The 144,179-nt window shown below is 45.9% G+C and overlaps 3 protein-coding genes and 1 non-coding gene across 9 annotated transcripts; 1 reads left to right on the forward strand and 3 right to left on the reverse strand.

Moving 5' to 3' along the window:
• Positions 1-36,816: 36,816 nt before the first annotated feature.
• Positions 36,817-45,046, reverse strand: LOC148508864 (THAP domain-containing protein 1-like). Of its 3 annotated transcripts, none has more exons than XM_088443904.1 (3): positions 44,949-45,046; positions 43,030-43,123; positions 36,817-39,071 (listed from the first exon to the last, which is right to left on the reverse strand). In XM_088443904.1, exons 2-3 carry the CDS (start codon positions 43,095-43,097, stop codon positions 38,306-38,308), a joined length of 834 nt encoding a protein of 277 aa, XP_088300030.1. In that variant the 5' UTR covers positions 43,098-43,123; positions 44,949-45,046; the 3' UTR covers positions 36,817-38,305. The 3 variants fall into 3 exon arrangements, with proteins under 3 accessions (XP_088300030.1, XP_088300032.1, XP_088300033.1); XM_088443906.1 differs by lacking the exon at positions 44,949-45,046 and adding an exon at positions 44,819-44,894; XM_088443907.1 differs by lacking the exon at positions 44,949-45,046 and adding an exon at positions 44,184-44,256.
• Positions 45,047-45,070: 24 nt separating this feature from the next.
• Positions 45,071-82,183, forward strand: AGGF1 (angiogenic factor with G-patch and FHA domains 1). Of its 2 annotated transcripts, none has more exons than XM_088443903.1 (14): positions 45,071-45,508; positions 51,222-51,312; positions 54,739-54,911; positions 57,299-57,430; positions 58,047-58,229; positions 58,793-58,862; positions 65,005-65,116; positions 65,210-65,261; positions 66,477-66,578; positions 67,922-68,087; positions 69,632-69,714; positions 78,552-78,679; positions 79,795-79,894; positions 80,980-82,183. In XM_088443903.1, exons 1-14 carry the CDS (start codon positions 45,218-45,220, stop codon positions 81,175-81,177), a joined length of 1,881 nt encoding a protein of 626 aa, XP_088300029.1. In that variant the 5' UTR covers positions 45,071-45,217; the 3' UTR covers positions 81,178-82,183. The 2 variants fall into 2 exon arrangements, with proteins under 2 accessions (XP_088300029.1, XP_088300028.1); XM_088443902.1 differs by lacking the exon at positions 58,793-58,862 and adding an exon at positions 64,121-64,382.
• A 19,061-nt stretch (positions 82,184-101,244) lies between these two features.
• Positions 101,245-107,194, reverse strand: SDHAF1 (succinate dehydrogenase complex assembly factor 1). 3 transcript variants are annotated; one of them, XR_015869529.1, is made up of 3 exons: positions 107,109-107,194; positions 104,714-105,063; positions 101,245-101,570 (listed from the first exon to the last, which is right to left on the reverse strand). XR_015869529.1 is itself a non-coding variant. In XM_088443875.1 (3 exons), the coding sequence occupies exon 2, from the start codon at positions 105,034-105,036 to the stop codon at positions 104,767-104,769; it is 270 nt and encodes an 89-aa protein (XP_088300001.1). In that variant the 5' UTR covers positions 105,037-105,063; positions 107,009-107,156; the 3' UTR covers positions 101,245-101,570; positions 104,725-104,766. The 3 variants fall into 3 exon arrangements, 1 of the variants encoding a protein (XP_088300001.1); XR_015869528.1 differs by having other exon boundaries at positions 107,009-107,156; XM_088443875.1 differs by having other exon boundaries at positions 104,725-105,063; positions 107,009-107,156.
• On the reverse strand, positions 106,790-106,866 carry LOC148508867 (small nucleolar RNA SNORA47). Its single transcript, XR_015869534.1, has one exon. It is a non-coding gene; the product is annotated as a small nucleolar RNA SNORA47 (small nucleolar RNA).
• Positions 107,195-144,179: the final 36,985 nt, after the last annotated feature.

Here is a 144,179-nt window from a genome sequence, read left to right on the forward strand (position 1 = left end):
CGAGGAAGAATGGAGACTGGAGAACACAGGTACGCAAATTGGAAGAACCCCTTCACCGACAAAGAGTCACTGAAGGTTGCTTCAGAATCCCCAGAGTTGGACTGTAACACCATAGTGTGATAGAGTCAGAAGGCCATGAGTGTCACCTCAGGAGGGCCCCCCCCCCCTGCTCACCAGGAGATGAAACCTCTCTTGGGGAAGAGACTAGTCCCCGGGATGCACGTCGTAACGGCTGAGGACTCCCGCTTCCCAATGGAGAGCACCCGAAATGAACACTGTCGAGATGGTCGGGAGGAGACCCTCAGACAATTCCCGAATGTATGACATACCTGACATTGCCACCCAACGAACAGTATTGCTAAAAAGGAAGCCACTGTTCTGACCCTGTCGGACTGAACTTTTTCAGGTTCACCTGGAAACAAGGGCTATGCCAGAGTGAAGCCCAAGACAGGCTAAAGTTCCAACAAGTTAATTGACAGGGTGGAATCGACAGACATCCAATTGCACTGAAATGGATGCGAACCAGACACTGTCCTTAGCAAAGAATACCCTGGACGAGATGGCCATAGTCACCCGAAAAGGGACCGACTTGCCTCCGGGGAGAGCATCATCGTTTGAACAGTGATCCGACAGAAAAAACTCGTTCCATCTGTAGATAAGCCAATTATGGAAAGGCCTGGAATGGAACTGAGCCCATTCCACCCTTCCAAAGGCAGACACTGAATAGTGGACCATGCATCCCAGAGTGTAAAGACATATGGCGACTGCGCAGACATCCATGTACTCCTAATGGAAGAGTGGAGATGCCGTCTTAAGCCAGAAGAATTCTCAGATTTTGAGAATCCAGCAGGGCTCCTAGGTGAAGAATACCCAGAGAGGGATACAGGGAGGACTTTTTTCCCCTTGATTAAACGTCTGCACCCTGAAGAACCCACAGTCAACCAGACCCGGCTGTAAAGTACCCCGGTGATCCTGCTAAGAGCAGGAGGCCATCCAGGTACAGGAGCATTGGGATATACTGAACAGAAGAACTGTCAGAAAATCCCAAATGCTGGTAAACCCCTGTGGGACTGAGATCAGTCCCAACAGGCAGAGCCCGAAAAATCGTAAGTGCTGTGATACAGCAAACCTCAGTCCATGCTGAGGTAAGGTCTCTGTAAGTACCCGTAGGCACGCGTCCTGTATATCCAGTGATACCATAAAGTCCCCGGGTTCCAAACATAGTATGATGGAGCATAGGGATTGCTTCCTGAACCCAGGTAGCTTTAGGAACTGGTTCGGGGAATTGAGACAGAGAATAGGCCAAAGAGGACCATTCAGCCACCGCACCAGAAAGAAAGCAGAACAACCAGTCCCTCGCTGAGAAAGTGGGGATGGCCCAATTAGCTCCGCTTACCGCAACAACTGTATAGCTTTCTGGATTTGTAAGGCCCTGTTCCGAATAAGGGCCTGCGTACCATCACATGGAAATAGGCCGCCTGAGCAAAGAGAGGGCGTACCCTCCTACCCACGTAGCCGCGGCAACTAGACACTAGTACCGGGCAAACTGAGAAATCGCCATCTCCCAGTGGTAGGCCTGTCTCGTCAGGCTGACGATATATCCGTTGGTTCAGAAGCAGGATCGGCTGGCAGTCCAGGCCTGCTCGGAACTGGATATGTCAGCCCTTGTAAAGGCCGACAGTCTATGAAAAAACAGACCTTTAGGCTGACCCAGAGGACAAAAAGACTTAATAGTCTGAGGCCCCGTAGTGAGCATAGCTGACGGCGGGAAAGTTGTACTGCCACTGTCAAGGTCAGATATACCCTATAGATGGTATCTGCACCTCTGCATTCCCAGAGCGCAGCCATAGGGTATTACGGAGGATACCGTCGCAGCCGGAACTCTGAAAGTTTGGAGCTGTTATCCAATATAGGCATGTCCACCTATGACAACTGCATATATTACGTGAGCGACCAAATACACTTGAACCCCAGACGTGTTGGAGGGGAAAAACATTACAAATACATCAGCTCAGTATGCAATAGTATTACCCATCCTACCATGGCTATAGCATGGTTGGTTAACAACCCCTGAAAGCGAGTATACTGATTTCAGGCAGAGTTACCACCTACGGATCAGAAGAATCCGACCACGCAGGAATGGGATGCGTAGTAACGTCTGTAATCCGACGAGTAACACGCCCATCCACCCCAGGAGGGGCTCATGATGACCCTCAGGGAATTTGGGACAGGAGACCAAACACTGTTGTAATACCTCATATCTGGCAACAGCCAGAGTCCCGCCCTGCGATCCACCCGCTAGTCAGCAACAGGGACCCAGAATGCACGTAATACTGAGGGTGTATGATACAGGTGCAGGTCAACATTCACTCTAACCAGAATGGACCTGCTACCAGCCCGAAAGCAGGGATAATAATACTTGAGATAGGCTTCCCCCCCGTGTAAGAGGGAAAGAGCCCAAAACAGTATCCAGTTCACGGTAGAGCCAAGTGGGAAGTAACCACAGGGCGTCAACCACGCCAATTTGCGTTTCATAGAAAAACGACTTCCACCCAGGGTGGCTGTTGTGGTAATCCCTGCAAGGGGCATGACAGACTATTGTGGCACCAGGGGGAATTCATATACTCGAAAAAACCCCTGTAGGGAGCGGTAGTCTGTGTCACAGGGGAAGAGTGCAAGAAACTGCGAGATACCCTGAGATGAAAAGGGCAGTATGGTGAAGTAACCCCAAGTGAGGTACAACAATGGGGCCCGCCCGGCGATCCGCAATTAAGAAGATCCCGAGAAAACAAACAGCCCAAGGGGGTCGTGAAAGGGACCGGCACCCGATGACGCCACATACAGAACCCTTTAAGAGTTAAATCCTCCGCACTAACACCTGCAGCACATGGCTTGCAGGATAGTAAAAATGGGTGCAGTATAACGCTCTATCTCCTGGTCAGACATATCTGACCAAGGCTTGTGATCAAGCAGCGCTATACTGGTCCTGACTGAAACTAAAAATTAGCTGCAGGGACCCATTTTCAGCGTATGCAACACACAGTTCCACTCAAAATATGGCAACGTGCAGCACGCAACAGTATGTGACAAACCTCACAAATATTAACAAGTATATAAATGTGAGGTCTCAGAACCACCCCAAGTACAGCTGTATTAGGGCAGATAAGGAAAGGGATAGATATACACTGACAGGTGAGAGAATAAAGTACAGTCAGCACTAGCATAAGTCACATACAATGCAGATATACACATATATACATAAACATGTCATATAATATACTGCACTATTACACTGCATGCAACTTACCCAGATTCAGTGTCTGGGAAGGCTACAGCGCTGTGTACACTGACCTAATGGTGAGGTACGCAGGGGGACTGGACTCACTGCCATCTCCAGAGATTTCTGCTGCACCACAGAGAAAATGGCCGCTGGAGACCTCAGAAGAAGCGTGGCCCGCGGAGGAAGCAGCTCAGCGACGCCAGACTATGGATACTGAAAGGCGCGCTGAGCTGAGGGGAGGAGCCGCTGTAACAGGGAAGGCTGTCTCCCCTGGCCGGCTATTAACCCCCGGGACGCCGGCTCCCTGCACCGAACACTAAGTCCCTGGTGGTCTAGTGGACACACGGGGTATGGGGGGCCCGCCGCCACTGCCGGCGCCTCCGGTCTGTCCCCAGAGACCGGAGGCACAGGACTGCATTTCAAATGCGCGGATCACCGCAAGCGGTGACCCGCGCCTTACCTGCTCCCCGTGAATCCGGCAGCAGTCCTGGGCGCCCGCAGAGTCCGGCTAGTACAGACTCTGGGGTCCCGCTGAGATCCCCAGATCTGTACTGGCGTCTCAGCGCCAGCGGGGTGACGGAGCGGCAGCTTAGACGTCCTATGGACAGTCTGACGCTGCCGCTCTGAAGAATCCAAAGGAAAAATAAAAAACTCTGTCCTTTAGAAAAAATAAAGCTTAGGGGCTGCTAATCAGCTCCCCACTGCACTAAACGGTGACCCGACTCCGGCCGGGCACAACTTAAACTGAGGTGCCTCTGGCTGGGGGTGGGGTTATAGGGAGAGTGGACCCAAGTGCATCCTGGGAGCTAAAAGCTTTAACTGCGTGGTGCCCGGATTTGGTTCCCAACCTATACCCCCAAGGTCAACCCTGTGGACCCCCTATGGACCCTGAAGTAGAAATTAGCAATATTGGGCTACTGTAATTCTCAGAGATGTGTGCAGAAGAAGATCGCAGTGGCCCATCATAGAGAATTGAATTCCCTAATATATTCTTGAGCTTCCTATAAAGACAGCTGTATTTGGCTAAAAATATAAACATTAGGTTACAAAACTGAATATGCACCACAAATGTTTCCTGTTTTGTAAATGGCACTTACTGAAGTCCACTTTAATGTAAATGGCCTAGTAAAGATATAATCTGAGGATCAATAGGAAATCAAATCAATAGAGCTACTTGGCAAATAGTAGTTACATTTTTATATTTTAATTCATCTTGTTTTCTGAAAAACTGCGGCATTTGTAATTTCGGCTGAATTTACATCTGTAAACTCCTGGTCATTTGTATACATACTATTGCAGTATGCTATGCGATGTGGCATAGAACATTTGCAGATCTATTTACATTATAAAGGCTCCATTCAAAACTATTTCCATCTAACTAAATATGCAGAATCAGATTCAGTGCTTGGGGATCAGGCCTGTTCCCATAGTTGATAAACATAACAAAAAATAATTAGAATGAGTTCATTACTGTATGCGGTAAATATTTGTTTCCATCATCAGTGATGGAAAAACTATCTCTGTACAGTAAAGGAAAACTATAGGTAAACTATAGTGCAAACTATTTTGATCATATTGTTATAATCACAAATATGTATGTTAAACTTTCTATAACTTACTATATAACATTGCTCCCATATTAGGGCTCATGCTGAGTTTAATGGAATTTGTGTCTAAATCGCAAGTGCAAAATGTATTCCAGAAGAAGGCGCATTTAGTAGTAGTTTGATGGGGCGGGCTCTCCACATCATTAGGCAGCAAGGGTCCGTGGGCAGGGCCATCTCTTCCATTGGGCTTGTTGGGCAGTTGCCCAAGGATCCGAAGCTTGAAGGGGCCCAGAAACCCTCCCCCCTGCATCCGCAGCCAGTTGGTAAATTTGTTATATTTTTGTAAGCAGGCCACCAGTGCACTGTATTCTGATCTAACCTCGCCCACCCCATTCCCCCCGGTAACGAGTACTCACCTCTGTCCCAGTTTCCCTTCATCCGCCGGCTTCAGACCAGTCAAAGTCTCTCTGCATGTGTGGGAGGTCTGATGGGCATGCAGGAGGGTTTAATTTTATTGACAATTTACATTTTTTTCCCGTGAATGGGTGGGTAGGGGCCTCAGTGCATTGTTTTACCCAGGGCCCACAATACTGTTAAGACAATGAGCATATTAAAGGATAGCAGTGCTATAATGAGTAAACCCACAATAGTATGCAAATAAAATAAAATATAATAAACATTTAATATACATAAATATAAATATAAAACATTTAAAAAATTCTCAAATGTACAAATGACACTAAAAACGAGCAATGAAAATTATGAGCAGTAGGAAATTAAATGTTTTGCCCTCTTCCAACAATTTTAAAGTATATTGCCTGTTCCTGTGTATGCCTCCAGATAATAAATAACAAATATTGACAGTCTCAGTCGGAGAAAAGTGTGTTAAATCCAACAATAGTTACCAAGTCCTAGCACCAATAGAGGGATGGTCCTATTGGCATACAGTTCCATATGCTGCACTCGCAGCCCTCAGAAGTCCATGGTGTGGATAGGATATTTTTTAGATGTTTTTTGGATCCACAGGATGTGTGCAAGATATTCCTGAATAAAGGTCCAATGGTTACTGGAAGGCTGGTCCAGGCTAGTATAGGTGTCCTGGGGTGACACTTGTTGGATAGAGGCAGGAAACTGATGCGTTTCGCTGTGTATATAACAGCTTTTTCGAAAAGTGATTTACTCATTATAGCGCTGTTATCCTTTTATATGCTCATGATGTTTGGGGTCTGACGAACCCCCTTTTTTAAGCAGCTGCTTAGTCAAAAAGACCATTCCAGCACCTTTATTTCCATTTCTAACCTTTCTTCCTGTTAAAAAAACCCTGTCCGTGGGGAGGGGGCGGGACCATATTACGCGATTCACTCTCATACCATTAGGCCCCACCCCATCACGGTAAAATGCTGTGATCTGCAGGACCAAATTATGCAATTTGCATAAGTTGAGCCTCGCTCCCTCCCTACTAACCCATGATTTTAAACCACACAAATGCACCCTGCCAATTTGGAGGCACCCCGCTGACCTTAGCCGGGCAACGACGGCCACATTCATCCTGTTGCTGCCAGTATTTTGGTTTTGCCTCATGCCGGGTATTAGAGGATTGGTCCTGGAAGGACCATGAAGCTGTGGTGCTGTTGTTGCAGAGAGGGGAAGGTGACGATGGGACATTAGTGTAATAGTAAATGTGAGATTAATTGTGTATATTATTATTTTCTATCCAAGTGTTTGTTTCCTATGTTCTCCACACTTGGCCCATTGACTTTCCCCTTTTCTGTTGTATAATGAGTTTGGAAAGTCCCTCCGCAGTGACTGTGTGCTAAGTGTGTGAGAGTCCAAAATTCAAATAAGGGAGCCACACCAACTGCCAGTGAGTCCTGGCCGGTGATGTTTGGCAGTGTTTGTCGTGGCAGTTGGTGTGGCTTTCCTATTTGAATTCTGGACTGTACTGCAGCCCCACCTTTGGCGCTGCCACTGTCTATCACACACTTAGCACACAGTCACTGCAGAGAGACTTTCCAAACTCCCTGTATGAGTGATGGAAAGGGAAGAGGGGGAAGTGTGACATGAGGCCACGCCCCCTCCCACTAGGGAACACCCCTTTTTTGGCGCACGTGTGCCCTCCTCTGTGATCAGCACCCTGCCCTAAAAGAAATCCTACAGTGAACACTAATACGAGTTCGTCTGCTTTACCATTAGAGACAGCAGTATATATGCCTGGATTACGCCAGGAGATGTGGCAGCACAGAGGTAGTATTAAATTGTAAAAGTCAAGTACACATTAGAAATAAGATATGGTACTTACATTCAACATTGTATGCACTTGAAGCCTTCTGTTTTAGGTTCTCAAAATTGTCTACATAGAAGAAAAAAACAAACCAAAAAGTCATATAGGGCCTGATTCATGGCTGTGCCCTGTTAACATTGCCAATGCATCCTTAGATGCAGCAGCAATGCTATCATTTGCAAATGCCACAGAGCAGGGATGGACTGGGGCTTTAGATCAGCCCTGGCAGCCCGCCCTGTCCGCCTTAGGTGCGCTCGCTCGCGAAGGGGGCTTGGTTATTTCAAGAGGGCGTGCCGAGAGTCATGGGGGCCTGGCCTCATGGCCCACCCCAGTCTCTTCCCAGCCGAGCACAGTGCACCAGCCCATCACTGTGTCCACCCCTTCTGCATACTTTCCAACTCTCCCTTATTGTCAGGGAGACTCCTTGAAATAGTAGAAATCTCCCTGACTCCCAGAAGAGTCTAGCAATCTCCCTGATTGCACCTTATCCCCATTATGAAGCTGTTATATTAATAAAAACAAAGATATATACATTTGAATGGGATTATTAGTATCATTTCCCTGCAGTGGTTATAAGGCACAATGATCCCTATGGCTTCATGCATTTTCTTCCGGCTCCCGCAGTGGGCAATGGGAGAGGCGTCATGACATCATATGATGTCTCTCCCATAATGCCCGGGAAGGACAGTCGGAGGAGCGGATGGCAACGGCGGGAGCGGGGATTCAGGTAAGTGTTTTTTTTTTTTTACTACGTGTGTCTACTGGGGGGGAGGCTGGCACTACAAGGGGGAGACCACTACTGGGGGCACCACAAGGGGGGAACCACTACTGGAGGCACTGCAAGGGGGGGACTACTACTAATGGGGGCAATACAAGGGGGGGACTACTACTACTGGGGGCACTACAAGGGGGGGACTACTGGTGGCACTACAAAGGGGGAACCACTACTGGACTGGGGGCACTACAAGAGGGAGGGACCACTACTGGGGGTACTACAAGAGGGAGACCACTACTGGGGGTACTACAAGAGGGAGATCACTACTGGGAGCACTACAGGGGGGGCACTACAAGGGGGGACCACTACTGGGGATTATAACTGGGCGCACTTCAAGGGGGGGACTACAACTGGGGGGACTACTACTGGGGGCACTACAAGTGGGGGGGGACTACTATTACAAGGAGGGACTACTGCTACTAGAGGCACTACAAGGGGAGGGGACAACTACTAGGGGCACTGCATAGGGGGGAGGGGACTACTACTAGGGACACTACATAGGGGGGAGGGGACTACCACTAGGGGCACTGCATCAAGGGACCACTGCTGGGGGCTATATAAAAAGGGCAATACTGGGGGTACTGCATAGGGGGGAGACTACAACTGGGACCATTATTTAAGGGGCACTGCATAAGGGTTACCACTATTGGGGGCACTGCATGGGGTGTGGACTGCTACTGGGGGCACAATATAAGGAGCACTGCATAGGGGGTACCACTACTGGGGGCACTATATAAGGGGCTTACTACTGGGGGCACAAGGGGCACTGCACAGGGGGGACCACTACTGGGGGCACTGTATAAGGGGCACTGCATAGGGGGATCACTACTGGGGGCACTACTGGAGGCCTGCATAAGGGGATCCTCTCCTGGGACACAGGGGGGCACTGCATATGGGCATCACGACGGGGCTGTTCCTAATCTTTATTTTTACTTTACATTAATCCCATATGGACCCGCCTCCTCCCTGGAACACTTGAGGGGGGGCGCCGTAGCACGCATGTTCTTCGGGCACCCTGGCTACACGCTACCCCTCTGCCAGGGCCCCCTGCATGCATTTGCCCCCCAGGCTAAAAGTTGCCAGCCAGCCCCTGGAGAAGGCAGACAGCGGTTGTCACAATTGTTGTCTGCGAGTTACCTGTCTCAGGTGGTGATCGGGTTTTCAACGGAGGCCGGCATGACTGGAACCACAGATGATGTAGATGAATAGCTCTTTTATTATAAGAAGTGGGTAGCAGTGAGAACTGCCTTTGGTGATGAGTGACTGGAACTGGAAACTTGAGACGTTGGAATGTAACCAGAAGGAACTTGGAGGGACCGGACTGGGACCGGCAGGTAGGCTGACTGAGCTGGTCGGGTTACTAGTAGATGGGCTTGCAGACGGATGGTAGCGTGGAAGCTACGTGGAGCGGCTGGATAGCCGTGGGTAAATCCTGGTATCTGAGTAGCTACGTGGAGCGGCCGGTTAGCCGTGAGTAGACGCTGGTAGGTGGGTGGCTACGTGGAGCGGCTGGATAGCGTGGGTAGACGCTGGTAGCTGGGTAGCTACGTGGAGCGGCTGGATAGCCGTGGGTAGACGCTGGTAGCTGGGTGGCTACGTGGAGCGGCTGGATAGCCGTGGGTAGACACTGGTAGCTGGGTGGCTACGTGGATAGAACTGAGGAGCTTGGAACTTGACTCTGGACTGGAATAACGTGACAATGGCTGAAGGGAAATCAGGTAATGCTGAGACGAGTTAAACAGGGTGATCCGGAAATGCTGCGATAAGGTTGGAACTCAGGTGCAGGCTGGATTGGATAATTGGGAATAACAGGTTTCAGGAAGGAATGGGTAGGTTTGGGAATTTTAGGTTCAGGGAGGGAGTAGGTAGGTAAAAGGAGCAGGAGTTGATCCACAGCAGGAAGCAAGGCAGGGTGACACGATGCAGGTTTACAGAGTGCCAGGGACCAACCGGGAGTAGGACTAGCAGCAGAGTACAGGCCAGGTATTGCCGTAACAGGACAACTGGATGCCAGGTATTACTGTAGCAGGTTTATGGGCTGCACCAGGGGTTGCTGCCAGCAGGTTAACTGGATTGCCAGGTATAGCTGTAACAGGTTTCAGGGATACACTTGAAATGCAGAAACAGCATGAACCATACACCACGGGAAGACGAGATGTTCAGGCCCAGAATGCTATCAGGGGAGGAAACATATACCCTGGGTCTGGCAGCAATTGGTGGATATGGACAGGTGGTCTGGCAGTAGCATTCTGAGTGGTGGAAGGCACAACATGCAGAGGGAGTATTCATCTCTGCAGCTCTGAGAATCAGAACCACACCTGTGACTCCAAGCAGGGCTAGCAGTGCTCACAGACAGGAGAGACCAGGTGCAGTAATTACTGTGACAGGAATGCATAGAGAAGTCAGAGCAGATCCCCCAGGAGAACTACAAACACAGATCCATGGGACAGCCGACAGGGGTAAGTCTCAAGGCAAAAAGGTGACAACTAGACAGGGTCGTGACAGCGGTGACACAGATAGGGTAGACAGTGAGGAAGAAGTTTGTAAGCAGCAGGTTAGGATGAGAGCTGGAAGGCTTTGAAGCAGTGAGTCTTGAGAGCCCGATTGAAGATTTGTAGAGAGGTGGAGAGTCTGATAGGGAGAGAGAGAGGGTTCCAGAGGTAGGGAGCAGGACGGGTGAGATCTTGGAGGCAGGAGTGGGAGGAAGTAATCAGTAGGCAAGAGAGGTGGGATGCATTTGTAGTAGGGGTGAGCGGGTTCGGATTTCTGAAATCCGAACCCCCCCGAGCCCCCCCGATCCGAGTCAGATCAGAGTCAGGCTCGACTTTTCCCGCCTGACTCGGATCTGAAATCGAGGCAAAACATCACCATCCCGCCTTCCGGGTCTCGCGGGTTTTGGATCCTATATAAGGTACCCGCGTCGGCGCCATTTTCTCACTCGGCTGTGGACAGTGAAGAGGGAGGGTGGGAGTTAGGGCTGGCTGGGCTGTGTAGTGTAGTGCAGAGTAGTGTTGTGCTGTGCTGTGCTGTGCTGTGCTGCTGTTGTCCATAGGGGCTGTGTCCACTACTTCAAAGTCCATAGGGGCTGGCTGTGTTGTGATGTGCTGCTGTTGTTAATAGGGGCTGTGTCCACTACTTCAAAGTCCATAGGGGCTGGCTGGACTGTGTTGTGCAGTCAGTTCTCCATAGGGGCTGTGTCCACTCCAAAGTCCTGTGCAGTGTCCCAGTCCTAAAGGGGTGCTGTAGTGTTGTCCAGGGGGTGCTCTGTCCATCAGGGGTGCTCCCCCCAAGTGCTAAAAAAATAATATTTTTTGTGTGTTTGTGAATTGTGTGCGCAGTAGCCGCACGTGCATCAACAAAGTAGTGCCAAGCGTGCGCCTGTGTCATAAGTAAAGGGCCGGCTGGCTTGACAGTTAAAGGGTGCTGTAACCCCCAAAGTACACTCCAGTCCAAAAAAAAAATTATTTTCTGTGTTTGTGAATTGTGTGCGCAGTAGCCGCACGTGCATCAACAAAGTAGTGCCAAGCGTGCGCCTGTGTCATAAGTAAAGGGCCGGCTGGCTTGACCGTTAAAGGGTGCTGTAACCCCCAAAGTACACTCCAGTCCAAACCAAAAAAAAAAATATTTTCTGTGTTTGTGAATTGTGTGCGCAGTAGCCGCACGTGCATCAACAAAGTAGTGCCAAGCGTGCGCCTGTGTCATAAGTAAAGGGCCGGCTGGCTTGACCGTTAAAGGGTGCTGTAACCCCCAAAGTACACTCCAAACCAAAAAAATATATATTTTCTGTGTTTGTGAATTGTGTGCGCAGTAGCCGCACGTGCATCAGCAAAGTAGTGCCAAGCGTGCGCCTGTGTCATAAGTAAAGGGCCGGCTGGCTTGACCATTAAAGGGTGCTGTAACCCCCAAAGTACACTCCAGTCCAAAAAAATATATATTTTCTGTGTTTGTGAATTGTGTGCGCAGTAGCCGCACGTGCATCAACAAAGTAGTGCCAAGCGTGCGCCTGTGTCATAAGTAAAGGGCCGGCTGGCTTGACCGTTAAAGGGTGCTGTAACCCCCAAAGTACACTCCAAACCAAAAAAATATATATTTTCTGTGTTTGTGAATTGTGTGCGCAGTAGCCGCACGTGCATCAACAAAGTAGTGCCAAGCGTGCGCCTGTGTCATAAGTAAAGGGCCGGCTGGCTTGACCGTTAAAGGGTGCTGTAACCCCCAAAGTACACACCAAACCAAAAAAATATATATTTTCTGTGTTTGTGAATTGTGTGCGCAGTAGCCGCACGTGCATCAACAAAGTAGTGCCAAGCATGCGCCTGTGTCATAAGTAAAGGGCCGGCTGGCTTGACAGTTAAAGGGTGCTGTAACCCCCAAAGTACACTCCAGTCCAAAAAAAAAATTATTTTCTGTGTTTGTGAATTGTGTGCGCAGTAGCCGCACGTGCATCAACAAAGTAGTGCCAAGCGTGCGCCTGTGTCATAAGTAAAGGGCCGGCTGGCTTGACCGTTAAAGGGTGCTGTAACCCCCAAAGTACACTCCAGTCCAAACCAAAAAAAAAAATATTTTCTGTGTTTGTGAATTGTGTGCGCAGTAGCCGCACGTGCATCAACAAAGTAGTGCCAAGCGTGCGCCTGTGTCATAAGTAAAGGGCCGGCTGGCTTGACCGTTAAAGGGTGCTGTAACCCCCAAAGTACACTCCAAACCAAAAAAATATATATTTTCTGTGTTTGTGAATTGTGTGCGCAGTAGCCGCACGTGCATCAGCAAAGTAGTGCCAAGCGTGCGCCTGTGTCATAAGTAAAGGGCCGGCTGGCTTGACCATTAAAGGGTGCTGTAACCCCCAAAGTACACTCCAGTCCAAAAAAATATATATTTTCTGTGTTTGTGAATTGTGTGCGCAGTAGCCGCACGTGCATCAACAAAGTAGTGCCAAGCGTGCGCCTGTGTCATAAGTAAAGGGCCGGCTGGCTTGACCGTTAAAGGGTGCTGTAACCCCCAAAGTACACTCCAAACCAAAAAAATATATATTTTCTGTGTTTGTGAATTGTGTGCGCAGTAGCCGCACGTGCATCAACAAAGTAGTGCCAAGCGTGCGCCTGTGTCATAAGTAAAGGGCCGGCTGGCTTGACCGTTAAAGGGTGCTGTAACCCCCAAAGTACACACCAAACCAAAAAAATATATATTTTCTGTGTTTGTGAATTGTGTGCGCAGTAGCCGCACGTGCATCAACAAAGGAGCAGCGCCAAGCGTGCGCCTGTGTCCCATAAGTAAAGAGCCGGCTGGCTCATTTCTTAAAGGCTGGTGTAACCCACAAAGTGCACTACTCTCCAGCAAAAATAAAAAAATATTTTCTGTGTTTAGCCGCACGTATATATCAAATCGATATAACATAAATGGAGGACCAAACTTTCTCCGATAAAAATAAAATAGAGAAAGATCAAGAACCACTTCCTCCTAGTGCTGAAGCTGCTGCCACTAGTCATGACATAGACGATAACATGCCATCTACGTCGTCTGCCAAGGCCGATGCCCAATGTCATAATAGAGGGCACATACAATCCCAAATGACAAAGTTCAGGAAAATGACCTTGAAAAAAACATTTAAATCAGCTGAAGAGAAACGTAAACTTGCCAATATGCCATTTACGACACGGAGTGGCAAGGAACGGCTAAGGTCGATCCCTAGTATGTTCATGACTAGTGGTTCAGCTTCACATGACGATGGAAGCCCTCCTCCCACTAAAAAAAATCAAAAGAGTTAAGCTGGCAAAAGCACAGCGAAGAACTGTGCTTTCTAAGAAGATATCACAAATCCCCAAGGAGAGTCCAAGTGTGGTGGTGGTTGCGATGCCTGACCTTCCCAGCACTGGACAGGAAGAGGTGGCTCTTTCCACCATTTGCATGCCCCCTGCAAGTGCTGAAAGGAGCACCCACAGTCCACTTGCTGATATGCAAATTGAAGATGTCACTGTTGAAGTACAACAGGATGAGGATACTGGTGTAGCTGGCGCTGAGGAGGAAGTTGGCGAGGAGGATTCTGATGGTGATGTGGTTTGTTTAAATCAGGCTCCGGGGGAGACAGTTGTTGTCCGTGGGATGAAAAAGCCCATCACGGTCATGCCTGGGCAGAAGACCAAACATTCCACCTCTTTGGTCTGGCAATATTTCTATCCAAATCCGGACAACAACTGTCTTGCCATATGTACCATATGTAAAGGTGAAATAAGTAGGGGTAGGGACGTCAACCACCTAGGAACATCCTCCCTTATACGGCACCTGCAGCGCGTTCATAAAAAGTTACTGTCAAGTTCAGAAACTTTGGCTAAGACCGTAAGCAGTCCAGGGACACCTAAATCCCGTTGTCGTGTTGTATCCAAGCGCCTGCAAACCACACCGTCAACTCCCTCCTCGTCAATTTCCTCCTTAGTCAGGATCGGAAGTAGTCCTGCAGGCCATGTCACTGGCATGACTGACTCTCCTATCCGGGATTCCTCCGGAGGATCCTGCATTGCTACGCCTACTGCTGCCGCTGCTGCTGTTGCTGCTGCTGGGAGTCGTTCATCATCCCAGAGAGGAAGTAGGAACACCACTACTTTTACTAAACAATTGACCCTCCAACAGTCCTTAGCGAGGAGGATGAAGTACGACAGCAGTCATCCTGAAGCAAAACGTATAACTGAGGCCTTGACTGCTATGTTGGTGTTAGACGTGCGTCCGGTATCCGCCATTAGTGCAGTGGGATTTAGACAATTGATGGAGGTAGTGTGTCCCCGGTTCCAAATCCCGTCTAGATTCCACTTCACTAGGCAGGCGATACCGAGACTGTACAGAAACGTCAGAAAAAGTGTCCTTAGTGTCCTGAAAAATGCGGTTGTACACAATGTCCACTTAACCATGGACATGTGGACAAGTGGAACAGGGCAGACTAAGGACTATATGACTGTGACAGCCCACTGGGTAGATGTATCACCTTACGCAGCAACAGCAGCAGCGTCACCAGTCGCAGCATCTCAGAAACGCCAGCTCGTTCCAAGGCAGGCTACGCTGTGTATCACCGGTTTCAGTATGAGGCACACCGCCGACAACCTCTTAGAGAAACTGAGTGAAATCATCGCCCAGTGGCTTACCCCACTTAGACTCTCCTGGGGATTTGTGATATCTGACAACGCCACCAATATTGTGCGGGCATTACATCTGGGCAAATTCCAGCACGTCCCATGTTTTGCTCACACAATAAACTTGGTGGTGCAGAATTTCTGAAAAGCGACAGGGGCGTGCAGGAGACGCTTTGGGTGGCCCGAAAAATTTCTGTCCACTTTCGCCATTCAGCGACTGCGTGCCGAAGACTGGAGCGCCAGCACTCTTGAACCTGCCCCGCCATCACCTGAAGCAAGAGGTTGTGACGCGGTGGAACTCAACCCTCTATATGCTTCAGAGGATGGAGGAGCAGCAAAAGGCCATACAAGCCTATACATCCACCTATGACATAGGCAAAGGAGGGGGTATGCACCTGACTCAAGTGCAGTGGAGAATGATTTCAGTGTTGTGCAAGGTTCTCCAGCCCTTCAAACTTGCCACACGTGAAGTCAGTTCAGACACTGCCAGCTTGAGTCAGGTCATTCCCCTCATCAGGCTTTTGCAGAAGCAGCTGGAGAAAGTGAAGGAGGAGCTAAGACGGAGCGATTCCGATCGGCATGTGGGACTTGTGGATGAAGCCCTTCATTCGCTTTGCCAGGATTCCAGGGTGGTCAATCTGTTGAAATCAGACCACTACATTTTGGCCACCGTGCTCGATCCTAGGTTTAAAGCCTATGTGGTGTCTCTCTTTCCGGCCGACACAAGCCTGCAGAGGTGCAAAGACCTGCTGGTGAACACACTGTCAGCTGAAGCGGAACATGACACGTCACAGCTCCTTCTTCATTTTCTCCCGCAACTGGGGCTGCCAGGAAAAAACGTAGGTATCCTAAGCAACCCGCTGGCGGTGATGCAGGGCAGGCAGGACCAAGTTTGGACATCTGGTCCAGACTGAAGGACCTGGCAACAATTTCTGACATGTCTACTGTCACAGCATATGATACTGTCACCATTGACAGAATGGTGGAGGATTACATCGGTGACAGCATCCAAGTAGGCATGTCAGACAGTCCATACCTGTACTGGCAGGAAAAAGAGGCAATTTGGAGGCCCCTGTACAAACTGGCTCTATTTTACCTGAGTTGCCCCCCCCTCCAGTGTGTACTCCGAAAGAGTGTTTAGTGCAGCCGGGAACCTTGTCAGCGAAAGGCGTAGGAGGTTGCTTCCACAGAATGTGGAGAAGATGATGTTCATCAAAATGAATTATCAGCTCTTCCAGGGAGACCAGCCTCCAGAACGTACAGAGGGACCTGTGGTGGTGAATTCAAGTGGGGACGAGTTAATACTTTGTGAGGATGAGGATGTACACACTGAAGAGGGTGAGGAATCGGTGGATGAGGAGGATGAGGATGACATCTTGCCTCCGTAGAGCCAGTTTGTGCAGGGACAGATTAATTGCCAGCTTGTTTTGTGGGGGCCCAAACGAACCAATCATTTCAGCCACAGTTGTGTGGCAGACCCTGGCGCTGAAATGATTGGTTTGTTAAAGTGTGCATGTCCTGTTTATACAACATAAGGGTGGGTGGGAGGGCCCAAGGACAATTCCATCTTGCACCTCTTTTTTTTCTTTGCATTATGTACAGTTTGGGGCCTAGTTTTTCAAACTGCCATCCTGTCTGCCACTGCAGTATCACGCCTAGATGGGTCACGTGTTTGTGCCGCCCACTCGGGTCGCTTAGCATAGTCAACCAGCTACCTCGGTGCAACCTTTTGGACATAAAAACACTATTGTGAGGTGTGAGGTGTTCAGAATAGACTGGAAATGAGTGGAAATTAAGGTTATTGAGGTTAATAATAGCATAGGAGCAGAAAAACCAACACATTCTGTGATTTTAGCTGTTTTTATGCTTCTTTTCCAAAAAAATACAGATCCAAAACACAAAACCCAGAACCCAAAACACGGAAGGGTGGTTTTGGCAAAACCAATCCAGATCCAAAACACGAAGAAAGATCCAGATCCAAAACACAAAACACGAAAAGTGGCCGGTGCACACCCCTAATTTGTAGGAAAGGGATGGAGATTAGTGTGATCTACATAAAGGTGTGGTGTAGTGATAGGGAGAGGGAGAGGAAGGACGGGTGCTGAGCTTAGTAGGTAGGCACTGAGTAAACTGAGAATTTGAAGAAAACATGGTCACGGTGTGGATGAGGTAAGAATAGTGTATGTGTGAGAACGACAGTGTTGAAGGTTTTTCAAAAATGCTGGTGAAAGAACACTGTTGATGAATGAGTATGCTTGATGAACAAAGTAGTGTTTTTTTTTATTGAGGGGAATATATGTGATTTAAAGGTTTTTGAAAATGAGTAATAAAAGAAAAAGTTTAAAGTTGTGAGGCTAGGCAAAAGCAATGGCAAATCAGACAGTCATATGCAAGGTTTATAGTTTACTTTGCATTGATACAAATAAGTATTTAGGCCCTCATTCAGAGCCGCTCGTTAGCGGCAGTACGCTCGTTCCGAGCGATGTTTGCACATCTGCGCATGCGTACGGTTTTTAGTACGCATGCGCGAACCAGTCAGTGCGGCCGAAAATCGTTGGTACGCAATATAGCGAGGGCCTGCTATTTTGAGTGACAGAATGAGGCGTATGTGGGTGGTAACAGGGGAAGGTGCTTGAAAATGGGGAGTGGAGATCCGAACGCAGGCGTGCTTAAAGGTCAAAACGGGCGTTTTATGGGTGTGTATATTTAAAACAGCAGCGTCATTGACCACGTCACTGGGTTATTTTATAACCAGAACTGCTCGCAAATTTGTGGTAGCAAACACCAACCACAAGAATAGCGAGCAGTTCATACGCTGGTCGATGTACTCGATTAATCTAATAAATAGCGGACATGACGTATGGTGCGAGCGGCCAGGGGGCGTTTTTAACAAATAAACGAGCGTATGTTTTGCTCGTTCGTTCAGACTTAGAGGTGTGAACAGACTGCAATGTGTGTACGGATCATTTGAATAGCCACCCCTTATTTTTAAACGAACGACCGCAAATAGCGAACGGCTCTGAATGAGGGCCTTAGTTTTTAGTGAGCAAAGAGGCAGCACCAATAGTAGCAAGTGAGATAATGTCTTTGCAATGATCAAACAAGGAGTTTAGTGTTGCATGTCCTGGTTACGCAGGCAGCAGGTGAAGAGGTAGTGAACTCACACTTGATGCTCCATAGGTGTCCATAAGCAGTATTGATAGCAGTCTAGTTGTGTTTGATGAAATGTTCTCCTCAGGGGCTGGCTGGCAACTTTTAGCCTGGGGGGCAAATGCATGCAGGCGGCCCTGGCAGAGGAGTAGCGTGTAGCCAGGGTGCCCGAAGAACGTGCGTGCTACGGCGCCGCCCCCCTCAAGTGTTTCAGGGAGGAGGCGGGTCCATATGGGATTAATGTAATGTAAAAATAAAGATTAGGGGCAGCCCCCTGTCGTAGTGCCCATATGCAGTGCCCCCGTGTGCCACAGGAGATAACACCCTTATGCAGGCCTCCAGTAGTGCTCCCAGTAGTGATCCCCCGCTATGCAGTGCCCCTTGTGCCCCCAGTAGTGGTCCCTCCCTGTTCAGTGCCCCTAGTAGTAAGCCCCTTATATAGTGCCCCCAATAGTGGTACCCCCTATGCAGTGCCCCCAGTAGCAGTCCACCCCCCATGCAGTGCCCCCAATAGTGGTAACCCTTATGCAATGTCCCTTAAATAGTGGCCCCAGTTGTAGTCTCCCCCCTATGCAGTACCCCCAGTATTGCCCTTTATATAGAGCCCCCAGCAGTGGTCCCTCGCAGTGCCCCCAGTGGTAGTCCCCTCCCCCTATGTAGTGCCCCTAGTAGTAGTCCCCTCCCCCCTATGCAGTGCCCCCAGTAGTAGCCCCCCCTTGTAGTGCCCCCAGTAGTATTAGTAGTCTCCCCTTGTAGTTCCCCCAGTAGTAGTAGTCCCCCCCTTGTAGTGCCCCCCAGTAGTAGTAGTCCCCCCCCTTGTAGTGCCCCCAGTAGTAATCCACCCCCCTGGTAGTGCCCCCAGTAGTAATCCCCCCCTGGTAGTGCCACCATAGAAATCCCCCCCCCCTGGTAGTGCCCCCATAATAATCCCCCCCCCGTGACACAGACTGCACCGGCCCGCGGCTCGCATGACGCTGCGGCCCAGGGGGCACATGGCACCCTGCCCCCCGGCCCAGCCCGCCACTGGTTCTCCGTCTGTTTTCCTTCGGTTTAACGCCGGTGTAACGCTGAAATTTTCCATAAAATCTATTTTGCACTTAGGAGTCTGCTAACTTCAGCCAAGGCTAGTGAATGATATTTAAGTAGCCAAGTGTGCATCCTAATTAATGACAACTCCCCACTGGCCAGCCAATACAGACCCAGCAATAAAATGGCTTAAACAAACATTTAGGACTTAAGATCAATCATGCCTACACACAATCTAAAGACTGGAGATAGTGCTTATGGCAATTTATATATACTATAAAATATTATAAGACTGTAGCAGACTTGAGATAATAATTGCTGATTACCTAAATATATAGTAAATTTACCCCCAGATATCAGCCTTTCTAATGCTGACCACTACACAAGGTACACAAGTACTGTTCCACATTTAAATATGCAAATATTATTAATTTAATTAAAGTGTCCAAAGTCGGGTCGTGCATGGGCAGAGGGGACCAGGTCTAGGAGCAATAATGATCCTCCCAGTATCACCCTGTTGCCACCCAGTTACTCCACCTCAAGTCAGGCTTGCTGACTTTTAGCTCCCTCCTTCCGGGAGGGAGCTGTTGGGCTTACAGGGCTGGGGGCGTGACGTGGCAAAAGGGGGCGGGGCCCGGCACCTGACATGTTGTTGGGGGCGGAGCATGGGGCGTGACAGCGCGATCGTGTCATCGTGGCTCCGCCCCCTCTGCACAATGCCGTGATTAATGGCATTGTGCAGCCGGGGGCGGAGCCACGATGACGCGATTCAGCGCGAATCGCGTCACCGGCCCCCCTGCTGCCGGTGTTTTTACCTAAAAGTGCGGGGGGTTGCGGGCACATCGCCGGGGTCGGGAGGAATGCCTGCCTTCCCGGGAGGTCGGGAGCGGCACCCGATTTTCGGGAGGCTCCCGACCAAATCGGGAGGGTAGGCAAGTATGCCTCAAGTGGAGAATCGACTGAGTTGCGTACCACTGACAATCTCCAGCACACATACTTGTCCACTTCAGGTAGCGATCCTGGACACCCGGAAGAATGGGCAAGTCTCCCGCAGCCAGCCTTCACCCACCCACAGCTGCCCACTTCCCAAGTGAAGTGGGAGGTCTGGACGGCCGATGACGCGATTCATGCTGAATTGCCATAATGTGGCCCCGCTTCACAGCGCTGGTAATTACCCACTTTGCCTTGACACCCCCTTCCGCCGCAGAGCCGACATGACTGCAACCTTCGGGAGGGATCAGTCAGTAAGTCAGCAAGTATGTGCATTGTGCATACACCTGGCTCCAGAGCAAGTTCCTCCCTCAAAATGGACTTGCATGCAACCTGTGCCAGTCCCCCAGTGTACGTAATATGTAATGAAGTCATTTTTTTTTAATTGTAAATACCCTTGTGCAAATATATTTAATACATACAGTACTGTATTTTTCCAGTTGTACTAATTTTCTGTACTAGTCTTCCATTCAGCCATTACAGGCTGAATGGAACACTACAACCTGCCACGCAGAATGAATAATCACAGGACTGCTGCTGAGATGAGCGTTATCTCCTAATCTTGTTGACATGATTTTCTTCAATTGTTTCCCAGAAGTCTCAGTAATTGTTTGCAGGAGAACATTAGATTCTCTGCACCACGGTGTCCCCGAGGTTTAATACATTTATCATGTTTGTTTACACATTTTTTCTGCATATTACTAATCGTACTGAGAAATCTTCTGTGCTGTATAATAGCAGCTTTTTCTTTCTAATTCAGGACTAACGTTCCAAGAAACACATACCTGCCTACTTTTGAAAAAGCATTTCAGGGAGATTGTGAAAGCAGCACCTATGAGCGCGTGTTACAGTGGGCGTGTACTGATAAATCTGAGAGGCGTGTCCTAAACCTGACTTACATCCAAATGTAAACCAGCCCAAAAGCAGTCAGTAAGATCTGTTTGTTGATGAAAACACACTAATACTTTGCAGAAATTCATAGGGATCATTGGCCCTCATTCAGACCCACTCGCAAGCGGGCGCACGTACGTTAGGCGTACGTACAAAAATATTTAAATTGAATGGCTCGCTCGTATTTTCGTTCGCATCTAAAATTCCTCCCTAAACTCAGGCGACCCCTCCTCTAACTAACGAGCGTACGAAATAGCGAGCGTACATCCCCGAAATGGCTTGAAAGGAACGCACGCACAAGTATAAACAGGAAGTGGCCTTGTCAGATGTCGATTACCTGCTCCTTTATTCTGCCTACCTCCATCAATCGTATCATGCCAATCAATGTATCAATTAGCTTAATTGTTTGTTTTTTTCAACACAATGCAAGAAACTTTACTCTTGTCCGTGTTTGTGTTTACCCGCAGAATACGTACGGATGAAACATTCGCTTTTATTGTTCAAAAAACATGTGAACCACAATTAAACAATTGTACTATTGCTGTGGATCCCCGCATATTTCCCTGGGTTCATTTCTTTATTTAAATTTGCTTACGCATGTCACTGCATCAAGCCTATCATAACTCTCCAGAGATTTCTGGCCCTTTCGAACACATGACTCATACACTAACCAATAAAATTGCTCCTGTTAATTTCCAAAATACATTAGCCAATCAGAAAATTTTTACACACTTTATCAAAAATGATTTTTAAGAAAAACACCATTGCCATCATGAGAGCCTCCACATTCACCAGGCGTGAGCTGCTGGTGCTTACGGAGGTCATGGATCGCCGGATCACCAGCCAACCTCAACCCATGACCAACCGCCAGAAGCGCTCCGCGTATGCGGAGGCACGGTCCCGCCTGCGGTCCTTCGGCTCACGCCGCAACATCGGGCAGCTGGAGCGCAGGTGGTCCGACCTGCAACGGCGAACGCCCCGCTTGCTGGCATGCTTTCGCATGCAGATCCTGGCAAGTAAGTGTTATGTATTGTGGTTTTAATGTTTGTGTTTGTGGGGCAAACTGCGTGTGCATGTTTTCCAGTCTGTCCTATTTATTATTTGTACTCATATCTGCGTGTGCATGTTTTCCAGTCTGTCCTATTTATTATTTGTACTCATATCTGCGTGTGCATGTTTTCCAGTCTGTCCTATTTATTATTTGTACTCATATCTGCGTGTGCATGTTTTCCAGTCTGTCCTATTTATTATTTGTACTCATATCTGCGTGTGCATGTTTTCCTGTCTGTCCTATTTATTATTTGTACTCATATCTGCGTGTGCATGTTTTCCTGTCTGTCCTATTTATTATTTGTACTCATATCTGCGTGTGCATGTTTTCCTGTCTGTCCTATTTATTATTTGTACTCATATCTGCGTGTGCATGTTTTCCTGTCTGTCCTATTTATTATTTGTACTCATATCTGCGTGTGCATGTTTTCCCTCTATTTCTGATTTATTCATTCTACTGCTATTTGGCTTATTTGTTTTTTTATTTATTTTTTTTAGTTTTGTTGCCCGGATTTGTCCATAAACTAACCGCAATTTCTTTGTCATATTTTAGGGGGACAGCCAAGACTCCGCCGTCACCGTCCGTCCAGACGGCGTTCCCGGCCACTATCCCCAACCCCCAGCCAACACTCCACCCCAAATCTTTCCCCTATTCCCCACTCCTCCCCATCCTTCCCAGACCCTCTCCCGGAAATGTCGGGCCTCCTTCCCCTCCGTCCCACTTCCCCCTCTCCTCCACCCACCCCTCTTCCAATTACCCCCTCCCCGGAGTCCATCATAACTCCTCCCCATTCTTTGGGGAATGACGGATCCTCCGAGGAGGATCATGGAGGTATTTCCAGAGCTCCCGTTTTGGCTCCCGGTATGTTTTTTTTTTGTTTTTTTTTAAAGCACAAACTGTTTGTATGTAATCATGTGTCGTGCCTTTCTTCGTGTTTTTGTGGCTTGACTTTTGGTGATTTTGAAGGTTTGCCTTTACCTCTTCCTGGTGATTTCAACATACACATATCATACCTGTGGGAATTTTTACCTAGGCCTTGTATTTTTGCCAGCACCCCCTTTTTTTTTTTTTTTTTTCGGTTTAGGAGTGATTTGGTTGTGTTTTTTTTTTTTTAATGTGGATTCCCTATTGTTGTATTAACCCACACACTTTTCTCACCCACAGAGGAACAGAGGCGTCGGCAAGAGGTGGCGGATTGTGTGGGGCAGATGCGGCAACATGTAATCGGCATTCTGGTGGCCCTCGACCGGCTGTCTGGCCTCCTTCGGCAGTAGTTTTTTTATTTTTGTTATCTTTTCAAAATAAATTTATTCAGACAAATATATGTTGTGGCTCATTTTTTAAATCCAAAACCAAGATAGTTTAGCATGACATAAGTAGACTGTTCCTGCAAGGATTTCCCTTTTTTAAAAGTTAGATTGTGTTTTGTCTTTGTATGTCAAACAGACACAAGAAACACATAACAGTAACAATGTCATTTCCCTTTTTGGGTGTAGTGTCAATTACATATTTCTACATTTTACAGGTTCCTAGTTGGTGCGCAAGCTGCTTAGGCCAATCTTACAAATCCCAAGGTTGGGCCAGGCTTCCTTTTGGTGTGGGTTGGGAAGCTGAAAACATATTTCAGTTTAGCTCAGCTGGCGTCAGTACTGGTTTACCCCTTAGTCAAATGTAACTTGTGTTAACCTGGTTACACTTGCTGTTAACGTCCCAAAAAAGGAAGACCATTTCACTCTCCAAACATTTATTCACAACATAACAGAGAAAACAAAGTGGTCACTCCCAAAAAAAGAACACAGTGATAAATTCAAATACAACACATACCAAGAAATAATTAAATAAAAACAAAAAATCAAGAACTGGTTGACGAAGGACCATGCCAACATGATTCCACAAACATGGCGTTGCGATATGGGTTCCAGAATATATGCCCAAAAGGACCAGATCCAGGTTTGGTAAGGGTAGCAGGAAGTAGTGAGCGTTGGAGTGCCAAAGATTATGTGAACAAACAGAAGATGGTGAGAAAAAAAACACAAAATTAGATGTTCGCAAACAAACACAAACACATTAGGTATAAACACTGTAGTTTTGTTCAAACTTACCTAAAAAATCTGGCCACCACATCATCGCGTATGGCCCCCCCACATACTGACCTTCGACCAACCTCGGGGGGGCCATCCTCAGGTAAGGCATCCTCTGGCTGCATTGGGACACCACTCCTTATGGCAATGTTGTGAAATATCCCACACAGGACCACAATTTTAGACACCATATCCGGCACATACATGAGCTCGCCACCAGAGCGGTGGAGGCATCTGAATCGGCCTTTTAAAAGGCCGATACAGCGCTCCACCACTTGCCTGGTGGCTGTAAGTGCGGAATTATATGCACTTTGTGGCCCTGGTGTGGGAGCCAAATAAGGAGTGAGCAGCCAGGACATGCAAGGGTATCCACTGTCTCCTGTGAAAAAAATAGACCACATCAGGAACACTGTGTATCAAGCTTAACATTGTTATGTACTAAAGTTCTCCACTTACCCAGAAGCCACGCATCACCAGCTTGTAGGTTGGTTAATTTCTGCCATATCCCTGATTGCCGGATGACGAAGGAGTCATGAGCACTTCCTGGTAATTTAGCATTCAGGGACAGGATCTGGAGGGAGGCATCACATACCACCATTACATTCAGGGAGTGATAGTGTTTACGGTTTCTAAATATTGCCTCCAGCCGTGCTGGAGGCTGAAGTGGTATGTGAGTACCATCCACAACCCCTATGATGTGTGGGAAGCCAGCTATTTGGTAAAAATTGGCCTTGGCCACACTAAGGGCACCCATATCCAAAGGCATTTTAATAAAATGATGGAGGTGCTTGAAAAGTGCCTCCATCACTGCCCTCAGGATCCGGGAAAAGGAGGATTGGGAGATGCCCGCCACTATTCCCACCGTTGTTTGAAACGATCCTGAGGCACAGAAATGTAACACCGCCATAAATTGCGTCAGTGGTGGTATTGCTGTTGGACTGTCAATTTGCCGCTCAAGATCACTTTCTATTAATGAGAGAGTGTCTATGATGATTTTGGGAGGTAGACGGTAGTGTCTTAAAACCTCATCATCGGGCATTCCAAAAAGGGTGACACGTGTTCGAAATATCTTGGGCCTTGCATGCCTACGATGCCTACGCCTGGGACGAGTTTGAGGTTGGTCGTCTTCCGGGAGCAGGGCCAGAACAATTCGCCCCAGATCTACCTGAAATTCAAAGTTTACAATGTAAGGCTTTTGACCCACCCCAAAAGTAACATAAAACAACTTAGCTTTCTGATACCATCCATAGCTGCTTACATGCCGGGGTATTGTCATGATACGTATAAACTGTAAAAAAGGCAAAAATTAGACTTCAAAAATTTAGAGGGTGATTTTTTGTTTGTCAAATTGTTGCAAGCCAACACATAAAATAGGCGAAACACACATTTGGCCATCGATGAAAACGACATTGCACACCGTACGTCAAATAGGGTTCAAATGGACCCCAAAAATGGAAAAGGTAAAAGCAAAACTGGTTTACATGATGAATAAGCCTCGAAAAATGCGTTAATTAGTTCGCAAATGCAAGTCACTACACCAACAGTCAAAAATACGTTAATTAGTTCGCAAATGCAAGTCACTACACCAACAGTCAAAAATGCGTTAATTAGTTCGCAAATGCAAGTCACTACACCAACAGTCAAAAATGCGTTAATTAGTTCGCAAATGCAAGTCACTACACCAACAGTCAAAAATGCGTTAATTAGTTTGCAAATGCAAGTCACTACACCAACAGTCAAAAATGCGTTAATTAGTTCGCAAATGCAAGTCACTACACCAACAGTCAAAAATGCGTTAATTAGTTCGCAAATGCAAGTCACTACACCAACAGTCAAAAATGCGTTAATTAGTTCGCAAATGCAAGAAAAAAAATGGACTTACCCAACTCGAATATATAAGATTTCCAACAAAAAGGTCTTTGGGTCCGAAAGCCAAAACAAACTAAAAAAGAAGAAATTAGTGTAAAAAAAAAAATAGCTAACCAAAAACCAGAAGTAGACACCAATTGGCCACAAATTAGACTGCACAAAACTTACCAAATCAGGAAAGGATGGGGAAAAAAAGCAAAACAATGCGAACGGAAAACCAAAACAACTGTAGCAAAACCAAAAAAAAACCAACTCTGCCAAATCCTCCAACCGCAAACAACCAAATCCAACCAACTTAACCGCCAACAATCCAACAACCCAACCTCGACTCCACACACACCAAGCCATAAATAGTGTTTATTTTCCCGCACAAATTAAGGATGAATCATAGGGACGCACAATCAATGATGCGGCCGCAAACTAAGGACGCATGTATAAATACGTCACGAAATCACATTGAATTTCTGGTTGATTTCATTCTGGAAGCAGAGACATGGCTTCAGACCAGGGAAACAATGGCCAAAAATCCGGCGGTAAGGCCTTCATGCATTTTGTCTCAATGATTCTTTTTAAACATAATATTGTGCAAGTTGTGAAGTGGCTAAATCTGCATATTTACCCAAATAGGTGAGGAGGATGACATGGAAGAGACTGCTGGCCCCAGTCAACCCGCCAAAGCTGCCAAAAAAAAAAGGCAGCCACATTTCACAAGCAAGGAGATGGAGGTTTTGATCCAGAAGTGCGTTGACATCCTGCCCCAGGCAGCCAGGAATATGAGCCAAAGCCAGAAGTGGAGAATGTGGGAGGAGGTCGCCGTTGCTGTCAATAGGGTGGGTGATTATGTCCGTCTAGCCCGGGATGTCAAATGGCGGTAAGTAAACACTTTCCCATCCTATAAACAAACCCCATTGTAAAAAAAAGGATAATGGTTCCAATTTCATTCCACAGATGGGCAGACTTCAAATATCGTCTCAAGCAAAAACTTGCCGACAGGGCTAGGCATGCAAGGGGGACAGGTGGGGGTCCCACCCCTGTGTCATTGGAGTTGACAGACTTAGAAGAGCTGGCACAGGGGTGTGTGCAGGCTGTGGAGGTGTTTGGCGTGTCCAACATGGATACGGACATGCCAGACTTTGCGGCTCCTCATGTTGGCCAAGGTAAGTCTTGTGATGTCACCAACTCTGAAATGCTATTGTGCCAATATGTAGATTCTAATGTGAGTCTTTTCGCATTTTTCCTAACAGAGACAGAGGCGGATGAGTCTGCTCCAGAGGGGAGCCTTGGCCGCAGAATTTCTGCTGGCTCTGCAGGGGAGGAACCAGTACATCCGGCTGAGGACCCTGCAGAAGCCAGTCCAGGGCGTGCCCCCTCGCAGGCAGTGGGCCTCCTCACAGAACTCAATTTTAAATCGGATTTCCATACGGAGATTCTGCAGAGGATGGACGCCAGTCTGATACGGGTGGCTGAGGCCCTGGAGCAAAATGCTGCGGCCAACGTGACCATTGCTCAGGCCCTGGCGGAAAATACCAGGGCCAACATCCGCATCGCCGATGCCCTGGAGCAGCTCGTTCGCCAGCACATGGTGGAGCCGACCTCCCTTCCTGCCGTAACATCCGGATCCTCCACCTCTGGCACAACATCAGCCAATCCTCCAAATGTGCCTAGCCCTGTGCCTAGTCCAGAGGCCACAACATCTGCCTCTGGACAGGCCAGCCCGATGGCATCCCGGACCCGGTCTGGCGCCCACCCTCACCCAGCCAAACGGGCGAGAAAACGGTGACAGCAATGGCGACTTTTCCCACACTCCTTCTGTGCTTGGCTCATATTCCTTTCTGGTCAAAACTTCCCTCTCCTTTCTTGTGAAATTTTTTTACATTTGGTATTTACGTTTATGTTACCAGTTATGGCTTTTTTTTTTTTTTAACAAATATCTTTGCCACAAAAAAAAGGCAACAAAATATTAGGCCAATTTGTTTGTGTTGAAACAATAAATTTAAAACAAAAAACTGACATTGTATTGTGACATTATTGTACAAATGGGTTACATTTAATCCTGGCCCTAAAAGCAAAAACTGACCCTCTTAAAAAAAAAAAAAGGCCTCTTTAAGGAACGTTTAAAAAATCACATAGCGATGCAAATTCCACAGTAAACCAAAAAAAAGGGGAGCTAATTAAAACATGATGACATTATTGTTACAATAGGCCATAACCAACAAATTGTGGCCAAAATAAAACACCAAAAATGTACGCTAATTGATTGTGTAATCATGACATTAGCAGCTCTGATTTCCACCTGCGTACGCTTTTGTGCTATCCCAATAAACTGCTTTCCAAACACATACCAAGCCGGTTTTCAATCCAACACTAATTACTTTACTGACCAGCCGCGATTAATCGCAGCACCATCGTTGAGTCCCGGGACGGAGGAGAAGGCCATCGCCAATGTTGTCGAGTAATCCTGACCCTAAGCTGTGCGAGCATTTTGAAGGGAAAGCGGATGTTCCAGTGACGTATGAGACGGTCCGAACACATTTGACGTTCGCATCTGCTAATGTATGTACGCCCCAAAAACGCCTCGCCACGCCTGCGTTTTTTCATCTCCACCCCCGTCAACACCCAAAAACGCCCTGTTCTGTCAATCACATTTGACATGTCACTTCCTGTACGCTATTTTAGGAACGAGAGAAAAAAAACTCGCAATCTGCCGTACGCACATGTGCAGTGTAACACCGACGCATGCGCGGTTAGTCAACATCGGAACGCAACGAGCGTACTGTTGTTAACGTGCGGCTCTGAATGAGGGCCATTGTGCCTTATAATAACCATTGCAGGGAAATTACACTAATGATCCAATTTGAATGTATATATCTCTGTTTTTAATATAACAGCTTCATAATGGGGGTAAGGATGAAATGAGGGAGATTGCTAGACTCTTCAGGGAGACAGGGAGATTGCTACTATTTCAGGGAGTCTCCCTGACAATTAGGGAGAGTTGGCAAGTATGATGAAACAGGGATGGGACAGATAAATAATCCCATGTTACAAGCCAAATCTATTTAAAAAGTGTTCAGTTTGTGAAACTACAAGTACCAGTGACTATGGACAGCTAAAGTAGAATCTGCAACACAGCAGGTAAGCAATACTTTTGCGGAAAACAGCATTATTATTATTATTATTATTATTATTATTAATATAATCAACAGTAGAAGGCAAGGTAAGCACTTGATATACCTATAATATGATAGATTAGTCTCTCTTTTTTAACAGTAGTGTAATTTTTTGGACTACTAAAACCAGTAAAAAATAAAAGTAACACCACATTTGGAAGTGCTCACCAGACCTGCACTCTCATTACAGAACGGTAGAACTCTGGCCAATTATTTTGTATGTCACTCACTTCCCTCTAACTGGCTGCTTCTGAGGATTCCAAGGCCCTGATTTAGAGCCGGACGCTCTTTCAGAGCTCTCGCTCTCAATCAGGGCGGTTTTTTTTTTTTCTGGAGCTGGCCTCCTGGTTGCTCGCTAAGCTGTGGGTGACCACCCACAGCTTTTGCGAGCGGCCAGGTGATGGTCGCGACCATCGGGCTTGCAACGAGACCCTTGTGGTAGGGTCTCGTTCCCACAAGCCCCAGTGATGTCACTAGTGATGTCAGTAGGGCCGCCCCCAAAAGGCAGGCGTTCCTTCGGGAACGCCTCCGTTTGGCCAGCCACCCCCCCTCCACGCCCAAAAAACTGGGCGAGCTGTCGATCAACATCGACAGCCGCTCCATCTTGTAGTGAGTCCTGCAGTGAGTGATTTGTCGCTCGCTGCGGGGCTCGCGCATTTGCGCACTGCCTGGCCACTGCGAGCGGGTCTGAATCAGGCCCCATGTTCATTAACCCCAAAATTCTTAACAAACTCATTTCTTCCACTGCTGGTCATACAGAATCCTTGGTTTGGATCTGAATTCTGCTGCCTAGTAATGTAAATGTATTATTGACTACAATACTCCAGTGAGTTTTATCAATACATTTGTAATGAGAGAGGTGAACTTCCTCCACCAGTTCAGCAGCTTGACACTTTGAGGAAATAACCAATATTATTGAAACAGATGTGAGTTTGGGCCTGTGGTCACTACGGATCGCAATCTTGCGTACGCACGCAGTTCAACTGCGATAGCAAGTCAAACCACTTCGATCGCAATGCAAACTCAGCAGCACATAAGGACGCCCACTTTACCGTACACACATTCATAATGTTTAGCAGAATAGCGAAACCATTGGTACAATCGAGTACCATCGGACCCATACGCGCATTTGCACAAGCCCTGAACTTACTCAGAAATTGCTACCAGTCACGCACGCTATGAGACCTCACACTGTTTATGGCTTTGCAGTGGCCAATTTTTGCATGCCCCTGAAACTGCGTGCGAACGCAGTGGCACAACTGCGTTCGGCCGACCACCCCCTCGTCACCACCTACAAATGGCACTTCCTGTTAATCACTTTGCGATGGGTCTGCGTAGCCTCTGCGATTGCAGTCCCGTTCGCAGTGGCCAGCTCACGCATGTGCACTGCAATGCAATGTGTACGCATACGCAGAAAGCATCAATCGGCCGATTGCGTGCGTATAAGCAACTGCGATCCAAGCTGAATCAGGCCCTTTCTCAGGAACTGCACGGGACTTTACGGTTCTACCAATTGGGATCTAATAGAAAAAGAAAGTGGCTGGAGTTTTAATGTTCCCAATTGTCTCTTCCATTGTATCATAGTTCTCTTTCCCAAATGCAGTCCTCGTGCACCCCCGGCAAATAGTGTTTTCAGGATTTCTTTACAGGTTACATAGGAGTATTTATTAATAATTACAATTCTCTGGAATTTAGTTTTGCCACCTCACACTGACAATTAGGGATGGACATCGGAAGCCAATGGTTAGCAACCATCGATATTTCCGATTTGATGCAAGTACTTTTTCCATCAAATACCAGGAATTTGATGGTTGCCAACCATCAGATGCAGCTTTCCGATGCCCATCCGATGGCTGGCTGTGGAAGGGGGAGCATAGCAGAGCAGCTGGTGAGCAGCAGGAATATAGATGCCGTGCACAGTGTAGGGGGGCCCTGAGTATAATACTACCAATATCAAGGAAGCATTGTCAGACCTGGGGAAGCAGATACACAAGGTATTTTATTAACACGTATTTTCCTAGATAAAAGCATATAATCGCCCAGATAAATATTATGATACAGTATATTAAACAGCTCCATTATTAAATATTAATTGACATACTACATAAAAATATGTATGGTTTCCCAATGGCTGCTGAGACTGCTGTCAGAAGAGGGGAGGAGCAATGAGCTGGCTTGGGAGGGATGATTATATATAATGGGAGGTGCTACCTGTTGAGGCTTATTGTAGGCACAGAAACAGACAGATCACATGTGCACAACTCCAAATTACTGATTATATATAAATACATTATGCAATACAATTTTGCAATCAGTAGAGGTTTTTAGCATAATCATGGCCAAGGTTATGGGCCTACCCACCATATCCAGGTAACCTCTGTAGGGTAGGTCTCTAACATACTAGGGTTCAAATCCAGAGTGCAGGACACCCCTAAATCGGCACAGCCGAGCCACCCCAGGGCATCGCTATAATGAGAAAAGTGAAATGTCAAACAAGAAAGATAAGAGCAGCTATGGCTGCATAGAAAAGTGAAAACACAAATATAATAAAAACAAACAGTAAAGTGTTAAAATTGTGCAGAAAAGAAAGAATGTGCTATAATGCGATGCCATGAGGCAGACCAACCAAAGCAATCTAGGGGATCCACGCTCCAAAAATCAACAAAAAGTTGCACTACAGTATATAACTTGTAGGACTTACCTAAAATTGTGCCTATTACTAGTGTGCATATACATTACCAGACTCCATGCTTTTAAACCAATAAGGGAGGGGTGCTGGTCCAGACTGAAGGTAACTCCTTTCCTTCAGGTGTGCAATAAAGCACATTAAATGGAGTGAATAGGAAAGATTCCTGGACTGCATCCAGAGATCAGGCCCTTTCCAGAGGAAGAAACGTTTGGCACTTCATTGTTTGATGTATTGCACTAAGCCGCTGCCATAGTCACCTTAGTGCTAACGGGACAGTGCTATAGCCCAGAGGTTCCCAAACTTGGTCCCCCTAATGTCCACATGTTAAGGATATACATGCTTGACCACAGGTGAATTAAATATTACCTCAGTCAATTTGATTTAACAACCTGTGTTCAACCGGGAAACAGTCGGGAAGCCGATGGATGGAATCCCGAACGCCGGCTTCCCGACTACAATCCCAGCAAGAGTTAAATGACAGGCATCGATATCCCGATGCCTGTCGTTTTCCCTACGTCGGGAGACCGACACCCTGTTTACCGATCTAAGGTAAGCCGGGTCGACGGGCGCAGACAGCCGCGTGGGGAAGAGATAGGTTTAGGGTTCCTGGGGGGACTTAGGGTTAGGCACGCCCCCGGGATATTAGGTTTAGGCTAGGGGAAGGGGGGATTAGGCACCCCCCAGGGGACTTAGGTTTAGGCGGCGGGGAAGGGGGGGGTTATGTTTAGGCACTTAGAGGGGGAATTAGGGTTAGGCGCCCCTAAGGGAGGGTTAGGGTTACGGAGTAGAATAGGTTAGTGAATACTTACCTTGGGCCGACGGTAAATCATACTGAATCCGCTCAACCATGGACATGTTGGGGTGCCTTGAGGACTGCATTTGGGAACCTCTGCCATAGCCTATTTGTGAAACACTGCTCCATATAGTCCAGAGCTTCTGGACTATATGGAGTCCTCAAGGCTCCCCAACAGTTCAGGTTTTAGAGATATCCATGGCTGAGCACAGGTGGTTATATCAAATTGACTGAGGTACTAATTAAGTGCCTGATTCATTACGGATCGCAAATGCGATTATGCCCGCAATCGGACAATTGTTTTGCAATCTGCGCATGTGTATGCATTGCAGTGCGCGAACTAGCCACTGCAATCGGGACTGCGATCGCAGAGTAATTGACAGGAAGTGCAGTTTGTGGGTGGTGACGGGGGGTGGTTGGCAAAACGCAGACGTGCCAGTGTTCGAACGCCGTTACAGGGGTGTACATAAATTATCCACTGCGATGCCATACGCAGCTTGAGTACTCACAGCATGCGATGAGGTTAGCAATTTCTGAGTAAGGTCAGAGCTTGTACAGGTGTGCGTGAGGCTGCGATTGTACCGATGGTTTTGCAGTCTTGCTAAAATTACGGATATGTGTAAGGTATAGTGGGCATCCCTGTGTAGTGCTGCGACAGCATAGCGATCGCAATGGAATAGCATAGCATCTCAGCCAGACTGCGTGCGTAATCGCAGCTGCGATCCGTAGTGAAGCAGGCCCTAAGTCACCTGTGCACAACCATGGATATCTCTAAAACCTGAACTGTTGGGGAGCCTTGAGGACTGCGTTTGGGAACCTCTGATGTAGTCTATCAGCTTCTGAACAAATCAGCATTCATCTGCAAAATGCAAGCGGCACAGACTAAGAGCCTGATTCAGCCATTTACGCAATGCCAAAATGTACTGATTTTGAGCAATTCTTGCCCTTGCACATGTGTGAAAGCAGTACTGCGCACGTGCAGCGACTGGTTTGCGATTACGCTTGCACAGAGGATTCACTTGCAAAGTGAGTGTCAGGTAGAAAGCGTTTGGGGGGAGGTAATGGGAGGGAGAAAACGCAGGAGTGTCTGACCATTCAAATGCCGTTTCATGGGTGTGTATAAATTAGCTATTGCGATCTCCATGTCAGGGGTGTATCTAGGGGTCTGAGCGTCCCTGGCAAAGTAATGGACTGCCGCCCCCCTTAATTTCAGAATAATTACACTCTGTATTTATAACATTTCCCCAGCCAGTCCCCTTGTCTCCCCAGCCAGCCCCCCTTCTGTCTCTCCAGCCCCCGGCCACCCTCATCCAGCCCCCGCAGCCCACAAATACTTAGCATATCTTCTGACTGCGGCTGGCTCCTCAGTGCAGCAATGCAGTGTACGTGACGTCACGGGCGCCTTGTGTAGAAAACCCCCCCATCAAACTTTATTCATTAATTGTACATACCAGGCAACCTCCGGCAAGCGCCAGCGGCTACCCAGCCCTGGACATCTGCCCCAGGTAGGAGCCAGGGGCGTACCCGGGACTCCAGCTCTGGCAGTCCCATCCTGATTCTACCCCCTGGCCACTGGTGGCACCCTGCCTCAGCCGACGCCCCTGGAGAGTGGCATCCTTGCCAACAGGTAGATACGCCCATGCTCCTTCGTAGCATGAGAGCTCTCAGTGTGTCAGGAGAGACGCAGTGTGAGACAGGTCAGACTTCACTCTGAAACTACGCAGCTGCCCTATATGCATCGATGCTCCCGATGTTTACGCTGATGCATGTCGTCAGATAGATTTGAGAAGGCAGCAGTGGGTGTCCCTATACTTGGGTATGATTTGGATACATTAGCATATTTTCACTAATGCAATCCTTCAGAGATCGCGATTGTGATTGCATTAACGTAAATCTCTGAATCAGGCCCTGACTAAACGCAACATTGGCGGTCTCATCAGTTGCATGGGGGAAAAGGGTCCAGCAAGCTATGGGTGTGGCCATTCCTCTTGTTGGCGTAGCTTTAACTAGTTGGGTGGATTTTTATTTTTTTAAAAGGCAAACGGTATAATTCACTATACTACAACAGGCGAGGTCAACCTGTGGATCTCCAGCTGTTGTGAAACTACACATCCCAGCATGCCCTGCCAGTTTTAGCATTCCATAATAGCAAAACTGTGGCAGGGCATGATGGGACTTGCAGTTTCAAGACAGCTGGAAAACCACAGGTTGGCCAGGACTGTCCTACACGCTGTGGAGACACCTGTCTCTATATACGAAGGTGTACAACAATAGGCTATGCGTCTGGTTTACGCCAGGAATCCGTCATTATTTAACCATTTGTTTTGCTTGCAAAATACCCATAAAACATACATGAAACACAGAACTCTCTTTAGTCCTTTTAAATAAAATGCAAAATACCTCAGTATGGTACGGTTAGAGGTCACGGCTACACTGCTTTAATGAAACACGGTCATCTGATGCTTTTGCACTGTAATGTCCTCTTACAGAATCTGAAAATATACTCCTAAAAGATTTGAATGTACAGTACTATCTGAGATGAGTAGGGGCAGAGGGATAGACCTCAGTCTATTCCAAAACCCAGGAGAGAAGTGTTTGAGTAAAAAACCCCTGTCCATTGCACGGTGATTCCCCATGGAAGAGTTCTTAGGGGGTAATTCAGCCTCAGATATGCTATCACAGTTGCTAATATAGTAGCAGCTGCAATAGCTGTAATTTGGTAATGCAGCAGCAGGCGTTACGCCTCCCTCATGCATTACTGATCTGAGGTGCGTCCTTGAATCGGATCATCTGCGTCTCCATCGGATGGCTAAGTGACCCATAGGGTCACAGAAGCAGTCTGTCGCAGATGCTAAAAGAGTCCAGGAAATCTCAGTCAGCCGATCCCCCAAACGGCTGGCGACGCACCCCCCTCCCCGCCCAGCAACGGTCCCGCGCATGCGCAGATTCCCAAACATCGGGAATCCGCAATCAGCAGTGCATGCTGGATCAGGCCCCAAGTCACCAGACCAAGTGTTAAGGGGATATTGTTCTTTTTCACTAGATATTACCAATGGTGCATATGCTTAAAGAGATAGACAAAATAAATTGTAAATTGTTGTAAAGCCGAGATTTACCATTTATATAGACATCTAATAAAACACGCACACGCCTCCCTCTGTCTCTCTATATAGGTACTGCTGCATCTTATTAACACACATAAGGTTGTCCTTTCATGTTTATTAGATCATCACAGAATTAACATTTGCTTAATATTCAGCAAAGCTATACAGAGGGAATAATAACATAAAAGATAAAGGAGGGGGTAAACAGTACAAAGTTTTAAGCTTGGGACAATATAATGAGAGTATACAATTTATGATATTTCTATATAATTAGTCAAAACAAAAAAAACTAAAAAAATTAGTAAACAACCTCAACTCTCATTGTCCTATTCCTTTAATTTAAAGTAACAAATGTGCCTGAATATAACATCTGTACAGGGAGATGGCCCTGTGGGTTACTCTTCCAGTTATTATATATACACACACTTCTATAAAGATACCACAGTGTATTGTATAATAATTGAAAACTGTGCGGTTTCCCCTAACAACAAGATGTTAATTTTCTAGTGCTGAAAATATGATATATAAAATCTCATTTGCTACTATGAGCAACACTGGCTTTTAGAAATGTTCCCAAATGTTTTTTGTAGGACTGTTCTCATATGTTCACATGGCTGCTTCAAAGCTGGAGAAACTCTGTTACCATAAAGATTTAATGCATACGAATAATATATAAATGACAGCTGGCCATGTGTTACATATCAGTTTATGGATGAGATTTCAGCTTAGCCTTGCAAAAACAGGTGTCCGTCTGAGCCCAGCACGAGGGGTAACTTGGCCAAGCATGTAGGGTGTGTGGCCCATAGTAAATGCAGAGGTCTTTGCAGAAGCTGCGCATCACTCTTCTAAATAGGGGGTCTTCATACCATATTGGGGCATGGTTACACCTCCCTGGATTGCCTGTATTCGCAGAAAGGCTTAGGTACATTGTACCCGCCTCTCCCCCTCTCATTACCCCAGAAACCAAAAAAAAATGGCAGCACTTACTTGTAATGATAAATGCCAGCATGCAGATTCAGATTACGTTTTTATGTACAATAATGGATTGATACAAACATGTTTTGCTAAACAATGCTAATATTTTTTTTTTAGCTATATCTCAATATCTTCAAATAAACACAAGCTTTGCTTGATGCATGTGTTGAACACACGCTAAGGGGTATATTTACTAAAGTGTGGGTTTTTAGCAACCAATCAGATTCTACTTAACATTTATCTAGCACCTTCTAGAAGATAATAACTAGAATCTGATTGATTGCTATAGGCAACATCTCCTCTGCTAAAAACCCGCTCTTTAGTAAATATGCCCCTAAGTGTTGGATCTTAGCAAGCATTGCACAGCATACACAAGGGAAGTGTCCTTCTATCATGACTTAGCAGGACACACGCAGACTATAGCTTTTGGGAGTGAATGTGAGTGATAGAATATGGATCACTGTGCACTATTTTTGTCTTCTTAACCTATTTCAATAAAAGCGGTGTGTACTGAACCGCTGAGAAACATGAGGAACCATACTGAACTTCCCCTAACAGAAGGCAACTTTATAATTGTAAAGTATTGTAACCCCACATCTCTAATATTAGTCATTTATACAGCCAAAGACACAGCGGAGGCTGCAGACAACCAACACAATCAATTAACCCACATGTCCCGTCTCCCAGCGAGAACTTAATTCAGACCATACATATAGACGTTTATGGTAAGGACAAGTTAACTGTAACTCAGCATTCAGCTAGATAGGACCTATTGGCAAGAACAGAGCCTCAATCAGAGTAAGGAGCAAATCCAGGTAAAGGGTGCAAATTTGCTTCTGTACAATCCTTGCAGCAAACAAACACTGGGCAACTTTATTTTTACAACGGGATATATGGTTGAGCTAGGACTTGCCCGGCTACCCACCTCTAAATCTGTCCGAATTCTAACCCTAAATGAGACATAGAGGGTCAAAATAGTCTAAAGCTGGCCACACATCTAAAGATTATCTGTCCAACCAGCCAACTAGTAGATTGGTTGGAATGAAAATCTGGTAAGGAATAAAATCAGCAACTTGCTCCCAGACGCTGAAAAATGGACCAAAACTGTTGTATAAACAAATAGTTTAAATCAAACATTTAACAAACTTGTCTGACGACCATTTTCATCTGTTTTCTGGCATTTAGGAGTAAATTTCTCAAAATCATTTACTCCAATTCCTTACCAGATTTTCATTCCAACCAATCAATAAGTTGGCTGGTTGGATGTAAGTTGTTCTAGTGTGTGGCCAGCTTAAGACTTATCCCATGCACGTCCTGCATAACCCTACATGCTTACAGATTGTGCACGCTTTCCTATAAAAGTTCAATGTTGCAGAGTGTTTTGGGAATAAAACTGGTATTTAAACAAAATACTTCAAACACAAGAAAACATTTGCGTTCTAACCTATACTCATTTTATCAGTGAACAACTGTCCTGCATCATATCCGTGTATTCATGTTTATCAGTTTGACTTTGGATGCCGTTCAATTGGTTGTTTCAGCTTCCACGAGTAAGTCACAATCCGACATCTCCACCACTGACGGCATCCATTCTTTTAGCGTGCACAGATCTGGTAAGCACAAGACTGTTCTGCAGAGTTCGTAAGCCACCGGGGAATAGGAATACAGAGTTACAGCGAAACCTTTGATCTCCTTAGAGAAATGCAATCCTTTGGTTTTCTTGTTATTCTGCACCTGATGCCTAAACAACTCCAACGTTAAGCCACTGAAGTGCTTTGACACGAGCTGCACAGGATCACTTCCCAGCATGCTACTTCGTAGCTGTGTGATCATCTTCTTCATGTTGGTGATCCTGGCCTTCTGCCTCAGCACTTGTTTCTGCAAGGTGTTCTTCTTCCTTCTCAAGTTGACAAGGACGGGATCCACTTTAGGAGTACGGACATTTTCCTTATTAGAAACCGAAGAATAGGAGTGCTCTACTGACATGCCGACTTCTGGGGCGGGGGCGGGGGCTGCAGGCTGTGCTTTGTGCTGCTTATCTGAGGAGGATGGGATGTCATCTTTCTTTTTTGGAGGCTTTTTCACAAGGTCTCTTTTAATTCGGACACCGTCAATAAAGGAAGGCACGGCATCCAGGCGCAGATAAGGATATGAGGCCCCTGGACGCAACATGTAATCTTCTTCCGTGAAATGGTCACTGCATAGCCTGCTGTATATTGACGGCTTCCACTTGTCACGTCGAATGACTGCAAGCCATTTAGCAAGATATTCTGGGTTTTTCATGGGAAACCTGCAAAACATAAAAAAAAAAAAAAAAAAAAGATTATATGTAAAATAGAAATAGATAAAGTATATCAACTGTAGACCCATAAAAGCCATATAAACAACTTTGAATTTTCCCTAAAATAGACTAAAAATGCCCTTAACTCTTACAAATCAATGAAATGTTACTCTGCAATTTCGGAAAAAAAAAAAATTTCTCTACTTAAAATATAATGCACCCTTCATGTTGCCATCTCTAAAGTATAGGCCCCCATACATCAGCAATTGATTGCAGCAGTCGTGCAATTTGCAATCGATTGTGTATAAAAATCTTTCCCTTTTTTAATCGATTAAAAAAAATCTTGCATATTTGCCACAATCGATTAAAAAAGGGAAAGATTTTTATACACAATCGATTGCAAATTGCACGACTGCTGCAATCAATTGCTGATGTATGGGGGCCTTATGACAATTAAGGAAACCAATTTATGAAGAAGATAAATATTAAGGGGAGAGTTTAATTAGCCACAGGATATGCCCCGCAGCTACGTGATTGTGCTGCATAGGGAAATGCTATTTAATTAAACAGCTCCGAAGTGGTAAACGCATGCTAACCTACTGATTGCACCTAAAGCTACGAGGAAAAGTCCATCTCTGTGGTTTAATGTGTGGAGTAAACTCCACTAATTTAATTGGCTGCGGCGAATTGGATTTTCCCCTAAGTAACAAGCCTAAAAAACCATATATTTTTTTTCATATCTGACTGCAATATAGTGAAAAATCTGAATTTTTCACATTACAATAAACCCAAACTACTAAAGATATAATATTTCATGGAGATCCCAACTTGCAATTTTGAATGGACAATTTTAAAACATCAAGGAATAAACCTTTAGTTTTATTAAATTTTAAACCATATTTTTTTTGGCGGAGGGAATATGTTTTTTTTTTTTTTTTAAATGATTGAGTCTGCAACCTCAAAATGTTGAATTCCTCAAACTTATTCTTGTGGTATCAATTACAGCCTGATATGATCTATACCAGGGGTCGCCAAACTCGGTCCTCGAGATCTACCAACAATTCACCTGCTGGGAGACCTGGAAAACGTGCACAGGTGTATTCATTACTCACTGACACATTTTGAAAGATCCACAGGTGGAGCTAATTATTTCACTTGTGATTCTGTGAGGAGACCTGGAAAACGTGAACTGTTGATAGCTCTCGAGGACCGAGTTTGTCTACCCCTGATCTACACAATTATTTATTTTTAAATATCTCAATAATGGGCTGATAAAAATAATTTTTTGTATGCTCACAATTACCAGATTTTGTGGATTTTCAAAACCTTATAACTGGAAAACTACATATATAGGCACTGAGGGCCTGATTCAGACCCGCTCGCGAGCGCACAGCGCTCGCAAGCGGGTCGATGGTCCCCCACTGCGCATGTGCACGCTGGAGCCGGCTCTGGCATGCGCGAGACCCAGCCAGCTTGCCCCGTTTTGGAGGCGGGTGGGGGGGTGGCTGGCCAAACTGAGGCGTTTCCGAAGGAACGCCTGCCGTTTTGGGGCGGCCCCACTAACATCACGAGTGATGTCAGTGGGTGAGCTTCCGGCTCGATTAGAGCCGAAAGTTCACTGAGGCTTGCGGGAACGAGACCCTACCACAAGGGTCTCGTCGCAAGCCCCGATGGTCGCGACCATCACGACCATCACCTGGCCGCTCGCTAAAGCTGTGGGTGGTCACCCACAGCTTAGCGAGCAGCCAGGAGGCCGTCTTTAAAAAGGGATGCCCTGATTCAGAGTGAGCGCTCTCAAATAGCGTCCGGCTCTGAATCAGACCCCGTGGTTACCACTCACAGTTTATGCGAGCATCCATGATGATGGTCGCGATGGTCAAGACCATCGCGACCATCGGGCTTGCGACAAGACCCTTGCGGTAGGGTCTCATTGCCGCAAGCCCTGGAGTGCTTTTGGCTCTATCAGAGCCAAAAGCACTCCCACTGACATCACTAGTGATGTCAGTGGGGCCGGACCCAGACGGTAGGCGTTCCCATGGGAACGCCTCCGTCTGGGCAGCCACGCCCCCGGCACGCCCACCAAAGGGGGCGTGCTGTCACTCACCATCGACAGCACGCCTCCTTTGGTGCGAGACCCATAACGACGGCTTGGCCGTCGCTATGTGGGTCTCGCGCATGCGCACTAGGGCACCATCGACCCGCTTGCGAGCGCTCAGCGCTCGCGAGCGGGTCTGAATCAGGCCCAGAGGTCACAATGTAGTAAGTATTACTATACATAGGCACTGAGGTCACAATATAGTAAGTATTGCTATATATACATAGGCACTGAGGTCACAATGTAGTAAGTATTACTATACATAGGCACTGAGGTCACAATGTAGTAAGTATTGCTATATATACATAGGCACTGAGGTCACAATGTAGTAAGTATTGCTATATATACATAGACACTGAGGTCACAATGTAGTAAGTATTGCTATATATACATAGGCACTGAGGTCACAATGTAGTAAGTATTGCTATATATACATAGGCACTGAGGTCACAATGTAGTAAGTATTGCTATACATAGGCACTGAGGTCACAATGTAGTAAGTATTGCTATACATAGGCACTGAGGTCACAATGTAGTAAGTATTGCTATATATACATAGGCACTGAGGTCACAATGTAGTAAGTATTGCTATATATACATAGGCACTGAGGTCACAATGTAGTAAGTATTGCTATACATAGGCACTGAGGTCACAATGTAGTAAGTATTGCTATATATACATAGGCACTGAGGTCACAATGTAGTAAGTATTGCTATACATAGGCACTGAGGTCACAATGTAGTAAGTATTGCTATACATAGGCACTGAGATCACAATATATAGTGAGCCTGATTCATTACGGTTCGCAATTGCAACAACATACAGATTGGCCAATGGTGCGTACTGCGCATGCTCCGCAGTGCGTGTGTTAGTATTGCGATCACTTACACAGATCAAGGGACGGAACTTCAGCGTTTAGGGGTGGTGATAGCAGAGTGGATTGAGAAACGCAGGCGTGCCTGTCCATTTAAACGCTGTTTCTTGAGCGTTCATAAATTAGCCACTGCGACGGCATACACAGCTTGAGTAATCACTGCGTGCAACGACAGTTTCAATTTCTGAGACAGGTCAGACCTGCTGTAATTCTGCATGAGAGTCCGATGTTACTTGATGGTACTGATGTATAAGCAGGGCTGTGAGGTCTTACGGATGTGAGATAGCGGTAGTGTGCGGCGTCTCCATGCTGGCTTTGCGATTGCAAGCATTAGCATATTTTCGCAGATCTGTAATCGCAGCTGCGATCGCAATAGCGATCCGTAGTGAATTGTAATACATAGGCACCGAGGTCGCAATGTAGTAAGTAATGCAATACATAGACACGGAGGTCGCAATGTAGTAAGTAATGCAATACATAGACACGGAGGTTGCAATGTAGTAATGCAATACATAGACACGGAGGTCGCAATGTAGTAATGCAATACATAGACACGGAAGTCGCAATGTAGTAATGCAATACATAGACACGGAAGTCGCAATGTAGTAATGCAATACATAGACACGGAGGTCGCAATGTAGTAATGCAATACATAGACACGGAGGTCGCAATGTAGTAATGCAATACATAGACATTTTTAGCATGCACAAATAGCAAGAGATTTCTTGTAAGACAATAAGAAAAATTGTGGCTATTCTAATTGTTCATTTAATTGCTCTTTTAATTAGTGCCCACCTTCACAAAGTGTACTGAAAGCCTCTATGTATCTTATGATTTAGAAAATGTAAAAATAGATATCTCACATGGTTGTTATTGAGCCTTTAAAAAATTAAGTAGTAAGACAATTTAATCAACAGTATTTAATTTTATATAAGACAATAACAATAATAATCCTTCAATAATAAAGGCGAAAGAAAGAACACAATGCACCAATTACCTGAAAAAATGTTTGCCACATCCCCTGGACAAGCGATTCTTACAGCCAAATGCAGCACATACAGTCATCCTTTTTCTTTGATTCAATCCAAAGGCTAAATGAGAAATAAAATTGTAAAACTGTGAATTTTATGTATTTGTTTTACAAACTTTTTTTTTTTTCAGCAAGTAAAAAAAGTAGTTCTAATGCAGATAAATGTGTACAATGTATTTGTAGGTGAGAGGTATGTGATTTAAGGGAATAGTGACTCATTAGTATTGAGAAGAAATACAGCAGTGTTCCCTAGAAATACTTAAGGTGCGTACACACACAACGATGTAAGTAATGAACAATTTTCGTTCAGTTTTTCCCTTGAAAAAGTGAACGAAAATCGTTTTACAAAGTAGTTGGTTCTACTTTACATAATAAATGATTTTCTGTGTGTTGAAGGAAAAATGTTGCAACTTCTATTGAAAATCGTTCAGTTGGCCAGTCTGACTGAACTACAAACTACAATTGACAAACGTGAACGCGCATGAATGATAATTGTTCATCGTTTATCGTTTTACACTGAACGATTTTTTTGAACGATGACGTTGTTATAGTTAAATTGTTAAAAAAATCGTTGTGTGTGTATGCTCCTTTAAAGATTAAAAGCCTGGTTGAAAATTGCAAGTTGCCGCAGATGCAGCTGAATTGTATGCTCGGAAATAAATGTATATTGTTGCTTATATTCGGTGTTGTGGCAATGTATTCTGATAGGAGCCTGTCCCTGCAAAGTATAAAAAGTAAAGTGATTGCTCACGCAACATTTTTATTTCCAAGTTCGGACTCAGCGGAGATTCCACTCATGTGCAAGTGGTGATTACCAGAGAGGGAGACTTCAGATTCCCTCTCCACAAAAAATGAGCAAATGTGGCCCATAGGCTACAGTAGGCCGCTAGCGCGTCCAAAAATCTAAACTTTTTGGAGCTTGGGAAATGGGGCCTTTACGCACTCCCTACAGAAAGGCAGAACTGCTTTTGTGATCCTTAAAAGGGGAAACAGAGCAGATATCTCCAACATTTACTGAATTACACCCTTCTTATACAGTCATTTTCGGAGATTCAACTATATTTTTGGCCTTTAAAAATAGGCCCATGGCCTTAATGAACGAGGTGTAGTAATAACAGTACCAGGAGTTACTGCATAGAGATGGCGGCATCGACAGATGTTTACCAATAGTGAACATCGGTTGTGGAGGTCCAATGTCGGATGGAAGCTGCAATCTGCTCATGCGTGAATGGGGACCATCAATGTATTTGTCCCGATGGTTAAAACTCCTTGACCATCGATAGATAACCCATCGATGCCCATCCCGATTACTGTATGGGATAGGGTTGCTATAATTTCCCTTTAATCATGGACACCTATGAGTTACACGGGTTCGGTGTCTGATTATAACCAGGTGAATCGCAGAGCTGTAGTCAGCCAACCACAGAACCTATGTAATTCATAGGTGTTCTTGATTATGGGCATATTAGAACAACCCTAGGATAGGCTATTGTACCTATGTACTACTGGGTCTAATTTCCAAGACAATGAAACCAACTGACTGATATATGAAAAAGTAGAAATGCCTCTAATGAGGGTTATTTAATATTTTGTTACAAACTGGCTACAGTAAGTTAAGCAAGGAGATGGGATGTTTGGCCAGCTGCTACAGAATAGTGCCCAATAAACTTTTTTTATTTTTGTCAAAGCCAGCACTAAAATTATAACAACCCCCCCCCTTTATAGTGTGTATGTGTGCCTGGGGGGAGGGGGTTACCTAAAACAATGGCAAGCCCCACACATTAAGAAGAGCCGATGTTGATGTCTTGATGTGATGTCTCTACACAAACGGCTGTCAGAGAGGGGAGGTTTCCACCAGCTAAAAATAAATGTCGGCGATAACTTACTGTGCAAAGTGTACGCGGCGTCTGTGCTGTCTGTCTTCTACAAAATGGCGGCTGCAGTTCCCGGAAGATGACCGAGGCGGGCGCTGGAATCACAGATAGGCGGAGCTTGTTATGGCCGGCACACACTGCGTGACGTGTACACAATGCGCGACGTATTCACAATGCACCAGCCCAGTCGTGACGTAGTTTGAAGGCGCCTGACAGGAAGAGAAGGATCGCTGCTGGCTCGGCTTCCTGGTGATGTGAGCTCGGGAACTGCGGTACTGGCCATGGCCCGGAACGGGGAGGCTCGGCCTCCAGGCGTGGAGTCTCCGGGGCCGCCTGAGGAGAAGGAAGGAGCCCCCGCCGTGTCTCCCGGGGAGGGTGACCGGCTGGGTGAGGAGGCAACGGGCAGCCCAGAGCCCCCATCGCTGGACGCCGCGCTGTGCGGCCGGGTGCAGGCCCTGGAGGAGAAGCTGAGGGGCTGCCAGGGGGAGCTGCGCAGAATCAAGAAGCAGCTGAGCTTAAGCCAGAGATTGCACCGCACCGCAGAGAGCAGCAACCTGGAGCTGCGGAAACAGGTTTATTTATTTTTTTGCGTTATTTTTCAAATTCTGCACACATTACATCCCCACTTTTAATCCTCCCTATAACAAACTTGTTAATCTGCATACATATTTACCATCACTGTTCTTTCACTTGCATTTCTACGAATCTCTTGCATTCTTATTTCATTTACATTTCCAAATTTCATTCCTCTTGTTTACTTATAAACACCATGACAAGGTTTTCGTCAACTCCCTCCTTCTCTGTCTCTACCTAATCCTCTGTTCTGCCCCCTGCTTCCACCTTTATCCTTTCCCCCTTATCTCTCTACCTCCTCCTCCCCTTCTCCCCCCTCCTCTGTCTGCCTACTCTTCCCTTCTCTCCCATTACTCCACTTTCTTCCTGGTCTACCCCCCCCCCCCCTCTGTCCTACTACCCCACAACCAAACCTTCCTCCTACACTCCTCCCCCTGTCACTTCACCCAACTGCCATCCACATCTCCCTCCCTGCCCACCTCCTACAGGTTCCCTTTCTAGCTCAGGTGCATGCACCATCACTAAACTCTATTCATATCGGTCCTCCAAATTAATCTTACCTCCACGTTACAGCAACTCGGATAATCTTCTTCACATCTCCCCCATAAATGCTATCTCCAGTGTTCTCCCCAGGCTGTTTTCTGCAGGTGCATCGCCCGGCAGAAACAGCCTGCCGCCCGGCACTTGTCCACGCGACCCCCGCTGTGGAATGCTGGCCTCTGAAAGGACCGGAGGCTAAAGAAGCCTCCGATCACTTCAGAGGCCAGCGTTCCCAGTGATGCATTGCGCGGATAACGTCACCCGCAACGCGTGGAGCCTGCCCCGTGCGCCTGCTGGATCTAGTTAGATCCAGTCAGCGCGAGGCAGCGGCGAGCGGCCAGCAAGTAAAGGTAAGGGCTGGGACCAGAACCAGCTAGGGAGCACTGCATAAAGGGACCAGCCTGGGGGCACTATTTAAGCCTGAGGGCACTGCGTAATAGTGCCAGCCTGGGGGTACTGCATAAGGGACACTTTAAACCTGGGGCACTACATAAGGGACCAGTCTGCGGGCACTACTTCAGCCAGGGGGCACTGCATAAGGGCAAAGCTAAACTACAGGGGGCAATGCATAAAGGGGAAAACTACAAAGGGGACACTGCATAATGGGCACTTTTGACTGAGAGCCAGTGGGGGGAGCAGCCTGAGACATGTCGGGCTGGATTTGTCTGGGAGATACCCCTTTTCCCGGCGTGCGCATAATTGCGAAGGCCCCCACCTGGCTACTTTTGAATGCCACCCGGCTGGAAAAAATTTCTGGGGAGAACACTGTATCTCTCTATCCTGTGCCGTCTGGAATGCCAGGTCAGTCTGTAATAAACTGGTCCCCAACCATGACCTTTTCATCTCCAACTCCCTGAATCTCCTAGCCATTACTGAAACCTGGATCTCACCCTCTGACACCACTTCTCCTGCAGCTCTATCCTCTGGGGGCCTCACCTCCCACACCCCCCGGCCTGGGGGTCGCCGTGGTGTTGGGGGTCCTTCTATCCACCAGTTATTCCTACCAGCTAATACCCTCTGAACCATCCCTTACATTCCCCACATTTGAGGTTCATGCTATATGCCTCTTCCAACCAGTAAACCTCAGAGTAGCTATCATTTACCGTCCCCCTGGCTCTACCTCCAAATTCCTTGACAACTTTGCTTCCTGGCTCCCTCACTTTCTCTCCTCAGATCTTCCCTCCATTATCCTAGGTGATTTTAATATTCCTATTGACATTCCCACAGAATCCTCTGCAGCTAAACTCCTTATCCTCACCTCTTCATTTGGTCTCGCCCAATGGACCTCATCACCCTCCCATGTGAGTGGGCACTCACTTGACCTGGTCTTTACTCACCTTTTGTGATATTTCTGATTACTCCAATTCCCCATTCTCCCTCTCTGACCATCACCTTCTCTCTTTTAACCTATCTCTCTCTCTCCTTCCCCTCCTTAACCTCCTAAGGCTACCATTACTAAGTGTAATATTGAGGCTATTGACACTGTTGCTTTTTCCTCCCTGCTGGACTCTCTTCTCTCCCCTATCCTTTCTCTCTCCTGTCCTGAACAAGCTACTTCCCTGTGCAATTCCTACCTTACTTCTGCTCTTGACTCTGTTGCTCCGGCAATAACTACCCACCCTCGCAGATCCACACTACAACCCTGACATTCCAAATGCACCAGATTCCTGCAAAAGTGTTCAAGAATTGCCGAGCGTCAGTGGAGAAAATCACGCTCTAAGGCTGACTTCCATTTCAAATTTATTTTCTCTTCCTACACTGCTGCCCTGTCCCTCTCCAAACAAACATCTTTCAAGAACCTCATCTCCCAGTCCTCAAACCCCCGGCGTCTCTTTGCCACTTTCAACTCCCTCCACTGCCCTTCCCCTCCTCGCTCTCTGCCCTTGACTTTGCCACCTACTTTACATCTAAACTTGACTCCATATGTGAGGACATCATAGTCCACTGAAACTGCCCTCATGAAAGTAAGCAACGACCTCCTTGCTGCCAAATCCAAGGGCCACTACTCTCTGCTCATTTTCCTTGACCTCTCTGCTGCATTTGACACTGTAGACCACCCTCTCCTGCAAATCCTTCACACTCTTGGTTTCCGTGGCATTGCACTCTCCAGGCTTTACTCCTACCTCTCTGATCGTTCCTTCTGTCTCCTCGCCCCCCCCCCCCCCCCCCCCCACTTCCACTAACAGTAGGTGTTCCCCAAGGTTCTGTTCTTAGACCTATCCTTTTTCTCCCTATATACATCCTCTTTAGGTGAACTCATAAACTCCTTTGACCTCCAATATCATCTCTATGCTGATGATACTCAAATTTACCTTTCCACTCCTTAGCTCCTTACCCGTATCTCCAACTGTCTCTCTGCTGTCCCAGCGCTTTCTTAAACTTAACATGACTGAGCTGATCATCTTTCCACCCTCTTCCACTACATCACTTCCCACAATTTCATTATCTATTGATGGCACAACTATCTCCTCTAGTCCCAAAGTGCGCTGTCTTGGGAGTTATCCTAGATTCCTCCCTCTCATTTAAACCACACATTCAGCACCTCTCGCAGTCCTGCCTTTTCCACTTAAAAAATATCTCCAGGATTAGACCCTTCCTCACCCGGGATGCCCTAAAACCCTCATCCACTTACGGGTCAACTCCAGATTGGACTACTGGTAACTTTCTCCTAACTGGCCTCCCAGTCTCTCACCTCTCTCCACTACCATCGGTTCTCAATGTTGCTGCTCGGCTCATCTTCCTCTCCAGATGTTCTACATCTGCCTCTCCTCTCCTTCAAGCCCTACACTGGCTCCCCTTCAGATGCCAATTCAAGGTTCTTACACTCGCCTACAAAGCCCTCACCAAATCCTCTCCCGCATACATTTCTGACCTTCTCTCCCCTCACACTCCCGCCCGTCCACTTCGCTCAACAAATGCATGCTGCCTCTCTTGCCAACTGATTACTTCCTCCAACTCCCGCATCCGAGATTTTGCCCGTGCTGCTCCCTACCTTTGGAATGCTCTTCCTCTCCCTATCAGACTCTCTACAAATCTTCAAACGGTCTCTCAAGACCCACTACTTCATCAAGACCTTCCAGCACTCATCCTAACCCACCTCATGCTCTTTCCTCCCTATCTTCCCCTTCTGTGTCATGCCTGTCTGTCTGCTCCTCCCCTTTAGAATGTAAGCTCTCACGAGCAGGGACCTCTTCCATCATGTGCTTCTCTTTACATTTTCTTCTACTCTTTACTCCCCATAAGGGCACCTAACACGTGACTGCCAACTACCTGCTGCTTATTGTGAGTGCTTTTATCGCTATTGCAGCAATGTATATAAATCTTGTCCTTGTCCTGCACTGTAATGTACTGTGAGTTACTTGTTTCTTGTTCACTTATTAGTACTATGTAAGGCGCTGCGGAACACTTGTGGCGCCATATAAATAAAGGATGATGATGATAATAAAGAAGGTGGCGCCCGCATAACTGACAAGTGGAACTGAGCAGACGGCCATCAGGGCTATTGTATACATACACACTAGTGCATACAGAGTACTCCTGCAGCATTGTGTGTTTGTACGCGGCCCACTACCATGCTAGACACTGTGCACAGTATTATTAACATTAGTTTGTATAGTGCTGGCATACTCGGTCACACTTTACATATGGGAAAATTTCGTAACATAGAATTTGACGGCATATATTTACCCATCTAGTCCGCCTCGTCCTCTAGCCTTAGGGCTTCTATTTCTCTGGTCTCACTCGGGTGCCGTAGGATGGAAACAGCACTACCCCCTGACTGCTACTATATAGTGGCACATCAGGCAGGGGGAGAGAGCAGAGACTGCTGCTGGGCTAATGGGCATGAGAAAAATGTTACAGGGCATCGCCCATCCCCTGTTTGCTGTTTGAGCCTGCATAACGAGGACTTTGCACAGGATTAGCCATTTTACGTATCTAAACACTGTGCTTTTGGGTGCGAAGTGCATGAAAAGGCATGGGCGCCTAAAACATCTGAATATCGCCCCTTCGATCTCTGTCACTTTAGACGGGTGCTCGCTGCGAAAAGACAATTGGATTCCCTGCTAAGTCAGCCATTAAGGGGTATCTGCATCAAGCCTTCTAAAGAGTGGAGAAGTTGCCCATAGCACCCAATAAAATTTGAGGTAGCATTGATCAAGTCCATTCTCTAAAATAATAGGTAGATGCTGATGCTATGAGCAACTTCTTCACTCTTTAGAAGGCTTGATACATCTACCCCTGAAAGAGGTAATTATTATACCACTCTGGTTGTGTGTGTTTTATTTTACTTGTGGGTATTTTGTTTTTAAAAACCTTTTTGGCTTTAACAGTCATCGGGGTTGATTCAATTTAACGCAATGTGCAGATGTCCAGCTGCGCACGTCGGCCATTTATAGTACTGCAAACATCACAGGTTTTCTCTTTCACCTCCATTGCTTTCATTTGTTCCCCTCATTGGATGACTCCCACTGCAAGAGATCATAGCGTTCAAATATGCTTTGTGTATGTAAGACAATACACACATCAATGTGGTAATGTGTTTATAGTACAACATAATATGCATACACATTTATTGAATAGAACTCTTAATATTATATAGAATCTTTAAAGCACTAACCTATTTTGCAGCAGTGTAAGCAGAACTACTGTATGTGAGATGCAAGGAGGACCCTTAATAATAATAATAATAATAATAATAATAATATTATTATTATTACCACCAGTTATGCTTAGTAATGCAAAAAAGGTGTCCATAGCAACCGGGCATGTGACTACATTTTCTACGCTGCACCAGAAAGCTGACAAAGGTGCAAGGGAGTAAAAGGATTCAGTTGAAGAGATAACCTGATTAAATTTAAATAAATATAAGTAATCGGCATCTGATGTAATATCAAATGCACATTAGTTTGCGGTAATTTATAACCACGTTTCATTGCTGAAATGGTGAGAAATCAAAATCCAATTGGTTGCATGGCATGGATGTGTACTTGTCAAATTGGTTTTGACACTTCCTGAGCGTGTGTATTTGGCTGACCCTGAACTGAAAAGCTGTGCAAGGAAGCTAGATGCATGTATTGGTTCTGTTGCTATATATTAAGCTAGAATAGGATATATGCAGCTGGCCAGATTGTACTTCGAGTGATCACTTTTTTTTTTTTACATCTTTCGCAGCTAGAAGATTTAAGTCGAGAAGTCCATGAGCGCAACAAGTCAGAAAAAGTTGACCAAGAAGTTCAAACAGATGATTACTCGGCGTGGTCAGGTAAGAACATTTGTTTTCTTAATTAGAAGCAAGCACAAATATTGTTCATGCACAATACACAACCATGAAAGTAATTATATCAAAATTACATGTGAGAGTACATTATTTGTCTTTAGAAATGATAAATATTTAGAAATGTCAGTTCTGCAACCTCTTCATCAGCTGAATAGGAGCTGCCATAATGATATCTTGTTTACTCGCCACATAATTTCCTGTCTTTGGATGGCTATAACCAACAAATGACATTCTGTTGAAAGGAACATGATAGTGGCGTTTAGGGAGTTGTCACTAAAAGTACAGTCTTGTCAGAGAAGTGTACATTGTGGCTGTTGTTAACACTGGCACCATTTATAAAATCTGACAACTAGAGAGCGATCTGTCACATGTTTGGGCATTTTATCACTACTAAACCTAGAGCCAACAGCATCATTTCCAGTAAAAGTTGTTCTCTCCTTTTGATACTACAGATTTTTTCTTTTCCATGGACTGTTAGCGCCTTTTTGCACCTTTTATGGTCAGAAAGAGAAAGCAGAGACTGCATAGACGATATAGTAATGCTACTGGTTTTTTTTCTGCCTTTTGCTCCCAGGCTTCAGGCAGATGTATAAATGAAGAGACTGGGGGAGGCAGAGTGTTTGTGGTGTGGTAAGCCGTGTCACTGCTATACTATGTGGTGGCTCTTCTTCCTTTGTGTTACTGGGAAACACAGGGTCCCCACATGACTAGTTTGTGTCTGTCCCGCTCCCACCCAACACTGATCACGGTGACGGATTAAAGCTAAGAACTTGAGCAAATGAGATATAGAGAGGAACAAGTTATAGGAGGCAAAAAAGAGAGAAGATCAGAGAAATGCTAAAACTGTAAGATGTTCAAACGGGCTGAGAGGCACAAAAAAGAATGACGGGCTCAGGAGGAAAACCCCTCCCGTCGTAGTCAGTGTGTGCATAGAGGGACGAATTCTGAGTTGCGCAGATCTCTGTTCACTGATGCAAACTGCGGTGTTTGTGCAGATGAGAATTTCCTTATTTATGTATTGATGCGTATGTCCGTCCTATTCTGAGTTGGACGCAACTTGGTCGTATCTGTCTTTGCGTGAAATAGTTCGTTTTAGGGTATGAATTGGGCGGTGACAATGCGATGGCATGTAACCAGCCTCTTGTTGGAGTGTAGTTGGCTTGTATGTAAAGCTCTGTGTGATTCTGAGTCATTCATACAGGGAAGGGAATCCGGTCTCAGATGGATTTCTTGCACCTAGCATTGGTTTGGTGCCAGCGCTAATAATAATGATGAATGTTCCAGTGGCAGTAGTATAATCAATGGGTGGCACTGGTTTCTGCTTGTATGAACACCCGCATTACGGATAATTACATTTGCATATTATACAGTGCTTTCCCCAGAAATGTCTTAATGCCTGGCAGCTGTGATGTAGCAGGAGGAGTGAAGTGCATACCGGACCCCTAGATGAAGTGTGCAGCCTGTAATTACCAAAGCTCCGTCCTCGTCCTCACCCTGCTGTGGGACAGGCTCTGTCTGTCCGTGTGCTGTGAACTTTCTGCTGGCCAGGGTCAAGGTGGAGGAGCCATGTGCTGTAAATTCTCTGCCAGTGGAGGGGGCAACCGGGATCCTCTTTCTGGCGTGGGCGGTTCCATGCAGTACTTGAAGTCCGACCGGTCGTGGGTGCTGGGTGGTGTAAGGAAAGTGCCGGACGGAGCGCCCATCACATATGTCCTGGGGAGATAGTAAATTAGACTTCTGCGTCTGCTCACAACTACAGCCACTTAAGCTGGGTATACACTTATCTGATCAGACTGTAGATGCCATCCTACTGAAGACCTAGGTCACAGATCTATGCGGATACACCAGTCCAGTTTTGCTGCAGATCTCCAATCTGCATCTGCTGAAAGTATTGTCACATTCTCCCAATCTTAGGCAGACCGGCTGCCATCCTATATTGGTCGGGTGATTGGCGATCTGGTCTCATGATTTTTCATCAGGGTTAAAAATCTTTTGACGAGACCAGACGACCAGGATTGGATGACTGCAGAGGATGTGTGAGCATACACTCTCTACCAATGAGGTCAGATTGGATGAGAATTGGACAAGTGTGTTCCCAGCTTTAGCTTGCAACTCCGAATTAGCCCCCGAATGTGCACGTGTGTCTGTGCCTCTTTGGATGTATTTCTATGTTAATGAGAGCTGGTCATAAGGTAATTTTCTTTACCAACACCTTTGACTTACATTTTTCCCCCATCTAATATCTGGCTGTGTCTTATAATCTGCAAAATGTTAAAATAGTGTTTAAAGGGTCATTTTTAAGAAACAGTAAGGGGCTGATGCAGAATTGAGCGCAGTTTTGCAGACATAATTTGCAATTGTATTTCTCTCTGTGCATGCTCCATAGCTGAGCGTACGCAACTATGGGCGATGCAGAGTCACATGCAACTCCGATGTATCCCCACTTGTGTAATTGGATGGTAACGGGCCATTGGCACATAGGCAGAATTTAGTGAGGGCTTACAAAGCCCTCACCCAATCTTCTCCCATATACATCTCTGATCTCATCTCCGTTCTCTTCGTTCAACTAATACACGCCGCCTTTCATGCCAGCTGATTACTTCCTCCCAAGATTTTGCCCGCACTGCTCCCCACCTCTGCAACTCTCTCCCACTCCCCATCAGACTCTCCACCTCTTTGCAATCCTTCAAACGGGCTCTCAAGACCCACTACTTCATCAATGCTTTCCAGCTATCATTCTAACTCCCTGCTACATGCTCCTTTCTCCCCGTCTACCCCATCTGTGTCACCCCTGTTTGTCTTCCCCTCCCTTTTAGAATGTAAGCTCACACGAGCAGGACCATCTACCCTCTTGTGCTTCTCCTTACTATAGTGTCATCTACTTCTTACTCCCCACTAGGGCACCTAACACTTGGTTGCTTATGCTCTGTTGCTTATCTGGGAGTTATGGTCGCTGATGTAGCAATATATATTATCCATGTCCTGTATTGTATTGTACTGTAAGTCACTTGTCTGCAACTTGTTTATGTACTTTGTAAGGCGCTGCGGAACACTTGTGGCGCCATATAAATAAATGATAATAATTAGAATAGTGCAGGTGCTCAGTGATGGCGACAGGTATCAGACCAAGCAGACAGATAATGGTGATGTAGTTGCATAGATGTGTGTAACTCCATCATGCAATGCGGGAGAAATTATGGCATCTTGTGTTCAACTCTGCATCAGCCCTTAAAACCTTTACATGTTTCCAGTTTAATATCGCCTAGTGAATTTATAGGCTGCTTCATGTTTTTCTGTATACGGGGCTCAGGCCACAACACGGCTGCCTCCGCTGTAAGCAGAGGACGGGTGCATTTTAAAACACCACCAGACATTCTAAATTGTTCACCTGTTGTTAATGTCCTCTTCCAGATTACTACTCCAACTATTATTCCTACTACGCAAACTCCTGCGAGGTGGAGGCTAGCAATGGCAGTGGCCCACCTGAGGTAACGGCAAAGCCTGTGACCGACCCACCGGAGCTCATAAGCGACCAGAACAGTCAGTGTGAGGAAGAAGCAAAGAATTATGCTCAGTCCGCTCTGGTATGACCTCTGAAACTGCTGCCATAACATGCCAAAAAGAGAGAAAAGATGATACTGCAGTATAGTAAAATAGGGATTTTAGGGCAGCAAAGTGTTCAGTGCTTCCTGCCTATTGCCGGGGACTTCGGTTCTGAAAACCCCATATGCCTGCATAATCCTGACTGTGGACCGGAGTCAGATGTGGAAGCTGTTTTGATGATCACGCAGTTGAGCGATTATTTGTGGCTTGGTAGCTGCAATGCACACGCGTGGGGATTGATTTGCGATCAAATGCAGTAACTGTTTTAGTGAGGATTTATTTGCAAATGATTAACAGGGGCCAATATATTCAATAACGAAGAAAAGGAAGCATTTTAATGGGTGCACACCAAACCAATTACTATATTAAAAATGATATTTTATTGATACACATTTAAAATATATAGTAATGTACAGTCATATCGTCATTGCATACAGTGTAATGACGATATGTATGTATGACAACTGTTGTGAGTGTAATTAATACGGATTTATGCAACTTGGACTAGATAGTAACCCAATAGCGGGGAGAGCATATAGCGGGAGTCTCCCGATAACGACGACCAGTAATGGATGCGGCCAGGAGAGACTGAATAGCAGGTTGGAAATAAAGGAAGATTGCCTCATTGAAAATGTAAAGAATTAAACTTACTCTATATATAAATTGAACAATAATAGTGTTTATTACTGATGTCCACACAGCTTGGATAGATCTATATGCGGCATATAATCCTTATTTTTTGGAGAGTAAATCCCGTAAAATACATATTGTACTTGATCTAGATTTATGATATCAGACATTAAAGTCACTATTCCAAATAATATAATTAAATGCATCCAACCTGTTACTCACTACTGACACATTACAGTGTGAGATTAGAAACATAATAACTATCTGCTTAAGTTCACTGGATAAGGATACTAATGTAACAATGAAAAAAAGCGATGTTGCTTATACCCTGTAAAAACTGTGCCATACCATGATAAAAGAACAGTAGCCGGAAGATTCTTCTATAGATATTTTATAGATATATAATTTTTTTTATTTTTTAAATGAATATCAATAAAATATATTTTTTAATATAGTAATTGGTTTGGTGTGCATCCAATAAAATGCTTCCTTTTTTTCGTTGTTGAATATATTGGTCTTTGACTTATAGCATTAGAGTAGCACTGCATTGGGGCTGTATATACAGGTTTACTCTCTGATATCCAAAATGCTTGGGACGGGTATTTTGGATAACGGAATATTCCGTATTTTGGAATATTTGCATATCATAATGATATATCTTGGGAATAGGACCCAAATATACACACAGAATGCATTTATGTGTTATATACACCTTATACACACAGCCTGCAGGTCATTTTATACAATATTTTCAATAATTTTGTGGCTCAAACAAAGTTTGTGTACAGAAATGAAATTCATTTATGTTTCATATACACCCTATACACACAGCCTATGGGTCCTTTTATACAATATCTTTAATAATTTGTGCCTTTTAGACAAAATTTGTGTACATTGAACCATCAAAAAACAAAGGTTTCATTATCTCAGTCATGCCAAAGAATTTCCGTATTTCGGAATATTTGGATATGGGGGACTCAACCTGTAGTAGGGATGTGCAGGCTTGGATTTTGCATGCTGAGTTCGTATTTTTCCCTCCAAAAAAACAGAACTCAGAAAGAGGCAAAACGTCATCTTGCATGGACAAACGTCATCATTCCTGGACATTGTGGCTGCAAAAATGTACCTTTGTTGCGACCCCATTCTTTCCTTTTTTTTCCCCAATCCTTTTAAAGTTTTGATACTAAAATTGTGGGCTAGTCGTAACCATTTTCGTGGCATGTATCTGCGATTCCGTATGCAAAAAATATGGCGCCAGCGTCTCCATTTCCACAGCCATCCTGCGCATCCTTAGGGTTACTCAGTTATCGAAGTATCTGTGACCGCCACTGATTATTTCTACGCACTTGCTTGGAACTGCGAGGCTGCCGGTTGCCGTCTCAATACATTTCCAGGCACGTGTAGCTTTAGCATATTTTGGCACGGCAGCTGTGTACAAAATCCCAGCTGCTAGTGCATTAGCCTCCACATCTGAGTCCCTACGTCGGTGAGCAGGTGGCTTCCTGTGGTTTTCTGTCTCAGACCTGTGTCGTGCTTTCAGAAGATATTTCCATCATTCCAGGAAGATTCTTAAGTATATTTCGCTTTTTCAGTGAGACCTTCTGAGGGCAAAAGGATATTTTTGTTTTCTAGGCTACAGTTACCAAACAGTGGTTATGAGTGGGTGAAGATAAAAATATCGGTCTTGAGATTTAATAGTGAGATAAACTCATCTTTGATTTTACTTTTACCTTTGAAGGAAGTGGGAGGAACCTCGCTTGCTGAAAGCTTGAGGGCTACGGCAGAAGCAGCCTTGTCTCAGACTGGATTTACCTATGATGAAAACACTGGGATGTATTATGACCACAGTACTGGGTTTTACTATGATTCGGTATGTGTTTTTAAACTATGTAAGCTCTTGTCATCTGTAATTGTAAATTCCTTTTGAACTTATTAATTGGTATTGGGTCAATCAGTGCTCATTGTATTGTGGACTGAAACGTTGCTGTGGTCAAGCTACAGTATGTAACCTCAATTGTTCTGCGCAAAATGTGACTTCTTTTTCTCACCAACCAAATTGCTGCTAGTGATAAAATGTTTAAGCAATGGGCATTCTGGATTTGGTGTTACCGCCTTATGCCTAATCATGTCCCTTACTAGTCATGCGATAATTGGCCACTTAAATCACTTCTTGATCGCCCATCACCCTTCTAGCTTATGGCGGTACCCCATTTGCTTTGAAATCTATAGTAAAGATGTTGCCCAGGGGTCTATGGAAAAAAACTGGAAATAACAGATGCGGTTTCTGACCTTTATATAATGTATATAAAATAATCCACTATTCAATGAAAAGGAAGTTCCTATCGGTTATGAAAAATACTGTTATTAAATAACTTGCGTATACCCACACCTAAGTCGTTCCCTGTGAAAAAGGCAAATTGGCAGCAATAACCTTTTATTTTAAAGTGGTCAAACAATTTTGACTTGTATTTTTCTTCCGCAACAAGGAGTCCCAACTATATTATGATCCGTCAATGGGTATTTATTACTATTGTGACGTGGAGAGTGGTCGCTACCAGTTTCATTCACGAGTGGACCTCCAGTCCTTGGACACACACGTTCAGGCAACCAAGGAGAAACGGGTGAAGAAGAAGAAACGGGAGCCAACTGGGGCACAGGTGGATGGCAAAGTTAGTCACAATCTTTATTGGTTACGGAGCTGCTTGTCTGTAAGCGCGTGACAGTGTGTGATGTTTGTGTTCCTGTGTGATCTTGGTTGTACGTCTCAGCCTGTGTGACAGCCCTCATGTTGGCATAGTTTCTGATGTTATTCATAATTCTTTTTTTGTGCAATGAAAGTTAAGCTTTCCCAGTATTAAAATAGTTGTAGTGAACTTTTAATATCGCTCTCGATCTCGTTTGATGACCTAGTGGCTTAGAGATCACTTTATACAGGCTATGTTGCTGCAACATATCCTATCTTTGTTTTTTGCTTGTTGTGTGCTCTGATACATTTAAGACCAGTTTTAAACTGCAAGTCTGTATGTTAAAGTATATTTCTGTACTAATGGAGTATATCAGAATATATAGTAATCCCTACACCACAATATCAAGTTATTTCTTTACCAAGGTCATAATTGTCACCACACAGGGTTTGAATGAGGAAAGTCTGTGCCCACTTGCAGCCCTGGACCACCTAAATGTCCATTTTGTCACCTAGCACCACACTGCTGACACTTCATCCTGTCTTTAGGTGCAAAACTTAACAGAAAATATGGCTAGCTTGAGGATTTCTCCTTATGGATGCACATCATCTCACAAAGGTAGCGTTTAACTGTTTTTGAATTACTAGATTTGTATTCCCCTGTGGAAATGAAGCCATCCCGTACTGAGGACATGTCATTCTAAGCACTACAGAATTTTAAAATGAGGAAAATCTCACCTCCATTGCTGCTGCTTTATGTTAGTCGGGGGGGGGGGGGGGCCTGATGACTCACAGCGTCAGCGGTGCGATGACCTGAATAGTTTTATTTTTTAAATTCTATTCTCGTATAGTTTTGTCCTAGTGATATTTTACACAGACTAAGACAGCTTTTGCTTTCCCAAGTGTGTAAGAGACTATTTAACATTGCTTTTTCTAAGTGATTAAATCAAATAGATATGCTATCCTACTTATAATTAATTTTTAGAAACTCTACTAGAATGTATCTAGACAGCACCTACCATTGCTGTAGCCTCATCATCTATGGTTTGTGGGCATATTCCGAGGGCTCCCAGCCCCCCTGAGATGGAAATGCTGCCGTGAAGGTAGCATCAGCTCAGCTATTCCCAATAAGGGCAAATTGCACAGTAAATCGGAAGTGTAGTATTTGCCTGTCTAAAGATGCATACACATAGAACGATATCGTTATCGTTTAATATCGTTTCATGTGTATGCAAGACCTCGTTAATGATCTGCACTTCCGCGTATCGTTAACTATATCTTTCATCAGCCGTACTTTCAGGCCAATCTGACGATACCGCCAGATCCTGCAATTTCGGGGATGCACCTGGTGACTTCACTGAACGGTATCCTGTTGATAGAGCTACAGTAAAAAGGTAGACAATGGGGGTCATTCAGACCCGCTCGCGAGCGGCATGACGCTCGCAAGCGGGTCGATGTTCCCCACTGCGCATGCGCACGACGGAGGGAGCTCCGTCGTGCGCATGCACGAGACCCGGCGAGCGGCGGGATCACCATCGCTCCGGGTCTCGCACCAAAGGGGGCGTGCTGTCGATGTTGATTGACAGCACGCCCCCTTTGGTGGGCGTGCCGGGGGCGTGCCTGCCAGACGGAGGCGTTCCCATGGGAACGCCTACTGTCTCAAGCCGGCCCCACTGACATCACTAGTGATGTCAGTGGGAGTGATTTTGACTCTGATAGAGCCAAAATCACTCCAGGGCTTGCGGCAGCGAGACCCTACCGCAGGGTCTCCGTCGCAAGCCCGATGGTCGCGATGGTCAAGACCATCGCGACCATCATCATGGACGCTCGCTATAGCTGTGGGTGGTAACCCACAGCTATGCGAGCGTCCATGAGGACGCTCCAAAAAAAGGTAGGAGGGCCCTGATTCAGAGCGAGCGCTCTGGTCAGAGCGTTCAGCTCTGAATCAGGCCCAATGTCCAGATAGACACCAGATGTTAGACAGACAAAAGGTCGACAGGGACCACAGGTCAACACACTAAAGGTAGACATGTAAGAAGGTAGACGGATACAAATGGTCGAACGGTTGACACAAAAATGGTTGACACTTTTTCTTTTTTTTTTTTGTTCAGGTTAGGCACCAGGAGGTAGGGTGAAGATTTGGGTTAGAAAAAAAAAATGTGTCGACCTTTTGTCCCTGTCGACCTATTGTGTGTCTATCATCTGGTGTCTCTCTACCATTTTACTGTAGATCTTTCAATCCACACCCGGGGCAACAGTGAACGGTATTGCTCATGGAGCATATCGTCCTGTGTGTACACTTGCCAGGGTCCCGCGGCCAAAGCATTAGTTCCCCTTAACTAGTCATCCCAGCCCAGTGATTCCTGGGGAAGTGGGGACCCACCCAATAAAGGGGTCGCTGTTCTGCAGGGCTGAAGCCTGGGGCTATCCCCGGCACCCCTGGGCTGTGGGTGCTGAGTTGATAGTCCATTATTAAAGTGTAATATTGTGTTTCAGAGGTGGAACTACAGATACCAGTAAACCTCCCCCGCATGCTGATACTTGGAGAACCACAAGTACCAGCAGGTGGGGCATTAAGGGCCCACTGGTACCTATAGTACCCCTGTAAAAGAAATAGTGAAATAAAAACATAACACCAAATGTTTTAATCATTTATTTTGCTGCAACTTCACTTTAGGGGGGGTGGCGGCCTTTAAGCTCTCTTTCATGGCCGCAGCCTCCCCCAGTACTTCCATGGTGTCTTCGATATTTCAGAGCTCTTCTTCGCTCCTCCTCCGCTGTTGGACTGACACCTGCTGCCTCACGATGGCTCGCCGCGGCCATCTTGAATTTCAAAAATGGAGCTGCAATGCCATTTTTAAATAAGAAGCAGCGCTGACGCCCGCTGCCGAACTCTGTAAAGTGAGCCACCTCCCGTGCCACGCCCGCCGCATCCCACCACTGCCGCGTCCAGCAGCAGTGGTGGACAAAGCTGGATCCCGCACTGCTGACACGCTGCTCCGTCAGCTTTGGTCTCCGCAGTCTACACACTACAATATTGGTAGCCTGGTCGGCGGTCGGGTGTCCTAGTTTTTAAGCATGTTTAAAAACCAGGAGACCCGACAGGCGACCAGGTTTTGGTCTGCGGATCTGTCTGCAGTGGGTACACACTTGTCTAATGTCGGGAAGATTTGGATCTCCTGAAGATTGGACAAGTGTGTACCCAGCTTAAGAGATGGTAAGTGTAAGTAAGAAGGGAAGCCAAAGGGGCGGAGCTGCACATGAGTCGGCTATAATTGCACTTCCATGTGCGTGTATTGAACTAAATGCATATGTTTGCCTGTATGCGGAGTTGTGCGCATCTATGTGACCACGCCTCCCCTGCTCGCATGCTTTGCTTCACAGCCGCTGTCATGATCTGCGAGCAATTGCAGCAGCCCTCTTCCCGGTGCTTGAGATCCACCTGAAAACAGGCGTATATCTGTGTACGCCCATCACCACTCAGTTATTCTTCACGGGGCGACTGCATTGCTCTCAACTGATTGCTTGTAGACTTATGCGCTCAGCTCCAGATCATATGCAGGAGCCATCCTAAAAACAGACTTGCGTGCAACACAGCTTCAGCCAAACTCGCCAGTATCTATTCGCAGTCACTTTGATGCGCAATTTTGGCACCGTTACTCACCTGGTAAGTTCTAAGCTCAGTCTCCCTGCTTATAGCATCTGCACAAGGTAGCGTCATCTGCGGAAGCTTCATGATTTACTTGTGGCCTGTCCTTCCTGCGTCCATTCCTTGTGACTGCACTGACCAGGTTACATCCAACACCAGCCAATCTCATGGGCTCTGTGACTGCACCTTTTAGACCCTGCTGGCCTTGCGGTGACTCACTTTTGATTTATTTGACCTATCCCTGGGACTTCCCACAGTCACAACATCGTCATGTGTGACCTGGCTTGCTGAATGCATAAAGACACATTTCCTGAAAGGCAAAGGTACATTAAAATAGGAGTGCGAGTCACCCCCGACAACATTTAAGAATATGTACCTTCCAGGTTATACTATACATACACATGTACATAAATGCAATAATAAAACTTATAATAAACGCTCTGGGTAGAAGGGGATGTCCAGTTGTTTGAACCTTTATCCTTGGTACCAGACACCTAAACTGTTTATTTCCATGTGCACTTTTAAAACATGCAAAAATTGATCATCCATCATCCTTGGATTGTAGATGATGAGATACTAAGGGGTGCGACTCACTTGTGGCCCATAGTCGTAAAGTGCCACAAGAACGACGGCAACTCGGGATCACAAACCTAGTCGAGTCTCTAGTATCTGTCATTCTAAAAAAACAAAATTTTCACCAAAAAAAACCCCATTTCGAGCTGACATCACATGACACTGACGTCATGTGACCGGTCAGGTAGCGTTCCCAAGACTGCCCCTCATACATATTACCCTACTTGCTGACCCTGCCGGGCTTTCTCGAGGCTGTCCGGTGCTCATCTGGTGCCTCACCCCCGGTCCCTCTGCCATTTCTTGGTTCCCTGCAGCTGCCGGGTGATCTCTCTAGTACTCGCCTCCACCCTGACAGGTGACAGATCCAGCTCCACCTACTCATGCTGCATATTATAGGGATCCCCACAGCATCTTAAAGGGATCCCTATGCAAATATTTCAAAATCTGAAATAATCCGAAATGCTTCTGATCCCAAGCATTTAGGATATGGGAGACTCAACCTGTACCACTGCCATGTGCGCAGTCGAACATTGTGGTGAATTGAATATGGGCTCCTAGAGACTTGAATAAAATGTTATCACAATAAAGGAGCGTACACACTGGGCAATCAGGAAAGACATTACGACATCGTAATCGTACCATTGTTCCTGTTCCCCCGTAGTGCCTGCACTGAACGATCAGTCCGTTCAGTGTAGGCACCCTCCTTCATTCCAGAACATGGTCTATCTGTCGTTATCGGCAGATTGGCCTGCATGTTCACTGAGCATGATTACAATCGCTCAGTAAAATCGCCCAGTGTGTACGCACCTTAAGTGGGTAAAAAAAGTATTGCAGAAGTGGATGTAAAAAAGGATTCACATTTTGTAAGAACTGTAGCGTAAATGCCCCTAAATGGCACAATTCACCTGTCAACTGAAACTTACCTAAAGACCTTCATTGCTGCAACAACAAAAAAGCTACCCTCCAGTCCTTCTCCTCCCTAGGCTAATTCAGAGTTAGCTAGCGTATTGTTTTGTTTGTTTTTGTAACTCTACACATATAGAATTTTTTTTTTTTTTTTTCCCACCATTGCACATTACAGACTATTTTCTAAATACTGTATAAAACATACAGCATAGTAATCAGATTATTTCCATATATGTATTCTGTATTGAAACTAGTTCTCTTCAAAACAACATGACCCTTCTCTTTTATGGGTCAATAAAGATAAAATACATGTTCTTACATTATGAAAAGTCATTTTGTAATAGTCCCAGGATATTTTATCTTTACTTTAATCAGATTTAGAGGTGAATTCTTACTTTCTTTTGTACCTCCTATGGGGGGTGAAAACTGATGACGACTCTTTCCACAAGGTGCTGACGTTCCGTGTCCGCACTGTGTTTTGATGGTACTTTGCAGAAATCGCTGAGAATTCAGTCTCCCTATATTGCTCTGTAGAGGAAGCCTGTAGTGTGTATGTGTGTGGGTGTGTATGTAATATATATATATATACACATATACATACCGACATACATACCGACATGTATTGTAGACGGTCCCTTAGTGGCCATGTCATGTTCTGGGAAAGCTCAACTTTCTTGCAAGCCGTTGGTTTAATGTGACCATTATCTCTGTATTTCTATCTCCTGAGTGTTGTCCCAATTTTTTCCAAGGCTTCAGAGGAGATGAGAACATCATCTTCCTTTAGTGCAGCTCATGATACAGAGTGTCCATATGAAAGGGAAGAGTTTGCCAGTGGAAACAAGAAGCCCAAGCTGAGCAGTCACTGTGCAGACTTCAGCACCAGAGACAGTTCCTCCTCCTTAGAGGACAGTGAGCCAGAGGAGGGAGAGCTCAGTGACTCTGACAAGACATCCAGTGATGAAGACATGTCCAGTGCAGACAATGCTTCTACTCACAACTCTGACACTGAAGGTGATCTTGGTTCCACTTAGAGTTCACAAAGAGGGAGGAGTGTAGTTTTCTTTTTAATGATGCCTTTACTGTTTGTGCCACAAAAATATATAATCGCAGACTTTTCATATTTAGTTCTAAGAGATCCTTTTCTGTATATGTTTTGGAGACCAATTATAGCTCTAGTATTGGATATATAAATCCCTATTGACTAAATATGGGTTTCACAGACTCATACATCGTCTTTAGGGTGGAATTCTGGCTCGTGAACATTAAGAGCCTCAAGAGTCCTTTCCGTTGTTAAGGAATACAGACTTTAGAATATATAAAATGTTAAGCGCGACAAGAACTTTTGCTACACCGTTGGATTTTGCATCAGTGATGGAACTAACTCCTAGTGTTTTCGTAGGCTGCATTTTTCCTAATAGGTGTTGGTCCAGAAAGTGTTGTGTTGGCCAGTAGTATTTCCAATAACTTTCCATTTACAGGAATCGTAGAAATAATCCTCTGTTATTGATTTTATATTGTCTTTCACATCGGTCTTCAATTTACCTATAAAATAGTAAATATCTTTTATTATAAATATTTTCTGTAATGTAAATGCTGTTGATGATCGTGACCTGTTAATTGGCTTACTGTGCAGACACAGAGCGGATCTGGCCTCCTTGCATTCGGGTTATAGTTGTCCGGTCACCAGTGCTACAGAAAGGATCTCTCTTTATAATAACCGCAGTGAAAAATGCCACCATCGGGAGGTAGGTGCAGCTTAGTACATATGGTAGATGGTGTATATACTGGCAACTGCTTGGTCCTTAATTGAAAATTTAAGAGTTTATTTTATTGTCTAGGGAAAAGGACATGGGGCATACAATTCGTATTCCGGAGGTCAGCGTCAGTAAGGTGAGTACATTTTAAAGCTACATATGGGGGTTTATTGGCACTAATGGGATGACCAATAACAAGTAACAACTGGAATAGTTCCAACATTTCAGAACCTTTACATTCTGCCGCTGCCTACACCCCGCCGCGAATTCTAGTAGACTGCGGCCCATGAGGGCTGCAGGTACAGTATTTTCCTGTTGACTAAGGGTGCTGGCCCCTTCCCACTGACTAATCTATATCTCATCCATCCCATTTTAACCAAACTTCTCTACTGCATACAATCTCATCTCTCCCTAACCCCCTCCCCCTACATTTTAACATCATTTTACTCTTTTACTGCATACAGTCTAGTTAGAAAGGCCATTGATTGTGGTGTGGCCGCGTATCCTTCAGGAAACTCATATAGCTTAGGAAGCATTGTTTTAAGGTGGTGGTCAGAGTTCAGCTGGCAGGACATTGAGGCTAGCCATCTTACTATTAGGACAGCAGTTCCCAAACTCTGTCCTCAAGGCACCCTAACAGTCTAGGTTTTAAGGATATCCATGTTTGGCCAAAGGTGACTTAATTAGTACCTCAGTCCCTATGATTTTTACCACCTGTCCTCAACATGGATATCTCTAAAACCTGAACTGTTTCTATGTGCCTTGGGGACCAGGTTTGGGAACATCTGCATTAGGAAAAGGTTTAATTGGATTTGTCAGAGTCTAGTTTCTTCTACTAATGCAGAGGTTACCAAGTGCAGTCCTCAAGGCACCCGAACAGTTGCTGGACAATCCTCTCCTTCATTGTACAATATATTGTTTGATGTTTTTTTTTTTCTTTTCTTTTTTTTTTTATTGTATGTATATATTCTATATAGGAATTTTCTTGTTAATAAAGCCATTTAAAAAAGAAAAATCTGTGCCTGGGGGATTCCTTATGAAAATTGGCCTCCAGAGAGAAGCCGGAGGGGCAGAACCTTATACACAGGGAACCATGGTCACGTCATGTCACTGCTCCAATCCACCAATGTAATAACATTGTATACTCCCAATAGTTACCATCCAGTTAATAGTGGAACAATTCATAGTCTACCATATGCAAAAATTTGCAATAGTGTCACCATGAGATGCACTGTACAATGATGCACTAATTATGTGCCCGAGCGTGTCATTTTATTCTCCCCTTAAAGCTGGAAGAGCTTATTTACTGGACTGGAAAGAAAAATGTATATATATTTTTTTTCTTTAATAGTTTCATGCTGAAGTTTACTTTGACCATGATTTGCAAAGCTATGTACTTGTTGACCAAGGCAGCCAGAATGGCACCGTTATTAATGGCAATCAGATTCTGCAGGTAAGTGGTAAGCTTTTTCTTCCTTGTGTTGCTAATTATCCAAGTAATATTTCACACACAAGTGACTAGATCAGTTTTGGCTAACCTTGACACTCCAGCTGTTATGGAACTACATAACCCAGCATGCACTGCTACAGTTTTGCTATTAGGGCATGCTAAAACTGTGGCAGGGTATGCTGGGATATATAGTTCCACAACAGCTGGAGTGTCAAGGTTAGCCAACACTGGACTAGATGCACTTTCACTGTTGCTAAATATATGGTAAAAAAGGTGCCACTAACACTTTTAATAACTGACGTTCTAAAAGCATTATATAAGACAAGTACAGAAATAATGACACGTGCTCTCTCTCCAGACAAAAGCAGAGATACAGCCATGCATTCATTTCTTTATACAGAGTCTGTGTAAATGTGCCCTCTAAAGACTTGTCCTCTTACTCTGACATGTACTTAGTCTTAGACACTTGTAGTCTACATCCAAAGTATAGAAATACTTCTATATTTTCTTGGCTTTTTTGAGTGCTTTTCAGTAATTGTTTTATATCATCATGTATAACTGTCATACTTCCATTTGTGTCAGTTATGTACTTATATGTATATAATTTCTGCTTGCGTTCTTACATATGTTGCACAGCATAACATTATTACATTTTATTAATGCTGTATAATAATGAACACATGCAGTACATATAAAGCCCTAAATTGTCATCTCTTTTGCCAGTTTTACTAATAGGCCTCATTCAGAGTTGTTTCTTATGTGTGTCCTAGTAGACAGGTATCATTGATCCCTTTGCAATGTGCTTTGTGAAAGGAGGTATGGCGCAATATGGTATACTAGCCGTTTGTCTCTGGTCTGCTTCCCCATATGCTAAGACAGGGTATTACCTAGGGATTGGAACATATAATAATCTCCTCCTATAGATCATACATGTAAAAGATAGGCCATGTGAAAGAGCTCTTTAATAGATTATCCTCAGGACAGATAAAAATTACACACATTTGTCACGCAAAAGATTTTTGGGAAGCTGGAGAGACCAACTTGCGTTCTCCAAATCTCCGCAATGGTCAGGGCTAAAAGGAAATGCAGAAATAAGGGAGAAAGTCAGAGCATTTCCCACTCCTCCTAGAATAAAGACTGTCGTCGCTATCTATTGTTCCTTCCACATCGGCTGCGTCTTTAAATCAAACGGCCACTTTTCTCAGGAAGTGCAAGATTTAAGTGCAGTCAGCCCAAACATGTCTAATTTGCAATCATGCCACCAAGATTATAATGCACTGCTAGATTTCAATTTGTGCAGCCGTCTTGCTGAATAGTTATTTCACAAGCTCCGTACTCTATTACAGCCTAAAGCAACCTCTGACCCTTGTGTGCTGCAGCATGGGGACGAGGTCAAGTTTGGGGAAACAGTCCTGTCGTTTCATGTCCATCCTGGCAGTGAAACCTGTTTTGGTTGTGAACCTGGGCAAGTCAGGGCACATCTGTCTCTAAATAAGAAAGAAGAAGGATCTGGTAAGACCTTGTACTTGGTGTAAAGTTATCCATGGTTTCTCTTCCAATATGGGGCTGTGTTCATCGGGTCTCCGGCTTTTTCCCAAAGTGAACAAACTACCACCTAAACAGGAGCCAAGTTGGTCATCTTTTAAAATTCAGAAAATGTATATAATACTATAATAGTATTATTTATTAACATTAATATAGCGTGCACATTTTATGCAGCACTTTACAAAGAATATTTAAGTCCATCACATCAGTACCTACCTCAGTGGGGTTTACAATCTATAATCCCCTATCGCATGTTCACACACATGCAATCTATAATCACACACATGCAATCTATAATCCCTTATCGCATGTTCACACACATGCAATCTATAATCCCCTATCGCATGTTCACACACACGCAATCTTGGGCTTCTTTTTTTTTTTATTGTTATCAGAAGCCAATTAACCTGCCAATATGTTTTTGGAGTGTGAGATTTGCCGCACAGGGAGTAACTCCGGGTTTTACGACCGGAGCTATTCAATTAATCCACATCTTCCCTGTGTGGTAAACCATGGATTAATGCTTGCTAACCCATAGATTCCATGCATAGTGCTGGAATTAATGGGTTTCCTCATGCGATAAAATGCACAGTCTGCATTCTTACAGATTCAAATCCACCCTCTGGGGCTTAGCGCGTGGGGTACCTGCTGCTAATTGAATCGGGCAGCATGTTCAACTAGCTGTGAGGTATACCCCGCGCCTAATTGAATCTTCCTTATAAAGTCCACACAGATCATGCCCTTGGTCAGTAATATTGAACTCCTTATGTCAGGGCTGCAAGGTAGTAATGCTAACTTTTACGCCAAACGGGCTGTCCTAGCATTGATCTATAAAATGCCAATATAGTAAACTATGCAGGATTTTCTAAAAATAAGTGCTAGAAAAAAAAAATATATAATGTAATGTCTTGGAGGGCATCAGATAGTATATATTACCGTTTCTTTGACCAGCTTGAGGAGTGCTGCTTTTGATATATTTTTACATACATACTAGATACGTACTAGAGTTTATTATGACATACTTCACTATTGTGCCCCTCCCATACATACTCATCTGTCTATCGGAGTCCTGTTGTGCAATAGTTGATCATACAATCCTTAAAATTCATATAAATGTCCTGTACAGTCTCCACTTTTAAGTGGCGCTCTGCACCTTAGCTCTTCCCCAAGGGCCAAATCTCTATACAAATTAGAAGAACCGGGAGGGGCACAATAGTGATATATATTCCTCCAGCACTGACCCCATACCATCGGGCACTTACAACTGGGTAAACGTTCATCTTTCTGGAGAATGGAATTAATAACTCTGACGCTGCACAGAGCATTGCGTCTGGTAAAAGATCACATCATGCACCCTCAATGTATAAGAGTAGTAAAGTTGGACCACATATTTCAATCATGTGATTTGCATGTTCTGAGTAATAACTTTACTAAATATTTAACAAAAAATCCTAGACATATGTTGGAGAACCTTAGCACTGCTAATATATAATGTGTGTTTTTATGTTTAGTTGGTCCAATCCTAAGCAAAGAGGGGAAAGAATTATTAAGAAGACAAGGCCTTAAGCAGATCAGAGTGAAATACGGCTTGCAGGTAAGAGGTGGGAATGACCTTGTTCCCGGATAAATAAATAGCACTTTGACACCTGTCTCCCTCTATCAATTAATCTGGGACTTCTCATTACTGGGTTCTGTTACTGATAACCTTTTGGATGTTCTCTACATATTTTCCTAGCCTACTGCACCTTCAGCTTACTAACACGTGTAAACACTGGATTTATGTGAGAATAAATGTGTTCCAGTTTTAAAGAATGAAGACAATGGGTGCTCTGACCCTAGACAAACAACCATAGAAACACCACTCTAAGGGATACTTTTGGCTCACATTATATAATGTATGCTAAATCGTATTTGAGTGGTCCAACCTGTTGTGAAGTTAAGATGGGTATACAATATACGATATATTGGCCGTTCTTGCAATCTGTGATGGATCGCAACGACTGTTGTATAGTGTGTACCCCCAAATCCACCCAATTTATTGACTAATTGAGTGGTCTCATCTTCCTATCCGATGTGCTGCACATCAGATTGGACGATGCCATGGACGACGCTGTGTTGTTATATTAAGCATGTAATGATATATATTGTGCAGCGTGTATGGCGATATGCTCTATCGTTACATTGCATTGCCATGTCAGTGTGTACCCAGTGTGATACCCCCAAAGTGTATAAAGTGTACCTCTTTGGACTGAGACAAGTGCCAGTCATATTTTTATATGTATTCCATGTATAGTAGGGCAGTAAAACTGCCAGTATATATATATATATATATATATATATATATATCTCCAGTATATTTATTTATGTTAACCCCTCAAAGCAGGGAATTTGTAGTGGTTTGCCCCCATTGGACGATGGACTCTGGGAGACACGCGGCCAGGCACAGGATACTACCATCCGTTTTATAGGGGAAACTGTCCCAGTAGGTCAGTGGGCTAGAGCGGCGCGTGCGAGCGGCGGGAAGAGGACCCACACGCGACCGTTTACTATATAAGGACTCCCGCAGGGTAGTGCTTACCTGAGGCAGGCGGAACGGGTGCCGTGCTGATCGGAGAGCGCTGTGGGGTTTGTAAGGAGAGCCGGTTAGGTGACTGCCACTGGAAGGAGAGCCGGGTGCGGAGTAGCCAGAGAGCTGTGAAGACACTGCCGGAGGAAGCAGCATCACGGCGGGACCGCCCAGATTCCACCCCCTGCCTGGTGACAGACAGCTGGGAGGCTGAGGCGGGCTGCGGGCGTCGGCAAGTGCCGGAGGCTGACCCAGAGACTGGAGGAGGGTGTCAGAGGTGGTGACTGAAAAAGGAGACCTCCCTTCGGATGTACAGCTGCCAGAGAGGTCTGTAGCAAAATAGCAGAAATCACCTCACATTATAGTGACACTGCCATACTATCAGGACACCACTTAACACTTATTTAAATAAAAGACTGAGACTGTGCCTGCTCCAGTCTAGCAAACCCCAACCAGCCCTAAGTCCGGCAGTGATTGCACCAATCTATAAAGCAGAGGCAGTGACAGTAACCCTTCTTCCCTCAACTTGTCAGCTGTTAGTGTCAGTGCTCAGCATAGACCTTACCAACACTGTGCTGCCCTCACACAAGCAAGAATAATTAAGCATACTGACAGCCCCTTTTACCACAGAATAACCTAAGTACAGTGGAAGGCAGTGCTCCCTGCAGTGACGGCCCCTTTTACCTCAGAATAACCTAAGTACAGTGGAAGGCAGTGCTCCCTGCAGTGACAGCCCCTTTTACCTCAGAATAACCTAAGTACAGTGGAAGGCAGTGCTCCCTGCAGTGACAGGTTATTCTGAGGTAAAAGTGCTGTCACTGCAGGGAGCCCCGCCTTCCACTGTACTTAGGTTATTCTGAGGTAATAGGGCTAAGTACAGTGGAAGGCGGGGCTCCCTGCAGTGACAGCACTTTTACCTCAGAATAAAAGTTGAGTAGAATTGCTAATTTTTAGCTAAACAGCTCCCTCTTCTAAAAAGGGCATACAGTTTCGAGTACTAATTTGGCAGCTGAGAGGAATTGTGAAGGGCAGAGTGAGTAAAAAGAACAGCCATATCATCTGCCAGGATACAGAGAGAGTAGCCAGGAGTGATTGCTGCAATTACTCTTCAGTTACTCATCAATTGACCCCCCCAGCTGTTTCTGAAAGGGAAAGTGTTATACTACAAATACAGTATCCAGACAGCTATCTAATTGTTCTTACCTAAAAAGCCGTGCAGGACTTTGTATTGCACCAGGACTACTTAATCCCTGTCTTTAACGAACTATTCACCAACCGGGGAAACGTTGATTTAAAACTAGTGTTTCTACTTCAAGGTCCATAGGGGTCCACAGGGTGACCTTGGGGTATAGCTGGATCCTCGGGCACCATGGAGTTTAAGCTTTTAGCTGCTCCCAGGATGCACTTGGGTCCATCCTCCTCTATACCCCGCCCCCGAGCCACAGGCACCTCAGTTTAAGCTGGTGCCCGGCCGGAGTCTGGTCACCCTGCGGGGGGAGCAGCCCCGTAAAGCTTTTTATTTTTTAACTTCGTTAAAAAAATTTTTTTTTTTTTACTACAGTTTTTTTTCTCCAGAGCGGCAGCGATGGGCTGTCTGTACAGACGCCCACGCTGCCGCTCCTTCTCCCTGTTGGCGCCGCGACGCCAGTACTGAACTGGGGATCGCGGCGGGGGAAGCCAGAGTCTGTACTAGCCGGACTCTGGTTTCCCCCGGGACTGCTGCCGGAGACGCCGGGGAGATCAAGGTAAGCCGCGCACCGCTGATTAGCGGCGGTGCGTGGGTTCCTTTTAAACGCAGTCCCATGCCCCCGGTCTATTGGACAGATCGGGGGCGGTAGCGGTGGCGGCGGGCTCCCCCTCCATTGGAGGCATACCCCGCCAGACCACTAGACCACCAGGGTGAATAACGCGGCAAGCGGGATGCCGGCAACCCGGGGATTAATATGCTAGCCAGGGGAGGAAGCCTTCCCTGTCTAGTGGCTCCTCCCCTCAGCTCAGCGCGCCTTTCAGCTAGTAGTCTGGCGTCGCTGAGCTGCAGATACTCGGCCACTCCTCCTCTGAGATCTCCAGCAGCCATTTTCTCCAGTGGCAGCGCAGATACTCTCAGGGAGCACACGGACCGGTCCCCCTGTGTACCTCTCCCCTACAAAAGGACAGTGTACACAGCACTATAGCCCTCCCAGACACTGAATCTGGGCAGGTTGATTGTAGTGGAAAGGTGCAGTGAGTATATCTTCCTGCATGGTTTGTGACTTTTGCTAGTGCTGCCTGTCTGTGCTAATTTCTACTTACTGTCAGCCTATACCTATCCCTTTCCTTCTCCTACAAGCCCTACAGGTGTGCGGGGGAAAGGTGTTTCTACTGACCTCACTTATATAGATCACGTATTTGTGAGGTCTGTCACATACAGTTGTGTGCTACACAGGGCCATATTGTGGGCTGTTGTCCAGCACACTGGTGAGTGCGCACGTTTTCTTCCTATGTCATAACTGTATATTTAATTATATAGTCTGTCACGTCTGTGGAGGAGATTGAACACTCCGTGGCTCCGGTATTGTTCTCCTGCAGGCGCTGTTCTGCAGGAGTGGATAGGGAGGATTTGTCACAGGACGGCCTGTGCGGACGGTGCCAGGCGGTCCCTGGTACGTCTAAACCTCCTATGTCGGAGGAGCCACCATGGGCGATGTTTTCCCAGGTGCTGGTGTCCATCGCGGACCGTCTGTCGGTCCCGACTGCCGTCCCTACTAGGGCGTTGCCCCAGCCTACCATCCCCCATTCCCCGGGTGTCCCACAATTATTGCAGACTCCCCTGAGGTCTCAGCCTGTTGGTCCCTATGCGGGGTTGCCAATGTATATACAGTCCACCCCTGTGGCGCAGCAGGCTGTGGTGCCGTTTCAGGCTCCTGTGGCAGCTCCTCCACCCTGGGTGGATGCGCTTTCCCACACTGTCCAAGATTTGGCGGCAGCATCTTCGGCTTTTCAGTCGATGTTGCGCAGTGACGTGCCCTCCAGGGCGTCTAAACGCACAGTTATGGCATTTTTCGGACTCTGAGGGGTCCTCGGATGATGGTGAGGTGCAGGATGACTCAGCCTCAGATGCCTCAGTCCAGGAGGTAGACACTAAGTCTTCCATCAATGTGCGGGCTCTGGTTAGGGCGGTGCGGGCCATTCTTCTGATTGAGGATGAGGCACCCGCTCCCAAGTCGAGGTATCCTAGTTTAAAAAAAGTTAAGGTTACTTCTGCAGCGTTCCCCTTGTCTGATCAGTTGACAGATCACATGGCGGTGGCCTGGCAGACGCCCAGTAAGCGATTCCTGCCACAGAAGCGGTTGGCGTCCAACTATCCGTTTCCGGAGGCGCATTGTAAGAAATAGGAAACTCCGCCTGCGGTCGATTCCCATGTAACACGCCTCATCAGGAGTGCTACTTTGCCATTGCTGTCTATATCCTCGCTGAAGGATCCTACGGACAGGAAGGTGGAGAGTTGTCTAAAGTCTATTTACTCTCTCTCAGGGGCTGTAGCCTGGCCGTCCATGGCCATCTCCTGGGTGGCCAAGGCCATTGAGAGTTGGGCCAACGCCTTGGAGGACACGTTTACGGATGAAGCTCCGGATGTCCAGAGGGCGTTGTTAGGACAGATGAGATGCCACTTCCTACATTGGAGAAGCATCTTTGGATGCTAGCATGCTGACCTCTAGGGTTTCGGCGGCAGCAGTGTCTGCTCGCAGATCCTTGTGGTTGAGGTCTTGGAGAGCAGACGCTGATTCAAAGAAAGGCTTGGAGGCCTTACCTTTTAATGGAGAGTTACTATTTGGTCCGGACCTGGACAAAATAGTAGATACCCTGGCAAAATCCAAGTCAGCCTTCCTCCCTTCAGCTACGACACCTGCTAAGGTCCGGAGCTCGGCCTTTCACTCCTTTCGGGTTCAGGGCAAGGCAAAGGGTAAGTCCTTCCCGAGGCAGTCCGCAACCAAGACCGCCTCAAAGCCAAAGAAGCAAGCCTGGAGTGCTAGGCGCCCTTCTTCCAAGCAAGAAGATGAGCCTTCTGCATGATGGGACGGGCCTCCCTCTGGGAGACCCCAGAGTGGGGGGCCGACTTCTTCAATTCGCCCAGTGCTGGCACAATACCACCACGAATGCCTGGGTGCGAGAAGTGGTCTCCCAGGGGTACGCCCTGTCTTTTTGGTACAGGCCGCCTCGCCAGTTTTTTTGCACGAGGCCTTCTCAGGAAAAAACCTAGGCCTTGCAGGTTCAGGAAGCCATAGAGGCCTTGCTGACGGCGGGGGTCATTATACCCGTACCACAATCTCAACGTGGGATGGGGTATTACTCTACGCTGTTTCTGGTGCAGAAACCCAATGGCTCTCATCGCCCCATCCTCAATTTGAAGTCCCTGAACAGGTTTCTCAGGGTTCCCAAATTCAGGATGGAAACTTTGCATTCCATCATTCTGGCGATGGAACCGGGGGATTATATGGTCTCCCTGGATATCCAGGACGCCTACCTCCATGTGCCTATAGCAACATCGCACCAACGGTTTCTGCGGTTTGCTATTCTCCACAACCACTACCAATTCAGGGCTCTACCCTTTGGCCTCTCCACGGCACCAAGGGTATTTACCAAGGTGATGGCGGTCATGGCGGCTCACCTTCGGAGCCAGGGGATACGGTTGCTACCGTATCTAGACTACCTCCTCTTGCTGGCAAGCTCCCCGGAGGTACTGATCCAGCATCTCCACCTGACGGTCGCTTGTCTACAGGCGCACGGGTGGTTGATCAACTGGAAGAAGTCCTCCCTCATCCCATCATAGCGGATGGTTCATTTGGGGGCCCTGCTGGACTCTCGTCAGCAACGGATTTTTCTGACTCCAGAGAAGGTCTCCTCCTTACAGCTGCGGATTCACAGTTGTCTGAGCAGTGGCAGAGTGTCGGTGCACTCAGCGATGAGAGTTTTGGGGTCCATGGTGTCGGCATTCGACATGGTGGAGTTTGCCCAGTTCCATTCCAGGCCCCTGCAGAGGCTGATTCTTTCGGAATGGAACGGATTGCCACACAGGATCCGCTCTCAGATGCTGGTGTTGTCCTCGGAGCTGCGTCTGTCCCTGGCCTGGTGGCTACAGACGGCTCATCTCCTCGAGGGGCGCCCCTTTTGGATCCCGGGATCCCGGAATGGGTTCTGCTCACGACAGATGCCAGTCTCCGGGGTTGGGGGACAGTGACAGGCTCTTTGTCACTTCAGGGTCGTTGGTCGGCGGAGGAAGCATTTCTTCCCATCATCATCCTGGAACTGCGGGCAGTGTACAGAGCCATGCAGTCGTCCGGCACCGCTCTTCACGGAAGGGCCGTTCAGGTGCAGTCAGACAACGCCACCACGGTGGCGTACATCAATCACCAGGGAGGGACTCGCAGTCGAACTGCGATGTCAGAGGTGTCCCGCGTCCTGGCTTGGGCAGAGCGCTATCTTCCAGCTCTCTCGGCAGTCTTCATCCCGGGAGCCCTCAATTGGGAGGCAGACTTCCTCAGCTGTTACGACGTGCATCCCGGGGAATGGTCGCTTCATCCAGAGGTATTCCAACTACTCGTGGACAAGTGGGGGCTGTAAGAGCTGGACCTGATGGCGTCCCTTTCACAATCACAAGCTGCCCGTGTACGGGTCAAGGACAAGGGACGCAGGCGCAAGTCTGATAGACGCGCTGTCGGTGAAATGGCTGTTTCACCTGGCTTACTTGTTCCCTCCGATATCTCTGCTGCCTCGGGTCCTGCGCAAGTTCAAGCAGGACGGAGGCACACTGATCCTGGTGGCCCAGAAGGCCGTGGTACTCCGATCTGCGGAGCATGTCCATCGACGCTCCGTACCGCCTACCTCAACGGCGGGACCTGTTGTCTCAGGGGCCCTGTCTGCACCCGGATCTGGGTCGACTATCTTTGACGGCGTGGCTCTTGAGACAGCCGTCCTGAGGTCTTGGGGCTTTTCTAGCTCCGTTATTACCACCATGCTGAGGGTGCGCAAGCCTGCTTCCGCGAGGATCTACCACAGAGTGTGGCACACTTACTTTCAGTGGTGCGAGGCCAGAAAATATGATCCCTAGGTGTTTCGCGTATTCTGGCTTTCCTTCAGTCAGGTTTGGACTTAGGATTACGTCTTTCCTCACCGAAGGTGCACGTGTCTGCTCTGTCGGTGTGGTTCCAGCGCAGGATTGCTGCTATGCCGGACGTACACACCTTTTTCCAGGGTGTTTTAAGAATCCAGCCTCCCTTTGTGCCACCTGTGGCCCCGTGGGATTTGGTGGTGGTTCTTCGGGCCTTACAGGGTCCTCCTTTTGAGCCCTTGGAGTCAGTGGAGCTCAAGTGGCTAACTTTTAAGACTGTTTTCCTCTTGGCAATTGCTTCTGCCAGGAGGGTTTCAGATTTCGGGGGCGCTTTCCTGTCGTCCCCCTTTTCTGGTTTTTCATCAGGACAGAGCGGTGCTTCGCACTCGTCCTGATTTCCTGCCTAAGGTGGTTTCCAGGTTCCACATTAATCAGGAAATTGTTGTACCAGCCTTTCAGTCACCTGATCTTTCGGCTGGGGAGGTTTATGTGGACTGGACTAGGAAGTCGGATTCTGTTTATCCTCTTTGGTTTTCACAAGAGGGGTTGGCCTGCCAACAAACAGACTAGCCCGTTGGCTTCGTTCTGTTATTATTGAGGCTTATATGCAGGACGGTTTACCTGTTCCAGCCTCTGTTAAGGCTCATTCCACTTGGTCTGTGGGCCCTTCTTGGGCTGCTAGCCGTGGCGCCTCTGCTGTTCAGCTGTGTAAGGCGGCCACCTGGTCTTCCATTCAGAGCTTTTTGAGGTTCTATGCGTTTGACACCTTTGCCTCTCAGGATGCATCCTTTGGGCGCCGGGTTCTCCTATCAGCACAGGAGCGTCCCCGCCCTTAATTGGACTGCTTTGGGACATCCCCAAGGTCACCCTGTGGACCCCTATGGACCCTGAAGTAGAAAACAAGAGATATGGTAAGAACTTACCTTTGTTATCTCTGTTTCTACGAAGTCCACATGGTCCACAGGGCACCCGCCCTGACGCACCTGGCTTCATATGGGCTCTGTGACTGGTCACCGGTTTTCCGTCTCCCATTTCTGTGAGTATGGTTCTTGTGTGTTCCAGTCTTCCTTCTCTCTGTTTCGTCTCCTCCTCCGGCCTTGGCTGCTTACCAACTGAGGTGCCTGTGGCTCGGGGGCGGGGTATAGAGGAGGATGGACCCAAGTGCATCCTGGGAGCAGCTAAAAGCTTTAACTCCGTGGTGCCCGAGGATCCAGGATCCAGCTATACCCCAAGGTCACCCTGTGGACCCTATCAAAGGTAAGTTCTTACCATATCTCGTGTTATTACCTTATTCGGGTGAACCTGAAAATAGTTGGTAATGTTGCTAGGGTCAAACTATTGCACAGGAATGTGTTGTATGCTCATTTGTGTTTAATCCATTGCTTCCATAGGTGGGTCAAGTATCCTGCGTTGCAGATCTAATAAATATAACTCGGACCAGAGTATATTTCATTCTCTAAAAAAATGTCAATCTTATGGTGATGTAATTGTTTAAATGTAAAGTTGCTATAGAAAATTTGCCTTATATTGCATATACTCTTTTTGGAATAAATACAAAATGTGTGAAATATTACCTATATCTAATACTTACCTCCTGGTCGGAAACACTACATTACGCTATTCTCCAACATACCACTGTACTTAGGGTGCAACATCAGCTTTAGTCTTGAAAGTGCCCAAAATATTGTCATCTTATGATCTGTTTTGGAATCTTCTGACTTTTTTTTTAGCCAGTGTCCAATAGAACCGTTTGACTGAATATAATTCATTGTTTTAGGGAGCAGATTATGAAGATAACAAAGTACTGAAGAATTCAAAGTACAAAGACCGAGCAGGGAAACGTCGCCAAGTGGTGGGAAGTGAAGGCACGTTCCAGAAAGAGGATGCGCCCGCATCTGTACATGTGTATGTAGGGAACCTCTATTTCTCCAGTTTATTGGTTTCTTTGGGGTCTATTTACTAAGCAGTGTAAGGAGACAGAGTGAAAAGTGATAAGGTGCCAGCCAAACAGCTCCCAACTGTCTCCTAACTTTGCTTAGTAAATAGACCCCTTAATCTGTACTTTTATAGGAACACTGACTTACAGGGTCGGTGCAAGGTGTCTGGGCGCCCTCGGCAACATTTCACCCACCGCCCCTGCTCCCTCCAGTTCATACTATGCCATATATTAGTGATGCTAATTTATAATATGCCACACAGTAGAGCCCCAAAATCATACTGTGCCTCATAACCCTGCCCCCAATTCATAACGTTGTTCCACAATTCATTATATGCCACACATCTGTAGCCCCAATTCATAATTATGCTACACATCAATGCCTCCAATACATAATATGCCACACACTTGTGCCCCCATTACATATGCCACACAGCTGTGCAAGAAAGTGATTGTATGCCACATAGCCATGAATCATGCCAAACAATGCCCCTAGTACATATGCCACACATGTGCCCCAAATTCTTTATATGCCATATAGCTCCCCCAATACATTGTGCCAACCATCCATGCCCCAATATATTTATGCCACACATCTGTGCTCCATTATGTCAGTACCCATTATCCTCCACACACTCACCCTGCCATTATTCATTAAACCCACATACACTAACCCTGTCAGCACTCAATAAAACCACCCCCAAACACACTAAACCAACCTGTCAGGGACTGAAAGCCATCCTTTTTTTTTTTTCCTGTGCACTCAGCGGCTCCCTCCAGTGGCCGGCGCCCCTACGCAACCGCCTTAAGCTGCCTAATGTTAGCATCGGTCCTATTGACTTATAAATCTTAGTAGCACCACTTTTCCTTCATGGAGCAGGAGGCTCTGCACATCCAAACCTAACCTCACTGCATTGAGTTGTGAAAGGTTAAATAGAGCCACATTTAATTCTCCAACTACCACGGGCTTTGGAAAACCTTTTTGTTGCTTTATTTATAGATTTAAAGAATGAAAAACTGTCGTATGATATCCATTACAGGTTGTCAGTAACCCTAATGTAACCATTGTTTTTCCTGTACACAGAGAAATTAATGATGGTAACAAGGGAAGAAAAATGCTAGAGAAGATGGGCTGGAAAAAGGGAGATGGACTCGGCAAATCTGGTGATGGCATGAGAGATCCGGTACGTTACAAAGTCTGGTTCATGCATGCTTCTGAGATTATCACTGGGTCTCTGACAATAAATTGTATTCCAGTGTCACTGCTGCGCTTTTGTCTGCTCCTTCACTAACTTTAATATTGATGATCTTTTTTGGTTGTATTGGTCAGTGGACCATTTTTTTATAACCAATTAAAAACAAATATTGATGTCAATACGGTTTTCTCCGCATAAGATCATGTATGCATATAATATATGAACAATCGCTTACAGAGTTTTCTTGCCTTACAGAAACAAGAACAGTTGTCATCATACTTCCACATTCTTTAACTTACAAACTCCTATTTCCAAAGTATTTTAAACCCATACTTCTACAGAATGCATGTATGCAACCTTTTATACTGAAGCAATTTGTAGTTATGTGCAGTATATTGTTAGTCATGTCAATAGATAGTAATTGGTGACTGATGGCAAAATCTTGCATGGTTCCAAAAATCATCATTTTGTGGTATCACAGTATCCTCTGTAAATCATCTGGTCGGGGCCGGATTAAGGCATGTCGGGGCCCCGGGGCAACTAAATTGTGGGGGGCCCCCTTCACGGAGCCTACTACCTCCATCCCCGCCCCTGATTACTTACCTGACTTCCCTATTCCGGCAAAGCTGCTCCCTAGTCCCCTCATCAGCGTCACGGACGTGATGTGTCACATGTCGCCGATGAGGGGACTCTGGAGCAGCTCTGTGCTGCTCCCGAATAGACTACAGGTTCTAAGCCAGTTCTTTCAACCAGTGTTAAGTTGTGACTTTTCAGGTAGTGTGTTACACCTGAGTAATTTTGAGCTTGCAATTACAAAGCTTATAATCACTCATTTTTTTTTATTTTTGTTAATAGTTTACTAAAATGCCTAACTATGAGCAATGTGTCATTTAGAGTAATATGTATTGAATATCCCTTCACAATATACATAAATTTAGATGTTATATTGATAATAGTTCAGTGATTTATTGGACAGCTTTACGCACGTATGTGTGTGTTTGTCGAACAACCCTCTAACTCCTGCAAGTGCTCATGCTAATGTCTCACAAATGATGGTTCCTCTGATTTACCAGATCCAGCTTCAGCTCCACAAGAAGCAGGCGGGCCTGGGGGCGCACAGTTCTTCTTCCATTGAAGTCCTTCAGAGTCAGACACAAAACAAAAAGAACTGGGAGAAGGCTCGAGAGAGATATGCTGAAAACTTCCAAGATGCCACAAAAACAGACTCAAAGAAACCTACTATTTGGGTTAAGAGCACTGGAACGCAGTAACGCTCTTCTTGGACGAACATCAGAGTAAATCAGTGGATTTAGTATAATTTATATGTGACTTGACTGCTCACTTTTTAAAATGTATAGACCTTAACTGGCAGACCGGTCCTAAGCTATGTTCTAACTCAGCCCACAGGTTTTTCTTTAATATATTGTACATGTGTCCAGCAGAAGTGTTTTCCTCTCATCAGACGCACAGTGCTGTCAGCTGGACGTGTAACACTTATTACACATTAAGCAATGCAAAGTGTGATCATGTATCTTTGGTCTCCAGTGAGACAACACAATGGGAATGTCAATAATCTCTGTATGTAGGTGTTTTTTCATTGTATATTTATTTTTCTTCCTTTTCCTCTTTAAATATTTTAACTTCCATTAAGTTAAAGGGGTACTTTTGTTTGTACTGGGGCATTTCTGCCGGTACATTCAGTACAGTGAACAGAGCGGAGACAACATTTGGAAAGTGTAAAGCGCTAGATAAAAGCCTTAAGGTGTCACTTTTTCAGAATCCAGACTGTCATTGTGCCTCAATAGCACACCCTAATATACTGCGGCTAGCAAAACGAAAGAAACCAGTGTATTACATGCTGCCTGTCTTTTGTTTCCTCTTGTTTTATTAAAAAGAAAAATGTAGTTTTGAGAATAAAAATGGACTATGAGCCAGGTCTGATCTGAGCAGCCACCGAAGTAGCTCATTATCCGTTCTCTTACTCCACTTCCCACATGACATAAAGCAAAGTTCTGAGTCACAGTCCAGTGACTAGAGTTATACCACAGAGGCAATAGGAAGAGTTGCTTCTTGGTGCATCTGTCCTGTAGCTCTTCTCATTTACAATTGAAAAACTAGATTAAAAAAAGGATCCCTTAAATACAAAGGTTCAGTACCACATTGTTGCCTTAGTATATTGTATTGCTTAGTGATTTTATTTTTCTTCTGTGAAGAACTGTACAGTAAGTGATAAAATTGCAGATGTAACTTCCATTAAAATACTGTATATATATTTTATGAACTGTAAATGAGTGAGTCTTGTTTGGAGTTATTCTTTATACAGGAGCCTATTAGTATGTTTGTGGAATGTGAGTGGAACCTCACACTAACATGGGGAGGACATTTATCTCCATACAGTTGCTGTCCTGGTCTACAAATGGAACCCACAGGCCAGTGCTACAAGTGGGCAGTGCAATTACAGTCGCAGGTATGGTTCCAGCCGCAGAAGGGATACGGTGTAGATTCACTTCTGATAATGACGTTTTCTCCATTTGTCGCTTTTGCTATTAATTATTGTTACGGCATAATAGTTAAGGATAAGCCAGAGATTCCCAAACTCTGCCCTTACAGCCCAGGTTTTAAGGTTATCTATGCTCGAGTTAAATCAGATTGACTGAGGTAGTAATTACGTCACCTGTGCTAAGGCATGGATGGCCTTAAAATGTGAACCACAATGGCGAAGTTTGGGAACCTCTGGGATAAGCATTACTGGCATGAAAATATTTGTTCTATATGACAAAGTGTAGTCAGGATGTGGTGTCTACCATGATGTAGAAAAAATATCTATAGTGCTATATGCATTTTAGTTTAATGACTACATCAGAGGTTCCCAAATGCTGTCCTCAAGGCTCCCCAACAGTAGAGGCTTTAGAGATATCCATGGTTGACCACAAGTGATTTAATTAGTACCTCACTCAACTTGATTTAACCACCTGTGCTTAATTATAGATATCTCTAAAATTTGAACTGTTGCGGAGCCTTGAGGACCGCATTTGGGAACCCGTGGACTACACTTTGATGAACTGCTATGTGTATCTACAGTCAGTGAGTTATTGGTCATTGAGGGAAAAGAGCAGAATGTAGTTTCCACACCACGCCCTCGGTGGGACTCAATATTTACCATTTTTGCTCAATGCCAGAGTCTCCCCAACAGTTCAGGTATTAGAGATAACCATGGTTGAACACAGTTGGCTTAATTAGTACCTCAATCAATTTGATTTAACCACTTGTGCTCAACCATGGATATCTCCAAACTGTTGGGGTGCCTTGGGGACTATTGGGCCCCATCCATCTGCGATGGATTGCCGCAATGCCGCAACCCGGGATTGCCGGATCACAAAAATCCAACATGTTGGATTTTGATGATCGCGATCGTCAAATCGCCGACATTTAACATGGCAAATGTCTGCGTTCCGGCTACGAATAGCAGAGCATCGATGGTGGGAGGTTGGCGTTTCCACCCGGAAACGCCAGCATTTCCCATCGCATCGCCAGAGTCGCTGATGTATGGCCACCTTAAGTTTGGGCATCTCTGCTCTATGCATAGGCAGGACATGGGGTACGTAAGGACCAGTGTCTATTAGTGGCAAATAACTGGTCCTGCAATTAAACTTACATATAGCAAGAAGTACTACTTGAACTTATGTATCCCGCTACAATTGTGGCTCTGTCGTGTGCAAATCTCTATTCCATTGTCATCCATTCTGGGGGGACACTGGCAGTTGTGTCCATATACTCTCAAAGGAACTGAATGTGGTAACTGTAATCATAATGGGAGCTCAGAACAAAAGAAAGTGATTCTACCCAAGAGCCATTAGAAGTATCAGATATGTCAATGTATAAACGTCCACAGGTTCCCAGCAGCTGAAAATTCACATAATTTATTTCTTGTGCAGGGTCCATGGGGATAATGTGGTTGGAGTGATCCAGGCACCAAACAGTTTAGCTGTCAGCTCCCAGTATGGTCCTCCTCCATATACAGTCAGGTGCATAAATATTGGGGACATGGACAGAATTTTCATATTTTGGCCTCTATTCACCACCACCACAATGGCTTTGAAATGAAACAAACAAGATGTGCTATAACTGCAGACTTTCAGATTTAATTTGAGGGTAATTACATCCAAATCAGGTGAACGGTGTAGGAATTACAACGGTTTCTATATGTGCCTCCCACTTTTTAAGGGGCCAAAAGTAATGGGACTATCAACTCAAAAGCTATTTCATGGACAGGTGTGGGCTATTCTCTCGTTATTTCATTATCAATTAAGCAGGTAAAAGGTCTGGAGTTGATTCTAGGTGTGACATTTGCATTTGGAATCAGTTGCTGTCAACTCTCAATATGAGATCCAAAGAGCTGTCACTATCAGTGAAGCAAGCCATCATTAGGCTGAAAAATCAAAACAAACCCATCAGAGAGATAGCAAAAACATTAGGTGTGGCCAAATCAACTGTTTGGAACATTCTTAAAAAGAAAAAACGCATCGGAGAGCTCAGCAACAGCGGAAGACCACGGAAAACAATTCTGTCATCCATCAGTTATTTCCCTGATGAAGAAAAACCCCTTCACAACAGTTGGCCAAATCAAGAACACTCTCCAGGAGGTAGGTGTATATGTGTCAAAGTCAACAATCAAGAGAAGACTTCACAAGAGTGAATATAGAGGGTTCACCACAAGATGTAAACCATTGGTGAGCCTCAAAAATAGGAAGACCAGATTAGAGTTTGCCAAACAATATCTAAAAAAGCCATTACAGTTCTGGAACAACATCCTATGGACAGATGAGACAAAGATCAACTTGTACCAGAGCGATGGGAAGAGAAGAGTATGGAGAAGGAAAGGAACTGCTCATGATCCAAAACATACCACCTCATCAGTGAAGCATGGTGGTGGTAGTGTCATGGCGTGGGCATGTATGGCTGCCAATGGAACTGGTTCCCTTGTATTTATTGATGATGTGACTGCTGACAAAAGCAGTAGAATGAATTCTGAAGTGTTTCAGGCAATATTATATGCTCATATTCAGTAAAATGCTTCAGAACTCATTGGACGGCACTTCACAGTGCAGATGGACAATGACCCGAAGCATACTGCAAAAGCAACCAAAGAGTTTTTTAAGGCTAAAATGTGGAATGATGCAATGGCCAAGTCAATCCCCTGACCTGAATCCAATTGAGCATGTATTTCACTTGATGAAGACAAAACTGAAGGGAAAATGCCCCAAGAACAAGCAGGATCTGAAGACATTTGCAGTAGAGGCCTGGCAGAGCATCACCAGGGATGAAACCCAGCGTCTGGTGATGTCTATACGTTCCAGACTTCAGGCTGTAATTGCCTGCAAAGGATTTGCAACAAAGTCTTAAAAGTGAAAGTTAGATTTAGGATTGTTTAGTTTGTCCCATTACTTTTGGCCCCTTAAAAAGTGGGAGGCACATATAGAAACCGTTGTAATTCCTACACCATTCACCTGATTTGGATGTAATTACCCTCAAATTAAATCTGAAAGTCTGCAGTTAAAGCACATCTTATTTGTTTCATTTCAAAGCCATTGTTCTGAATAGAGGCCAAAATATGAAAATTCTGTCAATATCCCAATATTTATGCACCTGACTGTATACCCCACCCCTGGCCACAGGCTTTCAGTTGTTTGTTTGGTGCGGCAGGATTCAGACGCACCTCAGTAACAAGGGACTGCTCAGGCAGTCCCAAGCTTTTAAATAAAGATAAATATATTTCTACTTCAGGGTCCATAGGGGGTCCACAGGGTTGACCTTGGGGTTATAGCTGGAACAGGATCCATGGGCACCACACAGTTAAGCTTTTAGCTCCCAGGATGCACTTGGGTCCTCCTCTACACCCCGCCCCCGAGCCACAGGCACCTCAGTGTAAGCTGGTGCCCGGCCGGAGTCGGTCACCGCGCAGGGGGGCTGCAGGAGCAGCCCCCAGAAGCTTTTTATTTTAAGTTAAATTTTATTTATTTTTAATCTATTTTTACTACAGACGGCAGCGAAGGGCTGTCTGTACAGACGCCCACGCTGCAGCTCTGATCCCCGACTGGCGCCGCGACGCCAGTACTGATCTGGGGATCGCGGCGGGAGGGCAGAGTCCGTACTAGCCGGACTCTGTCTACCTCCCAGGACTGCTGCCGGAGTCGCCGGGGATTCAGGTAAGCCGCGCGTCGCTGGCTAGCGGCGGCGCGCGGAATGCCTTAAATGCAGTCCTTTAGCCTCCGGTCCGGGGGACAGACCGGAGGCTGCTGGCAGTGGCGGCCCCCCCCATAACCCGTGGGACCACTAGACCACCAGGGATAACCGGCAAGCGGGAAGCCAGCATCCCTGGGGTTAATGGCCAGCCAGGGGAGGAAGCCTTCCCTGTCAGCGGCTCCTCCCCTCAGCTCAGCGCGCCTTTCAGCACGCAGTCTGGCGTCGCTGAGCTGCAGATTCCTCGGCCACTCCTCCTCTGAGGTCTCCAGCGGCCATTTTCCCAGTGGCAGCGCAGATCTCAGGGAGCACGCGGACCGGTCCCCCTGTGTACCTCTCCCCTGATTAAGGACAGCATACACAGCACTATAGCCCTCCCAGACACTGAATCTGGGCAGGTTGATTGTAGTGTAAAGGTGCAGTGAGTATATCTTCCTGCATGGTATGTGACTTTTTGCTAGTGCTGCCTGTCTGTGCTTATTTTCCGCTTACTGTCAGCTTATACCTATCCCTTTACTTCTCCTACAAGCCCTGCAGGTGTGTGGGGGAGGGGCGTTTCTACTGACCTCACTTATATAGATCACGTATTTGTGAGGTCCGTCACATACAGTTGTGTGCTACTCATTGCCATATTGTGGGCTGTTGTTCAGCACACCGGTGAGTGCGTTTTACTTCTACCCTGGTGCCAGATATATAATATATTCTGTCATGTCAGACGAGGAGGTTGAGCGCTCAGTGGCTCCGGTGTTGGCCTCCTGCGGACGCTGTTCTGCAGGAGTAGATAGGGAGGATTTGTCACAGGATGGCCTGTGTAGTCGATGCCAGGTGGCTCCTGGCCCATCCAGACCTTCTCTGGCGCAGGAACCACCGTGGGCGATGTTTTCTCAAGTGCTGGTGTCTATTGCGGACCGTCTGTCGGTCCCGACTGCTCTCCCTACTAGGGCGGTGCCCCAGCCGACCATCCCCCATTCCCCGGGTGTCCCGCAGTTATTGCGGAGTCCTCCTGGGTCTCAATCAGTTGGTCCCTATGCGGGGTTGCCTATGTATATGCAGGCTTCCCCTGTGCCGCAGCAGCCTGTGGTACCTTTTCAGGCCCCTATGGCGACGCCTCCACCATGGGTGGATGTGCTCTCCAACTCCGTGCAAAATTTGGCGGCCGCTTCCTCGGCTTTTCAGTCAATGTTGCAGACTGACATGCCTTCTAGGATTTCTAAACGCCCACTCATGACACGGGCTGCTCAGGTATCGGACTCAGAGGGTTCCTCAGATGATGGGGAGGTCCCTGATGACACTGACTCGGACGCCTCGGTCCAGGAAATGGATACCAAGTCGTCCATTAATGTGCGAGCACTAGTTAGGGCGGTGCGAGCTATTCTTCTTATAGAGGATGAGGCACCGGTTCCTAGGTCGAAGTTTCCTAGTTTCAAAAAAAACTAAGGTGGCTTCTGCGGTGTTTCCCCTGTCGGATCAGTTGACGGATCATATGGCGGTAGCTTGGCAGGCGCCCAGTAAGAGATTCCTTCCTCAGAAGCGGTTGGCTTCTAATTACCCCTTCCCTGAGGCACATTGTAAAAAATGGGAAACTCCACCGGCGGTGGATTCCCATGTCACCCGTTTAACTCGGGGCGCCACCTTACCATTACCGTCGATATCCTCGCTGAAGGATCCCACGGACAGGAAAGTTGAGACTTGCTTAAAGTCTATTTACTCCCTCTCCGGGGCGGTGGCCCGACCGTCCATGGCCATTTCCTGGGTGGCCAAGGCCATTGAGGGGTGGGCCAATGCATTGGAAGATACCTTCCCGGACGCTCCGGATGTCCAGCGGGCGTTGTTGGGACAAATGAGGGACGCCGCTTCTTACATTGGAGAAGCTTCTTTAGATGCTAGTCTGCTGACCTCGCGGGTATCGGCTGCAGCGGTGTCTGCCCGCCGATCCTTATGGTTGCGGTCCTGGAGAGCGGACTCTGATTCAAAGAAAGGTCTGGAGGCCTTACCTTTCAATGGGGAATTACTATTTGGTCCGGACTTGGACAAAATAGTGGACACCCTGGCTAAATCCAAGTCGGCCTTCCTCCCTTCGGCGGCACTGCCTGCTAAGGTTCGGAGTTCGGCTTTTCGTTCCTTTCGGGTTCAGGGTAAGGCGAAAGGTCAGTCCTTCCCGAGACAGTCTGCGAGTAAGACGGCCTCTAAACCCAAGAAGCAAGCCTGGAGTGCTCGGCGCCCTTCTTCCAAGCAGGAAGATAAACCTACGGCCTGATGGGACGGGCCTCCCTCTGGGGGACCTCAGAGTGGGAGGCCGACTTCTTCTATTTGCCCAGTGCTGGCACAATACCACCACGGATGCCTGGGTTCGAGAAGTGGTCTCCCAGGGGTACGCCCTGTCTTTTCGGCACAGACCACCCCACCAGTTTTTCTGCACGAGTCCTTCTCAGGACAAGACCAAGGCGTTACAGATTCAGGAAGCTATAGAGTCCTTGCTGAAAGCAGGGGTCATTGTTCCCGTTCCTCAATCACAACGAGGGACGGGGTATTATTCGTCTCTGTTTCTGGTGCAGAAACCCAATGGTTCTCATCGCCCTATCCTCAACTTGAAGTCTCTGAACAAATTCCTCAGAGTTCCCAAGTTCAGGATGGAAACGTTACGTTCCATCATTCTGGCGATGGAACCGGGGGATTACATGGTGTCCCTGGACATCCAGGACGCCTACCTCCATGTTCCGATAGCATCTTCACACCAGCGGTATCAGAGGTTCGCTATCCTTCAACACCACTATCAGTTCCGGGCGCTACCCTTTGGTCTCTCCACGGCACCGAGGGTGTTCACGAAGATTATGGCGGTCATGGCCGCACATCTTCGGAACCAGAATGTACGGCTGCTGCCGTACCTGGACGACCTCCTGTTGCTGGCGAGCTCCCCGGAGGTACTGCTTCAACATCTCCACCTGACGATCGCTTGCCTGCAAGCACACGGGTGGTTGATAAATTGGAAAAAGTCCTCTCTGATTCCATCACAGCGGATGGTTCATTTGGGAGCCCTGCTGGATTCGCGTCAGCAAAGGATCTTCCTGACTCCGGAGAAGGTCGCCTCACTACAGCTGCGGATACGCAGTTGCCTGAGCCGTTGCCGCCTGTCGGTCCATTCGGCTATGAGAGTTCTGGGGTCCATGGTGTCGACATTCGACATGGTGGAATTTGCCCAGTTCCATTCCCGGCCCCTGCAGGGGCTGATTCTATCAGAATGGAACGGGTTACCTCACCGGATCCGCTCTCAGGTGCTGGTGTTGTGTCCGGACGTTCGGCTATCTTTGGCTTGGTGGCTTCAGACAGCTCATCTGGTCGAGGGGCGCCCATTTTGGATCCCGGACTGGGTCCTGCTCACGACTGATGCCAGTCTCCGGGGTTGGGGGGCAGTGACCGGCTCTTTGTCGCTTCAGGGTCGTTGGTCAGCGGAAGAAGCACTTCTCCCCATCAACATCCTGGAACTGCGGGCAGTATACAAGGCCCTGCAGTCGTCCGGCCCCGCTCTTCACGGAAGGGCGGTACAGGTGCAGTCCGACAACGCCACCACGGTGGCGTATATCAATCACCAAGGCGGAACTCGCAGTCAGGCAGCGATGTCGGAGGTGTCTCATATCCTGTCTTGGGCGGAGGGTCACATTCCAGCGATCTCGGCGGTCTTCATCCCCGGAGTCCTCAATTGGGAGGCGGACTTCATCAGCCGTCACGACGTGCATCCCGGGGAATGGTCGCTTCACCCAGAGGTGTTTCAGCTACTCGTGGACAGGTGGGGACTGCCGGAGCTGGACTTGATGGCCTCCCGTCACAATCACAAGTTGCCCGTTTACGGGTCAAGGACAAGAGACGCAGGTGCAAGTCTGGTGGACGCGCTGTCGGTGACATGGACGTTTCACCTGGCGTATCTGTTTCCTCCGATATCCCTGCTTCCTCGGGTTCTGCGGAAATTCAAGCAGGACGGCGGCATGCTCGTGCTGGTAGCTCCGGCGTGGCCCAGACGTCCTTGGTACTCCGATCTGAGGAGCCTCTCCATCGACGCTCCGTACCTTCTTCCTCAACGTCGGGACCTGTTGTCTCAGGGGCCCTGCCTTTACCCGGATCTGGGTCGGCTGTCTTTGACGGCGTGGCTCTTGAGACAGCCGTCTTGAGGTCTCGGGGCTTCTCCAGTTCGGTTATTGGTACGATGCTCAGGGCACGCAAGCCTGCTTCAGCACGGATTTATCACAGAGTGTGGCACACTTACTTTCAGTGGTGTGAGTCCAGACTTTATGATCCTCAGGTGTTCCGAATTTCTAGGATCTTGGAATTTCTTCAGTCAGGATTGGATCTCGGCTTACGCCTTGCATCTCTGAAGGTTCATGTGTCCGCCTTGTCCGTGTGGTTTCAACGGCGGATTGCAATACTACCAGACGTTCACACCTTTTTCCAAGGTGTTCTCAGGATCCAGCCTCCCTTTGTGCCTCCTGTGGCTCCTTGGGACTTGGCGGTGGTGCTACGGGTCCTGCAGGGTCCTCCGTTTGAGCCTCTTGAGGCGGTGGAGCTCAAGTGGCTGACATTTAAGACGGTTTTTCTCCTGGCAATGGCTTCGGCCAGGAGGGTGTCTGAATTGGGGGCGCTTTCCTGTCGCCCTCCTTTCCTGATTTTTCACCAGGACAGAGCGGTGCTCCGCACTCGTCCTGAGTTTTTGCCCAAAGTGGTCTCGAAGTTTCATATTAATCAGGAACTTGTTGTGCCAGCTTTTCAGTCCCCTGATCTTTCAGCTGGTGAGACTTCCTTAGATGTGGTTCGGGCGCTTAGAATTTATGTAGACCGGACGGCTTCGGTTAGGAAGTCTGATTCCTTGTTTATCCTCTTTGGTTTTCACAAGAGGGGTTGGCCTGCCAACAAACAAACGTTAGCCCGTTGGCTTCGTTCCGTTATTTGTGAGGCTTATGCACAGGAGGGCTTACCTGTGCCAGCCTCTGTTAAGGCTCATTCCACTCGTTCTGTGGGTCCCTCTTGGGCTGCTAGACGTGGCGCTTCTGCTGTTCAGCTGTGTAGGGCGGCCACTTGGTCTTCAATTCAAACGTTTTTGAGGTTCTATGCGTTTGACACCTTTGCCTCTCAGGATGCATCCTTTGGGCGCCGGGTACTCCTTTCAGCACAGGAGCGTCCCCGCCCTTAGTTGTACTGCTTTGGGACATCCCCAAGGTCAACCCTGTGGACCCCCTATGGACCCTGAAGTAGAAAACAAGAGATATGGTAAGAACTTACCTTTGTTATCTCTGTTTCTACGAAGTCCATAGGGTCCACAGGGCGCCCGCCCTGACGCACCTGGCTTCAAATGGGCTGTGTGGCTGGTCACCGGTTTTCCGTCTCCTATTGCTGTGAGTATGGTTTCTTGTGTGTTCCAGTCTTCCTTCTCTCTGTTCCATATACTCCTCCGGCCTAGGCTGCTTACCAACTGAGGTGCATGTGGCTCGGGGGCGGGGTGTAGAGGAGGACCCAAGTGCATCCTGGGAGCTAAAGCTTTAACTGCGTGGTGCCCATGGATCCAGATCCAGCTATACCCCAAGGTCAACCCTGTGGACCCTATGGACTTCGTAGAAACAGAGATAACAAAGGTAAGTTCTTACCATATCTCTTGTTATATATATATATATATATATATATATATATATATGACACCAGCGCTCCAATAAGTAAGAAATGTAGAACAAAATACAAAATTGAGCGCTCCTCCGACGAGGTAGATAAATGAGTCACTTAAAATAAAGTCCACAGTTCTTGATAATATCCGTGGCTTCCTTTGATGGAATATTTTTTTTTAATATATTTCCTCCAAAAGAATACACGACCATCTTTTTTTTTTCAACACACTAGTGTATACCCCTTCATTGTCAGACAGCACCTAAAAAAATCACAGCAAGGGATCTCCCATCATGAAGTATTATCAATTTTTTTTCTCCTTCAGCAAAAAAGTGCATATCATAAAAATATCACAACAAGATGGCAGCGTACCAGAATGAACGTTTTAACAAAGGCACATTGTTAAGCATTAGGGGTGAAATCGCTACCCCAAAAGCAGTTCACCTTCCCTGTTAGATGACAGGTACCAGATTGTGGTAGCTCCCACAGATAACCTAGTGATATGCACTTTTTATGCTGAATGAGAAATAAATTTGACAATACTTCTCGATGGGAGATACCTTGCTGTGATTTTTTGCGGTGCTGTCTGACACTGAAGGGGTATGCACTAGTGTGCTGAAAAAAGGATGATAGTATATTTCCTCCAAAAGAATACACTATTCCATCGAAATTATCAAGAACTGTGGACTGTATTTTAAGTGACTAATTTATCTACCTCAGGAGGAGGAGCGCTGAATTTTGTTTCAAGTCCCAAGCTTTTATTTTATGTTTTATTTTCTATGTTTTTGAGTTAGCAGTGCTGAGCGTCTGTATTAAGATGCATGCACTGCGACTCAGTCTACCTCCGCCGGCCCACACCACCAGTAACGTCTCTGGTGATTTCAGCGGGTCACAACAGAGCTGTCTAGCAGTGATGCTGGGGCCCGGACTGCAACCAGACGCATGGAGATGTCAGGTAAGGTGATTTCTCGCTTACAGGGAATCACATGCGGCAGTCCTTACTTCCAGCGCTGGAGATGCACCAGAATCTGCTGCATTGAAGGCTCGGAGTGTCCGCTCCCTCACTAGACTACCTGGGCCTTATCGTCTAACGCCAGGGATCTGCAGCAGACGCTTCTGCTGCCATGAGGTCAGCGTACCCGGTCGGTTGATGCAGCTTAGGGGGGAGGGAGGCTCTCCCCCAATCCAGATCCATAAAAGGTTATTGCGTGTCTGGGTCACTCCTACCCTCCTCGTGTAAATGAGACGCTCACAGCCCACTATCTGTGCTTTGCTGGAGCGATTTGGTCTCTGGAAGTTTTAGGTGAGTCTCCCTGTATACCTCACCCTCGGGTCAGGTATATGGTGTTCTAAATCCTACTAAGCCTTGTGTTTGAGTAGTTGAGTCAGTCTATTGCAACTAAATTACATATGCATTGTATGTGACTGACTGCTCGCTGCTGTATTGATACTGCCTTTTATTTCTGACTCAGTTATAACTATCACTGTTTTTTCTCCTCATCCCTCTGGTACAGGTGGATAGGGGGGTTTTCTGTGTACTTCATATTTACTAGTATTTGTAAAGGCTGTCACATTCCATTGTTACCTTTTATTATGCTATATTCAACAGGTAAAGGGAAATGGGAGGTTGAGGCCTCTGTGTTGGTTTTAGGTAAATCCTGTTTGGCAGGCTTATCCCCTCAGGACTTTATACAGGATGATTGGTGTGCTGTCTTATAAAGAACCACATCACCAGTACAGTCTACCAGCCCTGATCCAGGAGCCATCTTGGGTGCCTTCTTGTCCCAGGTGATGACGCAGCTAGTGGATCATTTGGCTACTCCTACACTGCCTCCTTTAATGGGATACTAACAACATGCTGTATTTGTCCCTCCTACACAACCTTCCTGGTTGGATGTTTATACCCACTCAGGTCAGAGTATGGCAGCTGATATGAACAAACCGGCATGTAGAGTCAGACACATCATAGGAAGAATCAGATGATGTGCCGGGGTCAGAGTCCAGCTCGGGAGAGGAGGACCATCCTTCTACAGTGGATGTCTTTTCTTTGGTGAGGACGGTCAAATCAATCCCAAGTGTACAGACTGACGCGCCGGCTCCTAAAAAGAAGGCTCCAGTATTTAAACACCAGAAGATGGTAAAAAATGTTTCCTAAATCGGAGGGGGGGAGGGAGGGGGTGTCAGCTCACTGAACTGATGTAAAGATTAGCATATTTTCCCAGCTACTGAATATACTAAATCCCTCCTACCATGGATTCTCAAGTGAGACAGGAACGCTACGTTGCTTATTCAGTCAGCATCTCCTCTAAGATTCTACAGATTAGGAAGATTGAAACATGTCTTAAAGCAGTATTTCATTATATGTATAGTGGTTACTTGACCAGCGAGGGCTGGGGCGTCCAAGGCTATTGAAGAATGGACAGGGGCATTGGCGGATGCTACCAGAGAACAGCTTACATATCTCCCACATACAGGAATCGCCCCCTATTTGGGAGAAGCTGCAATAGATGCTGGGCTCCTAGCTTCTAAAGCATAGTCAGCCTCGGTTGTGGCTCTTAGAGCCTTATTGGTTAAAGTCCTGGAAAGCAGATACGGGATCAAAGGCGGCTCTGGAATGCTTACTTTGGAAATATACTTTTTGGAGTACTGGCTACTCTGGCAGTTTCTAATTCTGCAGGTTTGCCATCAACAGCTACATTTAAGTCTAGGAAGTTTTCGCAAGACCACCAAGCAACCTAAGGAGGTCTTGGTCGGCCAGACATCCAGCTTTTAAGCCGGACGACACACCCTCTGCCTGATGGGATGGGAGGCCGCCTTCTTCAATTTGCGGACTACTGGCATCAAATAACAGATGCCTGGGTCCGAGAAATGGTTTTTCCAGGGGTATGCTTTCGGAGACATCCTCCTCAGAAGTTTTTTTTGCACTAATTCCTCCATCAGAGTCTCAGGAACTTAGCCCCACCGGAGGCCTTTTACGTACTGCTGCAGGCAGGGGTGATAATCTCGTTTCCTGTGGTTCAACAGGGAAAGGATTATTCCTATTTATATTTTGGTTCAGAAAAAGAATGTATCTTATCGCCCTATTCTTATTCTAAAAACCCTCAACAGGGTTATCCATGTACCCAAGTTCTGTATGGAAACTCTTCGCTTAATGGAACCTGGGGCTTATTTTTTGGCTTCTCTGGATATTCAGGGTACGTACTTCCATGTGCTGATTAAGCCATCTCACCAACAATTTCTATGGGTTGCTGTCTTGAAACAACCCATAGAATTTTTAGCACTGCACTTTGGGTTCTCGCCGGCCCAGCGGGTCTTTACCAAAATAATGGCAGCGATGACTGCCTATTTCAGGCTTCAGGGAATCAGAATACGGCCGTACCTGGGCAGGACTTCTGATAATGACAGCCTCCAGTGATTCTTCAACTGACATGGCCTTCCTACAGAAGCATGGCTGGCTAATCAATTGAAAGAAATCTTCTGTCTTCTGGATTCTTGGGCATAAACGGGGTTTCAAGCCTGTGGCCCTGTCATTGTGAGTACGCAAATTGCTCCGCAATCAAAGGGTATCAATTCCATCAGCGATGCAGGTTTTGGTGTAGATGGTATCCACCTTCGACATGGTGGAAAATGCTCAGTTCCACTCCAGGCCTTTGCAGCAATTGATTCTCTCCAGATGGAATGGAGAGTATCATCTAATACGGTACCAGAGGATCCTTCTCACTCCGGAAATATGTCTCTCTCGTGATGGCTACATAAGGATCATCTGGATAAAGGTCGCCCATTCTGGATCCAAGATGGGGTCCTTTTCACCATGGACGCCAGTCTTCATGGATGGGGAGAGGTGTTAGGCCATCACACCTTTCAGGGAAAATGGACAAATCAGGAAAGCCATCTGCCCATAAACATTCTGGAGCTTCAAGCAGTATAGGGCAGGCCGGTCCAGATCCAGTCCGACAACACAACCACAGTAGCCTATCCCAATCATCAGGGAGGCACGTAAAGTCATGCAGCCATGAGGGAAGTGACATTCTGGTTTGGACAGAACGTCATCTCCTGGCTCTCTGCAATATTCATCCAGGGAGTCCACAATTGGGAAGCGGACTTCCTAAGTCATCAGGACATACACGTCAGAGTGGGTTCTCCTCCTGGGGGTTTTTCAACTCCTGGTGGACAAACGGGCCTACCAGACATACACCTCATGGAATCACGTCACAACCACAAGGTCTATAAGTCCAGGACCAAAGACCCTTCAGGGACACACTGGCAGTAAGATGGGACTTCAAGCTGGCGTATCTATTTCCTCTGATTTCCCTCCTCCCAAGGATCCTCAGGAAATTCAAGCAGGAAGGTGGAACAGTAATACTGGTGTCTCCTGCTTGGCCTAGATGTCATTGGTTCACCGACATACGGAATCTATCCATAGTCAGTTTCCTCTTCCTCTATGGCCGCATCGGTTAGTGCAGGGTCCCTGCCTGCGTCCAGACTTACCTCATCTGTTCTTGACGAGATGGCTCTTAAGGCTTCCATCTTAAGAGCCAAAGGTTTCTCCAGCTCTGTGATTTAAACAATGCTTAGGGCACGAAAGCCTTCCTCTGCCCGCATCTGTTACAGAATTTGGCATTGTTTGGTGTTACCACAAGAAAGTATGACCCTAAGGTTTTAGGTTTTTCTGGGTACTTATTTTTTTTTCTAGGCTGGGTTAGACTTTGGTCTCTGCCTAGCCACCCTGGGGTGCAGGATTTGGCGGTCAGTCTGGTTCCAGAAGAGAATTGCTTCTTTGCCAGATGTTAGGTTTTTTTTTTCATGGTGTTTTCAGAGTTCAGCCACCTTTTACAAACTCCCCCATTGGAACCTGCACTCTGTAGATTGGAAGAGGTTGACAGCAAAGACTTTTTTTTTCTCCTCGCCATCGCTTCTGCACGCAGAGTCTCTAATTTGGTAGCACTTCATTGTTGCTCCCCATTTTTTTTCATGTGAACAAAGAAATTGCGGTTCCAGCTTTTTCAGTCTTCAGATCTTTTTGTAGGTGAAATCTTCCTGGATATGGTTTGTGCTCTATGTGGAGTGTACAAACTCATTTAGAAAATCAGATGCTCTTTTTGTGTTATATGGTTTTTTCAAACACTGTTGGCCAGCCAACAAACAAACTCTGGCTCGATGGTTACATATGGCTCCCAGGTTTACACTAAAGGTGCATATCGACTAGCACATAGAGGAACAACAGTACGATACAACATTAAAATCGTACAATCGTTCCTCATAATGTTCAGTGCCTAAACTGAACAATATGTTGTTCAGTGCAAGCACCCTCCCTCAGCTCCAAAGATGCCCAATCTGTCGTTATCGGCAGATTGACCTGGATGTTCAGGCGATGATTGATGTCGGAAACGACCAGCAGTAGCACGCATCGCTGGTCGTTTCTGACATTATAGTGCACGATGAATGATCGATTACGATGTCTTAATCGCTCATTTAAATCACCTAGTGAATACGCAGCATAAGGCTGGTCTCCCTGTCCCTAACACAGCGACAACATATTCTACTCTGTCTGTGAAACCATCATGGGCACTTATGTTGAACATTTGTACAAGGCAACCATGTAGTCTTATGTTCACACTTTTCTTAGATTATATGCCTTCGATATTTTTGCCTCTTAGGATGCTTCCTTTTGGGCGAGTTTTCCTTTCTGCTCAGGAGCATCCCCCACCCTTAGGGGAAGTAGTTTAGGACATACCCATGGTATCCCTATGGACCCTGCAGTCGAAAATAAGAGTTATGGTAGACCTACCATTGATAACTTTTTCTTCGAAGTCCACAGGGTACCCACCTCACTTCATTGGGTCATTTTTCTTTCAGGCACGGATTCACTCATTTTCTGAGAGACTTTCTGGTGTACGATTGTTCTTCCTTCTCTTTTATTCTCCTGCCTTGGGCTTGTATACAGACCTGAATGCCTGTGTCCAGGGTATATATGGAGGAGGGCCAGAGGCATCCTGGGAGCTGAAAGCTTTAACTGTTTGGTGCCTGGATCACTCCAACCACATTATCTCCATGGTATGTGGACTTCGAAGAATAAAAAGTGTGGTGGACTTACCATTGATAACTCTTATTTTTTTTAAATCCTCAAAGGTCACATAATACAATGGTTAAATTTTTTTTTTTAATTATATTAAACAGTCAGACGCAGAAGAGCATCACATAAGATTTCAGACTTGACATACTCCAAAGTGATATGTAATTTTCATCTGCTGATGGTGACTTAGGGGTAAATTTACTAAGAACATGTCTGGTACTCACAGCCTTTCAGAGGCCACTGGCGGGCCAGCAAGTGGCGTAACCCACGAGGTGGCTACAAGGTACGTAATCGTAAGCCCGACAGCCGGCTTCCCGACTGCTTTATCCCAGCGAAGGTTAAATGACAGGCGTCTAATTCTAGATGCCTGTCATTTTACCGACACCGGTGCCTGGCGTCCCGATCGAAGTGATGCCGGGCGCCGCTGCGGGGGAGCGAGGGGTTAGGTTTAGGACTCCTGGGGGGTACTCAAGGTTAGGCACCACCCCCGGGAGGTTAGGAGGGTTAGGTTAGTTCATACTTACCTGGGGCCGATCGGGATTTTCAGCCGTGTCGGCCTGCGAACCACCGGACTTATGTCCGGCGGTAATTCGTATGTATTCCGGCTGCAATACCCACTGGCGTCTCAAGTCTGCTGCTTGCATACAAAGAGGCATCATCGGTCAGGGCATTTATGTACTGAGAAACCATACGATCAATCTCCTGGAGTATAACCTAAAAATGGAACCCGGAGGGGTGCGCTGCAGGATAAAACAAGGATGAACAATGGGACCAAAAAATGGGACCATAATTATATATACCACTTATGTCCTCAGATTGGACATTCGATCTTGAGGTCCAGGCTCCCTCTGATAATTTGTCAAATTCACTCCGTGGTGGTAAACATAATAGAGAAAATAAACAAACAAAAAATCCCAATGGGTATATCTGTATGTACAATGGAATGGATGAGATAAATCTACATATCCTCCACTGTAAGTTCATAATGAGGTAAACGAAAGTTCTTCAAATTAATGGACACATGTAAAAATATATATCTCTCTCTTCAGATCTCCCCCCAACGATAACAGTAAGTTATAGGGGACGTACCCCACTCACTTGGCAATAGGGATGTAAAGATATATCTAGGTATCTTTGATGTTCATGCATACCGTACTCACGTGTGTTTCAAGTGTTGTCCTCTTATCTAGGTATCTTTAGTGGAAGCCACCTTGTTCTCTGTACTTTATTTTGAGGAAAAAATGGATGTCCACCCAGATGAATGGTTAAAAAATCCAAAAGCATTTATTTGCCCAAAGGGCAGGCTATTAGCCCAGAAGAAAGCAGATATACAGATGTTGCATGTGTATAATCAACTCTCCGGATGAGTGATACAATATGTCCTGCTTCAGCTGGAAAACAGCTTGCCCACCAAAACACAAAATATACAATGGCAGCACACACCGACGCGTTTCGACCCTATAGGTCTTTTTCAAGGTAGGTGTAGTGTGCTGCTACATGCTCCTTTATATACCCCTTCAACAATTAACAGAATAAAAGGGGCGGAGTTTCTCCAATTAAACCCATATATCTGTATACCGCCGGTATCTGGAAGCTGTCTCTCCAATAAAGGTTCCATTAAACCCCCTGGTTGACGCGGATGGCTAATCCATTCTTATGTCTAAAATGGGAAACTTTTTTAAGGTTGATCGGCAGAGGTTCACGGCGAGGTACTTCCGCCGGAAGTGATTGCGTTCCACGGTATGGAACGCATAACCGCGATCAACCTTAAAAAAGTTTCCCATTTGAGACATAAGAATGGATTAGCCATCTGCGTCAACCAGGGGGTTTAATGGAACCTTTATTGGAGAGACAGCTTCCAGATACCGGCGGTATACAGGTATATGGGTTTAATTGGAGAAACTCCGCCCCTTTTATTCTGTTAATTGTTGAAGGGGTATATAAAGGAGCATGTAGCAGCACACTACACCTACCTTGAAAAAGACCTATAGGGTCGAAACGCGTCGGTGTGTGCTGCCATTGTATATTTTGTGTTTTGGTGGGCAAGCTGTTTTCCAGCTGAAGCAGGACATATTGTATCACTCATCTGGAGAGTTGATAATACACATGCAACATCTGTATATCTGCTTTCTTCTGGGCTAATAGCCTGCCCTTTGGGCAAATAAATGCTTTTGGATTTTTTAACCATTCATCTGGATGGACATCCATTTTTCCTCAAAATAAAGTACAGAGGACAAGGTGGCTTCCACTAAAGATACCCAGATAAGAGGACAACACTTGAAACACACGTGAGTACGGTACGCATGAACATCAAAGATACCTAGATATATCTTTACATCCCTTTTGCCAAGTGAGTGGTGTACGTCCCCTATAACTTACTGTTATCGTTGGTGGGAGATCTGAAGAGATATATATTTTTACATGTGTCCATTAGTTTGAAGAACTTTCGTTTACCTCATTATGAACTTATAGTGGAGGATATGTAGATTTATCTCATCCATTCCATTGTACATACAGATATACCCATTGGGATTTTTTGTTTGTTTATTTTCTCTTTTATGTTTACCACCACGGAGTGAATTTTATCAAATTATCAGAGGGAGCCAGGACCTCAAGATCGAATGTCCAATCTGAGGACATAAGTGGTATATATAATTATTGTCCCATTTTTTGGTCCCATTGTTCATCCTTGTTATATCTTGCAGCGCACCCCTCCGGGTTCCATTTTTAGGTTATATTCATTGTGTTTTGGGGTGTTGGGTGACACCCAGGGACCTGTTGAAGGGTGCTGTTGTTAGAGGTTTGCGCAGTGGAGGTATCTAGATCCATTGTATTGCAATCCACTGGAGTGTTAACCACTGCATATGAATGCTCAGCCACAGATATGCTCCCCCAAATGGTGGTGACACTGCTGCGTTTGCGTTGCCTCCCCTTTACGTCCCACAAACTTTGACTGTCAATCATTCTTTGTCCAAACAAATCCTTACTATGACCGCCATGCGACTAACACATGCATTACAAAAACAAAACGGCCAAATGTGCAAACACCAGTATATCCCAAACGCAGTCCTCAAGGTACCCCAACAGCTCAAGTTTTACAAATATCCATGTTTGAGCACAGGTGGTTAAATCAAATTGACCGATGTACTAATTAAGTCACCCGTGAACAGGCATGGACATCCTTAAAACCTGGACTGTTAGGGTGCCTTGAGGACTGTGTTTTGGAACCGCTGCAAATAAGGGTTGTCCTGGTTCAGTCAGACTTTTTGTTTATGTATTTTAGCTTAATTGTACCTTTAAGATAATAGACAATTGTATAAAACAATATGTCCAATAAGTATTTATTTTAAATATTCTAAATAAATATTCAAACTCCTTTACATTTATAGTTTTCTAATAATTTACTGTGACCAGATGGTTAGATTTAATACAGAATATTTACATTTGTATTGTGTAAACCAAATAGTGTTAGATACAGTTCTACAGAAATAGGACTCTTGTTCAGATGAATGTAGATCCCAAGCGGTTTTGCAGTTATATCTTATAGCTGTTCCTTTGTAGAAGATACCAAATTGTTTATGATGTTCACCCTCCATAACTGGTTATTCTTACTGCATTGGTCTTTCCCAGCGCATTAACTTAACATTCAGAATCTGATTGTGACGCTTTTCATGCCTTGCCGGTGTTTCCAGCCACTGGACCAATGTCCTAAGTTAGATAAACAAAAGTATTTGTATTAGTCTTGAACTTTACAATTCAAAAATAAAATAGGCTCTATGGCCATTTGCTCTATATACCAATGGCATACAGCCAAATCAAAGGGTCCTTAGTGATTCATTAGACCAGGCGTGGTCAACCTGTGGCTCTCCAGTTGTGGTGAAACTACAAGTCCTAGCATTCTTTACCAGCTGATCAGTGGGAGGGTATGCTACCCTATGTATGCTTGGTTTCACAGCCAACATCAGTACGCACTTGCATTAGCCCTATTCCTTGGCAAAATGTCCATCTGAACACATACAAAAATATTTGTACACACAACTCACATTTTGCCATTCACTAAACCTGGCTCAAACATTTTTCTAGACCAGTGTTTCCCAATCTCGGTCCTCAAAGCACACCTTGGGGTAGATTTACTAAAGGTTCTAAAATAGACAAGTGCGATGTTGCCCATAGCAACCAGATTCTAGCCATTTCTCTATTGCATTCTAGAAAATGATACACAGAATTTGGTTGCTATGGGCAACATCACCACTTGTCTAAAGCTGCCCATACATGGCGCAATATGCACCTTGCTATGCGACTTGGCATCCGACGGCTGACATACCGGGTAGTCCCCACACATGGAGCGATCAGGAGGCCGGGACCGCCCGATATGCCGGCACCCCCCTCCCCCATAACCCTGCATGGGATCGTACATCGCTTCCCCAGATCAAGTGAACATGCAGTAAGATCTGGAGGTGAAATGTATGACCCCACGGGAGCGCACCCTGGCAGATGATATGCCCACACACGGTACGATATAGCAGCGATATTGCACAGTGTACGGGCACCATAAGAAGCTTTAGTAAATATACCCCACCTCCAGGGGCTATATTTAGCAGTGTTCTCCCCAGGCTGTTTTTTGCGGGTGCACCACCCAACAAGAAACAGCCTACCACCTGGCACTTTGGGAAGCTGCAAGTGGGGACAGTATCTGGGAGCTGTATAAACAGGACCAGATCCTACAGACTTTGCAGCTTTTTCATAATCAGACGACTGGGCCTTTAATAAGAAGAGAATTAATATATAGAATGTTATTTCAAGTTTAAATCATTATAAAAAGGTAAGTGTTTAAAACATTTTATTATTGTCAAGGCCCCCGTCTGGCTACTTCTTGATGCCACCCGGCTGGAAAAATTTTCTGGGGAGAACACAGTTTAGTAAAGATCGATTTTGTATTCTGTTCAATTTGCCGTTCGATTTTGGTTCAACTTTGACATTGGCGATTTACTAAAGCCAAAATCAAAAAAGTCAATCGAATAGAAAACGGAATTTCACTCAATCGAATATAGGCAAAATATCATCAATGTTTTTCCATAGTCAAATATAGGATCACTTCATTTCCGATCAAAATCGCACTTCAAATCCCCAAATGAATAGAGTAATGGGAGACAGTTGATTTGAGCTTCTAAACACCATTCTTTTGGCTGGAAATTGATTGTGATGCCTTTAAAAGTTCCCAAAAGCATGTGGGGCAGTCTGGCTGTAGGAATAATGGCTGCTCAAGGCTACGCTGTGTACCTACCCACGGTATCAGGGGCGTAACTAGCTCTTTGGGGGCCCCATAGCTAAGGTGACATAATTAGGCCACCCCCCATATTTAAAAAAAATATATGTATATACACATGTATACAGTATATATCCATATAAATATTTATAAACATATTTAAGATGAGCATTATATTTATGAAAAAATTAGATAATCACTTTCACTTTTCTAGAGTGTGCACAAGTGTTCCCCTGTTAATTAGTGTGCATGTGATACATTTGGCCCAATAGGAAGTGGAGTTCGATTTTGGATTTGATTTTAATGGGGATCTGAGGTTTGATTTTGGAAGGGATTTAATAAACTGAACACAAAATCCCTTCTTAAAATCGACTAAAATCAAATTAGATTTGAAAATAGATTATTAGTAAATGAGGGATTTGCAGTTTCGATTTAAATTCGATTTCAGTCGATTTTATAGATTTATAAAATTGAATACCAAAACGAACTTTAGTAAATTTATCCCCAGGTTTTGAGGATATCCATGGTTAAATCAAAAGTAAGTGAGATACTCATTAAGTCACCTGTCCTTATCGTTAATGTTAGTGTGCCTAAAGGAGAGAGGTTGCAAAACACTGCTCTAGACAAACTGTTTTACTCACAGATCAGTTAATATTTAGTATTACAGCACTCTGTATAGGTAATGTACAGACTCCTTAGTTGTAAGTGACCCACACCTCCCATAAAGGGGATGCAGTCAGGAAGCCGACGGTCTAAATGCCGACCGCCGGCTTCCCGACTGTGTAATCCCGGCAGGGGTCTAATGACGCCAATCATTATACCTACGCTGTGTGACCGACGCCCGGCAGACCGAATGAAGGTAAGCCGGGTGCAGACAGCCTTGCGGGTGAAGGAGTAAGGGTTTGCTTAGGGGCTCGCAGGGGGACTTAGGGGTAATGGTTAGACTATGGGAATGGGGGTTTAGGGTTAAGCACCCCTGGGGGGAGGTTAGGGTTAGGCACCCCACCCGGCGGACTTAGGTTTAGGCTGCGGGGAAGGGTTAGGCACTTACAGGGGGGGTTTGAGGTAGGCACCCCTAAGGGATGGTTAGCGTTAGGGGTGGAGGGGGGGGGGGGGTTAGGTTAGTGATAGCTTAAATACTTACCTGTCGGAAACTTCACCGTCTGTCTTCCGCCGTCGGGATTTGAACCGCCGGACATGCGTTTTCCCCATAAAGCTAGCTATAGGACATCAGCTTAAAACAATACATTTATTCTAGAATGCCCCTGACAGGCTTAAGGCACATTTACAAATTTTAAAAAAAGGTAATTATGTTGTAAATGCAAAATGCAAGATCATTTCCTGACATAAGTAGGGAGACCGCAAGCACATGCACTGTTGCTATTGGAGGGTATTACCAGTTAGATGCAGTATAGGAGACCGCGCTACCTTCTCATCCCTCCAACCACTCACCCAAGTCAGTGGTCCTGTACACATGACTCCATGCAGCTTTCTCCTGTCATATTAGCTCTCTCCCAAAATAAACTATACAATTCTACAAACAAAACCAATTTTAAGATGTTTGACATAAAATTTGAAAACCCACCAAACATTTACATATGTATATTGGGTATTCCAACACAAGTCTGGCTGCCCCATTTACGTGGATGTGGGGGGTTTCTCCTTATCGGACGAGACTTTGATGAAAGTTCCCAGCTGTATTGTATGTACATCCTGTAGCTGTTCCAGCTGTCTCTTCCCGCGGCGCAGGAGATACTCAATGATCATGATGTTAGTCCTTGGGATCTTTGCATTCTTCCTGAACTCGTGCTGGATTTGGGGTAGGAATCCAGGTTTGCCTTTCCCAGCTAGTAAAAACTGCTTATACAGACTTAGAACTTGTTTCTGGAGGTTACTGTGTCTCGTCATTGTACCTCATATCACCAGCCCAATGTTCTGCAGATATAAAGCACAAAATAAGTAGAAATAAGTAGGCTTTTATTTTTAGAAATCCAGAATATATTAAAAGTATAAGCACTAAAGTTTCTGTATTAACAGTTCTCATTACTTTATTTAAAAACGCGGAGCAGAGAGTTACGGCTATTTGTCAGGGGATGAAGGAGAATTTCCTGACCACCCCCCCCCCCTTCCCGCTCAAAATAGGGCATAGCTTAATTCACCCGCAGCACAATATTTACCATAGGTATTTATCATCTGGGTAGAAAGTTCAGTTTGTATACATACAGGGCTTTACAATTACCAGCTATACCAGAGGTTCCCAAACTCAGTCCTCAAGTTACCCTAACAGTCCAGGTTTTAAGGATATCCATGTTGACCACAGGTGACATAATTAGTACCTCAGTTAGTTTAATACAACCTCCTGTGCTCAACCATTTAGATCTCTAAATCTAGAACTGTTGGGGACCCTTGAGGACCACATTTGGGAAACACTGAGCTACACAATTTTTATACAGACTGTGTGTAAATGGTTCTTATAAAACACTACTCAGATGAAGATTTGTCAAACTATTTTGGGCCTTGTATTCAGAATTAGTGAATCAAAGGAGCAATTTGTGCTTGGTAAAACTATGTTGCACTACAGATGTAGGATGTGGATGTGTATCCTAGCTTAATTCTAAATAGGATTTTAAAAATAAAGCTGGTCAGCATTTGTTTGCTATATGCAAAAGCAGCCAATATTTTCCCTGCATGCAAAAATAAAATTAATGCTTTTGGACCCCTTGTATTTAAAATAGTTTGTTCCAGGAGCAAATTGCACTTATTTTGCTTCAAATAAGGCCCATTGTGCATAGCATAAACTTCTCCAATTAGCACGCAGACATAAAGAGCATTAATGACTTTGCCTGCACCCCTGCAACAGAAACAGAAAGGGCTACCTAGGGGGTTGTAAAACCATGGTAGTTTTACTAAATGCCAGTCATCGGTAATAGTATCTATCCTTATGAGCAATTCACAAGGGAAGGAAAAAAATTATAATATATAAATACATGGGTTGGGTATGGATTGCCAGCAGTCGGGATACCACTGGTCAGGCTACCGACAGCAGCATCCCCATGTGCCTACACCTAATATCCCCCTCACCGCACCCTAATCCTCCCCCTAGTGGCTAACCCTAACCCTCCCCTAACTGGCGATACTTACCTTCGGGATGCCCTCAGTTGGGATACTGCTGTCGGGATTTCGGCGCCGGTATTTAGACCATCAGCATCCCACACGCCAGGATACAGACTACATCTCCAATAGATACGAGCCAAATCAAGCAATATAATAGCTTAGGCACGGTTTGCAGGACGCACAAATCCATAAATACAGTAACCTCAATTTGTGCATTTGAAAGAACCTCTATGGGTCTACTAAATTATATGCACAAAGTAGGGTGATGTTGCCAGCGTTCAAATCCCATCACAACAGCACATTACCCCTAACTGAATAGACACTTGTGCGCTGCACAGTGCAGAGCGAAGTTCAATATAGTACAAAAAAAAAAAAAAGCGCACACACTAGGCCCTGTTCATGGTGCTTTCAGCAGGAGCCCAAAACTTAATGCACATGAAGAGTAATTATTCAACAAGTACAATAGAATTAAAGAACAGGTCAAACATGACAGTGTTACTGAAAAATGCCAGATCCCTTCCCAACAGAGCTGGGAGGGCCCCAGTGACACATGCAGGGTTAGTATAGGAGGGTGTTACCAGTGAGCAGCAGTATGGGGGACAGCTGCACCTTCTCATGCCTCCAGCCCATTACTCCTGTAGTAAGGAGGGGTAGAGCCAGCATCATTATACATAGGGGGGGTAAGTGCAGCCTAGCCCCGTGTACATACATGTTCCATCACAGTACAGGTGTCTCATCCCTCCCAGCAGTGAGACACGTCAGTTACCTGTCCTGGCATCAGGGGGCTGCACACCTCCTCCCCACACAGCTGCAGAAGCCCAGGCCGCATAACGCTGTTTTCCCCCATTAGCACAGCACACACTGACCTTCCTCCCATGGTTCCGTTCCCCCCTCCTATGCTACCCGGAAACGCCGGAGCATAGAGATTGCTTTAACATCCTCTCGGTTGAGCCCTGCACTGCCACCTGCTGTCTCCACACGGTAATTACGCTGATCATCCCTGGACAGTAATGCATGCAAAGGTATAGATCTCCTCTAACTAGTATCACTATCAGAGACTTCTTCCCATTCCGCCTTATCAATATGTAAATCATGGCACTACAAAATAAATCATGTTTCTTAGCGTAACATTTCATGTGGCCAAAGAGGGACACAGGTTCTAAAATAATAATAATAATTAATAAATCATATAACCACAATCTTCCCCACACACACTCACAGACTCATCAACAGGATTACAGCCCTCATTCAGAGGCGGTCGAGAATCAGAAAAAAAAACAATCGCACGGCCGGGCGAGCGCAACCAAATTGACGCCCATACATGAACAAAGCACCTCCTCTAGCTAGCGAGTGATAGCAGTTAGCGATCGAGTCAATCGTTGTCAGTCGTTGTCAGTCGCTGTTAATTTTCTTCTGATGGTTGCGGCCGCTTGTGTTGTGCGCAAATTACATCAAACATTAACAAAAAAACGCATAGAATAAACCATCCCCACGAAATATATTTATTCTTATTATTCTCTAATTCAAACGCAACTGAATCAATTACAAGCCAATTAGCAGTGTTATTAGCAACAACAAGTGATTATTAGCTGCTTACATTGTGTGGCACAAAATAGAAACATCAAACATAACATAAGTCACATTCGATAGTATCGATTGTACTCTGGTGCTTGAGAGAGCACATACCCAACCTCAAGCTGTACGATCAGCCAGGCCTCTAACCTGCTCGCAGAGTGACGTTTTACTACTTCCGGCCTTCTATGTCGGTCGTAGCAGGAAATTTATGTACGCCCTGAAAACGGTGAGGAACGCCTGCGTTTTTAGACCACCACCCCCGTCAACACCCACAAACGGCCTTACATTTTGGAATTTCATGATCAACCAACCCAGGTGTCGGCAGAGCGAGGAATTGCCCCAATAGCGGATAGATGCATGGGCCCCATAAGTTTTTTACTCCAATTTAGCCACCTTTTATATAACCGCCAAACACACTTATGACAATCTTTTTAGAGTGTGAATAAAATACTGGGCCTGATGAAGATGTGGACACTACTTGCTGAGCGATTGTCGATGGACTGCACATGTCTCTGCCGCATGTATAGCTTAGCCGTACGTCTAAAGCTGGGTACATACTGAGCGGGCCGACATATCGGATCCTGGGTACACATCAGAACGAGGTGATGAACGACGGAACAATCCCTCGGTCCGTCCTTCATTAGGTGCAAAGGAGCCGCATGCGATATCGTCCGGTTGGACGCGCACCGTGCGGCAGTGGGAGTGTGCATATTAGCCATACACACTGAGCGATGCAGCCGATGTGTCGTAGGCCCTAGGTATAGGCATTCCAGGCAAATGCCTAGGGCATCTGGAATGCCTAAGAGGCATTGAAACTATTAGCGGCACCAGTGCATTGTATCGGGTCCCGATACAATGAAGGGGCCCGCAGCTAGCAGTACTAATAATGAGTTAAACGGACTCATTATTACAGTACAATGCGCTGTGGCTGGCCGCGGGCTGTACCAAAGAAGAAGGCGGTCTGACTCCGGCCGGAGGAGGAGGGCCCTCCCCTTCTTATCCATGCTCTACCTGACTAGGGATGGCCATCAATGATTCAGATGTTTTTCCCATCGATGGGGGAGAACCAGATGGTCTTCCTCCATCGATGGAAGAACATAACCAAATAGTTATTCTTTTTTCAAGGTGTCGGGACACGGAGCATAGCTCTGCCCCCCCGACACCGCAAAGCCACACCCCCATTCTGATTGGCCCACGAGCCAGTCAGTCTTGGAACAGGGATGACCATCGGTTGGTGAAGCCATCGATGGCCAACCATTGCATAGTTGCTTACAATCCATGGCCACTTTCTATTTTGCCATTGATGGTAACCATACCGATGGCCATCCCTATACCTGACCAGGCTGTCACTATACAGCATGAGACTCAGCCCCTCCCCCCGAGTACCCGCCCCCTCCTCACTATTCTGTATGCACACTCCATTCCCTGCCTTAGGTTTTTTTTTTAATTAAATTTGCAAAAATCTCAAAAAAACTTTTTACATGTTGTCATTATGGGGTATTGTGTGTAGAATTTTGAGGACAAAAATGAATTTATTCCATTTTGGAATAAGGCTGTAACATAGCAAAATGTGGAAAAAGTGAAGCGCTGTGAATACTTTCCAGATGCACTGTATGTATATCTAGAGGGAGATGTAATAGATATGTTAAAAAGTATGTAGTTATTTCAGGCCGTCACTCTCAATACCGACATCCGAATCCTGACAAGGAAGTTAGGGCCCGATTCAGACCTGCTCGCTAAGCTGCGTTTGCACGTAGCCTGCCGATGTCTGCAATGTGCGCATGCATATAAGACGCAGTGCGTCTGCGCAAGCTAGTCCATGCGATCAGGGAGCGTTCACACGCTGCACATAGCCACCAGGACGCGGCTTTATTGGGTTGTGACAGGGGGTGGTCGATGGGAATAGGGGTGTGGTGGTGCAAACGCAGGCGTGTCTGAGCATCTTAACGCTGTTTCAGAGGCCTGCATAATTAAGACGCAGCGCCATAATACACATGACATGGCTGAATTACACACTGAAACACTCGCAGTGCTTGCGGTAGGGTATGGTCAGCCACAAGTATGGGTCCGATGTTACTCAATGTCACCTAATGTTGCATACACTTCCAGGAGATGACGTGTATTACGAAGGGAAAGTGGGCGTCTTATGACAGGCTGGTGGGCGTCTATATACACACTGTGATCGCACGCCAAGACATAGTGGGCGTGCTAATGTCTTGCCGTGCGATCGCTAGATTTGCATACCTTGGCAGATGACGGCTGCGTGCGAACGCATCTAGCGAGCTGGTCTTAATCGGGCCCTTAATCTTAATCACAACGCCGGAACACTGAAGGACGCTAGCCCCAACGAGGTAAGTCCGTGGCGCCCTTAGCGTTAGGGGGGGGAGGGTTAGGTTTAGGGAGCGTATCGGGGTTAGGGTTAGATTTGGTGGGGAGGTTAGGGTTAGTCACCCTTACGGGGGAGGGTTCGGTACCCCAGGGGGAGGTTAAGGTTAGGCACCCCCCAGGGGAGGGTTAGGTTTAAGTTGCGGTAAGGGGGGAATCGGGTGGCGCTCCCGACCTCCCGGGAAGGCAGGCAAGCCTCCTGGCTGCCGCCAACCTCTCCTATCCCCCCCCCCGCAATTACATGTAAAAGTCCCGCAGCGGGGGGGCAGTGACGCGATTCACGCGGAATCACGTAATTTTGTCTCTGCCCCCTGCTTCACAATGCCTGTAATATTGGCAGTGTGTAGGGGGGCGGGGCCAAAATGATGCGATTGCGTGGCTCCGACCCCCGCCTGCAAACACTTGCCGTCAGGCCGGCCCCGCCACTGTGTGCTGGCTGCCCCCCAGTGATTCTGATCTGGCTGCTCCCTCCCGGAAGGTGCAGCCAGATAGTCTGCAAGTAATGGTTAGGGTTAGGCAGCCTTGTACAAAATCGCAGCTGCTAATGCATTAGCGTCCACATATGAATCAGGATCGCTGTTTGGGACGTTCTTCCCAACACTGTTGCAAAAATTCCCACAAATATGGCACTAGTAGGTTGCTTTGCTTTCACCATTCTGTCCATGATTTGAACCCCAACATCTTGTCTTTTCCCCAAAGGTAGTTCTGACATAGGGCCTGATCAAGATGTGCACGCAGTACCGATGTTTGCACAGTTGAGCGATTATTTGCTACTGCGCATGCTCAAAAAGTCCAGCAAACCTTAAGTCCAGAAAACCAATGTGTGCGATGGCGTATGCATTTGCGTACGACATTGCTATGACTTGAGACGGCATCTGCGATCCAAGGAAGTTTCAGGGTGGAGAGGTGACCTACAGTTATTGCAAAAAGAGTAGTTTGGATGGGAGTGTTATGGGTATGTTATGAGCGCGGTCCGGCATGCGGCTGCATTCTCTTTCGCATCAATGCAGCACGGTTTCCATATTTTGTGAAACTTACAAGGGAGGCTGTGTGCCAGGCAGTGGATGGTCGGGAGTCGATGTTGTGATTGATGGTGGAGTGATCAGAATCACCAGCACAGTTGGGCATTGCTCACATAATGTCACAACGTGTCTGAACCCTGTGCCCACTTGCCGGGTCCAGCAGTGCTAGAGTACTGGTCAGTGTAAGGCAGCCCTCTGCTAGTGTTTTGGTCCCGACTCCTTCTCTCGTCCTTCCCTGTCGGCGGCAAGTGCAGGTGACCGTGGCTCCCCCTAGGGGTGTCCGCGCTAAACTGCAGGAAGATTAAAGGGACAGAGGCGCCAAACGTGACGTCACGTTTGGCGCAAAGAATTTAACTCCTCCCTATAAAGGGAGTCTCTGAGCACTAGGCAGGTGCCAGAGTATAGGCTCTTAACCATACTCAACAGTTTCCAGTGTTTGCATGACTGTGGCTTCGTCTGTGACCTGCTTCCGTCTCCTCCCTGGTACATCCCTTGGTATTCCTTTTCTGACCTTAGCTTACCTCTGTGACCTGCATACATCTCCTCCCTGGTACCTCCCTTGGTATTCCTGTTCTTACCTTAGCTAGCCTCTGTGACCTGCATACGTCTCCTCCCTGGTACGTCCCTTGGTATTCCTGTTCTGACCTTAGCTGTCCTCTGTGACCTGCATACGTCTCCTCCCTGGTACTTCCCTTGGTATTCCTGTTCTGACCTTAGCTATCCTCTGTGACCTGCATACGTCTCCTCCCTGGTACTTCCCTTGGTATTCCTGCTCTGACCTTAGCTACCGTCTGTGACCAGCATACATCTCCTCCCTGGTACCTCCCTTGGTATTCCTGTTCTGACCTTAGCTATCCTCTGTGACCAGCATACGTCTCTTCCCTGGTACCTCCCTTGGTATTCCTGTTCTGACCTTAGCTATCCTCTGTGACCTGCATACGTCTCCTCCCTGGTATTTCCCTTGGTATTCCTGTTCTGACCTTAGCTTACCTCTGTGACCTGCATACGTCTCCTCCCTGGTACCTCCCTTGGTATTCCTGTTCTGACCTTAGCTAGCCTCTGTGACCTGCATATGTCTCCTCCCTGGTACGTCCCTTGGTATTCCTGTTCTGACCTTAGCTGTCCTCTGTGACCTGCATACGTCTCCTCCCTGGTACTTCCCTTGGTATTCCTGTTCTGACCTTAGCTACCCTCTGTGACCTGCATACGTCTCCTCCCTGGTACTTCCCTTGGTATTCCTGTTCTGACCTTAGCTATCCTCTGTGACCTGCATACATCTCCTCCCTGGTACTTCCCTTGGTATTCCTGTTCTGACCTTAGCTACCCTCTGTGACCTGCATACGTCTCCTCCCTGGTACTTCCCTTGGTATTCCTGTTCTGACCTTAGCTATCCTCTGTGACCTGCATACATCTCCTCCCTGGTACTTCCCTTGGTATTCCTGTTCTGACCTTAGCTATCCTCTGTGACCTGCATACGTCTCCTCCCTGGTACAATCTTGTTAGTTCGATACTGACGCGCCTTGTCGACTATGCTGTACATTTTCATCTTACTTCGCTCCATTCAGAGTACACCAGCACCTGTATTAGGGAACCTAGTTGAGAGCCGCAACCTGCATGTCGGACACAGCTAAGTCCAAACTTCCTTTTGGGGGTCCCTGGTGAATACTCTGCGCCTCAGTAATCGTCTCGTCAATACCAACATACGGGTTAGCATCCGCTATCTTTCCGTGACTTGCGACACATATGCAAAGTGGGTATTGCAGGGTTTGTTCAGTCCATCACACTGAAGTGTACAAGAGAAATGCTCAAACCGACATTTGCATATTTTCACACTTGCGAATCCGTGAGAAACTGCAGCCGTGCATGAACTGAGCGCACCTCTATATCAGGCCCAGTGCCTGGAGGTACCTGGGGTATGTCTTGGGTAATTATGCTGCTTTAGGATAAACCCTTGATTATCTAGGCATGATCTTCTTTGGGGGGGGAAGTGCCTGATTTGCCTGTTTAATTCCTTCTAACCTTGGATTCCTGGTGGGGTCGATGGTTTGGTGATGGCCGGGGAAATAACTTCCGCTCAGGTGTGTACTTAGCCTTTGTCACCGTCCCCCTGAGATCATGTAACCCTGAAGGTCTGCCCTCTGTCTCCATCTGTAACCAACTATGTTGCTTTGTGTTCCAGGAAATCTGTGAAGAGGATGTCCAGATGGAAGGGGCAGAGGCGTGGTGACACCATTCATGTCATCATGGCCCCACCCCCTACAATGATGTAACGGCTGGCTGCATTACATGATGATGTGATTAAATCACATCAGGCCCCACCTTACGTAACAGGAAATGTGGGCAGATGCAGAAGGGATGTCTACCCCAAATTCAAGAGTATCCCAGAAATTCCAGGAAAGTAGTTATAATCACTGGACCTGATCATAACACAATTGTATTAATTTCATCTATATGTACTGTGTAAATCATCTTGGGGTGCTTCATACTCTAACCACTGATGAAGCTGGAAGGTGAAACTCGAGTTGGGCATCAAATGTGATGGATTTCTCCTGTCTGTGATGTGTTGGTACCGTCGTGATTCCGGTTATTTAGGGCTTATTTCAGAGGAGGACGCTGCTTTCACAGTTGAACAATATTTTGCTACAGCACATGCGCAAAAACTCAGAGCAAACACGAACTTAACCATACGATAGCGGTCGCATTTGTGTATGGGATCGGTATCATTAGAAAAGGCCACTGCGACTTCCGTGGGCGGAGTATCGTGAATGGCCGCGTTTTATACAGCTCCTTCACTAGGACTCAAATCGGCATCCATCTAGCCTTTAAAATAGAACATAACCTGGATTTTTTCGACTATATACCTTTATAAGGACTCTAGGAGCTGATCGAGCCCTGAGTGTTGAATGGAGCACTATTTTTTCCCCGGATCCTAGCCCTGCAAACAAGGGCGTCTATGATCGCCATACCGGCGTGATTTACAGGATTTTTTCCTGTGTACACTGAGCCTGTGAACGGCGCTCTTCCCGACTCCCCCTCATCCTAATCTTCCGACCACCCTACATTGAATACTCATCGCTTACTGCCTGACTGGGTGGCTGCGGAGTGGCCGGCGTCTACACGTGGAACGAGGGCTGGACGATGATGCCGAGGGGTTGAATGTGTGGACCCGACTCGCTGGTTCTCCTATACCCTGCTTCAGACGCAGTGACCATGGCCCCTGGGACTTGATCTATTTGATGGCCGACTTTTGTGGTTCCTGATGAGCCATTACCTGGGATTCCTCACAGACAACACACGAGGAGGAGGGAGTGTCGACGCTGCCGGATTCCACACTGAAACGAGCAGCCGCAGAATACCCGGCGGCTCCACGAGGTGCACGGATCGAGCGGTGTTCCGGAGGGGCTGACTGCACGGTCCCACTGTGCTGGCTCTCTGCATAGAGTCTGATAGCTGTGATTGCGGCTCCTGGGACTTGGCTTGAGAGGCGACTGAAACCTGCGGATCCTGGTGGCTCCTTCCTTGAGAATCCTGGTGGATCACTATAGGGAGAAAACTGGTGGATACCTCCTGATAAAGTCGGGCTGCTGACCTAGGCGCTCCTCTGTGCCCCCTTACCTTTTACACCTCCCGAATGCCCTTATCTGAAAGGTCATAACTACTGTCCAGCGGGACTGCTGCGGGACATCTGACGACCTGCTGACTTGCCGAAAATAGTATATGTGCTGTGTTCCCTACGTCAGCGGTGGGCTCTGCTGCACTGGAGCTGTTCTACCCCTACTGCCGGGTCTATAAAAGGTAGTGGAACTTACTACCCTTATCTATTGACCTCCCCAATGGGACTTCGGATATCGGGCAGCCTTGCAGTCTTGGGGTCTGTTGTCCAAGACAAGAGTTACTGTGTACTCCCTGAAATCTATTGTTAACCTTGGATCCTTTACCTTTGATACTGTGACAGTATATCTCATATCAATATTTCTTATCTCTTTGTCTCTTTCCATATTATTCAAGTGTAATATGCTGATATTGTAGTAAATTGATGTATAATTTACCATAACCATTCTGATAACTTAATCAGCTCTGCCATCTAGTGGCGACTTATAGATAATACACTAATACCCTATCTGAAACTGTCTGATACCTACTAAGCAGAAAAGGGTAATTTATTTTAAGTTATATTCTAATGTTATGCTATTAATATGTAATCATTATGTATCATTCACGGGGGTTATTACTAATTCTCTGGCTTATTTCTATTCATGGTATGGACAGATATTTCAACAAAATCTAACCATCTAAAATGGGGAAACCACAAAAACAACCGACCAAACCCATTCCTAATAAAACTACATTAGTATCTAATCCATCAACTTCAGGGCCCACATCCCCATCGAGTGCACCCCCTGAAAGCCCTCCTTCATAAGATGTATTAGAACCCTCTCAAATATTTACTTCAACACAGGCTTTGCAAATTGATAAAAAACTGGATACTATACAGTCATCCATTAATGCAATCCTAACCCACCTCGAGTCTAATACCAAAAGACTTGTGGAAGTTGAACAACGTACCAGTGATAATGAAGCTGCCATATTGGCTCTTCAAAACACAGTTGAGGAACAGGCTCAATACATAACAACTATGGAATCTAAGCTAGACGATTTGGAAAATCGTCACAGACTAAATAACTTAAGGTTCATTGGTATTCCAGAGTATATTAAAGGTTCTGATTTGTTTGATCTCAATACAGATATTATTAACACGCTTAATGTTTCTACTACTTCCGGGACAGTGACCATAGAAAGAGCACATCGCATTGGTCCTGAACGCGAAACCCGTAACGCGAATCCAAGACCAGTGATTGCAAAATTTCTAAACTACCGAGATAAGGAAAACATCCTGATAGCATACAGGAAACAACATACACTTATGATTCGGGATTTCAAGGTCTTGATATTTCAGGACTTTTCGGTCTCTGTCACCCAGAAACGTAGAGAATTCACCCCTATCTGTAAGCACTTGTTTGAAAATAATATCCGTTTCGCTCTGCTGTATCCAGCAAAACTCAGGGTCATGGATATTGGTAAACCCATTTTTTTTGAAGATCCCTCCTTAGCCAGAAATCACTTTCAAATTTCGCAAAACACATCATCCACCAATCCTCCCCCTAATGGATGATTGTTCCCTTTTTCTTCTTAGCTCAGTACTAATACACAGTAAAATTACAATTTTGAAGCGTAACTAACGCGCGGTTACTATTTGTACAATTTGATAACTTGATATTGAAAATTCTATGTTTAATTGTTTCTATATGTTGAAGCAATCACCAATATTGCAGTTCTTTATATGTTATATGTCTTTGCCTTTTTTTGTTTCTTTTTCTCTCCCTTTTTATTTTTTCTCTTTTACTTTCTCCCTTCCCTTTTTGTTCCCCCTCCCTCTTGGGCTGTGCACTGCTCAAGGGTGGTGGTCTAACACTCCTAAATTCTACTTTCGTCTTGCTCGCTGGGATGAGACGGAAGATACTCCATTGAAAATTTTCGATTGGTTCTCTCATCGTAAAACTGGGGTAGGTTGATGTCACCACAATCACCTTTGTCAAATACGGTACAATTAAGCTCTACTTCCTTTAGATGTATGTCATGGAATGTAGCAGGTTTAAATTCTGTTATTAAACGACGTAAGGTCTTAAACCATTTAAAACGGTTTCATCCTGACATTATAATGCTTCAAGAAACACACTGGTTAAAAAGTGCTAATTCTAGTTTAAAAAGCCCCTGGATTCAGGAATGTATTTCTGCCTCTTATTGTAAAAAAAAACGTGGAGTTGCCATACTATTTAATAAAAATTTAGTATATTCTATTACAAATACACTGGCGGACCCTGAGGGCAGATTTCTTCTGATCCATATCACAATCCAAGGTGAACGTTTCACACTCCTCAATATATATGCTCCAAACTTTCCTAAATTCTCTTTTTATAAAAATATTTCTAACATACTCATGAAACATGATACACCCAATCTAATAGTTGGAGGAGACTTTAATTCATTACATGATAATATTTTGGATCATTCTAATCTGCCGAGTAGGCTTCCTGTATCTCCGCGGGAAGGTGTTTCCCTTTTGTGTTCTCATCATGCCTTGATTGACGCTTGGAGACTCCAAAATGCTTCTAGTCATGAATTTACTTTCCATTCTAGAGTATATGACTCCTTCACTAGAATTGATTATATTTTAATAGCAGAAAATCTATTGTCTCGTATAACGCAGACTTCTATTGACAATATTATCATTTCTGACCATGCCCCTATTATTTTAGATCTGACGCGACATACACCTCTAAATACTTCTTGTCTCTGGCGCTTCCCTTCTTATCTCTCGCAAAATGAAGACTTTCAAAAATATTTACAAGCCAAATGGTATGATTATGTTGATGATAACATCGCTCACTGGAATGATCCAGTATTATTTTGGTAAGCGTCAAAGGCAGTTATGAGGGGACATGTCATATCCTATCTAGCTAAACGCAATAAAGATCACAAAGAAAAACTTTGTCTTTTAAATAACAATTTAAGTATCTCCTATAAACAATATTTGTCCTTTACAACAGCAGAAAACAGATCTATTTATCTTCAAAATAAACAAATATTAGAAGCTTTTTTATTACAAGAAGCTAAACTTAGCACAGATTTTACTAATAATCATTATTATTTTCGATGGGGAGGCAAAACGGGAAAGCTTTTAGCATTTATGGCTAAACGACAACAGAAAAGGCATTATATCACAAGTCTTTGCGATCCTACAACAGGAATCACAACTACTTCTCAATCGGACATCTCAAAACTTCTAGAAGTATATTTCCAAAATTTATATACAGCCGATATGCCTAATCTAGCAAATGCGAAACAATTTCTTAATGAAGTCATGCTACCAAAATTGTCCACTCAGCAGAGGGAATGCTTAGAAGACAATATCACAGAAGAAGAGGTTATAATGGCTATTGATTCGCTCAAACTAAATAAGGCTCCTGGCCCTGATGGCCTCACAGCAAATTATTATAAATTATTAAAAGATGATATTGCACCTACTCTTACAAATTTATTACAACAAATTTATTCAGATAAACTTACTTATCATTCATTTAACGAGGCAATTACAATCTTAATAACCAAGCCGGATAGAGATACCTTCTTGATGTCTTCATATAGGCCCATCAGTTTGCTTATTCAGGACTATAAAATCCTGGCAAAAATTATGTCATCAGATTACATAATATGATGCCGACACTTCTTACCCCACATCAACATGGATTTACAAAAGGCCGTCATCCTGTGTTAGCTATCCATTCAGCTATTGCAGTATTGACCTCCTCTCCAACAAACCAAAGGTCCTCCAACATTTTGTTGAGTTTAGACGCCGAGAAGGCCTTTGATAAAATTTTGTGGGAATATCTGTTCCTAGTCCTAGATTCTAGAGAATTTGGGACATCATTTCTAAATATGATCAAATACCTTTATTTGAACCCGTGTACTAGGTTACTTGTCAATGGCCTTCTTGGTAACACAATACATAGGCTGTCCACTCTCGCCTCTCTTATTTAATTTAGCCCTTGACCCATTGATTCGTGCTCTTCAAGATTGGTCCCTGCTAAGGGGTGCTTTTATTGGAGACTATGAATTAAGACTTATGGCTTTTGCGGATGACCTTCTCCTCTTTATATCAAACCCGGAAATCAGTTTGACCCCCTTATTTAATAAATTGGAACAATTCGGCAATATTTCTGGATTTACAATTAACTTCACTAAATCTACGGCGTTAGCTTTGTGTAATAAACCCTTTAAACCTAGGGATACTTTGGGTGGCTTGAGATGGGCGTCATCTCATATACCTTATTTAGGTATTCAACTACCCAAAAATATTCATAATTTGTACTCTCTGAATATTACTTCAATAATGAATAAAATATTTACGGAAATGGAAAGCTGGCAACATTTTCAACTTTCTTACTTAGGAAAAGCCAATTTAATTAAAATTAGGGGTGAGCAGGTTCGGATTTCTGAAATCCGAACCCCCCCGATCCGAGGCAGATCCGAGTCAGGCTCAACTTTTCCCGCCTGACTCGGATCTGAAATCGAGGCAAAACGTCATCATCCCGCCTTCCGAGTCTCGCGGGTTTTGGATCCTATATAAGGTACCCGCGTCGGCGCCATTTTCTCACTCGGCTGTGGACAGTGAAGAGGGAGGGTGGGAGTTAGGGCTGGCTGGGCTGTGTAGTGTAGTGTAGTGTAGTGCAGAGTAGTGTTGTGCTGTGCTGTGCTGCGCTGTGGTACTGTTGTCCACTACTTCAAAGTCCATAGGGGCTGGCTGTGTTGTGCTGTGCTGCTGTTGTTAATAGGGGCTGTGTCCACTACTTCAAAGTCCAAAGGGGCTGGCTGGACTGTGTTGTGCAGTCAGTTCTCCATAGGGGCTGTGTCCACTCCAAAGTCCTGTGCAGTGTCCCAGTCCTAAAGGGGTGCTGTAGTGTTGTCCAGGGGGTGCTCTGTCCATCAGGGGTGCTCCCCCCAAGTGCTAAAAAAATAATATTTTTTGTGTGTTTGTGAATTGTGTGCGCAGTAGCCGCACGTGCATCAACAAAGTAGTGCCAAGCGTGCGCCTGTGTCATAAGTAAAGGGCCGGCTGGCTTGACCGTTAAAAGGTGCTGTAACCCCCAAAGTGCACTCCAGTCCAAACCCAAAAAAATATTATTTTCTGTGTTTGTGAATTGTGTGCGCAGTAGCCGCACGTGCATCAACAAAGTAGTGCCAAGCGTGCGCCTGTGTCATAAGTAAAGGGCCGGCTGGCTTGACCGTTAAAGGGTGCTGTAACCCCCAAAGTACACTCCAGTCCAAACCAAAAAAAAAAATATTTTCTGTGTTTGTGAATTGTGTGCGCAGTAGCCGCACGTGCATCAACAAAGTAGTGCCAAGCGTGCGCCTGTGTCATAAGTAAAGGGCCGGCTGGCTTGACCGTTAAAAGGTGCTGTAACCCCCAAAGTGCACTCCAGTCCAAACCCAAAAAAATATTATTTTCTGTGTTTGTGAATTGTGTGCGCAGTAGCCGCACGTGCATCAACAAAGTAGTGCCAAGCGTGCGCCTGTGTCATAAGTAAAGGGCCGGCTGGCTTGACCGTTAAAGGGTGCTGTAACCCCCAAAGTACACTCCAGTCCAAACCAAAAAAAAAAATATTTTCTGTGTTTGTGAATTGTGTGCGCAGTAGCCGCACGTGCATCAACAAAGTAGTGCCAAGCGTGCGCCTGTGTCATAAGTAAAGGGCCGGCTGGCTTGACCATTAAAGGGTGCTGTAACCCCCAAAGTACACTCCAAACCAAATAACAAAATATTTTTTCTGTGTTTGTGAATTGTGTGCGCAGTAGCCGCACGTGTATCAACAAAGTAATGCCAAGCGTGCGCCTGTGTCATAAGTAAAGGGCCGGCTGGCTTGACCGTTAAAGGGTGCTGTAACCCCCAAAGTACACTCCAGTCCAAACCAAAAAAAATAATATTTTCTGTGTTTGTGTGCGCTTTAGCCGCACGTATATATCAAATCGATATAACATAAATGGAGGACCAAACTTTCTCCGATAAAAATAAAATAGGGAAAGATCAAGAACCACTTCCTCCTAGTGCTGTTGCTGCTGCTGGGAGTTGTTCATCATCCCAGAGAGGAAGTAGGAACATCACTACTTTTACTAAACAATTGACCCTCCAACAGTCCTTAGCGAGGAGGATGAAGTACGACAGCAGTCATCCTGAAGCAAAACGTATAACTGAGGCCTTGACTGCTATGTTGGTGTTAGACGTGCGTCCGGTATCCGCCATTAGTGCAGTGGGATTTAGACAATTGATGGAGGTAGTGTGTCCCCGATTCCAAATCCCGTCTAGATTCCACCTGCATCCTCAAAGCAGCAGCGACAAGTGTGCGTCTGTCTGTTAAAGGATGGTGTAACCCTCAAAGTGTGCTCCACAAACAATAAAAATATTCTTCTTCTTTTTTCTGTCTTTGTGAATTGTGTGGGCTGTAGCCGCACTTGCATCCTTAAAGCAGCAGCGACAAGCGTGCGTCTGTCTGTTAAAGGGTGGTGACACCCTCAAAGTGTGCTACACAAACAATAAAAATATTCTTCTTTTTTTTCCTGTCTTTGTGAAATGTGTAGGCTGTAGCCGCACCTGCATCCTTAATGCAGCAGCGACAAGCGTGCGGCTGTCTGTTAAAGGGTGGTGACACCCTCAAAGTGTCCTACACAAACAATAAAAATATTGTTCTTTTTTTTTCTGTCTTTGTGAATTGTGTGGGCTGTAGCCGCACTTGCATCCTCAAAGCAGCAGCGACAAGCGTGCGTCTGTCTGTTAAAGGGTGGTGTAACTCTCAAAGTGCTCCAAAAAATAAAAAACTATTTTTTTAATGTGTTTATGACTTGTGTGCGATGTAGCCACACTTGCAACCTCAAAGCAGCAGCTACAAGCGTGCGTCTGTCTGTTAAAGGGTGGTGACACCCTCAAAGTGTGCTACACAAACAATAAAAATATTCCTCTTTTTTCTGTCTTTGTGAATTGTGTGGGCTGTAGCCGCACTTGCATCCTCAAAGCAGCAGCGACAAGCGTGCATCTGTCTGTTAAAGGGTGGTGAAACCCTCAAAGTGTGCTACACAAACAATAAAAATATTCTTCTTTTTTCTGTCTTTGTGAATTGTGTGGGCTGTAGCCGCACTTGCATCCTCAAAGCAGCAGCGACAAGCGTGCGTCTGTCTGTTAAAGGGTGGTGTAACCCTCAAAGTGCTCCAAAAAATAAAAAACTATTTTTTTAATGTGTTTGTGACTTGTGTGCGAAGTAGCCGCACGTGCATCAACATAGTAGCAGCGCCAAGCGTGCGCCTGTGTCATAAGTCAAGGGCTGGTTTGGACATCTGGTCCGGACTGAAGGACGTGCCAACAATTTCTGACAAGTCTACTGTCTCTGCATATGATACTGTCCTCAAAGCAGCAGCGACAAGCGTGCGTCTGTCTGTTAAAGGGTGGTGACACCCTCAAAGTGTGCTACACAAACAATAAAAATATTGTTCTTTTTTTTTCTGTCTTTGTGAATTGTGTGGGCTGTAGCCGCACTTGCATCCTCAAAGCAGCAGCGACAAGCGTGCGTCTGTCTGTTAAAGGGTGGTGTAACTCTCAAAGTGCTCCAAAAAATAAAAAACAAATTTTTTAATGTGTTTGTGACTTGTGTGCGATGTAGCCGCACTTGCATCCTCAAAGCAGCAGCGACAAGCGTGCGTCTGTCTGTTAAAGGGTGGTGTAACTCTCAAAGTGCTCCAAAAAATAAAAAACTATTTTTTTAATGTGTTTGTGACTTGTGTGCGATGTAGCCACACTTGCATCCTCAAAGCAGCAGCGACAAGCGTGCGTCTGTCTGTTAAAGGGTGGTGACACCCTCAAAGTGTGCTACACAAACAATAAAAATATTCTTCTTTTTTCTGTCTTTGTGAATTGTGTGGGCTGTAGCCGCACTTGCATCCTCAAAGCAGCAGCAACAAGCGTGCGTCTGTCTGTTAAAGGGTGGTGAGACCCTCAAAGTGTGCTACACAAACAATAAAAATATTCTTCTTCTTTTTTCTGTCTTTGTGAATTGTGTGGGCTGTAGCCGCACTTGCATCCTCAAAGCAGCAGCGACAAGCGTGCGTCTGTCTGTTAAAGAATTACATCGGTGACAGCATCCAAGTAGGCATGTCAGACAGTCCGTACCTGTACTGGCAGGAAAAAGAAGCAATTTGGAGGTCCCTGTACAAACTGGCCCTATTTTACCTGAGTTGCCCCCCCTCCAGTGTGTACTCCGAAAGAGTGTTTAGTGCAGCCGGGAACCTTGTCAGCGAAAGGCGTAGGAGGTTGCTTCCACAAAATGTGAAGAAGATGATGTTCATAAAATGAATTATCAACTCTTCCAGGGAGACCAGCCTCCAGAACGTACAGAGGGACCTGTGGTTGTGGATTCCAGCGGGGACGAATTAATACTCTGTGAGGATGAGGATGTACACAACACTGAAGAGGGTGAGGAATCGGTGGATGAGGAGGATGAGGACGACATCTTGCCTCCGTAGAGCCAGTTTGTGCAGGGACAGATTAATTGCCAGCTTGTTTTGTGGGGGCCCAAACGAACCAATAATTTCAGCCACAGTCGTGTGGCAGACCCTGGCGCTGAAATGTTTGGTTTGTTAAAGTGTGCATGTCCTGTTTATACAACATAAGGGTGGGTGGGAAGGCCCAAGGACAATTCCATCTTGCACCTCTTTTTTTTCTTTGCATTATGTATAATTTGGGGCCTAGTTTTTCAAACTGCCATCCTGTCTGCCACTGCAGTGCCACTCCTAGATGGACCACGTGTATGTGCCGCCCACTCGTATCTCTTAGCATAGTCATCCAGCTACCTCGGTGCAACCTTTTGGACATAAAAATACTATTGTGAGGTGTGAGGTGTTCAGAATAGACTGGAAATTAGTGGAAATTAAGGTTATTGAGGTTAATAATAGCATAGGAGCAGAAAAACCCACAAATTCTGTGATTTTAGCTGTTTTTAATGCTTTTTTTCAAAAAAATACAGATCCAAAACACAAAACCCAGAACCCAAAACACGGAAGGGTGGTTTTGGCAAAACCAATCCAGATCCAAAACACGAAGAAAGATCCAGATCCAAAACCAAAACACAAAACACGAAAAGTGGCCGGTGCACACCCCTAATTAAAATGATAATTTTTCCTAAATTACTGTACCCTTTGCAAGTCCTCCCTTTGCTTCTTACTCTAAATGACAGTAAAAAGATAGATGCCGAATTCCGGAAATTCATATGGCATAATAAAAAACCAAAGCTCAGTTTGAAAATCGTACTAGGGAAGAGGGTGGAATTAATTTTCCTCATATCTCTCTTTACAACCAAGCTGCAATTTGCAGATACATACAAGACTGGGTTTTACATAGAAAACATTTTGCTCACTATGATCTAGAGAGACAGTTTCTATCCGGCTTGGATTTGGTATATTTTTTACATTTACCCAAACATGATATTCCATTATCCTTACTCGATAATCCACTCCTGATGTCAACTTGGTCAACATGGCATTCAATACGTAATAAATTTAAACTTCATGTTTCTTACTCCTTACATCTCCCTCTGCTGGGAAACAATGATTTTCAGAATGGGTCAGCTACACAACCTTTCAGAAGATGGGATTCATTAGGACTTCACCAGGGGCGTAGAGAGCCACGCGGGGCCCCTGTAAAGAGGGGGCGTGGCCTAATTTCAGAAGGCGTGGCCACGCCCCCTTGAAAAAAAAAAAGAGTTTTGCAGTGCTGCAAAGCGGCGCTGCGTGCCGGGGAGGGGTCGCTGTGAGCCCCTCAGCCCAGCGCAAAGCCAGTGGGGGGTGCGATCAGTGTGATCGCTCCCCCCTTCAGGCATAGGAGATTGCTGTGGCTGCTACTTAGCAGCCGCAAGCAATCTCCCGCTGCATAGCAGAGGGAGGGGGGGGGGTGGTGCCAGCCCCGGGCCCCCGCCGGGCCCCTCTGGAAGCCCGGGCCCAGGTAAACTGTACCCGCTCCCCCTCCTCTCGGCGCCCCTGGACTTCGCACAGTTAGGCAATTCACTAACCTTTCGCTTAAGCGTCCCTTAACTTCTGAACAAGCACATGCACAATACGATTTCCTTCAATCTAACAACTTGGCCTTTTTACAAGCACAACACTACACTAGTAAAATTCTCTCTTTTTTGTCTCCCTTGGATTGGGATAATAAATTAGATGCTGCCTTATTGTCTAATGGTGATCCGTTTAAAACAATTTCTCTTTTTATAGCCTATTAAGAGGTCCTTACTTTATGGGAACATTCTCCACGGGTATCACTAGGTGGCAGACCTGCTTTCCAAATCTTACGGAAGCTAACATTTTGCGTACTTTACAATTCTCCCTCCGCACATTGCCAGCTACGACTTACAGAGAAATGTTTTATAGACTATTTTATAGAGGATACCTTTCTCCTACACGTTGCCATCTCATTGGTATCACAACTTCTTCTGCATGCCCAAAATGTGCCCAATTAGAAGCATCTTTATATCATTGTTTGTGGGATTGTAGAGCTATTAAAACATTCTGGATAGAAGTGAAGCAATATGTAATTACAGATTTAATTAATTATTTGCCATTAACACCAGAATGGGCAGTATTTGGATACATTTCAGGAACTACTAGAATCGCTAAAGGATGTAGAAAATTGTTATTAATCATTTCGGCTGTAGCTAAAAAATGCATCCTGCAGCAATGGATTGCTTCTAACCCTCCTTCATTAAATATGTTTAAAGAAAAATTATTTTATATTTTCAAAATGGATTGGGTTGACTCCTCCCTTGACAAAGAAAAAAAAACAGAACAATTCTTCTTAATTTGGGAAAGTTTTATTGATACGTTAAACCCTGATATTAAAAGACAAATACAACAATGTTTCAAATCAACACAATGGTATGAAACTAGAATGCTTACACAAGATCCTCCAATACATGACACTTAAAAAATGAAAAGGGAAGACAGATTGTGGTGGAATCGGAGCCGGGAGTGCACAGCTCATACCCCCTCCCCTTCCCATTATATCCCTTCTTTAATCTCTTTTTTTTTTATTTTTTTTTATTTTCCTCTCTTTTCTTACCCCAATCCCCGCTTTTTATTTTATTTTATTTTACCTTATCATTTAATTACAGTTGTAATTATTATAACAACATTCTATTGTATCGTTCTTCTCTCTGTATGGAATGGTAAAAAGAGAAAATTGTGGTGAAGTTATTTTTTCTATAATGTAGAAATGTTATATACGTATTGTATTATTATGACTTATCCTATGATACATTGATATGTGTATTACAATCTGTCTAATAACTTCAATAAATACATTTATGAAAAAAAAAAAAAAAAAAGGCCACTGCTTCTGGGAGGTGAACGGGAGGTGACCTGAAGTGAACACAAAATGAGGGCGTCTTATGGGCGTGTCATGGGGCTGTAATTGCATGTGGCTGCGTTCTCTTTCGCAGCACCACGGCCATTTGTTGAGAGATTTGAGTTGGATACTCTGGGCCTGATTCAGAGCCACTCGCAAAAAGCGAGCGCTCGCTCTGAATCAGGGCGGCTTTTTTTTTTTAAAACCGGCCTCCTGGTCGCTCGCATAGCTGTAGGTGACCACCCACAGCTTGCGCATGCGCATTGCGCATGACACGCGTGCACAATGCACAACCATCGACCCGCTTGCGAGTGCATAGCGCTTGCGAGCAGGTCTGAATCAGGCCCTCTGCGCGACCCATAGGCTGCGCGAGGGGTCGATGGTTTAACTGATGGTGAGTCGATGGTGGAGTGTTCTTAGCCACCAGCAGATGTGCACTGTGCTCAGATAATGGACCTGGGTGTCTCAGGGTTTCCTCAGTCAGTCGCTCACTATTACAGAAGGTGATTGCTGAAACTGTCATTTACATATTTTCGCTATTATGAATCTGTAAGAAATCACAGCTGTGTGTCAGATAATTGCAGTGACATGCAGTGAGGTCAATGGCAGGGGAGGCTCTGGTTGGCAGCCCCACAGATCACACTTCCTCCACACAGCCCCCTCCTCCCACGTGCAGATCACACTGCCTCCACATAGCCCCCCTGTCCTCCAGATCACACTGCCTTCACAAGGCCCCCTCCCCCACCTCAGCACACTGCCTCCACACAGCCCCCCTCCCCCCTTAGATCATGCTGCCCCCACAAGCCCCTCTCCCCTCTCAGATCACACTGCCTCCAAACAGCCCCCCTCCTCTCCCTCAGATTACACTGCCACCACACAGCCCGTCTCCCCCCTCAGGCCACGCTGCCTCCACAAGCCCTCCTCCCCCCTCAGATCACACTGCCTCTACATGGAATAGGCACGGCCGGCAGTTCGAATCCCAGCAGTGTGAGGCCGACAGAGGAATTTATACCGGCAGCGGGAGCCCGACAACGCTGGAAATCCCGATCGTCCCCAGGTAAGTACTAACTAACCTAACCTACCCCCTTAACACTCCCTTAGGGGTGCCTAACCCTAACCTCCCCTCCAAGTGCCTATCTCTAATCCCCCCACTAAGTGCCTAAACCTCCCCCCAGGGATGCCTAACCATAACCCTCCCTACCCCTAGCCTAACCCTAACCTCCCAGGGGGGTGCCTAACCCTAAGTACCCCCGGGGGCCCTAAACCTAACACCCCCCCGTTCGCGGCTGTCCGCTCGTGGCGCCCGGCGTCGGTAGAATGAGCGGCGTCTACATCTAGATGCCGGTCATTTTACCCTCACCGGGATATGACAGTCAGGAAGCCGGCTGTCGGTATAATGTCAGCCGGCTTCCCGATTACATCCCCTCTACACAGCCCCCCATCAGATCACACTGTCACTACACAGCCCCTCCTGCCCCCATATCATACTGCCTCCACACAGCCTCCTCCCTTCCCCCTCAGATCACACTGACTCCACAAGCCCCTCCTGCCCCCCCAGATCGCGTTGCCTCCACACAGCCCCCCCCTCACTGATCACGTTGCCTTCACCTCACACCTCTAGCTCTACAGTGCACTGCATATGATTTACTTGCTTTCAATTCTCTGTCTCCAGTCCACCACTCCGACTCCCCTGCCTGCGAGGCGTCGCCTGGATTCTGGTACTGGGTTGGGGAGGAGGCTGTGTGGTTGCTGTGTGCCTGGGTTCAGGGGCTCACGCTGCAAACTCTCTCCCCATGCTGCTGCTGTTTAATCATACTGGCCCCACCCGCTGCTCCTAACAGAGGGCCTGATTCAGAGCCGGACGCTCTGACCAGGGCGCTCGCTCTGAATCAGGGCCCTCCTACCTAAACTTGGAGCGGCCTCCTGGCCGCTCGCATAATTGTGGGTGACCACCCACAGCATATGCGAGCGGCCAAAAAGATGGTCGCGATGGTCAAGACCATCGCTACCATCGGGTTTGCGACGAGACCCTACGGTAGGGTCTCGGTGACCGCAAGCCCTGGAGTGATTTTGGCTCTATCAGAGCCAAAATCACTCCCACTGACATCACTAGTGATGTCACTCCTCACCACTCCTCTCTCCCTGGAGTGTCGCAAATTTCGCAAGATTTGACTATAATATGTTTAGAATAATACAAAAAAATATATATTTATAAGTTAGAAATATCTTTTTTGTATTATTCTAATAATTGTTATAGTCAAAACTCTGGAGTATGACCGTGAGGCTCCGCCTCCCCTGAATGCACATAATTGGTCTGTCTGTCTGCCTGATGGTGACTTTTATCTCAAGGTGTATTGGCAGCATAAGTGTTCTTGTCTATTCTACACAGTTGGAAGAAAAGGGACTGCTTACTATTGTCTATACGTGGATCAGTCATTACCTTCTACTGAGTCACTTGGCTGGATATTTTATAGCAGAATACTGTGTTTCAAGTTATTCATTTATAATCTATTTCCTTGTTGGAATAAGTCTTTGGCTTGGTGAAATACTGACTTTACTCAAATATTAGGAATGACGTGAAGTTACATGGAAGTACAGCACATGCACATAGCCTGTCTATGAAAGAATACATACAGTCAGGTCCATAAATATTGGGACATTGACAGAATTTTCATATTTTGGCCTCTATTCACCACCACAATGGCTTTGAAATGAAACAAACAAGATGTGATTTAACTGCAGACTTTCAGATTTCATTTGAGGGTAATTACATCCAAATCAGGTGAACGGTGTAGGAATTACAACGGTTTCTATATGTGCCTCCCACTTTTTAAGGGGCCAAAAGTAATGGGACAAACTAAACAATCCTAAATCTAACTTTCACTTTTTAATACTTTGTTGCAAATCCTTTGCAGGCAATTACAGCCTGAAGTCTGGAACGCATAGACATCACCAGACACTGGGTTTCATCCCTGGTGATGCTCTGCCAGGCCTCTACTGCAAATGTCTTCAGTTCCTGCTTGTTCTTGGGGCATTTTCCCTTCAGTTTTGTCTTCATCAAGTGAAATGCATGCTCAATCGGATTCAGGTCAGGGGATTGACTTGGCCATTGCATAACATTCCACTTTTTAGCCTTAAAAAACTCTTTGGTTGCTTTTGCAGTATGCTTCGGGTCATTGTCCATCTGCACTGTGAAGCGCTGTCCAATGAGTTCTGAAGCATTTGACTGAATATGAGTATATAATATTGCCCGAAACACTTCAGAATTCATTCTGCTGCTTTTGTCAGCAGTCACATCATCAATAAATACAAGGGAACCAGTTCCATTGGCAGCCATACATGCCCACGCCATGACACTACCACCACCATGCTTCACTGATGAGGTGGTATGTTTTGGATCATGAGCAGTTCCTTTCCTTCTCTTCTCTTCCCATCACTCTGGTACAAGTTGATCTTTGTCTCATCTGTCAATAGGATGTTGTTCCAGAACTGTAATGGCTTTTTTAGATGTTGTTTGGCAAACTCTAATCTGGTCTTCCTGTTTTTGTGGCTCACCAATGGTTTACATCTTGTGGTGAACCCTCTATATTCACTCTTGTGAAGTCTTCTCTTGATTGTTAACTTTGACACATATACATCTACCTCCTGGAGAGTGTTCTTGATTTGGCCAACTGTTGTGAAGGGGTTTTTCTTCACCAGGGAAATAATTATTTTGTCATCCACCACAGTTGTTTTCCGTGGTCCCGCGGGTCTTTTGGTGTTGCTGAGCTCTCCGTTGCGTTCTTTCTTTTTAAGAATGTTCCAAACAGTTGATTTGGCCACACCTAATGTTTTTGCAATCTCTCTGATGGGTTTGTTTTCATTTTTCAGCCTAATGATGGCTTGCTTCACTGATAGTGACAGCTCTTTGGATCTCATATTGAGAGTCGTCAGCAACTGATTCCAAATGCAAATGTCACACCTAGAATCAACTCCAGACCTTTTACCTGCTTAATTGATAATGAAATAATGAGGGAATAGCCCACACCTGTCCATGAAATAGCTTTTGAGTTGATAGTCCCATTACTTTTGGCCCCTTAAAAAGTGGGAGGCACATATTGAAACTGTTGTAATTCCTACACTGTTCACCCGATTTGGATGTAATTACCCTCAAATTAAATCTGAAAGTCTGCAGTTAAAGCACATCTTGTTTGTTTCATTCCAAAACCATTGTGGTGGTGAATAGAGGCCAAAATCTGAAAATTCTGTCAATGTCCCAATATTTATGGACCTGACTGTATATGGTATTTCCTCATCATTTGGATGTGACATATTTTATATCTAAAATAAATTGATGCAATGCAGCATGTCTACTAAAATAAAACAGCATAAGGTCACTTCCCTTCTAAACGTGTTGCTATTCGTTATATTAAGTGCTTAACACTTCATAATAATAACCAGTAGCTAAGATAAGACACACTCACCCACACAGATATGATGCCCACAACTAGAAGCGAGCATGCCCTGGCCATTACTTTTGCATTTCCTGAATTCTGTTATACAGCGCAATGTGTGGGTACATGCCAAATCATTTATCCTGCAAAGCACACACAGACTACTACACATATCATTGCTCCAGTGTGTTATCAATACTGAGACTCTCTATAATAGTTAATCTAGTTCATATACAGTATTATACTGGAAATTGACTACTGATAAACCACTAAGGGGTCAATCCTATTAGGTGTGAGCTTGCAAAAGTGAGTTTGTTTCATGAAATTCGTGCACCCAAGAAATGCGAGATCCAATTAGAATTGTCTATTTGCGGTAGTCGCGGCGAGGGTGTGCAACTTTTCTACAAAGTGTGAACTGGGGGAAGTGCATGAAATAGTGGGGAAACCATCCTGGACCCTAAAAAAAGTGGCAGCTGAGATAACAGGACCATATAGAAGTCTGTTTGTGACCATAAGGAAAGTCCTGAAGGTTTCTAAAAGGAGACACATGCGTGATTTTTGCATTTCATGTTAATGATGGAAAAAATTATAGCATGCCGGTGTTTTTCAGCAAATTAAAGTCTTTATATAAATTTGGGGCACAGGACAATGCCTGTATAGTATTTTTTAGTTTTTAGTAAAGTTGAAATAAACACTTTTTACCTTGCATCTGCAAGTTCTAAAACCCCTCTCCCATCAATATAACATCTCCACGTACATGTCCCACATCATTTACACTTCCACATACCTGTCCCACATCATTTACACCTCCACATACCTGTCCCACATCATTTACACCTCCACATACCTGTCCCACATCACTTACACCTCCACATACCTGTCCCACATCATTTACACCTAAACATACCTGTCCCACATCATTTACACCTCCACATACCTGTCCCACATCATTTACACCTCCACATACCTGTCCCACATCACTTACACCTCCACATGCCTGTCCCACATCATTTACACCTAAACATACCTGTCCTACATCATTTACACCTCCACATTTCTGTCTCTCATCATTTACACCTCCACATACCAGTCCCACATCATTTACACCTCCACATACCTGTCCTACATCATTTACACCTCCACATACCTGTCACTCATCATTTACACCTCCACATACCTATCTCTCATCATTTACACCTCCACAAACCTGTCCCACATAATTTACACCTCCATGTACCTGTCCCACATCATTTACACCTCCACATACCTATCCTACATCATTTACACCTCCACGTACCTGTCCCACATTATTTACACCTCCACATTCCTGTCCCACATCATCATTTACACCTCCACATACCTGCCATACATCATTTACACCTTAACATACCTATCCCACATTATTTACACCTCCACATACCTGTCCTACATCATTTACACCTCCACATACCTGTCCTACATCATTTACACCTCCACAGACCTGTCCTACATCATTTACACCTCCCCATACCTGTCCCACATCATTTACACTTCCACGTACATTTCCTACATCATTTACACCTCCACATAACTGTCCCACATAATTTACACCTCCACATACCTGTCCCACATCATTTACACCTCCGCATACCTGTCCTACATCATTTACACCTCCACATACCTGTCCTACATCATTTACACCTCCACATACCTGTTCCACATCATTTACAGCTCCACATACCTGTTCCACATCATTTACACCTCCGCATACCTGTCCTACATCATTTAACCCATTATTGAGCTTTTTAGAGAAGTTCACCTAAAAAGTGACATGCCAAATTATACTCATTAAACCCGTCCAAGGGCACGATTATTCATTTTGAGGGGTGTTCCAGACATTCTGCAGTGTCCCCCCACATTTTTACCTTAAAATAAAGATCTTCCCTATCTATTCAACTGCTCAGGGGGGTGCGCATAAAAACCACAAATTTCCTCTAGAAAATCATTGCGAATTTGGAATTGGATTTCAAATGTAATCGTGCGAGTTCGCTGTGAGAATGGCTCGAAGGACCCAACTCGCACCATTCTGAGGGGGATATGCAGGGTTGCCTACCCTCCCGATTCGGGCGCGAGCCTCCCGATAAACGGGTGCACCTCCCGCCCCCCCGGAAAGGCAGGCAAGCCTCCCGCCTGCCGCCAATCCCCCGTCTCCCCCCTGCCAGTACGTGTTAAACCCCCACAGCGGGGGGGGCGCTGACGCAATTTGCGTCATTTTGGCCCCGCCCCCCGCTTCACAATGCCTGTTTTTTCGGCATTGTGTAGCGGGACGGGGCCAAAATGACACAATCGCGTGGTCCCGTCCCCTGTCACACCTGCAAACTGCCCTCAGCCCGCCCGGCCACGCCCCCTGTTCTGCCGATCTGGCTGCTCCCTCCCAGAAGGAGCAGCCAGATAGTCGGCAAGTATGGGGATATGTATCAAGCCTTGGAGAAAGATAAAGTGGAAAGAGATAAAATACCAACCAATCAGCTTCTATCATTTCAAAGACTGTGCTACATAAATGACAGTTAGGAGCTGATTGGTTACTTATTTCTCTCCTGTGGCTGATAACGCATGCCACTACAAAGCCCTTGCCTGGTGTACAGTGATGCATCCGAATGTGCAAGGACTAAAATGCCCACTCTCAGCATCCGTAGACGCCGAAATACTGCTTAATGCATCTTTAGATGAGGTGTTATCCATAGCAACCAATCAGAGTCTGTCTCTCATTTTCTAGGATGCAATAGAGAAATGATAGTTAAAATCCTATTGGTTGCTATAGGCAACACCTCCACTTTTCATTTTTAGAAGCTTTGGTAAATCTGCCCCTTAGTTTCATTTATGTGTACTACTTTAATAGATTGAAATGCAATCCTGCCTGTTTGTAGATTTGTTTAGTCCTTAGTGTCACCTTGCTGCTATATATTAGTCTCTGTGTGTGTAACCATGAAGCCTCCCAAACCTGTCATACTGCACTTCAGGATATGTTACACAGACATGCTGAATGATGACATGTTGTTTTATGGAGAGCAACCGATAGTGCTTTTGTCTCAGATACATCTGTATGTACACAACAGACTACGTGTGCAATCCTCTATTTACTGTAACGTTAGCTTGGCACAACTAGAGGTGTATTCCAGGACAGGAGAGTTACACTGAGTACATTTTAATTAGTCTTTTCTCAGAATTATAAGGAAGTGTTCAAAACCTCATTGAGAAAATACTTGTTTTGGCAACCCAGTGTAACTGTACATTAAATAAATGTTTCACATCCATAAAACAAAGACCCTGCAGGGAAAAGAGCAGACAGTTCACTGTCTGTTTTGTATCTACATATGGAATTTTTACTGTGCAGCTGGTACTATGGAGCTCATTCAGACCCAATCGCTGAGCTGCGGACGCTCGCTCCCAGCGTATGCAAATCCGGCACACACCCAGCAAGGCAGGCGATTGCACGGCAAGGCATAAGCACGCCCACTATGTCTTGGCGTGCGATCACTTTGTGTATGCAGACGTTCACTTGCACAAGTCATCTCCAGGAAGTGTATGTAACCATCGGTACATCGGGTACCATCGGATGCGAACGCAGCACTTGTGGTTGATTATACACTACCGCAAGCACTGCGATCACGGCAGGCTGAAATACAACCAAATGACGTGTACAATGACGCACCTTTGCTAATTATGCACACCCATTAAACTCTGTTTTTGCGCCCAGACACGCCTGCGTTCGCATCATCACTAGTTCACAAGCACCTTCCCCTGTTACCACCCACAAATGGCACTATCTGTCACTCAAAATAGCGTCCAGTCTGTGTACTACGAGTGCACGATTCCCGATCGCAGTGAGCGATGCATGCATGCGCATATTGACGCATATGCATGTGCACATGGGCGACTATCGCCCAAAGCGTGCGTCCACGGCTTAGCGAGGGGTCTGAATCAGGCCCTATGTGCAGTATAATATAGGTAAAGCTGAGAGCTGGCATATTACAAATGTTGACCTGACCACTGTGTGTGTGTATATATATATATATATATATATATATATATTAGGGGTGTGCACCGGCCACTTTTTGTGTTTTGGTTTTGGATCTTTCTTCGTGTTTTGGATTTGGATTGGTTTTGCCAAAACCACCCTTCCGTGTTTTGGGTTCTGGGTTTTGTGTTTTGGTTCTGTATTGTTTCTTAAAAAAAGCATAAAAACAGCTAAAATCACAGAATGTGTTGATTTTTCTGCTCCTATGCTATTATTAACCTCAATAACCTTAATTTACACTAATTTCCAGTCTATTCTGAACACCTCACAATAGTGTTTTTATGTCCAAAAGGTTGCACCGTGGTAGCTGGATGACTATGCTAAGCGACACGAGTGGGCGGCACAAACACGTTACCCATCTAGGAGTGATACTGCAGTGGCAGACAGGATGTCAGTTTGAAAAACTAGGCCCCAAACTGTACATAATGCCAAGAAAAAAAAGAGGTGCAAGATGGAATTGTCCTTGGGCCCTCCCACCCACCCTTATGTTGTATAAACAGGACGTGCACACTTTAACAAAGCAATCATTTCAGCGCCAGGGTCTGCCACACAACTGTGGCTGAAATGATTGGTTCATTTGGGCCCCCACAAAACAAGCTGGCAATTAATCTGTCCCTGTCTGTACATCCTCATCCTCACAGAGTATTAACTCGTCCCCGCTGGAATCCACCACCACAGGTCCCTCTGTAGGTTCTGGAGGCTGGGCTCCCTGGAAGAGTTGATCATTCATTTTTATGAACATCATCTTCTCCACATTTTGTGGAAGCAACCTCCTACGCCTTTCGCTGACAAGGTTCCTGGCTGCACTAAACACTCTTTCGGAGTACACACTGGAGGGGGGGCAACTCAGGTAAAATAGAGCCAGTTTGTACAGGGGCCTCCAAATTGCCTCTTTTTCCTGCCAGTACAGGTATGGACTGTCTGACATGCCTACTTGGATGCTGTCAACGATGTAATCCTCCACCATTCTGTCAATGGTGACAGTATCATATGTAGTGACAGTAGACATGTCAGAAATTGTTGCCAGGTCCTTCAGTCCGGTCCAGATGTCCAAACTTGGTCCTGCCTGCCCTGCATCACCACCAGCGGGTTGCTTAGGATACCTAAGTTTTTTCCTGGCAGCCCCAGTTGCGGGAGAAAATGAAGAAGGAGCTGTTGACGTGTCGCGTTCCGCTTCAGCTGACAGTGTTTTCACCAGCAGGTCTTTGCACCTCTGCAGGCTTGTGTCGGCCGGAAAGAGAGACACCACATAGGCTTTAAACCTAGGATCGAGCACGGTGGCCAAAATGTTATGGTCTGATTTCAACAGATTGACCACCCTGGAATCCTGGCAAAGCGAATGAAGGGCTTCATCCACAAGTCCCACATGCCGAGCGGAATCGCTCCGTCTTAGCTCCTCCTTCACTTTCTCCAGCTGCTTCTGCAAAAGCCTGATGAGGGGAATGACCTGACTCAAGCTGGCAGTGTCTGAACTGACTTCACGTGTGGCAAGTTCGAAGGGCTGGAGAACCTTGCACAACACGGAAATCATTCTCCACTGTGCTTGAGTCAGGTGCATACCACCTCCTTTGCCTATGTCATAGGTGGATGTATAGGCTTGAATGGCCTTTTGTTGCTCCTCCATCCTCTGAAGCATATAGAGGGTTGAGTTCCACCGCGTCTCAACCTCTTGCTTCAGGTGATGGTGGGGCAGGTTCAAGAGTGTTTGCTGGCGCTCCAGTCTTCGGCACGCAGTCGCTGAATGGCGAAAGTGGACAGAAATTTTTCGGGCCACCCAAAGCGTCTCCTGCACGCCCCTGTCGCTTTTCAGAAAATTCTGCACCGCCAAGTTTATTGTGTGAGCAAAACATGGGACGTGCTGGAATTTGCCCAGATGTAATGCCCGCATAATATTGGTGGCGTTGTCAGAAATCACAAATCCCCAGGAGAGTCTAAGTGGGGTAAGCCACTGGGCGATGATTTCCCTCAGTTTCTCTAAGAGGTTGTCGGCGGTGTGCCTCTTACTGAAACCGGTGATACACAGCGTAGCCTGCCTTGGAACGAGCTGGCATTTCTGAGATGCTGCTACTGGTGACGCTGCTGCTGTTGCTGTGTAAGATGATACATCTACCCAGTGGGCTGTCACAGTCATATAGTCCTTAGTCTGCCCTGTTCCACTTGTCCACATGTGGGTGGTTAAGTGGACATTGGGTACAACGGCATTTTTCAGGACATTGAGGACACTTTTTCTGACGTTTCTGTACAGTCTCGGTATCGCCTGCCTAGTGAAGTGGAATCTAGACGGGATTTGGAACCAGGGACACACTACCTCCATCAATTGTCTAAATCCCACTGCACTAATGGCGGATACCGGACGCACGTCTAACACCAACATAGCAGTCAAGGCCTCAGTTATACGTTTTGCTTCAGGATGACTGCTGTCGTACTTCATCCTCCTCGCTAAGGACTGTTGGAGGGTCAATTGTTTAGTAAAAGTAGTGGTGTTCCTACTTCCTCTCTGGGATGATGAACGACTCCCAGCAGCAGCAACAGCAGCAGCGGCAGCAGGAGGCGTAGCAATGCAGGATCCTCCGGAGGAATCCCGGATATGAGAGTCAGTCATGCCAGTGACATGGCCTGCAGGACTACTTCCGATCCTGACTAAGGAGGAAATTGATGAGGAGGGAGTTGACGGTGTGGTTTGCAGGCACTTGGATACAACAGGACAACGGGATTTAGGTGTCCCTGGACTGCTTACGGTCTTAGCCAAAGTTTCTGAACTTGACAGTAACTTTTTATGAACGCGCTGCAGGTGCCGTATAAGGGAGGATGTTCCTAGGTGGTTAACGTCCCTACCCCTACTTATTTCACCTTTACATATGGTACATATGGCAAGACAGTTGTTGTCCGGATTTGGGTAGAAATATTGCCAGACCAAAGAGGTGGAATGTTTGGTCTCCTGCCCAGGCATGACTGTGATGGGCTTTTTCATCCCACGGACAACAACTGTCTCCCCCGGAGCCTGATGTAAACAAACCACATCACCATCAGAATCCTCCTCGCCAACTTCCTCCTCAGCGCCAGCTACACCAGTATCCTCATCCTGTTGTACTTCAACAGTGACATCTTCAATTTGCATATCAGCAAGTGGACTGTGGGTGCTCCTTTCAGCACTTGCAGGGGGCGTGCAAATGGTGGAAAGAGCCACCTCTTCCCGTCCAGTACTGGGAAGGTCAGGCATAGCAACCGCCACCACACTTGGACTCTCCTTGGGGATTTGTGGTATCTCCTTAGAACGCACAGTTCTTCGCTGTGCTTTTGCCAGCTTAACTCGTTTGATTTTTTTTAGTGGGGGGAGGGCTTCCATCGTCATGTGAAGCTGAACCACTAGTCATGAACATAGGGAAAGACCTTAGCCATTCCTTGCCACTCCGTGTCGTAAATGGCATATTGGCAAGTTTACGTTTCTCTTCAGATGATGTAAATGTTTTTTTCAAGGTCATTTTCCTGAATTTTGTCATTTGGGATTGTATGTGCCCTCTACTATGACATTTGGCATCGGCCTTGGCAGACGACGTTGATGGCATGTTATCGTCTATGTCATGACTAGTGGCAGCAGCTTCAGCACTAGGAGGAAGTGGTTCTTGATCTTTCCCTATTTTATTTTCAACGGAGAAAGTTTGGTCCTCCATTTAAGTTATATTGATATATATACGTGCGGCTAAGGCGCACACAAACACAGAAAATATTTTTTTATTTTGTTTGGAGTGCCCTTTGGGGGTTATAGCACCCTTTAACGGTCAAGCCAGCCGGCCCTTTACTTATGGGACACAGGCGCACGCTTGGCGCTGCTCCTTTATTGATGCACATGCAGCCACAGTGCACACAATTCACAAACACAGAAAATATTTTTTTATTTTGTTTGGAGTGTACTTTGGGGGTTACAGCACCCTTTAACGGTCAAGCCAGCCGGCCCTTTACTTATGACACAGGCGCACGCTTGGCACTACTTTGTTGATGCACGTGCGGCTACTGCGCACACAATTCAACAGCAGCACAGCACAACACAGCCAGCCTCTATGGACTTTGGAGGAGTGGACACAGCCCCTATGGACAACAGCAGCACAGCACAACACAGCCAGCCCCTATGGACTTTGGAGGAGTGGACACAGCCCCTATGGACAACAGCAGCACAGCACAACACTACACTGCACTACACTACACAGCCCAGCCAGCCCTAACTCCCACCCTCCCTCTTCACTGTCCACAGCCGAGTGAGAAAATGGCGCCGACGCGGGTACCTTATATAGGATCCAAAACCCGCGAGACCCTGAAGGCAGGATGATGACGTTTTGCCTCGATTTCAGATCCGAGTCAGGCGGGAAAAGTCAAGCCTGACTCGGATCGGCCTCGGATCGGGGGGGCTCGGATTTCAGAAATCCGAACCCGCTCACCCCATATATATATATATATATATATATATTTATATATCTCATCATAATCATACCCTTCAACCATCCCACTTTTGATGGGTTAGTCCTAGTTTCGGTCCCACACGCAGTCCAAGGTGTCCCGTGGAAGGGGGGAAGGTCGGGAGGTCTCTCTCTCTCACTTGCAGAGCTGCAGTGAATTGATGTGTGTAACATCTAAACACCACAGAGAGTGACTCAAGGTAGCCCAGAAGCTTGGGAATCATGCCACAAAGCCACATCCATTTTTGGCACACACGCATTTGAAGCACGCAGTGTCCCTCTCCTCCCGCAAGTTGGGAGATATGCCTATATGGATGTGGTTTACTAGTCAGCCCAAGTCTGCATGTGAGTCTCTGATTATGAGAGGTGAGTGCATTTTACTGCAATGGTGTTTAAGGCATATATGATAGTGTTCAACTTGCAGCTATGAGAAAGCTGTGACGTGTCCTGCAAGCTTAAAATATATTGATCAACATAATTAATAACTAATTCTTCATACTTCACTCTACTATATTCACACTTTTATACTGGGGCAGTTGCTGACAAAATTTGTTCTGCTTTGTACCTACATACTGTATGGCACCTTTTCTGTGCAGCTAGTTACTATGTACTGTATAGTACAGATATGTCCTCTTGCATCTTTGCTGCGTACATGGCAAATCGCGCCACGCATGGCGTGAGGCATGCGTCCGTGAGCGGATACACGCACTCTGGGCCTGATTCAGAGCCGGTCGCTATTAGCACTCGCTCGTTCAGAAAAAGGGGGTGGCTATTCAAATGAACCGTTCGCTCTTTGCGGTCTGTTGCGGCCTCTATGTCTGAAAGAGCGAACAAAACATGCGGTCGTTTTTTTTATAAAAACGCCCCCTGGCCGCTCGCATCATACGTCATGTCCGCTATTAGATTAATCGAGTACATCGACCAGCGTATGAACTGCTCGCTATTCTTGTGGTTGGTTTTTCCTACCACAAATTTGTGAGCAGTTCTGACTATAAAATAACCCAGTGACGTGGTCAGTGACGCTGCTGTATTAATTATGCACACCCATAAAACGCCCGTTTTGACCTTTAAGCACGCCTGCGTTCTGATCTCCACTCCCCGTTTTCAAGCACCTTCCCCTGTTACCACCCACATACGCCTCCTCCTGTCACTCAAATTAGCAGGCATTCGCTATTTAGCGAACAAACGATTTTTGGCCGCACTGACTGGTTCGCGCATGCATATTACGATCCGTACGCATGCGCAGTTGGGCAAACATCGCTCGGAACGAACGAGCGGCCGCTTACGAGCGGCTCTGAATCAGGCCCTCTGTTCGCATCCGCGACTCTATAGGATTGAATGGTGCAATCGCAGTGCACGCCATAGTGTATGCTGCTGCGGGTAATCGTATGACGCAATGCATGCGCACAATTGTAGTGCGATCGGCAAGGATGTAAGAGGACACATCTTTAGGTAAATCTGAGAGTTAATTGTGAGGTTCTGAATTTGTTGTGGACCCGGGGTGGTGATAGGAGCAGACACAGAAGCAGACTTAAATGAAAAAGTGGGGTCTTTAATAGGTGACTTAGAAGACATGGGAATGGCAAATGAAAAGTCCAGGTATAGCACTAAAGTGCACTTGATAACTGTAGTGGGGGTTAATGGGAAAATGTCCAGATAGTGACAGGCAGGAACAGTCCAGTAAACAAGTATGGTGAGCTGAAACAGAATGCAGGTATGATGAGCTGTAACTGAATGTAGGAATGATGAGCTGTATCGAATGCAGGTATGGTGAGCTGTAACAAAAGCAGGCTGAGGTAATTCTGTCCAGCTGGGAGTGAAGGGAGGCAAGGTGCAGGGAACAGCAGGTTCAGGTACTCAGGCAGGTGAAAGGTATGTGGAGGGTGCAGGGTAAATCCAGCAGGTTGGAGCAGGCAAAGCTTGGTGCATATGAGTAATGTGGTCAAACCCCACGAAAATGGCATTTTCAGGGGTTTGACAGCATAATAGAGGATAGTGCATCCCGCCCAAAGTCTTAATCAGAGTCAGTCTAAAACTTAATTGCATTTCTTTTAAAAGTCTCAACTCTGAACCTAGTCACAGTCAGTCGCATCTGCAAAACTTGCTACCCTTGTTGTACGTGGCTGAGATGAGACTGGATTACCACTAGAGGCCTGGTTTCAGGGACAGTGCAGAAAATATTAGAAAATCAAATTGATTGAAAATTTCAATTAATGGCAGGACTGCGCAGCTAGTAAGAACCCAAGTTGCTTGGGGCATCTGAATGGCTCCGCAAAGCAGACGTAAATATATATTTTTTCAACATATACAGTATGTGCAGGCCTCCCCTTCCCCAACTATGCATGAATCAGTCTTTATTTCTGCAAGACAAGGGTTCCTTGCAGTTTAAAATGACTTCTGAAATCCTGCTGTATTGCTAAATTTGAATAAATGGGCATGTTTTTCACAGTTGAGACCTATTGGACACAGTCATCATTAGCAGCTTTGCAGTCATCACTATCAACTGGTACACTTACACCAGGGTTAACTCCTTCAGGAAGCTGCATTTCAGGGCTTTTGGTGACAATGTTAATCTTAATCTGTTATCACCATGTCCTTACTGTACTGCATGCCCACTGCAGTCACATATAGACCTCAAATATCATCTCTATGATCTACCTTTCCTCCCCTGACATCTCCCCCTCTCTCCTCACTCGCATCTCCAACTGCCTCTCTGCTATCGGCCTCCTGGTCGCTAGCTAAGCTGTGGGTTACCACCCACAGCTTAGCGACTGACCAAGTTGATGGTCGCGACCATCGGGGCTTGCGATGAGACCCTAAGGTTGGGTCTCGGCAACCGCAAGCCCCAGGGAGCTTCCTGATCTGATAGAGCAGGAAGCTCCCCACTGACATCACTGATGATGTAAGTGTGGGCGGCACAAAACGGAGGAACGCCTCCGTTTTTGAAACCACCTCCCCGGCTCGCCTACAAAATGTAGAGAGTTCCGGAGCGAGAGAGTTTCTCTCTCGCTCCCAAGCTTGCGCAGGCGCAGTGCAGCTGCTGCTCGTGCGCAGGGCTAACCATTGACCCGGTTGCGAGCGCATCGGCGCTTGCGACCGGGTCTGAATAAGACCCACAGTCCTGCCATTTCCATCTTAAAAATATTTCCAGGATCAGACCCTTTCTCACCCAGGATGCTACTAAAACCTTCATCCACTCACTGGTCATCTCCCGATTGGGCTGCTGTAACCTCCTCCTATCTGGCCTCCCTGACTTCCATCTCTCTCCACTCCAATCTGTCCTCAATACTGCTCCTCTCCAAACGTTCTTCAGCTGCCTCCCCTCTCCTACAAGCCCGGCACTCCTGTACTGGCTCCCCTACCCTTTCAGAACCCAATTCAAGGTTCTTACACTCACTTACAAAGCCCTCACCCAATCTTCTCCCATTTACATCTCTGACCTCATCTCCCTTCACACTCTCACCCACCCACTTCGCTTATTATATGTACAATGCTGATCAGCCCCAGTGTCCATTATGCAATACCCTGCTTTGTAGACTGATGCTGAAAAGATTATTTGTAGTAATCATTACAGATGTACCTTTTTGTCACATCAAATTCTTCTTATACCCCCCTCCCTAAATCTGTTAATATTACACCATGATTCTGTTTTGAAAACAGATTTTATAATGTGATGTTTTCCACTGACATCTGTAAAGGTTAATAGGATATATGGTGTTTCATTTTCCTTTGTAAAATATTTTTATTAACGTACAGTAATAACAAAAGGAAATAACATCAAAACATAAGATGGGATAGAAACTGCATAATCCATGTACAATAGTCACATATTCACCTTTAACATATAAAAATCCCCTGTGTATTTGTATTATAAACATAGTAGTTAAACCAAAGAAAAACATCTGTATAAATCTTAAATAACTTAGAAACATGAAAAACTCAGGTGTAAAATATCAGATTTAATTTCCATAGTCTAAACACATAAACATCTAAACTGTGAAAAAAGTGTAAATCTTGAAAAAGTGTTAAAGGGTATGGCTCAGGGACGTATCTATAATGGGCGAAGGGTGTGCAGGGCACACGGGCCCCTGGGTCAAGGGGGGCCCACACTGCACACATTGCACCCATATTTTTAATACTTACCTCTGCGGAGTCCCATGTCGGCGATATCAGCGCTGTACAAATTGCCTGGAAAATGGCCACTGCGGACATTTTCCCGGCGTTCTGCGCATGCGCATTTGGGAAATTGCTGGGAAAATGGCTGCCGCACCATTTCCCCGGTGACCTGTGCATACGCCGTAGACTCTGGGCACAAATTAGTGGCCAGAGACTACTACTGCGCTCAGTGCGCTGCGGGCCACGGGAAAGAGAGGTGGAGGGTGCCCCAGACGGAGACTGCACACAGCCTCCCTCCTCACTTAATACGCCCCTGGTATGGCTGTTCAAGCAACCCTCTCCCAACTAGTAGAGCCAATTTCAAGGACCCCTCTTGACTGAAAGATATGCAGCTCCCTCCACCAACACTGTAACTGCTAAAATCCAGCTGCACCCAGCAGAATTGTCAACATTGGTGCTTCTGAAGGATGTAGTCAAAATTGAAACAATCGAAAGGTCAACACAAAAATGTCAACTGTCATCAGTTCAACATGGTGAAAATGTTGACAACCAAAATGTCAACATGGACATAAGGGGTGACAGGGTCATAAGGTATGACAGTCAAGATGTCGACATTAAATAAAGAAATGTTGACAGTCTATTCGACAGTTAAAATATAGACAGTTAAAATGTAAACAAATCATAAGGTCGACAACCAAAATGTAGGCACAGTTAAGATGTTGACAGTCAAAATGTCGACATAGTTAAAATAATAACTAGTGATGACCAGCAAACAGTGAGCCTGTCATGTCAGACTGATTGCAATTAGCCACTCAGATGATTCTAAAGGCCCCCATATATCAGCAATCTATTGTGGCAATTCTGCAATTTGCAATCGATTGTGTATAAAAATCTGCGATGTAT

Source organism: Taudactylus pleione, unplaced genomic scaffold, assembly GCF_031769625.1.
Source record: "Taudactylus pleione unplaced genomic scaffold, aTauple2 ptg000336l, whole genome shotgun sequence".
Lineage (NCBI taxonomy): Eukaryota > Metazoa > Chordata > Amphibia > Anura > Myobatrachidae > Taudactylus > Taudactylus pleione.

Bases quoted from the DNA above. Each gene is read 5' to 3' on its own strand.
- SDHAF1 (XM_088443875.1), bottom strand. From the start codon at position 105,036: ATGACGAGACACAGTAACCTCCAGAAACAAGTTCTAAGTCTGTATAAG.
- AGGF1 (XM_088443902.1), top strand. From the start codon at position 45,218: ATGGCCCGGAACGGGGAGGCTCGGCCTCCAGGCGTGGAGTCTCCGGGG. The intron at 58,230-64,120 runs GTTAGTCACAAT...ATTTTTTCCAAG, and splicing joins GGGCACAGGTGGATGGCAAA to GCTTCAGAGGAGATGAGAAC. The intron at 65,117-65,209 runs GTAGGTGCAGCT...TTTATTGTCTAG, and splicing joins AAAAATGCCACCATCGGGAG to GGAAAAGGACATGGGGCATA.
- LOC148508864 (XM_088443904.1), bottom strand. From the start codon at position 43,097: ATGACTGTATGTGCTGCATTTGGCTGTAAGAATCGCTTGTCCAGGGGA. The intron at 39,072-43,029 runs GTAATTGGTGCA...TATGTTTTGCAG, and splicing joins TGTGGCAAACATTTTTTCAG to GTTTCCCATGAAAAACCCAG.